The following is a 114,251-nucleotide window of genomic DNA, read 5'->3' on the forward strand; positions in this document are numbered from 1 at the left end:
TACTCTGTGATTTATACCAGCCTCTGCCAAGTCAAATGCAGGTGGGATTTGCATATGGGTGTAACAGCCTTTCTGTAACCTTGAGGAGAACAGCCGGACTAGGGACACACTGGGAGATTGCAGGACTAGGGGCTGGAGGGATCGACACTACACTACATTGAAGAGGTAGGGACCCCATTTCAATGCATGTAAGCCGAGCCCTGGGTTTTGCATTACTGAAATACATACTCTATCTGTAGACATTAACATGTGCCTATGTAGTCATTAGTGGCTTTCAATGTCTGCATGTAATGTCAACCCATTTTTTCCCATACCAAAACAAGGTTTGTTAAATCGTTGGGTCCAGATAGCGTATTGCTGCCACCACCTTTTTTATACCAGTATGGTCTGGTTACTAAATACCATGGAGTCGACCAAGGAATCAATAGAAAAAAAACGAATACTTTATACAAGATCATAAAAAGTTAAGTGTATACTCCTTAAACAGAATAGCAGCAGGTTCAATAAAGGTTCAATATATTTCATTTGGGGGCATAATATTACAAACAACCAATACAATTTGAACTTAAATTATAACACCACAAGGTGTAAATCACAATACCATACAGATAAACGAAGATCTAAAACCAATTTGCCGGGTGAGAAGGGTGGAGAGCACTGCTTTTCAAGCGGAGGTTGGGGATGCTTACGTGTCTCCAGCAGTTACTGTCACGGCACAGGATTTATTTGTAATTTGGTGCTTCCTGCATCTCTGCTTAGTTTTGTAAATGCCCGGCTTGTTTGCTAGCCTCAGCTTCTTGCTTCTCACTGTCCACTCTCACGCCCCCCTGAAGAGACTGGAGCCTCATCATTTATACATCAACTAATTAGCATCATTCACATTTTCACTTGCTATTAATTATAACAATTAGATGTGCAAGGGACATCCCCCAGTCATTACATGCATTCATCTTAGAAGCAGGGGGTAGTGTAATTGATTTCCCTGCTAATGTTACATATGTTACATATATAGCAGCTAAGAAGAGATCAGTAGGATATCAGTGGATGACAAATCTATTATTATTGTCAGTTACCCACTATTCAAATAACCTAAATATAATGTGTGTGTTGTATAAGCAAATACTATAGGCTATTGTCAAAACATCAGCGGTTATCCCGTTAGTAAAACCATCTGGTGTCTGATGGATTTACATTTAACATGTTGCCTCTTGACCAGTGTTCGAACATAACATTCTTCTCTGATTTAGGATTGTTGACACTTTAGTTACTATAACTATCGCATTGTTCACCTTCATGCTCAACAGCAGCTAGTTTGTAACATAGCCACTAGCTGATTTTATCTTATCTTTAAGACAATTGTACGGACATGTTGTTGCCATGAATATATACACTCACCTAAAGGATTATTAGGAACACCTGTTCAATTTCTCATTAATGCAATTATCTAACCAACCAATCACATTGCAGTTGCTTCAATGCATTTAGGGGTGTGGTCCTGGTCAAGACAATCTCCTGAACTCCAAACTGAATGTCTGAATGGGAAAGAAAGGTGATTTAAGCAATTTTGAGCGTGGCATGGTTGTTGGTGCCAGACGGGCCGGTCTGAGTATTTCACAATCTGCTCAGTTACTGGGATTTTCACGCACAACCATTTCTAGGGTTTACAAAGAATGGTGTGAAAAGGGAAAAACATCCAGTATGCGGCAGTCCTGTGGGCGAAAATGCCTTGTTGATGCTAGAGGTCAGAGGAGAATGGGCCGACTGATAGAAGAGCAACTTTGACTGAAATAACCACTCGTTACAACCGAGGTATGCAGCAAAGCATTTGTGAAGCCACAACACGTACAACCTTGAGGCGGATGGGCTACAACAGCAGAAGACCCCACCGGGTACCACTCATCTCCACTACAAATAGGAAAAAGAGGCTACAATTTGCACAAGCTCACCAAAATTGGACAGTTGAAGACTGGAAAAATGTTGCCTGGTCTGATGAGTCTCAATTTCTGTTGAGACATTCAGATGGTAGAGTCAGAATTTGGCGTAAACAGAATGAGAACATGGATCCATCATGCCTTGTTACCACTGTGCAGGCTGGTGGTGGTGGTGTAATGGTGTGGGGGATGTTTTCTTGGCACACTTTAGGCCCCTTAGTGCCAATTGGGTGTTGTTTAAATGCCACGGCCTACCTGAGCATTGTTTCTGACCATGTCCATCCCTTTATGACCACCATGTACCCATCCTCTGATGGCTACTTCCAGCAGGATAATGCACCATGTCACAAAGGTCGAATCATTTCAAATTGGTTTCTTGAACATGACAATGAGTTCACTGTACTAAACTGGCCCCCACAGTCACCAGATCTCAACCCAATAGAGCATCTTTGGGATGTGGTGGAACGGGAGCTTCGTGCCCTGGATGTGCATCCCACAAATCTCCATCAACTGCAAGATGCTATCCTATCAATATGGGCCAACATTTCTAAAGAATGCTTTCAGCACCTTGTTGAATCAATGCCACGTAGAATTAAGGCAGTTCTGAAGGTGAAAGGGGGTCAAACACAGTATTAGTATGGTGTTCCTAATAATCCTTTAGGTGAGTGTATATATATATATATATTAGTCCTTATGTTCTTATGGGTAACCTCGAGATACGACAGAACTGGATAGGAAGGATAGAAACTTAATAAACTTACTAACATATTACGTGTGTGAGACACTGTAACACACTCCTTCAGGATCCAGTATGCGAAGAAGGTGTGAGTTTCCACAAGCCCTGTTGAATGCATTTAAGGTGCATTATTTTATACTCATGGCCATATAGCTTCCCGTGTTTACCTACTTCTGCCAACACAAACAATGCTACTTAAAGCAAAGTGTAAAGTGGACATGGTTTTCTATTAAAACCCTTCTGATTGTTCTCATAATGAGCACAGTTCCATTTACGTGGCTCAAACATTGTAATATATCTTTATGCTGAAGTCGGAGGTTAAAGTAAAAGTCGACAATGTCTGAAACACTTGCAATTCCTGTTACGCTAGTGAAACGGGGCTCACATGGTGTATGAGCACGTTACAAGTGACTTTACCACTCTTCAAAAAAGTCAGTACAATGTTAAGTCATGCTGTAAAACCAGGTTTTTCGGTGTAGAGGGTTTAACACTGTACTCTGCTGGAGTGGCTGTGGCTCCCGTGGTGCGCAGTTCAAATCCCGAGCTCCGGCTACACTTGCTATTAGCACTTTGTCTGGTACATGGAAAAAAATAAATAAAAAACTTTTATGGGTGGCAGCAATAATACGCTTCAGTACAATTGTAGGTAGCTATGCTAACATTACTCTGAAAAATGCAGTTACATGGAGCAAACTTAGTAATTCTGAATGAAATTATTCAAGTTTTTAATTTCTCCTCATTATGTTTGAAGAGAAAAGGATGAGACAATTAGATACTCATTTGATGTTCAAATTAGCGCATATTTAATGAGGGTCTGCCTCATTTATATATTGAAATAATATATTTTTTTTTACTTGCAATTTAAAGAAATCTTGTATTTATGTATACTTTAAACCTGTAAAGTTTCATTGTGATATGAGTAAAGCAAAAAAAATAATAAACCTATTTAACTGGTGTCTGGCTTCGTCACATAGAATTATTTTGAATTGTATGTATGTCGCATTTTGAATGGGGGGGGTGACTATTCAAATAGTCATTGACAACAGCTGTGTTATTATCGATAGTCTAAATATTTGTCACACACATCCATAAAATAAACAACACAATAACGACTTTGTATCATGCCCTTTTGTGACAGGATCTGCAAAATAAATTTGGTTACTTCCTGTCCTGGAAAAAACAAAACAGGCTTCTGAAGAGTTGATTCCAATGCAAAACACTGTTCAGAGCAGGCAGAAGTCTCCAATTTCACCTGTGGCTTGCCTGCCCTCCATTAACCTGCACATTCATTGACCTTTCTTGAGTGCAATCTGTGGTTTTAACCAATTAAAAGTCTGCAATGCTGTGACAAATGGTCTACAAATAGTTTAGACTTATATACGTGCCCAACATTCAGACCTCAGAGGAAGTACACAAGACATGCAGTTGTGAATCCAAAGGTGTTTTTACATTCATCAGTTAGGAACCTCATCAGGATATTATTATAAAATTGTAACCATTGTAATCATCCCTCCATGACAGGAGGTAGCTTCCCTCTTATTATCTTTGTAAATCTAAAAGAAAATGTAAAAAAACATATCCAAGGTTTTTAAGCACCTCAATTTGAAAGCATAAACAGAGTGAGAGCGCCTTGAAACGCAGTGTTGATGATGAAAGACATGTCAGCCTTTTGTATTAAGTATTTTAGAGTCAGGTCTTTCTTGTGACAGGGTTAAAATTAGAGTCTCAAGGAGTGAAGAGGCTGGGAGGCCCTGCTCTGACCCTCTCTGGTAATCCCCCTTTGTTTTTCCCCACAGGGCCCAAGTGGATTCAATGGAGAGGGCAGAACTCGCTGCCCTTGTGCTTGCTGGTAATTTTCCATTTTATCCTGTTGTGTCTTGTCCATAAGTACATGTGCTGCATGGAAACCCCTGCCTGATCATACTCGATGCTCACCAGCATTTGCGCCTTTCAAAATCTAAGATCCAATCCTATTTGCAAATTCTCCCATATGTGTTGCTGTAACGCTGGGACTCAGGTAAGAGAAACCCAGGTGCAGAGATAAGGAAGTCCACGTACAGTTGCATGTTGTTGCAATGGCTTGCTTATGTTTTATCAGTTTAAATAGTTGTATAGCTAATGTGTTTTAATCACTTTTACGCTATTACTTTATTTTCATAAGTTAAATGTATTGCATTCCCTTAATTCTTGAAATAGTTTAAAACATTATCTTAACTGTTTAATGTATTATAATATGAAATAATAATAATAATAATATAATTCAAACATTATTGTTCTTCAAAGGCTTTTGAGTACATATCATTTTCATTAAAAGCATTGTTTTTCTATATTTTGTCTGGTTTCTATTAGCATGGAAATAGACTGCCAGATGAAAGTTTAAAAAACAAATGTCAGGCTACAAGACAGATTTTGACCTTTTATTTTATTATTTTTACTTCAATATTGAAAAACCAAGATATCCAGTTCGATTGACTTTCAAGAAAGGAGTTAAAACGAAATCTAGCAAAGCATATGTGTGTCCTATAAAGGGTAAACTGGTCCTCTACAGTTCTGAGAATGGCTGTGATTTTAGGGCAGCTGCACCACTACAGAACCTGGGCACTAAGGACCTCCTGCTTTATATGACTTTACTTTATTTCGCCCTTCCTGTCATGCTACATTAATCTCCCACCCAGCTGCAGAATACACACATCTTTTTCATTCTGTGTTCCGTAGTGTGCTGTGCAGTCGCCACTGGCCTCACCAGAAAGTACTACTATATGAATTCTATGAAGTCCTGGGCTGAAGCCCAAAGCCACTGTAGAAATGTCTACACTGATCTGGCCACCATGGAGATTGAATCATCTACAGAGCAGCTTTTAGCGGCAACAGGCAACCTGATCCACACACCTGGCTGGGTGGGACTGTACAGTGTGGACAGTCAGAATTGGCAGTGGTCCAGTGGAGAGCAAGTCATCAACTACAACTGGAGAAGAAACCTGTTCTGTGCCACTGTCAACGCACAGGGAACTTGGGAAGATCAAGTATGCTACGAAAAATCATCGTTCATGTGTTTCACAGGTAAGCAGAGACTTTAAAACACCCAACAATGAGGTAGTCAACTAAGCAAATGAGCTTTGGGGGAATATTATAATTTAATAAAATGAAAACAGTATGACATTGAGGTGACACACATTTGTTTGTTGGGAGATGTTGGCAAAAGACAATGTTTCATGGGAGGTGACAATTGCTCAGCTTTAGCACTAATGTTGTTTGCACTAAATGTTATTTTGTTTGGAATATTAATTTGTCCTTGTTTTCACGTGTGTATTTTGTATTGTTGGTTTGGTTCAATTATAGTTTAATTCAAGTTTTTTGTTTTATTATTATACTGAGTTTTGTTCACCTGATGAGGCACACCTGCACCTGGCTTGAGAAATCCTCACATTCCCACAAGGTGGAGTTTTCTCCCCTGTGCTTTACTCCCTCGCAATCAATTACCAGTTTAAATAGGCAAGTGGCGAGTGTAGCAGCAATACACTGCATTGTGGAGTACAAACAGAAAACTCAGACTGGAGAGGAAAGGACTCCTCACCGGGATAGAAAGAGCATAGGTATAGGCAGTGGTGGAAAGAGTACTGAAAAATCCTGCTCAGTAGAGCAAAAGTACTGTTATAAAAAACTACTCAAGTAAAATTAAAAAGTAGCTCATTTAAAAAGTACTCAGAGTAAAAATTATAGTTACATTCAACAAAGCATTGCCATATGATCTCTAAGCAAACACTAACACACACACACACAAATATTATATATATATATATATATATATATATATATCTGTATCTATCTATATATTATTTTCCCATATATGGACAGAGTGCAGAGCTATGTAACAATAAAGTAACAGTTATATTGATTTAAAGGTTTGTGTTATTATTATTTCGAAATGGCTGTGGCTGATATTTAAATACATACATATAAATACAATCACAATACCAACTTACCTAGAACACAAATAAATGTTGATATAACTTTATTGTTAGTTTATTGTGGGGGACATCACTGGTCAGGACAGGAGGCCGTATTTGGGACAGAATGAGGAATGACATAAAGGAATGCCCATTGACTATAATGGAGAGTGGAATGCCCAATAGACTACAATGGGGAAAACAGAAGGAAAACAGTAATCCTAAAATCCTGAATAGACTTTCTTTAAAATAACCTTATATAATACATAAAAGTGTAATGCCATGGAATGACAGGCCTAGAATACCGAAAATGCACTGAAAACATAACACAAATGGGGTTGACTGCATATATATATATATATACAGTATATATATATATATATATATATATATATATATATATATATATATATATATATATATATATATATATATATATATATGCCGATCAGCCATAACATTATGACCACTGACAGGTGAAGTGAATAGCACTGATAATCTCATTATCATGGCACCTGTCAGTGGGTGGGATGTATTAGGCAGCAAGTGAACATTTTGTCCTCGAAGTTGATGTGTTAGAAGCAGGAAAAATGGGCAAGTGTAAGGACTAGACTAGCCAAGGACTTTGACAAGGGCCAAATTGTGATGGCTAGATGACTGGGTCAGAGCATCTCCAAAACTGCAGCTCTTGTGGGGTGTTCCCGGTCTGCAGTGGTCAGTACCTATCAAAAGTGGTCCAAGGAAGGAAAAGCAGTGAACCAGCAACAGGGTCATGGGCGGCCAAGGCTCATTGATGCACGTGGGGAGCGAAGGCTGGCCCGTGTGGTCCGATCCAACAGACGAGCTACTGTAGCTCAAATAGATAAAAAAATGAATGCTGGTTCTGATAGAAAGGTGTCAGAACACACAGTGCATCGCAGTTTGTTGCGTATGGGGCTGCGTAGCCGCAGACCAGTCAGGGTGCCCATGCTGAGCCCTGTCCACTGCCGAAAGCACCTACAATGGGCATGGAGGCCCCACCTTGCAACTTACAGACTTAAAGGATCTGCTGCTAATATCTTGGTGCCAGATACCATAGCACACCTTCAGGGGTCTAGTGGAGTCCATGCCTCAATGGGTTAGGGCTGTTTTGGGACATACACAATTTTAGGCAGGTGGTCATAATGTTATGACTGATCGGTGTATATATATATATATATATATATATATATATATATATATATATATATATATATATATATATATATATATATATAATCAACTACATTTACTGTAAACTGCAGATTCAACCTTATCTGAAAAAATAGTGTAAATGGGCAACTATGTAAAATAATTCTATATCTTGAAACAATTGTAAATCACCCTTAATAAAGTGTCTAAATCTAAGTGCATATAAATATTATAAAGAATATGAATAAGAATAAATAACAGCAATAAAGACATGGACAGCATTACGATAATTAAGTGATTAATGCTCTTTATTTACTTTGAAAACTTCATAAAATTATATTGTTAATCCATTTCTTCACAGTAATTGCCAATCAAGAAGTAATTTCTATTTTATTACATTTTAATGTTAAAGCAATAGGTTTTATGAAGTCAAATATGTTTTGCTGTAGATAAGGTTTGTTTAGTTTTGAATGTAAATGTAGCCATCAAATGAGAGAGGGCATTGTTTGTTGTTGTCAATGCAGGAAGTGTATCATGGAGCTGCCTTTCAACAAATCATACAACATCCAAAGTATTTAATTTGTGAGACCCGCTTGTAAATCAAAATATTTCTGTTTTGTGACAACAATCCTATTATGTTTTCAGTGCATGTTTGGTATTCGAGGCCTGTCATTCCATGTCATTCCACTTGTGATGTATCATATCACATGTGATATATGTGAACATTTCGCGTTATGGAGAAAAAAATACATAACTAATTTTAGATTAAACTGTGTATACTATGTTAAAAGCGTACTCTCTAGGAGTACATCCATATCACTTGAATTATGTGTGGGATTGGCTTTAATCACGTTTTGCCACGAAGCTCTTCAAATGTTTGGTCACTAATAGGGTGTAACGATTCCACACATTTTCCATTCGGTTCAATTTTCGATTATATTTCTTGTTTTCTTCACACACTTTTTTCACACGCAATTTTTTTTAAAAAATTGTGAAAAATCTAATAAATATTTTAAAACTGCAAGCCAGGAAATCAAATCAAAAACAGTGTATTCGATTAAATTAACAGAAAACGCACTTTAATGGACTTTGATTAGTTGTAGATTTGCATGAGCAGTTTTTCTGGAGTTTCATGATTGAATTCAAAGGAGCGTTAGAAACTCGCTAAGGCGATCAGAGGACAGGCAGACAGGATCAAAACGTGCACGTATACATAAACAAGAATAATAATGAAACAAACTTACACAATACATTTCATAAATCGGTATTCACATACCTTAACAGACATATACAATTATAAAACAAAGAACCAATTATATAATTAGCAAGAAACTTAAATATTGCATAGCATTGAACATAGCATTGAACCAGGACGAGTGCAAGGCTGGAACAGTTACATGCGATTAGCAGCTTTTCATTTTACATGATCTCCTGCAGTCCACAGATTTGAGGCGCCACAATGTCATACTGCTCCAAATTCTCTTCATCACAATGTTGCCACAACGTTATTTGGATACCTAGGTTGTGCCCAAGATATTGTCTGGCCGATAAGGATCATACTCGGACTAGCATTGTCTGGCATAAAGGGCTCAGATTTGAAACCTAATACTCAATTTAAAATAACGATGTGTTTTTAATCTGAATCAGGGTTGTCTGCTCTCGAAACTGCAATTTTAATTTCAGGTGCCCGAGTATTAGTGCAAGTGTAGTTTGTGTGTGCAGTATGAGAAACTTACAGAAACAACTCAGCTCTTACTAATCAGTTTTCTCTCTCTCACACACACACACACACACACACTCTCAGAGACCAACAACGGCACCCAGAAATACACTCTGATCAAGCAAAACAAGACTTGGGATGAGGCTCGAGTTTACTGCCGTGGGCACCACACCGACCTGGTCACTATCGGGAGCCCGAGGGAGAACCAGGAGGTGAAGGAGAGCGCACAGGGCAGGGTGGTCTGGATAGGGCTGTTCAATGACCCCTGGGAGTGGTCGGATGGTGCATCATATTCTTTTCGCTACTGGAACTCGCAACAGCCAAACCGATTTAATGAAAATCAGAAATGTGTGGAGATGTATTTTGGGCTGAATGGCCGGTGGAACGATCAGGACTGCAATTTTAAACGGCGCTTTCTCTGCAGCCACGGTAAGAGCGGCAAACGCATTTCATTCTAGTGCCATTGGTTTGTACCTTGTGTGCATTTCAGAATCGACCAATACTGTGACGATTCTAACCTGTCCTAGTAAGGTCGTGTTGTAACTGCATTTGACAGAGGAGCGTGTAGCTGCCACCACCTTTGGTTTACCGGGACGGTCCGGTCGAATAACCCTGCTAAAAGTAGTTATGTAGAGGGAGAGTGAAATGCCAAGAGGAAATGTATAACAGTCTTTTTAATAACCAATTAAATAAGCTGGGTACACAATGTGCAATTCAGGCAAATAGAATAACAACCACAGTATCACTAAACAATCCATAAAAAGTCAATATCCATTAAACAGTTAAGTTAATTTCTCCCTCATACATACGACCATTTATTATAATAAAACAGCAATTGACCTTCATTAAATAAATACTAAAATAAACCATACAATAAACACCAATGTAAGTGAAAAGAAACCACAGTATAAAAGTCAGATAAACCATACAATAAACACACCAATTAAATCAGTGACAGAGCCGACTGGCTCATCACAATACATGAGGAAAATGCTGTGGAAACCCCCATTCCTGAGCACACAGTGTCAGTAATGTAAATATTCTCTGATTTTCGTACGGGAACCTTGTTGCTGGTTTAAATTTGAAATGTGGAATAATTTTAATCCTAGCTTGGAGGTGGTTTAAACTTGTACATAATGGTGCCATTTATATTTACATGTATATACATTGAAATTTCATTCTGTTTGACATTTTATTTTAAAACACTGAAACTCAAAATCAATGATTGTAAGGTAACATTGGTTTAATGTTGGGAAATATTTGTAAGAAAAAAAAAAACTGAAATATGGTGTTTGCATAAGTATTCAACCCCTGTGCTGTGGAAGCTCCCAGTTTACATAGATGAAAGATATTGCCCTAATGAGGACACAGTTACCTTCACATGTGAACTGTTCAAGTTGCTGTCACATTTTCTGGATAAAACCCCCACTATATACAGCTCTGGAAAAAGTTAAGAGACCACTTAACATTGATTTCTGAACTTGGCCCTTAATTTTTTTCCAGAGCTGTGTATTTAATACACACAACATACAGTGTCTATAGGAAGTATTCAACTTTTTCACATTTTTGTTTTGTTACAACCTGAAAATTTCCATGAGAATATACAAGCTCTCCTAACATTACTGGTAACTTATATCAGAACAACAACAAACACAAAACTATTTCAGTCTGATTAATACAATATTAAAATAACTGTAAACCATAAACAGAAATGGCCTTAACTTGAAAAGTGCTGACCAGATTATCTCAATATTGAGATAAGTCATAAAATACAAATAACTATATTTATATTATTTAAATTAGAATAAATGTATTACGTTAAGTAATGTATTTTCTGTAACTGTGTGGTGATTTAACATTTTGTTTCAATATGAAGTGCAATAATTGACAGTAATCTAGAATTAGTATTTTTATCAAAATTTGGTTAATTGTTAACTTTAGGGTCAGAAGTCAATCATCATGAAGGAAGAACAACATTGGTCCCCTTCATTTCAGTGCATATCTACCACAATTCTGCTATTTTGACCTGCACAAATGCTTTTGTTCCATGCCTTTCATTTAAACTTCTCCCTCTGTAATGTAGTTATGTAGTTGTGTCACAACAACATAGTCTTGATCTGTGGTCACTTTTTTTCTTTTTTTTTAACAATTATTTATTTAACATTATTTGCTTAGTGGAGCTATCTCTTCAACAGCGTGGCTTGTTCCAGATGCCTCAGTTGGAGATACTGCTAAAGGATGTAAACTGATTAAGTAAAATGTATTTTTTTCCTTCCTGATTTTATTGTCTTTTTCAGATGCAAATGGTTTGGCTGTTGCTGTTACTGATAGATTCAGGTATTATTTGGAGCAGAAAAGCTGGCCAGAGGCACAAAGCTTTTGTAGATCTCTTGGGGGAGACCTGGCCACTATAAACAACACAGAGGTATTCCAACAGCGTTCACTACTTCAGGATTTTACACCCAATGACACCTGGATTGGCCTGTATCGTGACAAAGAAAAGTGGCAGTGGGTCAATGGAGAGGGACTTAACTACGCCAACTGGCAGACTAAAGGACCCTGTGCTGCAGTTGATTCAGATGGATACTGGATTGATTCAGTCTGTGATGTGGAGCGCCCTTTTGTCTGCTATGAAAGTATGTGGCTGTAACAATAAATCCTTTATGCATCATCATACTTGCCCTTACATTGAAGCTTACAGTGCTGCAGTATAATCTTGCTTGTTGTGCATCTCTTTTGTGATTTAGGAGGAGTAGGCTGAGCTCATTCCCTATCCTGCTTCACTCCTTTTCAGACGTGCGAGAGTTAGTCCTGGTGAGGGAGAACAAGACGTGGGAGGAGGCTCTGGATCACTGCCGCTTTCACTACACTGACCTCACCAGCATCGTCTCAGAGAAGGAGCACAACCTCACAGCGCTAACAACCGCAGATGCCCAGACCTCCCATGTCTGGCTGGGCCTGAGGCAGAGCTTCATAACCAGCTCCTGGTTCTGGGTGAACAGGGAGGTCCTGGGGTACCAAAAGTGGGTCCAGGCAGGGCAGCCCCAGTGCCCCCAGTCCAGATACTGTGGAGCCATGTCCAATACTACTGAGGGCCATGCCTGGACTGACCGGCCCTGCAAGGAGAAGCTCAACTTCATCTGCTACAGAGGTATGACCATTCCCAACTACTGATTTCATTAAAGTCTTTTCACACTATAGACTTTGCCTTTTCGCATGGCAGACACATTGAAACACTCATTCATTTATGTTGATTTCATCACCCTTTTGCATGCTGTTAATTAAAAGGTTAATATAAAACCAACATATTTTTCTTTGATAAATTGTTCTAAAAATAAGATAATCTTAAAGCAAAGTAATTTTGAAATTATATTGATAGGCTAATGTGAATCATTTACAAGCCACCAGATGGTGCTGTTGTATTTTGTCATTGGCACAGTTCTAAAAGTAGGTCAAGAAAGTTTGTGGTGGCCACTAACACAAACTTCCCATGGTAGAACTGCCTCACTGTTGGATACTACTGTATCCTATGGTTTACTAGTTAGATCTCATTGTGTTTGCTCCTCTGATTGGCCGAGTCCTGCCAGAGCAGTACAGTGTGTGTGTACGGGTTTCTCTTCCCTGACCCTGGCGCTCTGTCTCCTCCACAGCTTAGTGCGGCTCCAGGGCTGCCTGGGATCACTGTGGGGCTCTGGGAGCGGTGTCTAGGTCACACATCACTGTCACTCACTGGAGGAGCATTCTGATATCACACTTAAATTTGCGGTTTTAAATTAATACAATTTGTAAACTCCAATACTATTACTTCTTTTAATAAAATGTAATACATAGTACCACCACTCTGTAGTAATGCTTTATTCAACAGTAATAATTGTATTTTTTTAAATGAATGTGCTTCTGTCAGCTGTAATATTGCGTAGTGTGCTGCCTGTAGGCATATTCTTTCTCTACACATTGCATTCAACAACAATAAATGAATGTATCTGTATGAAAGTTAAAACTCAAATTCCAAGCCAAACAACCCTTAGACCTAATGTGATCATTACAATCTTGCTTTTAGTAAGTCCCCGGGTTTGACTGAGTTTTAGGTCGCACTGTAAGATAAGGTGGTGTGATTCCTCTTCATTTAATATACGAAAAGCAAAGGATTAACACATGAATATACTAAATATGAAATAAGTTTGGCTGTGACCACTTGGTGTGTACATACAATAAACTGGAAATCTACTTCAGTCGTACAGTCTCCTTGTCTTTCTTCGCCTTTTTCCAAATGCATCTTATGAAATTGTAATGAAACCTGTCCTAGTAAGGAGTAATGTGTATCTGCCACCACCTTCGTTATACAGGGACAGTCCAGATAACCCCAGAATCTAGAGGTATCAAGGGAAACACCCAGAAAGAATATAATAAAATGTATTTACTAACAGGTAGATACAAACTGAGTATACAATAGTAGAACATCATCACAATATCAAAAAGCAATCTCAATAAAAGTTAATATCCATTAAATAAGTCAATTTCATTGTCAAATCATTCTTCATGCATTTAACCAAATATAATCTCCTCACAGCAATCAACCATTATATATATATATATATATATATATATATATATATATATATATATATATATATATATATATATATACACTCACCTAAAGGATTATTAGGAACACCTGTTCAATTTCTCATTAATGTAATTATCTAACCAACCAATCACATGGCAGTTGCTTCAATGCATTTAGGGGTGTGGTCCTGGTCAAGACAATCTCCTGAACTCCAAACTGAATGTCTGAATGGGAAAGAAAGGTGATTTAAGAAATTTTGAGCGTGGCATGGTTGTTGGTGCCAGACGGGCCGGTCTGAGTATTTCACAATCTGCTCAGTTACTGGGATTTGTACGCACAACCATTTCTAGGGTTTACAAAGAATGGTGTGAAAATGGAAAAACATCCAGTATGCGGCAGTCCTGTGGGCGAAAATGCCTTGTTGATGCTAGAGGTCAGAGGAGAATGGGCCGACTGATTCAAGCTGATTGAAGAGCAACTTTGACTGAAATAAGCACTCGTTACAACCGAGGTATGCAGCAAAGCATTTGTGAAGCCACAACACGTACAACCTTGAGGCGGATGGGCTACAACAGCAGAAGACCCCACCGGGTACCACTCATCTCCACTACAAATAGGAAAAAGAGGCTACAATTTGCACAAGCTCACCAAAATTGGACAGTTGAAGACTGGAAAAATGTTGCCTGGTCTGATGAGTCTCGATCATGATCATGCCCTGGATGTGCATCCCACAAATCTCCATCAACTGCAAGATGCTATCCTATCAATATGGGCCAACATTTCTAAAGAATGCTTTCAGCACCTTGTTGAATCAATGCCACGTAGAATTAAGGCAGTTCTGAAGGCGAAAGGGGGTCAAACACAGTATTAGTATGGTGTTCCTAATAATCCTTTAGGTGAGTGTATATTGTAGTTCTTTCATTTAATTTGTGCTTTTTAATTGTATGGTTATTTATATATATATATATATATATATATAAAAAACATACAATTAAAAAGCACAAATTAAATGAAAGAACTACAATTCCTACACAGCAATTCTAATATAAAAAGCAATACAAACACTTCAGTATAAACCCACAAACACTTGTAACAAACCAAATTGGTTAATTGCAGTTTTAGATTAGTTAAAAGGTAATTAAGGCAAATATTCACATGATTAGTATAGCACTGTTCAATCAATAAACAATTTATCCCATTACACAAATATTAAATGATTTATTACAAATTAAACATGCATATATACAGTATTAATGGCTAATTTGGCTCATTAAAGATGGTCAAGGGCCTAGACTAAATCACAACTTGAATCTACCAGCGAGTTGCAAAGTCCACTGAAACCTGTCTGATTACAAATCAATGTATTTTTCATGACAGACAGGCTCAGAGAGAATTTGCATGTGCTTTTTGAAATGGAAGTGTTTTCTGTCGGTCAACATTTAAACTTTTTTTTCCCAAGAAATCTTTCTTTCACCGAGTCTGGCAAGTGAATTGCAGCTGACACTTCTATGAGGGAACTGTGGATAGTTTAGTTAAACAACTGTAAACATAAAAAGGGATGCTGCCATTAATGCAGGATATTTATTTTATCAACAACGATGGCTTCTCTGCGAACAGGCAACACCCACTCTCCTTTCTCAAAAAAAAAAAAGAATTTTATTTATTCATTTTATTTGATTTATTTTCATATGAATGTGATCAACTTTTACCTCCAAAGTCTACCTGGTCGTCCCAGCACTTCTGAAATCACAGTCAATCAACCAAAGCCTTCATTCTTGCGACACAACATTGAACAAGCCTGTAAACAGTAGACTGGCATGACCATGTTATGTGACCATGTATTTGTTTGCTGCTTGTTTTAAATGGTATACATTGTTTCAAGTGGTTGAATTGATTGGGGGAAGAAAGGAAATTATTTATCTTGCGCTATAGGATTACAACATAAAATCTGACTAAACTAATTCCAGATGGATTTACACTATATTACACCTAGACAATTACACTGCAAACCATTGTTAGTGTTTATATTATCTATAAAAAAGACACATTCCTGAATGAATACAGAGAGGGCAGGGTCAATTTCACTAGGTAATTCTCAAATTTTCAGGTCGTAGTTACCAAACGTCTAAAGAAACGTCTGAATCTGTAATCCATATATTTATCTTATAGGTTGACAATATTATACCAAGGTTGATTTCTACAAGGATTTTGCAAACATATAAAATAAATATATGGATTACAGGCTAGAACATATTTAAAATGCACCCCAGTTTTTGGCATTTGCCAATAGATTTGTGTGTAATGAGAGACTTTGTATGTGTTGGCCTGTATAAAAGAAAGAACCCCTGTTTGTCTGACTGTGTGTTATTGTCTCTTCATAGAGGTTTGAGGATCTTGGTCCAGCTGAACCTGTTGTTGTCTTAGCTGTTCTGCCCTGTTACCTCTCACTCAACATCAGCGCTGAGGACATGGAGATCAGGTGGTTCAGAAAAAGATATGGGACTCCTGTCTGTTTATTTAAATATGCTGATTATTACTTTTATCATCAGATCCCATCCTACAAGGGAGAGGCAAAGTGTGCGGCTCTGATGGTGGGGATTATAACTGATAGGTATGATCTGTGCTGTTGGAGGAAGCAGCTGAAATTAATTTGTTTTGTGAGTTGTGCACTTCATAGGAGCTCTGAGCAGGATGTGTGTGCAGCTGTTGTTGCTGTCTATGGCGTCTCCACACACTGCAGTCTGGTGTCTGACTACACTGGATATAAGAACATAAGAACATAAGACTGGAAGAACACCATTTGGGGTGTCTCACTGTCAGCAGCTCCATCCCAGTCAGACAGGAGTCCAATTTCTTCACCTGCCTGTTTAGAAGTGCACTGCCTGAAACAGACTGGGGATCCCAGTGAGTATTAAATTTTGACTGCATATCTGAGCCATTTTCATAGTTAAGGCTGGTTCAGACATTGCAATATGCAATTAAAAATTGAGAATCTATTAGGTAACACTGGTGGTCTGTATTCTACTGAAATCTCTCTAACTGAAGGTGTATCTGAAGGAAAGGAAGAGACCAGTGGGACCAATGAAAGGTGTTCCTGCCAGACCTGCCCTCAGCAGTAACTCAGCAGCTGCTGCACAGAGACACAGCCGTGTCTGTCCATCAGCAGCCAGGACCCTCAGACTCTCCAGCAGAGAGGATGACATTGCAACCGAGCCAATTTCCTCCTAAAACAGGACAATGACCCTGTGGCTGATGGTGTTTCGTTCACAGAAGCGGGGGGGAGGTTCTGATGGCGTACGTCAAGGGCGCTGGAGGGTGGCAGCCAATTGTTAAAATGCCGCCTCAAATTCAAGTGCCGCCATAGCAGGCTGCCTAATCTTGCCTAATCACAGGGCTGGTCCTGGGTATAAATAAATAACATTAAAGTGATTTCAATAAACGCGTCACTGCACAGTCAAAACAATGTTTTTTTGCGGCGTAATTGTCCGCTCATTCTGACTACAGTTTTAAGACACTATAATACTATACAGTGTGTGTGTTTTTCAAGCACATGAAAGACTGTGTACTGTAAGTGAGGTAGAGATTGCGACTTGAACTTGATTTGCATTTATGCAGCTAAAACGCCGTAGGCATATTTAATACATATATTTAGGAAAAGAGATCACATCACAAGGGCTACAGTAGAGCAGAGGTTCCCAAACTGGCGCCCGCGAAGCACAAGGGGTCCACAAGGGGGTGCTAGGGGGTCCGCGGCAAAATACCCCACCCCGCAAAAAAGAAGAGGCGAGAGGGGAAGGAGAATCCTCTGCCATGTTGCAGCTAAACAATAATTGCTTTTGCATTATAATTTTTATTTAGCATAGCTTTCAAGCATTGATGCCCCATCTCAAACTCTTAATCATTGTTGCTAAAATTTCACATATTGGGTGGGCGATAAATAAATTGTGCGACCCCACTGACATGCATTGTCGATAAACTCTCACTCTATGATTTTAGGCTTTTTTTTTAAATAATATAAATGTTTATTTTTGTTACCATTGCGTTAAGCATTGTTATAGGCTACTGTAATATAAATGCCTAGTATTTACTGTGTATTACTGTGTAGCACAACCACTTAAAGACCATTACACTTATTTTAATAAATGGCCGATTAATCTACCTATTAATCAACCAATGGCCATTGATTAACCAATATTTTTTTTTTATCAACTGACAGCCCTATATATATTTCATTTTAAATATTTCAGCAGTAGGGAAAAAAATGATATTTAATATTAGTTCACAAAATACAATGTATATTTAGTAATATATATTAGTTTTATACGCTGTGCTGGTACCCACAGTGCACTAAACACAAGCAACCCCTACACAGCACAGCTGCAATTCCTTACACTCAGAGGGAGGCTTATCCCTATACTTTTGTTAGTATATTTACTGTGAAGTTACAGGTGTGTAAATATATTGGCTATAGTTAGCAGTGAGACATTTGTGAGATGGCATTACCAGTGTGTTGCCCAGTGTGGGGGATGCTACCAGACTCCCGGTGTCTCCCCATGATCAGCGTGTTGGCATCACTAAGACTGGCAGAGCTGCTCTCCTCTTATCAGGGTCGGTCTCAGCCGGATACTAATGAGACGACATCTTCGAGTCTAACATTGAGCCCTGTCTTCATCACTGACAATCGTAGATGAATGTCCTCTCCTTTAAGTGAGCAATATCATAATATTAGTTTAATGAGTAAATTCAATATAAGGTGTATACTAAATTAATATAATTGTCAATAGGATCCATGTTCTTAGTTCTACATATGAACTTTTTTTTTTAAGTAAATGATAATGCCTGCTATCTGAAATGTCTTCAGTATTGAATATTAAGTGTGAAATGAGTTTGAGTGTCTTTGACCAGTATTATTATAAATAATTCTGTTCTGTTTTATTATCTGCAGCTCTCCCTGTGCTTCACAGACAGATTGGTAAGTGTCCTGCTATCGCTGTGTGGTGTAATAAGAGGAGAACTATAAAGCCACCCTGTATTGTACTGAACTGCAAACTTTAACACCAGTATGTCAGTATTTGTGAAATTGTTATTGGTCTGCTCAGCACTGTATGGGTTATGTGCTTACATACAATACAGCACTGGTGCAGTGTCCATGTGTGTACAGATCATACTGGAGTCATTTTGTTCAAGCCACAGCAATATGATCCCTGTCTCCCTCTAGGGGTTTTCAGGGGACACTTCTATTTCACTGGAAAAGAGCAATTTTACCCTGACAATATGCAAATTAAACAAAGGGCAGAGTTCATATGCAAACTAACCACACATACAGACCTGGTATTGTTGCCGTATGAGAGTGTGGGAGATGTTGGTTCACATGCAGAGAGAATGGTGATTTGAGAGAATTACCTCCGGAGATCCATGGTTTTCATGCGATCTTGCTTCTCTGCTGGTGTGGAACCCACACTAGTAACTGCCCTGTTCTCTTTAAAGATAATTATAGGATATTATTCAAATTTGCACGTGAATTGCTGGTTCACATGAGGAAATGGGTGTGTGATTCCTGATTTCCTCCTCATGGTCAGGAGTTTCTGAGATCATCTTGGTGGCAATTATTTTGCACCCAAATCTGAGATTTCAGAATTTCCCCCAGAATCGTGCATGAGGATAATCATTTAATGGGAGAAGATTACATGTAAACTCTGTAAACCCTAGACCCCTGTCCCCCACAGCAGTGTGTCTGCACTGCTCTCACACATGATATCCAGGCCCTCATCCTGCCATCTCTGAAACTGTGAGAAAAACACAAGAGACACAGCACCACCACAGCTGCCCTGACTGAACATCTTTAACTTTAATAAATCCAGCTGCCAAAACCTGAGTATTGATGGGGTCGTACCTGCACTAAAATGAGAAACATGGTGGTCAATTTTTAACGCTGCTTTAACCTTTGAGCTGTATGTTCATAATATTACCAAGTTGTCCTTTTTCCATCTCAACAACATCGCTCAGCTGCGACCTGTCTTGTTGCTGTCTGCTGCAGAAAAGCTTCTACATGCATCTGTGTCGTCCCGACTTGATCACTGCAATACCTTTCTCACTGGTGTATCTAAGAAAACCCTTCAAAAGCTCCAGTATGTACAGAGGTGTGGCAGTGCTGCTGTCATGTTGTCACAGTCCGTGTTGCACTACTGCCAACAACACGTGTGGCTGCTTGTCCTATGCCAGACTGAAGCAGTTTTAAAGTAGACCATTGCTGTTTGGCTGTAAGTCTGAGCCTGGTGTTGCTAGAAGCTCACAATGGCATCAGCTAGAACATCAGACGTCTATCTCAATGTACTTGCAATACCTCTGTACAGCGAGTGGTTTCCTGCAGTGCTGTGTGAGGTAAATGACAGTCGAGGTGCCCCAGCCTGTAGCCAGTCTGACTGATTCCCCTCTGTGTGTCTTTGCAGAGAAGGCAACCATGTGGAAATTCAGGGGTGAGTAACTCAATGAGGAGACAGAAATATTTTGTGCAAATGTGTGATATTGTAGCGACACTGCGTGAGAGCATGAGATGGAGCCTCAATGTGAGAGACTCGTGCCCAGTGAGACTTGAGAGCTATTGAATATTAATCTTTAATATTTGAAGCAATGTCAAAAATTCATTCAATTGGAGATCCTTTCAATAAGTTTTGATTTTAAATCCAATTTTTATTATTATTAAATGATGCCTTTAGATTGCTTAAATTTAGTTGAATTCCAGTTTGTTAGTTGTGCAATTTTAATGTAATGTATTGTCCTGTTGTTTGCAGATCAGCTTGGGGAAAAGGGTGAGTGTTCTGTGGCATATTCAAGACGAAATGAAGCACAAACCTGGGGCAGGATTAAATAAAAAATGTTGGCGCTGCGAGTCGTTCGCAGAAGCATTGCGCATGTCTGCGAATGGAAATCGTGCTGCTAAACTATCGCGGTATGAAATCTGACCTGATCTGCGCCGCAAAACGACCTTCTCGCAGCTCCTTTCTGGCCCAATGCGAGAGAATAAAACACAGCTTTCAAAGCCGCTACTACAGCACTACACCACTGTACTCTTTCATGTGTAGTTAGATGCTACTCTCTTCAAATTTTTAAAGTAAATCCCATGATGTACAGTTGTGTAGTTTGCTGGTTAAAGTTGTAGTTAATCCCGCCCAACAATACAGTGGGAGTGGTTACATTTTCACTGCATTAAATCAAGAAAATGTCTGGAGAAACCCACTGACCATGCGCTCAGCTCCTCTAGTGTCACACTGCGGATTGTAAATGCCTCTCGCGGTTGAGGCGCAGTGAGAGAAAGCCCGCCCGGCATAGGTTTGCGCAGGCGCAGCTCCGGGTTTATTCCGGCTCCCCCAATCACAGCGCCCCTGTGTTCCCGCGCGGGGCCGACCCCTGACCCCCGGAAGTAACTAAACAGTTACATTAACACAACACACTGAACACCAGACATGTCTACACATACCGCACATGACCTGCACAGTACCGGATCGTCACAATATAAGGGGGATGTTTCCATGCATGATACGTTTGGCATTAGTTTAAAGTTTTACACGTAACAGAAAGGTGGGCTGTGTTCCTTTCAGTTTTAAAATGAGAAAATGCACTCACCCGTGAGAAACAGCTTATTCCAGACGGGTATATCCAACACAAGGGCAAAGGTAATGCCGGCCAGTATGCATTTATATTAGTTTAGCAGACATATTGTTGTTCAAATATGTCAGCATTACAGCAGTTCACGAGTTGAACATTTACTGTCACTCACATCCAGATACAGCCTAGAAATCCGTGTGAGTCCTGTCTTACAGTGTGTCTGTACTCTAGAAGCCCAGGCAGTAACGCACTTGAATGCAGGGATGGGCAACTTTGACAGTGGTGAGGGCCAATACATTTGCATCCTTACTACCACCTTCCTCTACTTGGCTAATATAACTACTAATTAATTAAAGAATCCAACATGTGTGATTATTGTTTTAGTTTTTATTATAAAAGCACACCAGTTGCCCAAAGTTTTAGTTTAAATAAAAAAGATAATCTGTCTCCCATCTTGGCTGGAATACACGGTTCTCGTGTTATTTTTTTAGAAGTCATTGTATCCCGGCTCCTCTACTGCTGGCTACAGTAGTTGTGCCAAGCTTAAAAGTGCTTTTAATATTATTATTAGCCTAATGCTTCTTGAGCTAGCGCCCTCTAGTGGTTGGTTGTAGTAATTAACTGAGCAATCAATTAACTGCGTTTGTAGCTGCCTGTCTACTGGGAGGATGAAGCACAACTCCACCTCAATTAGGCTGTCCAAAATATTTCTGCGGGCTGCTATGACAGGTGATGCGGGCCGTATGCGGCCCCCGTGCCGTGAGTTGACCATCCCTGATCTAATGTGTATCTAATGTGTGCATTTTGTAATCGAAGTTCGGACATATCAGTTTTTCAATAATTGATGCATCTCTCTCTATATGGACTGAATGCAACTTTTAAGAAATGAACACTGCATCGAGTGACACTGCCGTCAAAGCGTCTGTAGAGTAAACATACAGAATAATTGAAGTTATTCATATTTACACAAATAGGTAAAGCATGGAGACGTCTGGATGATATTTATATAATATGTACAGGTATATATGGTTGCGTAACTCGCAAGCCAACATATCCAGTGTATGAGGTTTGTGCACTGCACATTGGTTGGGTTAAATAAATAAATACATACATACATACATACATAGATAAATGTGTGTTATTCACCCAACACACCATTGATCCACCCGCTAATAGATAACGTCTGCTAATAATAATAATAATAATAATAATAATTATTATTATTATTATTATTATTATTATTATTATTATTATTATTATTATTTAATGATACGTTCTTTTTGTTTGCCATATCGTTGTTGGATTTCACCACCAACGGCAGGAATGATGGAGAGGATGCAAGGTTAATCACACCAGGATCTTTTATTGAGAACACAAACACTTCAGGCTGCAGCGACCCTCTGAACAAGCTCTCTACCACGCAACTCTAGCAACAAAACTACGCGGAACCAGGCACCCCTATTTAAGTCCTCATATTGTAGATTTAATTCAGCGAGGAGCTGAGCTGTGAGATTCCCTGCTGCGACTCTTGAGAACATTTTTGATTTAATCCTGCCTCTGGTGTGAAACTGGTTTTACTCCTGTTTTTAGTAATATGGATTATTGCACATTGCACATATCTTGTAAAAGCAAAGAGGGTATAGAACTTGTGGACAGGATGGGTTAAAAAGACATGGCCTTTTTACCCATTAAAAAGCATTGATTTTATAGCTTTATCTTTTCTTTTATTGATAACTGTAAATATTAAAGCAGTTAACTTTCACTCAAATACATTTTATATACAAATCATATCTTTATTAAGCATTGCACAATTGTTTTGTGGAAACCCTGTCTGTCATTTATCGCTCTGGAAATAATATTGACTTTGGTTGTGCGTTTTAATGATTATTTTTGTATTGCAGAGTAGAGCTTAAAGAGGAGAGAGAAGGGAGGAAACATTAGAAAATCTGAAAGGATAGATGAGGGAGAGATAGAGGGAGAGGAAGACATTAATGGAAAGATGAAGAAAACTTAAATAAGAAGTGTAGTTCATGAATATAAAAGTAATACACAATGAGCCGTTGGATTCATGACTACAAACACCCCAATATTAGATCCGGAATGAAGATAGCTTATGCAAAGCGGTTTTGCCAAAACCAAGCTTTACCCCCCAGCCAATTTCTCCACCACCCCTTCACCCCCCCACTCTCAGAGTCCTGGAGTCCCACTGCCCCCCCTGCACTGGTACAATATGAGCTCATGTGTTTCTGCTCTAAATAGACTCTCACAGGCAATAGGCCAGTGAAAGACACAGTATCTTGGCTCATTCAGAATAACTGTGAAATGTGAATTTCAAAGGACAACTGAATAGTATTTCCAAATCTATAAACACAAAACACTGTTTCCTTATTAGCACTGAGATGTGTGTTGTGATTGTGTGCTATATGATGTTGTGCAGCTCTCCTTTTACTGATTAATACATCAACACATCTCCACTGACTCTGCTCTGCTGAAGCCCCACTGAAGACTTGTCTCTCCCACTGCCTGAACTCCCCTCTCTGTACTGAATTGAAGTGTATAATTATGTGATCTACCTCTCTTCATGATCAGCCCACACTCTCTCACACTCCTACACTGGGCACAGAGAGAGAGATGAAGGCAGAGGGGGTTTAAAGGGAGCTGCTCCCTGTGTGACGCAACATGACAGAGTCTTCAGTGGAGCTTCAGCAGAGTCACTGAGAGTGTGTTTATTAATGGATCAATAAGAGTAGAGCTGCACACCTCAGTACAGCACACAAGCACTGCACAGTCTTCACTCTAGTGAGGAAATAGACTAGGTTAGGTTAGGTTAATAATTTATCAAGTAATACTGTTTGGATGATTTTGAACATGTTGCCTTGCTAAATGAATGGACAGACTGTAGTTTCCCTTTCTCTACAGCAGAGGTCTCCCTTTATTAATACCCCCCTTAATAATCCTCACTGACCCCCTGTCACTGAGACAGTGCTGTAGAGTCGCTCAGAGCCCTTAATAATCCTCACTGACCCCCTGTCACTGAGACAGTGCTGTAGAGTCGCTCAGAGCCCTTAATAATCCTCACTGACCCCCTGTCACTGAGACAGTGCTGTAGAGTCGCTCAGAGCCCTTAAAAATCCTCACTGACCCCCTGTCACTGAGACAGTGCTGTAGAGTCGCTCAGAGCCCTTAATAATCCTCACTGACCCCCTGTCACTGAGACAGTGCTGTAGAGCCGCTCAGAGCCCTTAATAATCCTCACTGACCCCCTGTCACTGAGACAGTGCTGTAGAGCCGCTCAGAGCCCTTAATAATCCTCACTGACCCCCTGTCACTGAGACAGTGCTGTAGAGCCGCTCAGAGCCCTTAATAATCCTCACTGACCCCCTGTCACTGAGACAGTGCTGTAGAGTCGCTCAGAGCCCTTAATAATCCTCACTGACCCCCTGTCACTGAGACAGTGCTGTAGAGTCGCTCAGAGCCCTTAATAATCCTCACTGACCCCCTGTCACTGAGACAGTGCTGTAGAGTCGCTCAGAGCCCTTAATAATCCTCACTGACCCCCTGTCACTGAGACAGTGCTGTAGAGCCGCTCAGAGCCCTTAATAATCCTCACTGACCCCCTGTCACTGAGACAGTGCTGTAGAGTCGCTCAGAGCCCTTAATAATCCTCACTGACCCCCTGTCACTGAGACAGTGCTGTAGAGTCGCTCAGAACCCTTAATAATCCTCACTGACCCCCTGTCACTGAGACAGTGCTGTAGAGCCGCTCAGAGCCCTTGCAGGAGCAGCACACACCGCTCATGTCTGTGTTTAGGTTGTTCACAGAGCAGAAGCAGCTTTAAAAGCACAGTGTGCTGGAATTGTGTCTGTACTCCCAATGTTTTCTATTGTTTTCCCACAGCTGACATGACTCTGGACCCTGATACAGCACACTGTAACCTGACCCTGTCTGAGGACGGGAAGAGAGTGAGACGGGGAGAGAGGCAGTGTCTCCCTGACAATCCACAGAGATTTTATTTCTGGTCCTGTGTTGTGAGCAGAGAGAGCTTCACCTCAGGGAGACACTACTGGGTGGTGGAGGTGAATGAAGAGTGTAGAATAGGAGTCACCAGAGAGTCTGCGCAGAGGAGAGGAGTGTTCAGCTTCACTCCCCAGCAGGGATACTGGGGTCTGAATTGTTACTCATCCCGTCTCTCTGCTCTCACTACTCCAATGAAAACCCTCCCTCAGAGTCTGCTGCCCAAGATACTGGGGGTGTGTGTGGATATTGAGGAGAGACGGGTCTCCTTTTACAGAGTGGAGTCCAGGGATCATATCTACACATTCACTGACATGCAGTTCACTGAGGGAGAGAAGATCTATCCATTCTTCAGCACCTGGGATAGAAACAGAGACCTTGTGATTCTGCCTCCTGTTGTCTCTGTAGATGAAACAGATCAGAGACTGAAGCCAGTCTGACAGCTGATACACTGAACACACAGATAATCTCCTGTTTACACTCTGATACTCTCTATACTCTCTATACTGTGTATTTAGTGAGATTGGATCTGGACATTAATCAGAAAATTGTTATTATTATTATTATTGCTACTGCTATGGTTACTTCTGAAATAATAGTTAAAAGCAATAGCATTAGTGTCATTAACAAGATCAGATCTGTTTCCAGTGTATTGGTGTGTTTATAGTGTACCAGACAATTAGTTTGTTTGCCATGTTATTATTTAGGAGACATGTATGTTGTATTTGTCTGACATATGTACAATAATGGTGCAGTGTGTTAAAGAAAGCGAGCTTTATGTCGCTCTGTGCGTCCTGCGCTTCTATATATATGTTGTAAATAAGTTTGATGTGTTTATTTTGCTACGAGTCTGTGTGGATAACGACAGAGATGCACGTCACCCATCCCAGCCCAAGATAAACTGTCTAATAGGCCGCATGGCTGCCTCTCGGTTGTTAACTTTCTCATCTTTGCTGCTGCTATAGTTCGCTTGTCTTCAGCTGCTGGTAGCCAATGGGATGGAGACCTATACCCCGGTGGACAAAACCATCCACACCTTTTTAATGGTGTCTGATCACAGCACTGTTGACTTCACCATGTGTTAACTTTAGCCTGGTTGTGTTGCAGCCATGAACAACGCTGCACTTTTTTTGAGAGGGGGAGTTTTGAGTGTCTGACATCCTGCACATACATCTCCAGTGGTTATGGTGGATGTTAATTCTCTGGAAAGTGAAGGTCTATCAAACGGTAGAGCCCGCATTGAGAGGTTTGTATTGCTATTATAAAAGTATTTATTTTTTCATTTAACAAACTTAAAAACTGGGCTTCAGTCCAGCTGGCAGCGAGCGGATTGGCTGGAGCTGCGCCACTGCGCTCTGACTGGCTGGTATTGAGGCGGAGTGACGTGCGGATCCTGCTGACGTCACTGCTGTGGATTTGCTGTCCAGTAGCTGCGAGTTGAGCTTCATTGCCGTGTCTGTAGTGACATGATATCCCTTGTGTCCACAGCAGTGTCACAAAGAGCTGAATACACTGTCTTACACAGCGCTTGTTTAAGCTGCTCTTTTGCTAAGCCTGTATGTGTGTGCATTGGTTTATTTGTTTAATTATATTGAATTTACAGTTGGGCATTTCACCGCTCCAGCAGCAACTTTCTGTCAGTTACACAATTTAAAGATTCAAATGTAATCAAATTACTTAAATTAAGGGTTCAAGTAAGTAATTGGGAGCCCGGTTGGAACAAAAACCAGCAGGGTCAGTGTTCCACCAGGACCAGGATTGAGAAAAACTGACCTAGTTTATAATGTGATGCTATTAGTTCAGGGGTGGCCTGGAGAGCCACAGGGTCTACAGGCTTTTGTTCTATCCAGATCGTTAACTGCTTAATTGAACCAATTGTGGGTCTTAATTAGACTGTGTTCAAGGTATCCAAGGATTGGTTATTTAGAGAGACCTGGAAAACCTGCAGGGTTGGCCACCCCTGTATTAGTTCTTCTTCACCTGGGTACAGGGCTCCCTGAGACACTGCTCTCCAGCTGGGATTGGCCTGTGAGTCTGTCTGTCTGTCCCAGGGATGAAGTCTGACCAATTATAGTGGCTCTGTGTGATTGTCCTGGTGCTCCAGCAGAACTCAGTGTCAGGATCAGGTACAGTGAGGACACTTTTATTCTGCATAATGAACTGAGCTCAGACACTCACTACTGTGGACAAAGATTCAGCTCAAATGCCTTCCTCTTGAAAAACAGCTTCTCCAGGTCCTGAAGAGACAGAATCACTTTATGATTTGACATCTGTATGTGGAATGGAGCTCAGTGCCAGATATGTCCCAGTCTGTACATTTCTCATTTCCTAAATATTTTCATATGATGACGTGCCATCTGCATGTGTAATGATGCTCATTGCTGGAATAGTTCAGAGCTTTCTCTGTTTGCATGTTTGTAGAAGAGAGGGAGATTCAGGCCAACTGTGTGCTATTTGTCTCTCCAGACAGATTTGAGGTTCTTGGTCCACGTTACCCCATTGCTGTTTACCCTGGAGAAGACGCTGTTCTGCCCTGTTACCTCTCACCCAACATCAGCGCTGAGGGCCTGGAGATCAGGTGGTTCAGAGAGGATTACACAGTCCTTGTCTGTTTATATCAGTTTGGACAGTATAACTTTCAAAAGCAGATCCCATCCATCAACTGTATGGTCCAGTCTGCAGACTCTTATGAAGAGGTTCTTATTGATATGGTTGTCAGAGGAGTGTTGTGCTCCAGTCTCAAACTGATCATCTCAGTACACACTCTGTCACTGACAGTAATCCAGTTAACACTGTACTGGTCTGCTTGTGCACTTCATAGCAGCTCTGAGCAGGATGTGTGTGCAGCTGCTGTTGCTGTCTATGGCGTCTCCACACACTGCAGTCTGGTGTCTGACTACACTGGGACTGAAGCCACAGCAGCTCACAGGACTCTCCTGGGAATGGGCTGTAGTCGGTGACACAGCATTGCAGTCGGGGGCCAGAGCACTGCAGCTGGCACAGCTGGCACAGAGCAGACAGTGTCTGTGTTCATGCTCACTGTAATAGAGCAGCTTTTATAAAAGTGTCCATTTGAGTTCTAGCCCTCATGGTTAAATTTAAAGTCATCAGTATTTCAAAACATAATTTTCTCAATGCAACTTAATGTCAGGGTATTTTCAAACCTAAATCATGTATTCTTATCACATAGTTCTATACTTGATGTCACACAGGCCCCACCTACTGCTCTTTGTCAGTTGGATCAGTGCTTGCTGTAGCAGATTGATCTTTTACACTTTCTATCCTCATTTCTTTTTGCTTCCAATGTAATTCATTCTCCATATAGTAATTGGGGTAACACTTTATAATAAGGCACTGTGACACCTAATTAATTAATATATGAATACCACAGGATTAAAACATCAATACCTCATGAACATCATCTGAGTTGTGATGTTGAGCACATGAACCCTAACCCTGTTATACATGTGATTAACATCAGATCTCAGATGAAGTACATGACATACTCATGTTTTTATCCTGTGGTATTCATATATTAATTCAAGAGGAATCAGCGCACCTTATTATAAAGTATGACCATAATGGGTTATCACACCTAACCAATTTTATTTGTTATTATTTTAAAACCGAAAGCTAAAATATACAATTTGGGAAGTTTAAAATATTGATCTCTCTGGCAGTGTAGTCAATCACAACAAACTCTTGTTGGTTTTTAAGTTCACACCACAATTTGAGCAGATGCAGTTTTTTCTATTGGTATTAAACACATTGTTTTTAATTAATATATTTTGTTTTACTATTTCCTGTGTGTGTTGCATTATAATGTTAGGGGATACAAAAAGTTTTCTGAAACAGGTTTTAAACAGTTTTGTCTCCTTAGAAAGAGTCCAACCCTGAAAAAAAACTTTTCTGTGTTTATCTTTCCGTAAAATACACATAAATATTTTATCAAGGTGTTGAATGACATTAAGGGGTACAATAATTCTGTTTAATGTTTGAGAAACTCATCAAGCTGTTGTCACTGTTGACAGGCCAGCCCTCAGTGTCCCTCCACTCTGAAGGAGGTCAGACCCGGCTGGAGTGCAGGTCAGAGGGCTGGTACCCTGAGCCTGCAGTTGTCTGGACAGACAGGGACGGACACGATGTCACATCACTGTCCAGGACACGACTAGAGAGAGACAGTCAGGAGTGTCTCACTGTCAGCAGCTCCATCCCAGTCAGACAGGAGTCCAATGTCTTCACCTGCCTTTTTAGAAGTACCTGAAACAGACTGGGAACCCCAACTCCACATACCCAGTATGTATTAAGTATTTACAGACTATTTTGATTGTTTTCATGCTTAAGTTTGCTTTAATTGTTACAGTATGCAATAAACAAAAGAGAATCTATGAGGTTATTCTGTTGTCTAAGCTACTGAAATCTTCCTCTAACTGGAGCGCTGCAGGTGGCTGAAGGTGTACCTGAGTAAAGAAAGAGACTAATGCTCTTAGAGCACCGTATTTATTTATTTTAAAGGTGGAACCAGGGCTGCATTAGTGTCTTTCCATCTGGACCCTCAGACTCTCTAGACTCACCACCCACAAGCTCAACCCAGTGCTGTGTGGCTTCATCAGTAGGGATCAGGCCAGTGTCTGAGGAGCGGAGTGTCAGTTCCTGTGTCTTAATGCTGCTGTTCTTTTCTCCAGGGGATTTCTTCCCTGACCCCTGTGGGTGGATGGTGTCTTTATTCCTAATGGCCTCTCTCACTGTGGCAGTAGCTGCTCTTCTGCTGATCCAGTGGAGATGAATGGACAGTGAGTGTCTGGATGCTTGTGTGGCATTTCATGAATTACATAGATATATATACATAGTGCGCCCAACTCCTGAACACATGACGCAGTGTACAGCCAGCAGGACAGTAGCTGCAGGAAAACTGCAGATTGTTCCTGCAGACACAGAACTAACCCCTCCATCCACAGCACTGCTCTCTGCAACTGACTCAGGACTCTAGATAAGTTACTGATTAATGACATCAGCCCATCATTACAGTGTTCTCCAGTGTGTATCCACACAATAACCTCTGCAGGGCTCTTTGGTGCTGCAAGTGTTTCACAAACACAGGACAGTTGCCAGCAATGTTATAACTTATATTTCACACAATTTAAACACCTACGATTAAGGGTTAAGATTCACACTACAGTTCATCTATAGGTGACGATTGCAGGAAAACAGCTGTATAAAATAATTATAGCTGTTGTGGTGCAGAGGTCAATTGTAGGCACATTCACTAGTTTACTATTGTGTTGGGTATTTCCCACCAATACTGTATTTTGTGTTGCAGTGCAGTGTGACTCTTCCGTGTATTTTATATGACCATAGAAATTCAGGAGTCTGTCAGCACTGCTATTGACTATTGACACTTTTTATATTTCCCTACAGACAAGGAGAGACTGTGAATCTAAAAGTAAGGTTGAACATTTAGATTAATTAAAATTAATGTTTGCCTTTAATTTAACAATGCATTAATACTTACATATCTTACATTTGCTCAGTGACAGTTTAGAAATGGTCTGACAGTGAAATCTATACAGAAACAACATGCTACAGAATGACATTAGCAGTATTTTCCACATGCTGATATACACTCACCTAAAGGATTATTAGGAACACCATACTAATACTGTGTTTGACCCCCTTTCGCCTTCAGAACTGCCTTAATTCTACGTGGCATTGATTCAACAAGGTGCTGAAAGCATGTTGGCCCATATTGATAGGATAGCATCTTGCAGTTGATGGAGATTTGTGGGATGCACATCCAGGGCACGAAGCTCCCGTTCCACCACATCCCAAAGATGCTCTATTGGGTTGAGATCTGGTGACTGTGGGGGCCAGTTTAGTACAGTGAACTCATTGTCATGTTCAAGAAACCAATTTGAAATGATTCGACCTTTGTGACATGGTGCATTATCCTGCTGGAAGTAGCCATCAGAGGATGGATACATGGTGGTCATAAAGGGATGGACATGGTCAGAAACAATGCTCAGGTAGGCCGTGGCATTTAAACGATGCCCAATTGGCACTAAGGGGCCTAAAGTGTGCCAAGAAAACATCCCCCACACCATTACACCACCACCAGCAGCCTGCACAGTGGTAACAAGGCATGATGAATCCATGTTCTCATTCTGTTTACGCCAAATTCTGACTCTACCATCTGAATGTCTCAACAGAAATCGAGACTCATCAGACCAGGCAACATTTTTCCAGTCTTCAACTGTCCAATTTTGGTGAGCTTGTGCAAATTGTAGCCTCTTTTTCCTATTTGTAGTGGAGATGAGTGGTACCCGGTGGGGTCTTCTGCTGTTGTAGCCCATCCGCCTCAAGGTTGTACGTGTTGTGGCTTCACAAATGCTTTGCTGCATACCTCGGTTGTAACGAGTGGTTATTTCAGTCAAAGTTGCTCTTCTATCAGCTTGAATCAGTCGGCCCATTCTCCTCTGACCTCTAGCATCAACAAGGCATTTTCGCCCACAAGACTGCCGCATACTGGATGTTTTTCCCTTTTCACACCATTCTTTGTAAACCCTAGAAATGGTTGTGCGTGAAAATCCCAGTAACTGAGCAGATTGTGAAATACTCAGACCGGCCCGTCTGGCACCAACAACTATGCCACGCTCAAAATTGCTTAAATCACCTTTCTTTCCCATTCAGACATTCAGTTTGGAGTTCAGGAGATTGTCTTGACCAGGACCACACCCCTAAATGCATTGAAGCAACTGCCATGTGATTGGTTGGTTAGATAATTGCATTAATGAGAAATTGAACAGGTGTTCCTAATAATCCTTTAGGTGAGTGTACATGCCATGATATAATTAGTGAAACATTAAACACGTTTAAGTACTTGATATATTGTATGGATTATGTTATTAATGGCTACATGTTGTTATTTGCAGCTATTCCTTTGCCGCTCAGAGGCTGGAGTAAGTGTGCTTCAGTCAATAGGATACAGTGTCTAAGGTATGGGCCAATGGGATACAGTGGATACAGGATCTAATAGGACTAATGGGATACAGTGGATACATCCACTGGGGGGGATACGGCAGAATCGGGGCTGTCATTGATATGGGCAGTAAGAATATTAAGATGTGTAAATAAAGTTCTGCATGAAGGAACAACAACTTTCAGTATAAATGGAGCTCCATGAAATTAGAGACAGTACACCGATCAGTCATAACATTATGACCACCTGCCTAATATTGTGTAGGTCCCCCTTTTGCCACCAAAACAGCCCTGACCCGTCGAGGCATGGACTCCACTAGACCTCTGAAGGTGTGCTGTGGTATCTGGCACCAAGACGTTAGCAGCAGATCCTTTAAGTCCTGTAAGTTGTGAGGTGGGGCCTCCATGGATCGCACTTGTTTGTCCAGCACTTCCCACAGATGCTCGATTGGATTGAGATCTGGGGAACACCTTGAACTCATTGTTGTGTTCCTCAAATCATTCCTGAACCATTTTTGCTTTGTGGCATGGTGCATTATCCTGCTGAAAGAGGCCAATGCCATCAGGGAATACTGTGTCCATGAAAGGGTGTACATGGTCTGCAACAATGCTTAGGTAGGTGGTACGTGTTAAAGTAACATCCACATTAATGGCAGGACCCAAGGTTTCCCAGCAGAACATTGCCCAAAGCATCACACTGCCTCCGCCAGCTTGCCTTCTTCCCATAGTGCATCCTGGTGCCATGTGTTCTCCAGGTAAGCGACGCACACACACCCGGCCATCCATGTGATGTAAAAGAAAAAGTGATTAATCAGACCAGGCCACCTTCTTCCATTGCTCCATGGTCCAGTTCTGATGCTCACATGCCCATTGTAGGCGCTTTCGGCAGTGGACAGGGGTCATAATGGGCACCCTGACTGGTCTGCGGCTACGCAGCCCCATACGCAACAAACTGCGATGCACTGTGTGTTCTGACACCTTTCTGTCAGAACCAGCATGAACATTTTCAGCAATTTGAGCTACAGTAGCTCGTCTGTTGGATCGGACCACACGGGCCAGACTTCGCTCCCCACGTGCATCAATGAGCCTTGGCTGCCCATGACCCTGTCGCCAGTTCACCGCTTTTCCTTCCTTGGACCACTTTTGATAGGTACTGACCACTGCAGACCGGGAACACCCCACAAGAGCTGCAGTTTTGGAGATGCTCTGACCCAGTTGTCTATAGTCGTGTATATAGAAGCGCAGGAGTCACAGAACCGACATAAAACTTGCTTTCTTAAAGACACTGCACAATTACTGTAAATGTGTCAGACAAATACAACATATGTTTTCTAAATAATAACATGGGCAACAAACTAATTGTCTCATACACTATAAACACAACAATACAGTGGGAGACTGATTTGATCTTGTTATTGACACTTATGCTATTGCTTTTAACAATTATTTCAGAAGTAACCATAGCAGTAGCATTAATACACCGTGTAACAATTGTTTTTTTTGTTCCTGGGTAGTAAGTGTAATTTCCTAATTGCTTATGCCTCAAAAGTATAGAAAATGGCTATTAGTAATACAAAAATGACTACAAAATATTTAGAAGTGTTAAAGGGCTAAACAAGCTAATATGTTTGTTTGCTTCTTTTTCATTATAATTTTTCCAAGGATGCCAGTGGGCTTTTATAGTGATATACAAACACAACAACATAAGACAATTCTTCACGGGATCTCAGATATTCCAAAGTCGCTATCTCACGATCACAAGATAATTAATGTTTGCATTTCAAGTGAACTGAACCATTTATTGAGATCTACAAATGCAAGACCTGAAGAGAACAAACATATTTCATTTTCTCAACTGTCCTAAATGAGCCACCATAGCCAACTAACAACCCCCCCACTCAACGTATTGAAATTCATACTCCTCCCACTAACCTTTAACCAGTTTTATGAAAATGAATGGATGTAATAATAATAATAATAATAATAATAATAATCCTTAATAAAATAATAATCCTTCACCCAAAACACCCCCTTTTTAGCAGCTCCTTGGCTTGTTCCACTGAGTTGGGGGAGGGGGCTCCAATATCCTTGTCCTCATGGTCAGGTCATCTACTATGGTCAAAATAATCTATTTGCCTTCTATTACATTAATCTATTGTGGCTAACAGAACTGATGAATAATAATAAAAATATATATCTTGGGTTTAAATCATGTACAAAATCTCACTTCATACACACTATAGAGAATATCATAGTGTAAACAGGAGATTACTGTGTGTTCAGTGTATCAGCTGTCAGACTGGCTTCAGTCTCTGATCTGTTTCATCTACAGAAACAACAGGAGGCAGAATCACAAGGTCTCTGTTTCTATCCAAAGTTCGTAAAACTGGATAGATCTTCTCTCCCTTGTTGAACTGCATGTCGTTGAAGGTGTAGATAAGAGCCCTGGACTCCACTTTAAAGAAGAAGACCTGCCTCTCCTCAATATCCACACACACCCCCAGTATCTTGGGCAGCAGACTCTGAGGGAGGGTTTTCATTGGAGTAGTGAGAGCAGAGAGACGGGATGAGTAACAATTCAGACCCCAGTATCCCTGCTGGGGAGTGAAGCTGAAACCTCCTTTCCTCTGGGCAGACTCTTTGGTCACTCCTATTGAGCACTCTCCATTCACCTCCACCACCCAGTAGTGTCTCCCTGAGGTGAAGCTCTCTCTGCTCACGACACAGGACCAGAAATCAAATCTCTGTGGATTGTCAGGGAGATCCTGCCTCTCTCCTTCTCTCACTCTCTTCCCATCCTCAGACAGGGTCAGGTTACAGTGTGCTGTATCAGGGTCCAGAGTCACGTCAGCTGTGGGAAAACAATAGAAAACATTGGGAGTACAGACACAATTCCAGCACACTGTGCTTTTAAAGCTGCTTCTGCTCTGTGAACAACCTAAACACAGACATGAGCTGTGTGTGCTGCTCCTGCAAGGGCTCTGAGCAACTCTACAGCACTGTCTCAGTGACAGGGGGTCAGTGAGGATTATTAAGGGCTCTGAGCGGCTCTACAGCACTGTCTCAGTGACAGGGGGTCAGTGAGGATTATTAAGGGCTCTGATCTGAGGGAACAGAGTCAGAGATGATCCTCCTGAAAAGAGACTCTCAGCAGCAGTCTTCAGGAGTCTTGACTGTTAGTGACACAATCACTATTGGATATTCAGTGCTGGAGAAGGGAGGCCCCACCTGGGCAGAGAGGGAAACTACAGTCTGTCCATTCAATTAGCAAGACATGTTATAATTCAACAAACTATTTCTTGAAAAAATCTAAAAGCATAATTTCCTAGATTAGAAAAAACAGAAACAGTATTTTTTTGATACAGCCTATGTCATGGAAAACCTTCCTCATTTCATATTCCAAGATTTCTACAGTCTGTCCAGTAATATAGCAGCATAACATCTTAAAAATCATATTTCATGATGAATGACAGAAAAAGGTCAGTTTCATGACTAGAATTAAGATTGTGCAGTTTCTGGATTTATCAAGGTCTAGAGCTCTACTTTTAATGATTCATAAAATCATATTCTATCCCTCATGCCCTTTTTCTGTCTACCTCTCCTTCACCCTATGCACAATACAGAAGTGTGTGTGAGATCTACCACTCAAGAACTACATTTTGACTTGAGATCACACACTTCCGTCTCCCTGTGTGGACATAACCTGGCAGAGCTGAGGCAGTGAGGGAGACACAAGTCTTCAGTGGTGCTTTAGAGCAGTCAGTGGAAATTCATTGATGGATTTATCAGTAAAAGGAGATATCCACAACATAATACAGCAAACATCCACTACTCACAGCTTGTGGAAAACACAGCAGCAAATGTATTAATGTCACAAAACTTCATCAAATAACACTTACCCCATACTTTGGGAAGACCTGAAAGTAAAAGGAGACAATCCATTACACTCTCAGATGTCAGTGATAATGACACAGCTGTAATATTCTACCACACCAAGGTTTGGAGTATATTTGTAAGTACAGTGTTGAAAAATACCTAATATTTCCCTTTTTTAAGGATATTTAAAAATACATTTTAAAATTAGAATTGAGGTTTTGAATGATATTTAAGAGGCTGTAGTGTGCAATTAATTAAGAGTAATTACAAAAAGTAAATCCACAATGTAGTGATTGACTTACCCTTGAACAGCCACATTGTCTCCTTCTCTGCAAATAAATATATGTAGACAATTAGTACATAGAGCATAGAAAGTGGTTCTCTCTCTATTCAAAATCAGTTCCCAGAGGGATTAAACCTTTCCAATTCTAAATGATTGAACCCTTATAGCAAAGCTGCCAATAGGCTCCTGTGTGCTGTGACCTGCTTAGCCCGTCCCCTGTCACAGCCCCAGCTGTCTTGTCTCTGCAAAGGAGACTTTGTTCCAGGCAGTGAGATGGGGATACTGGGGCTCCTGTGGGACAAGGTACTGAGCTTGACTGAATAGGTAGCCGAGGCCTGTGCACCTTGCAACAGACAACACCAATAATCTGTGGCAGTGTGGCAGTCTGCATTTGACCCCACTTCTCTCGGGATTGTTGGGACCTTCTGTGCAGCTGCACAGTTGTCCCACTTTCTACTCTCTGGTGGTTGGACAGATTTAACTCTGACATGGAGTTTCTGCATGCGGCATTCACGAGGTGTGTGTTTGCGGTTCAATTGGACTTGGTGTCACTCAACCCTTTGAGGACAAGGTCCAAAAAAGTCTTTCCATTGATGCCTTCTTGACGTTCAAGCGTCATTCAAAGTGGTCTGTCTTGTTGGTGCTCTTGGACTCACATTCCTCAACCTGCTCTCAGGACATGAGTTACTCTTGATGGTCCACATTTACGGGATGTTTCTATTGAGGTTTAAAAAAAAAATTCTCTATGTTTTTTTAATTGCCGTTTCTTGTAACTTTTCCTAGACTTTTTCATTTTTACTCGAGTTCTTTGATGTCACAACACCTGCATCGTTCAATGGGTGCGCCATGATGTCGGGCTTCCAACATAGTCAGTGGTATCCTGCTAAGCTTCCAGCTGCAGACCTCCACAACTATTGTGTTGCGTGCCTGGGTCGGCACCACGCTGAGGAGGTGTTTTGTACAGTGGCCCTGAAGTGCAACTGCTGAAAAAATAAAGCAGCGGCTGCGAGATTTGGAAGTGCTGAAAAAATAAAGCAGCGGCTGCAGCATTTTCAGAAGCAATAACGGAAAGGGAGGTACATTGTAAAATATATTTGACTGATGCCATTAGACAGCAAGCAAGTCACGTCAGCTGAGCCTGCTTCTCCAGAAGAGACAACAGAATTTGAGAAAGGGGCGCCAACTGCGCAGTGCATGAAGGCTAAACACAAGTGGTAAGTATTCATATTAATATTTATGTGATCTTCTGCTCTCTATCCACTTTGTGGTTACATATTAATAGAGTTATAGGGCTGTCCTAAAATGTATTTGAAATGAATGAAAGCTTAGGTAGGAGACAGAATAGGGTTATCTTTCAAGTCGGAAGCACTGCCCAAGGGGGAGGGGTTGCTGCGCACTGCCGTAGGAACCTGATCGAAACGTCACTCTATCAAAGCTGGCATTGGCCCCTGTGCTCGTCACTCAGAACAGGTCCCTTCCCACTTCCTGTTCCATAAAACGTGACGTTAGCGCAGGTTCGCCATCTTTTACCACTTCGCCAGGACCGAGAACGTGAGCTCTCTTTGTCTTGTCTGTGCATTAGACTTATTATTATTATTATTGTTTTTACAATAATTATTATTATTATCCGGTTGGTTGGCTTCACAGCTGTGATGTCACCACCGTTTATTTTCTGTGTCTACTTGTACTGTTTAGTTATTATTATTGATAGCTAACCTGATTCTGTCCCGTTCGCGCTCCGGGGCTCCGGTGCGCTTCGGTTTCAGTTTCGGACACAAATAGCACACTTTAAAAATAATAGTCGTGTTTATATAGTTATATATATATTCCGACTGCTTGCTGTGTTGGTTTCTTGTCCACAGAATATTTTCCTCCACAGCATGAGCGCTAGCAGCGGCAGTAAAATCCGAGGCCCGGCTGCCTGGCCTGAGTCTCACCCGCGTGACGTGCTCCTCCGCTGGCTTGCGCCCACACTACAGCCCACAGCTGCAGCTGTAGATCTCGCTCTCTCAGTTCACTGAGAACGAGCACTGCTAGCCCTCCCAGTCCGTGCGTGCAGGCCTTGGTTTTAGATCCCGCTACGGCTGGTGGTCTACTACCCTCGGCCCCCGTGGACCCCGGTCAACTGGTGTCCCCAGAAACCCCAGCACACAGGGTGTGGTTAAGCCTACTGGCCTACGCGGCACTTGTATCCAGCACCTGGTGCTTGGTATATACAGTGTTCAGTCCGGCAACAGCAAGGTTGCGTGTGGTTGGAGTCGCAGCGCCCCCATGTATATAAACATTGACAGGTGGAGACGCACTTACACTTTTGGCCCCTCCGTGGAGGAGATCCTCTCACGCACCCTCCAGGAGAGGGAGCTGTCCCTACAGCTGGCCCGGGTGCTCCAAATTATATCAGTTGGCTACTCCCTACAATTTCAGGCACATCCACCTGCCTTCCAGGGCATGGTGTGAACGCGAGTGAGGGACCCATTGCAGGGTGCGGCACTTCACGTCAAAATCGCCGATCTCCTGGAGAAGCGAGCAATCCGTGAAGTGCCCCTGCCGGGGCAGCACAAGGGATTTTATTCCCCATACTTCCCTGTGCCCAAGAAAGATGACGGTTTCTGCCCTATCTTGGATCTGAGGCGCCTAACCTGCCACCTCAAGGTGTTGCACTTCAAGATGCTCTACCTGCGCACCATGTCCCAGGCCATCAAGCCCGGTGACTGGTTCACCACGGTGGATCTGAAAGATGCTTACTTTCGGATCCCCATTGTGCGGGCACACAGGAAGTTTCTTTGCCTTCGAGGGCCGAGCGTTTGAATTTGCTGTTCTCCCCTTCAGCCTGTCGCTAGTCCCACGCACTTTTTCCAAGTGCATGGATGTCGTTTTAGCCCCCTTGTGTTGTCAGGGGGTCCGCATCCTCAACTATCTAGACGACTGGCTAGTTTGTTCTCACTCGAGGGAGCAGGTTCAGGAACACACGACCCTGATTTTAGGCCACCTTTCCGCATTGGGCCTTCAGGTCAATCGAGAGAAGAGCCGCCTGACGCCAACTCAGCAGGCAAAGTTCCTCGGACTGCGCCTCGATTCTGTTGCCATGCTCGCCATTCCAGAGAGAGTTGCCTCCACACGCATGTGTCTCTCCCTCTTCCGACTGAGAGCTCGTGTCAGGGTGTCACTTTGCCAGAGGCTGCTGGGTCTCCTAGAGGCTGCATCACAGACCCTCCCCCTCAGCCTCCTTCAGTTGAGTCTCTCAGGATGCACCCTCACCGTGATCGAGCACGCCGAGTCACAGTCACTCGGGCATGCTGGAAGGCGCTGTGTTGGTGGCTGAGCCCTCACAATTTAACCCTCGGTGTGCCCCTAGGTCCAGTCTACCACCGAGCAGTTATCGCGACAGATGCCTCCAAGCAGGGTTGGGGAGCAGTCTGCGACGGACGTGGAGTCTGAGGCAGGTGGATGGGCCCTCCATATCAATGTCCTAGATTTACAAGCCGTCCTCCTTGAACTGTCTCATTTCCTGCCGGTCCTGCGGGACAGACATGTGCTTGTTCGGATGGACAACACAGCGGTGGTCACCTATATCAACAGGCAAGGGGGTCTCCGGTCGCGCAGACTGTACTGCCTAGCACGTCGTCTGCTTCTGTGGGCCAGTCATGGTTCTGCTACATCAGAGCAGTTCACCTCCCAGGCCTGGCCAACACAGCGGCAGATCTCCTCTCTTGGGGAGGCCCCCGGCGCCTCCACCCATCTGTGATACAGCAACTGTGGAGCTGGTTTGGCAGAGCCGACGTGGATCTCTTTGCCTCGGAAGAGTCCACACATTGCCCACTATGGTTCTCCATCCAAGGCCACTCAGGAACCCTAGGGATCGACGCGCTAGTCCACATGTGGCCGTGCTGTCTCCTTTATGCGTTCCCACCATTCCCCCTTCTCCCGGTGGTCCTGGAGAAGGTCAGGAGAGAACGAGCAACAGTTCTGCTGATATCCCCTCGGTGGCCTCGCAGATTCTGCTTCGCAGACCTGATCGCCCTCCTCCACGGAGTGCCTTGGCAGCTCCCAGTGAGAGCAGACGTTGTCCCAGGTGCAGGGCATGCTTTTGGCACCCCAATCCGGGCCTCCTCCAGCTCTGGGCCTGGCCTCTGAGCGGAAGCGACTGATTGCCTAGGGTAGTAGCCACTATTCGCGGTAGTAGCCACTATGCAGTCGGCGAGAGCTCCCTCTACGAGGTTGCAGTATTCCTACTGCTGGCAGACGTTTAGCACCTGGTGCCAAGATGGCGGTCAAGACACAATTCATTGCCCCATTGGGGTCATATTGCAATTTTTACAAGAGCTGTTGGACCAGGGCAAGTCCCCATCCACGCTCAAAGTGTATCTGGTGGCCATCTCCGCATGTCATGTCCAGATTGATGGCGAGCCCCCAGGGTCTCATTTCCTGGCTGTGAAGTTTTTAAAGGGAGCTTGACGGCTGCGGCCTCTTCGCACCCCATCACTGCCTGCATAGCATCTTGATGTTGTGCTGGACGCACTTTCCCAAGCCCCATTTGAGCCACTGAACTCAGCTGAGCTGAAGTCACTTAAGACTGCGTTTTTGCTGGCAATCACCTCTGCAAAACATGTGAGCGAGTTACATGCCCTGTCTGTACACTCATCGTGTGTACATTTTGCAGGAGATGGCTCCAGGTTCATGCTACAGCCTAACCCTGCATTCCTCCTGAAAGTGCTGTCTCCATTTCATTTTTCAGTTGATGGCTTTTCATCCTCCTCCCTTTGCTTCAGAGCAAGAGAGTCGGCTTCACCTGCTCTGCCCTGTGCGGGCCCTCAGGTGCTATTTGGAACGCACTAAGGACATTCAGCGCTCAGACCAACAGTTTATGTCTTATGGAGCGTGGACACAGGGCCAGGTGCTTTCAAAGCAGCACCTCTTGCACTGGATTGTGGACACTATTACCATGGCCTATGAGTCCACCGGGACTTTTTTAAGGCACCCCCTTGGCAGACATTTGTGTGGCTGCAGCTTGGGCCTCACCCCTTACATTTGACCGGTTCTACAGGTTGGACGTGACGGGACGGGTCCCTTCCATTGAGAACCTGGTGTTGGCTGCAGTCGAGCCCCAGTAGCCTACAGACTCTGGCTCCTGCCTTTTTCCTCTCCCAGTCTGCCCCTGTTAAGTACATCCTGAGGGAGCTAGTGAACCGTGTTTTTCCCATCCATCGGACTATGACTATGCACGCGAGCTGCTCCTGGATTTACTGACAGCCCTGTCGATGTGTTCCCAGGGTCTGTCATGCGGCCTACAGGCATGAGGCTGCCCTGTATATAGTCCGTTCATTATACATTGTGTTGCAGTGGTGCATGCGTCTGGCCTGTACCCCGCTCTGTATATATATATATATATATATATATATATATATACACATACACCGATCAGCCTTAACATTATGACCACCTGCCTAATATTGTGTAGGTTCCAAAACAGTTCTAACGTATTAAGGCATGGACTCCACTAGACCTCTGAAGGTGTGCTGTGGTATCTGGCACCAAGACATTAGCAGCAGATCCTTTAAGTCCTTTAAGTTGCGAGGTGGGGCCTCCATGGATTGGACTTGTTTGGCCAGCACATCCCACATATGCTCGATTGGATTGAGATCTGGGGACTTTGGAGGCCAAGTCAAAACCCTGAACTCATGATTCATCAGACCAGGCCACCTTCTTCCATTGCTCCGTGGTCCAGTTCTGATGCTCACATGTCCATTGTAGGTGCTTTCGGCAGTGGACAGGGGTCAGCATAGGCACCCTGACTGGTCTGCGGTTACGCAGCCCCATACGCAACAAACTGCGATGCACTGTGTGTTCTGACACCTTTCTATCAGAACCAGCATTAACTTTTTCAGCAATTTGAGCTACAGTAGCTCGTCTGTTGGATCAGACCACACGGGCCAGCCTTCGCTCCCCACGTGCATCAATGAGCCTTGGCCGCCCATGACCCTGTCACTGGTTCACTGCTTTTCCTTCCTTGGACCACTTTTGATAGATACTGACCACTGCAGACTGGGAACACCCCACAAGAGCTGCAGTTTTGGAGATGCTCTGACCCAGTCGTCTAGCCATCACAATTTGGCCCTTGTCAAAGTCGCTCAGATCCTTACGCTGCCCATTTTTCCTACTTCTAACACATCAACTTTGAGGACAAACTGTTCACTTGCTGCCTAATATATCCCACCCACTGACAGGTGCCATGATAAATCGATTATCAGTGTTATTCACTTCACCTGTCAGTGGTCATAATGTTATGGCTGATCGGTGTATATATATATAAATTGGTTAGACAGCAGGACTGTGGCTCCGGCTGACCTGTGCAGCATGGAGATCACTGCCGCGGTTTTCCAGGTGATGGCGCTCGAGTTCGCTGCCTCGCTGTATATATAGTTCCTTGGTCAGCAGGTCTGTGTATGCCATGGAGCGGAGGGCATTTGAGTTTCTCCAGTGCCCTGCCGTGTACATAGTTAATTTATTCACACGGTAAGAGCTGTAGTTGCCCTGCACTAGCTGTGCTATTCGGCAGGTGTGTGTTCCACGTGTGGCACATGAGCTGGCTCCTGAGCCCCATTATGTATATAGTTTGTTTGTTACGACATGGTCAAGCTGGTGTGGCCTTGCTTCTAGCTGTGCTAGTGAAGCAAGTGGCCACCCCTACGATATCCCATACGTGGCGCATGAGCAGGCTCCTGCGCCCCATGGTGTATATAGTTCGTTTGTACGAAATCTAATTGTCAGCACAGTAGAGCTCTTCCACTCTGTACTATTCAGTTGAGTTGGATGCTCCTGTGCTGCGTGTTGACAGCATGAAGGTCTTGCTGTCACGCGATATGTACAAATTGTATATTCTTGTTCAGCTCGGCTACTCTGTTGACTAGCCAGCTATGTATCCTGTTGTTTTTTCATTGGGTCTGTGGCCCCGCTCCTATTGGATCAAGGGTCCACTGCCATGATAATGCGTGGAGGCTGCACAAGTTGCTTGATTGCCCGCGCCAGATATTGTGCAAGTAGATTTGGCCTCGCTCCTAGCTGCACTAGTAGAGCAGCCGGCCTTGCTATTGTGAGCGGAGGGCGTAAGAGTTGACCTCTGTAGCCCCGCCTTGTATATGCTAATTCTAGACAGTTCCCGGTAAGAGCGCGAGTATGGTCCTCACTCCTGGGCAGCTCAGGTGCGGCCCTATGGGGCCCCTGAGGTTACTGTCTGGAGTTGTGTTACCGAGGCCCCTAGTGGTGCACCTCGGGGAAGGCTCCCTTTTCATCTCGCGGCCTACTCGAACGAGAGAGGGCTTCCCCTGGTCCTAATCAGATGGACCAGGAGAAAGCCTTCGACAGAGTGGGCCACGAATACCTGCAGCTCGTCATGGAGAGGATGGGTCTCGCTCTTGGCCTGAGGAAGTGGGTTAAGATCATCTACAGCGGTCTAAGCAGCAGGGTCCTTGTGAACCGCCACCTGACCGAACCATTTCCGGTCAGGTCGGGGGTCCGGCAGGGTTGTCCCCTGTCGGCCCTGCTGTACGTCCTCTGCTTGGAGCCGTTCATGCAGGCGATCCGCCGGGACGTCCGGGTGACAGGTTTCCATCTCCCGGGTTCCGGCGGAGAGCAACTGAAGGCCCTGGCCTATATGGACGACGTGGCCGTGGTCTGCACGGACGCTCCGTCCGTGGCCAGGGTCGAGGAACTGCTGGACGGCTTCTGCAGGGCGACGGGGGCCGCTGTCAACAAGGCCAAGAGCGAGGTCTACCTCTCCAGGGCATGGCCTGTCGGCCGGGGCCCGCCGACCGTGTTCCCTGTGAAGCCGTCTATCAAGGTTCTGGGGATCACGATCGACGGGACCAACACGGGCACCCGGAGCTGGGAGGAGGCCATAGCGAAGGTCCAAAAGAAGATCCACGGCTGGAGCACAAGGACCTTGACGATGGCTGGTAAGGTGCTTGTCGTAAAGGCCATCCTCTTCCCGATACTCCTCTACGTAGGAATGATCTTCCCCCCAGACAAGGTCATCGCAAAATTAGTGACCCGAATTATATTTCGGTTTGTCTGGGGGAGCAAAATGGAGAGGCTGAAAAGAGTGCAGATGGTGAAGGGTACCCTGGATGGAGGCAGGGGGGTCCCGGACGTTGTGCGGCTGATTAAGGCGCAGGGGCTGGCCTATGTGGTCAAGAACATCCAGGCTGCTGGCAAGAAGGTGAGTTTCATGAACCGCTTTTATTTTGCCAGCAGCCTGAGACCATTCGGCCTATGCGCCATGGATAACACCAGGCCGCACTCGTGGGATCCCCCGCCGTTCTACAGGGCGCTCCGAGCCTTTGCGCTCGAAGTAGGCCTCCATAAAGTCGTGCTGGCCTCCTGGGATTATAAGACCATCTGTAGCCAGATGAGATCTACCCAGGAGACCAGCCGGATAGAAGATTTCCCTCCAGAAACCTGCCGGTTTATCTGGGCTAACGCTACGCACGTTTGCCTCACGAATACGCAGAAAGATGTCTCCTGGATGGCTGTGAGTCGGTGTCTCCCCACCCGAGTGTTCATGCACAGAAGGGGCATAGCTCCTTATGACACCTGCCCCTATAAGGGTTGCCTGGAGAAGGAGACGGAGGCTCACATCTTTAGTGAGTGCCCCTCCGCCCACAGGGTCTGGCTCCTGTTTTCTCCGTTCCTCCACAGGTTTGCCGTTCCTGCGCGGGCGACCGCCCAGCAGATCATGTACGGTCCGGCCAGGGGATTATCATCATCCACCCTGAGGTGCTGGTGGCGTGTCGTCTGCGCAGTGAAGCAGGCACTGTGGGAGGGACGGAACATCTGTCTATTCAACAAGCAGGAGCTGGACCCGATTGTCATCGCGCGGAGGGGCATGGTGTTCGTAAGGGACTACGTCAATCTGGAGGTCCATCAGAGGGGCAAGGAGGAAGCCTATAAGAACTAGCACATACAAGATCTGGGGGAGCGCAGGATCCCATGATGGGACCCACCTCCGGGGACGGTCAGTTCCCCCTGCTGGAGCCCGAGTCCAAGATCTTTTAAATATTTTATGGATGATTGTTTTTAAAAAGATTTTAAAAATGAATCTTAATTGTTTTTAAAGATTTAGTTGTTTTTAAATCACTAATTGTTTTAGGGGTTTTTTGGTTTCGTTTTGTTATATTCTTTTGTCAAATACATTGTCCGTCTTGGATTTAATTTTAAATGCATTGGACCTTTTTTGTTTGTTTTTTATTTTTCTTACCTTTTTAATTGTTTCTTTATTTTGTCCAATGCATTTTCAGTTATTTTCAATGTATTTGACTTTTATGTTGGTGAGCAGTTTTGCTTTAATCACGTTTGTTTTGTTGTTTTGTGCACATGTTTATTTTAAGTTAATTGTTTTGTTTTTCGTTGAAAATCACAAAGATTTTAAATTTTTTTAAGTGATTTTAAGAATTGATTTTTAAAGATTTTAATCATAAGTATAAAAAAATTGAATTGTTTTTTTTAATGAAAATGTAAAATACTACACCAAATAAAACAGTATTTTCATCTCGCTGCCTCCTCCCTTGCGATGGCTTGGTTATACAGTAACCCCTCCCCCTTGGGCAGTGCTTCCGACTTGAAAGATAACGATAGGTAGCTTATGCAACCCCGGTTACCTGAAAAAGGAAGCACTGCCAAAGGGTTGCAAGGTCACACGTGAGTCCTAGCTCCCAGCAAAAGAGGATGAACCTGCGCTGACGTCACGTTTTTTGGAATAGGAAGTGGGAAGGGACCTATTCTGAGTGACGAGCGCAGGGGCCAATTTCAGCTTTGATAGAATGACGTTTCAATCAGGTTCCTACGGCGGTGCACAGAAACCCCTCCCCCTTGGGGAGGTCTTCCTTTTTCAGATAACCAGGGTTTTAAAGTAGCTAGATTTACTAAATTATCAACTGTATTTAATTATTATAAAGCAGTGTGACAGTGCTTTATTGAAAACATAAATCACATATTTGTATAATTCTTAAGCTCTAACAGCAAACATCCATTAACAATTCCATCAGAAGGAGCAGTTTACTGTTTTAATAGATAAGAGCAAAATTTTAGAAGGCTTTCACAAATATGAATAACTCAAAAAAATCTAAGAAACAATAATAACAAATTAATATAAAATAGTATTTTTATTTTATTAAAGACTTTTGCATTGTCTCTAACTTCTTATCTACATGTGTTTTGTACTGAATGTACTTTTCTGCTTAGCTTTAACTTTAAAACCATGTCCTGTCTGTAGTGTTCTGTACAAAACCTGTTGGGAACCTTAACCTTTATTGTATTGGCTACTTCTAATAAACAATTTACAAATTTGCCTGCACGATATACATTAAATAAATAATATATATATATATAACTCATTTACACAATAAAGTTGTAAGAAAAGTATATTTAATTTATCTAAACATCAACATTTTTATTATTATTATTATTATTATTATTATTATTATTATTAACGAGTTAGTGTTATTCTATCTTTTGGAATTGCTCTCAAATTAGCCTGCCCCACTTGCATGACCAGACATTGTAATTTACATTGGATCAGGACTACTTTACTTGTTTAAATGTAAAATCTTTCAAATACAGTTAACAGAAAATAAAGCTACTACAATAAATTAATAACTGTAACTAACAGAAAAAAACTGAGTACATACTCACTCTAAAAATTGAAGGTTCTTCAGCGGTTCTATTTAGAACCTTTGGGTTCTTCGTGAGTTAAGGGTTAAGAACTGCAAGGTTTTTATTGGGCCGATGTGACTTGCTTGCTGTCCAATGGCATAAGTCAAATATACTTTATGTTGTACCCTCCCTTTCCATAACTGCTTCTGAAAAAGCTGCAGCCTCTTCCAAATCTCCCAGTCGCTGCTTTATTTTTTCAGCAGTTGCACTTCAGGGCCACCATAGTTTTGTGACAGTGCTTTGTTTGGATTTATTTGTAACCCAGAATTTTAAGTGGATTTGACTGAAACAAACATGACTCAGACAAGACTTTGTGCACTGGGCAAATTGTGAGATGTCATATAATTATATTTTAAACCAGTCTTAACACCTGTATACCGATTACTCACTGTCCATTCGTCTCCACTGGATCACCAGAAGAGCAGCTGCTGCCACAGTGAGAGCGGCCATTAGGAATAAAGACACCATCCACCCAGAGGGGTCAGGGAAGAAGTCCCCTGGAGAACAGAACAGCAGCATTAACCCACAGGAACTGACACACAGCTCCTATATTAGTCTCCTGCATCTGATGCTATCAAGCCACAACACTGCACTATTCACAAAGCTGGGGGTTAGTTAATCTCTCAAAAGTTTTAACCAAGTTCACTGCACATTTGGTGAAGCAGTGCTGTATGTCCTTTTTATATTTATTACTCACTGGGTATATGGAGTTGCGGTTCCCAGTCTTCTTCAGGTACTGCATGTCTAATCAGGCAGGTAAAGACATTGGACTCCTGTTTGACTGGGATGAAGCTGCTGACAGTGTGAAGACCCCGACTGTCTGCCTCCACTGTGGTGTTGGACAGTGATGTGACGTCGTGTCCGTCCCTGTCTGTCCAGATCACTGCAGGCTCAGGGTACCAGCCCTCTGACCTGCACTCCAGTCGGGTCTGACCTCCTTCAGAGTGGAGGGACACTGAGGACTGACCTGTCAACAGTTACCACAGCTTTCATGAACTTCAGGCAGGTTACTTGTATCTTTCATCTTGTCAGATGAACTAAACTAAAAAATGTTTACATGATTTTACAAATCCAAATATAAACACAGTAAGGTTTCAGTGTTGTGCTATTTCAAAGAAAGGCATACATTTCAATGCAGCAGTTTCAGAAAACATTTTGGTCATGGTCATGAAATGAAATCTATTCATCTTAAAATGCTGTAATGAGATCTGCTCAACTGCTGTAGACAATTGTCTAGAATTGAACTCATCAACAATAGTGTAGTGAAACACTAGGAAAATAAAATAATTTAAAGTGACAACACTGGCATTATTTCTGTAACAAGAAATGTCACAGCTGCATGGAGGGACAAAGGCGAGGTCAGGGACAGGTAATGGGTCAAGAGCCAGCAAACAAATCCAAAAGACAGGTCAAACAGGGAAGAAAGGGTCCCAAAAAAAATAATAATAATAAAAAAAAAAAATACCCTCACACAATGTAGAGCCACTCTGTAATGTAACTCAAAGGGAATACAAGACTTCACAAAGTGTATGTGGAAGAAAGGGGTATATATAGGCTGGGCAGGGGGAAGCAGGTAACAGGCTGTGAGTGCTGGATCAATGGGAGGAGGAGGAGGATGGAACAAGTGCACATGGCTTTTGAGGATTTTTAATAGGATGATTGTTCATGGTGCTGGGGAATGTGACAGACAGGGTTTAGTGACCTCTAGTTGCGAATTGGTGAATACATGACCATTTCCATTGTGATTTAAAGTCCTGTGTGCTGCTGTGGCTTCAGTCCTAGTATAGTCAGACACCAGAGGGCATTAGCATAGCAGTACAAGGATATGTCTGGATTACTGTCAGTGACAGAGTGTGTACAGAGATGATCAGTGTGAGACTGGAGCAAAACACTGACCTCTGACAACCACATCAATAAGAGCCTTTGCAGACTGGACCAGACAGTTGTACCGCCCATCATCAGAGCCGCGAATATCCTTCAGTCTCAGAGACACGTTGCCTTTCCTGAACTCCTCTGGGAAAAGCTCAGCCCTGCCCTTGTAGGATGGGATCTGCTCCTCAAAGTCATACCGGCCATACTGGTACAAACAGACAGGGGAAAAGGGGTCTTCTCTGAACCACCTGATCTCCATGTCCTCAGCACTGATGTTGGGTGAGAGGTAACAGGGCAGAACAGTGTCTTCTCCAGGGTAAACAGCCATGGGGTAACGTGGGCCAAGAACCTCAAACCTCTCTGGAGAGACACATAAAACATAGGTGGACTGAGTCTCCGCCTGTTATACAAACAAACATGCCGAGACAAGAAATACCCCAGAACCATTCCAGCAATGAACGCTATTTTAATGAAAATGGTAAGTCACAATATTAAACTATTTAGGAATTGAGAGACACACACAGTAAATAATCAGACTGGGCAATTTCTAGCACTGAGCTCCATTCCAGATACAAATACCAAATCATAATGTGATTAATTTCAGGACCTAAGAAAGTCAGTCAGATTTCAGGAGGAAGGGATTTGGGTTGAACCTTCCTAGTCTACTGTATTGAGATGCAGGGAAGCAAAGCCTTGTGCTGTGTTGAGTGTCTGAGCTCAGTTCATTATGGAGAATAAAAGTGTCCTCACTGTACCTGATCCTGACACTGAGGTCTGCTGGAGCAGCAGGACAATCACACAGAACCACTCTGATTGGTCAGACTTCATCCCTGGGACAGACAGACAGACTCACAGGCCAATCCCAGCTGGAGAGCAGTGTCTCAGAAAGCCCTGTACCCAGGTGAAGAAAAGCTAATAAACAAGGGAATAGTGCAGTAAATAACATGAGTGTGCAATGTGTTCCTGATTATAGAACAGTTGTACTATCTCAGGACACTATGGTATTGATGAAGGGACATATTACATACCAAAATCTGTCTCTTATGAAATCTATGTTTATGTACTGTAAATAAGAGAGCTTCACCATTAATAACATTAACACAAACACATACCCTACATTCATACAACTCCTTTCTGATGAGAGAGAAATTAATTCTGACCACTTAATACATATCAACATATTTGAACTTATTTGTTGCAGAAGGACCTTTTGGTTTAATGTTGAAAGAATGTGAACACTAAACTCTGTAGACATTTACAAAGGAAGTGTGACTATATGCAAGTCATTGTATATTTGTATGTACCCACCCCAATTGTATATTGTGAGTGTTGAAAAATTTTGTCATGAAGAATTTGCAAGACAGTCGATACAGTTTGATCGAACAGGTTCGGGCTGAAACACATCAGAGCACATTTAACTATTGAAATGTGTTTAATGATTTCTAGCAATTCAAATTAATATCTATCCAACTGGAGTTTAGCAGCCCTGAGGAAATCTCTTTATTTATGTATTATATATTTGCTCTTCTTCCCCAGTGAGGCCCACAGTGTTTCCACAGAGAGCTGTAATGAAACCTCACTCACACTGTGCTCACCTTGTGCGTGTCAGACGCCCCCAGCAGCTCCAGTCCTCCCTCTGACAGGTCTTCAGGATCAGACTCACACTGTTACCCGCTGGATCAGTCCCCCCGAGTCCCGGCGTCAGACCTGCTCTAGAGAGACAGTTACAGCTGATGGGAGACACAGACTGTTCCTCTGTTTAAGCCTCCATCTGAGGGAGCTGTAACCTGACCCAGTGTTCACAGCTGCAGGTGCAGGGAGTGTTTTACATTTCATTCTATCTGACCAAACAGGTTGAACAGCTCAGACAAACCCTCTGATCAGCCTGGCAACTCTCTCTGACAACAAGGAATCTGAACCAATAGTAAAACTCAGGACAGGGCACACAAGCAACATCATTAATATTAATATTATTACTACTTCCTGTAATACTACTACTATAATACTGTTTTATTGTTGAAGTATTTTACATTTTACAAATAAAAACATTTCAAAATTGTAATACTTGTGATTTTTTTTTTTTTTAAATCAATTACTAAAATCACCAAAACAGTCCAATTAATTTAAAATTAAAACCAAACAGCCAATGCATTTGACAAAAAAATATAACAAAAACAGCCCAAAAAAAAAAAAAACTAAATCTTTAAAAACAGTTAAAATTCATTTTTAAAATTCATTTTAAAATATAATCATTCATAAAAGAATTAAAAGATCTTGGACTCGGGCTCCAGCAGGGGGAGATGAAAAGTGGTAGTAATCGTATCCCAACTCATATAGATGATATTATATATTTATATTTCCTCCTGCACTGAGAAATATGAGAAGTGTTCGGGTGTCAGACAGCAGGCTTAGGGGTGTAGTCCGGCAGTACTGAACAGGACTGAACTCTGATGTGTTGGATGTATTGAAATATATTTTTAGAAACTTAATATTTTTAGAGAGCATTGCTGTTGCACAAACACACAATTCAAGATTTCTTTGTTCCTTCTTTACGCTTTGTCTTTTGCAGGTAGACTATGATGCAGATTTAAAATTGAAACAGATCAAGCTGTTTTCTGTCCACTATTGTTTTTACCCCTGAGAGAAACTTCCAATACAAATCTGTACATGTCTTTAGTCTAATGTTGCCTGGTGTCAGCACATTTGCAGATGTTATCTAACACCCTGGGTTATGGGGTCAAACAGTTGTAACAGCTATGAGCTGGGGAGCCAGGAGGGATAACCCTTTTAATAACTATAAGCCAGAATAGAAAGACTGACAAAGAATAATGAGCAGAAGAACAGAGAAAGTGTCAGATCTGTCACCAGGACACAGACAAACCCAAAATTAATAAAACATTGATTAATCATATAATCGCAGTTATGGGCCAATATCGTAAATCATATGGTCAAAATCCATAAGAAGTCTTTAGTAAAAAAATGTTTTCAAATGGAAATTAAGGTACATCTCATATAAACATTTTATTACATAGGACAAAAATGCTGCCCCGTTTTAAGAGATTAAACAGACATTAGTATGACAACATTAGTATGACAACAATTAATTAGTTCACAACACAGAAGCAAATAGAGAGGTAGAGCAATAAGTGTCAAATTCATGAAAGAAGCTAAAACACAAAGAAACACTAGATAGTAGATACATATATATGTGAGGTGTGGAAAGCATAGATTTGACACAAAGTAGAGCCAATGTCTTCTGAAAGAGGTAAGGATAATTTCTTCTCAACTATGCCACCTAGTGATTAAAATGAGCACTAGGCCTCAATTTCCACAAACTCCCTCTGTTTATCACTAAAGCAAAAATCCAGTCATGTGCAGATTATTTTACCTGGGGCCCCCAGTTTAAGCCCACTACATGGAAAACAGAACACCAACTGGAGGAGACAATTGCTTTATTAGGTAGTACTAGTCCAAACATGGTTAAAGAGTTATATCAAAACTGTCCAAAAAGTTAAGAAGTTCCATTAAAAAAATTGAATCCAGTGTCTCTGTGGCAAATAGAAAAAACTAAATGAAACATCCAGGAAAGTGTCCAATCAGCTCCAAGGCAATGATGCGATCTCTGGGGCGCTCTCCATGGTTGGCTGCTTGTACTGCGTCAGGATGCACCTTCAGCTGAATCCAGTCTTTGCAGACAAGACAAAACACTGTTGGTGTGTATAAAAACAATAACCCATCATAAAAAATTAATTTAAAATTTAAAAATGAATGTATAACATATAGTAATTAAAAAAAAGCTGAACTAAGTGCGATACAAAGGTGGAAGAGGATAATAATGAAAAAGAATGGTCAATCTCTCCTGTCCAGCTCCCTCTTCACTTGATTCCACACTGTATAATTCCTTTTTGAGTCAGCATTCATTAACACAACCTAATTGGTGCTCTAACAGCTCCGTCAGTATATAGTGATATCTGCATCTCTTTTATTGTCCTCTTTTTCTGATTGTATCCCACCTGCTCCATATTCTGTCTTACTTTCTGCTCTGTCCATCTCTCCTCTTTTGCTGAGCGCTGCTTATTAAAAGACCACTACAGCTGCCTTCACCTCCGCTCATTTCACATATTCTAAGATTCACACGAATGTTTTTGGGAGGATGAACCTGGTATATTTTCATTGCTTATTAATAAATAAAATGTGCAACCAGTCGACCAGGACTATCTGTATGAGGTCGCAGTACTCGTACCGCTGGCAGACTTTTCACACTTGGTGTCTGGACAAAGGTCACCTGCCCTGTGACTATAATCTCGTTGATACTGCAGGAGCTGCTGGATGAGGGCAGGTCCCCGACTTTGCTTGTCATGTCCCCGATCACTCAGGGCTCATTTCCTGGCCTCCCAGTTTCTGAAGGGAGCGCAGAGGATCCAGCCTCCTCATTTCTCTTCCTATCTGGTGCCTTGATGTAGAGCTGTACGCTCTTCACTTGGCTGAGTTGAAGCTGGTCTCCTTAAAGACTTTGCTTTGGCCTAACCCTATATTCTTCCAGAAAGTCATCTCTTCCTTCCATGTGAACAGGCTGGTAGAGTTGATGGCATTCCAGCCTCTTCCCTTCTCTTCAGAGGAGGAGAGTTGGCTGTATTTGCTGTTCCCGATGCAGGCACTGCAGTACTACATGGACTATACCAAGGGGCTCCCTCGTATGGAACGATTGTGTGTGTCCTTTAGTGTGTGGACACAGCGCCTGTCATATGGGATTGTTGACTTTATTGCATTGGCCTACGAGTCTGCTGCCATACCAGTGCCTGAACACTTATTGGCTCTCGTTTGGCCTGCTCTGTTCTAGAGTGGTTTGGTAGAAGTAACCTCCATGTTCTCATGCAGGTAGACTCTTTTATAAAGGGGAGAGCAATTTTAAAGATCATTGTTTTTATTGGTGTTTTATTAATTTGAGTATTTATTCCAATGATACTATTCGGTTCCAAAATTCTATTTGGCCGTCTTGAGTGATAGTCTGTCCATGTAATACTGATCTGTTAAACACCTGTATAATCTGAGGGTTGGGGATATTGTGTTAATGTTAAATTGTTCTGTGGGCTGCAGTGTGTGTTTTTCCTGATTTTATGGCGTTTAGTCTTGACCTTGTCCGGTTTAATAAAATCTGTTCCTGCTTTTTCCTGCCTAGTGTCCTGACTATACTTTTCCATGGTTGATTGTAAAATAACCTCTATATTAATTGGTGGCCTTTAGTTTAAATCATTCCAATTGGTTAATTAAGCAATGACTAGGGGCATAGGTGGCTACAATCAGGAGGTAACCTCACACTGGTTTTATTTTCCCCCATTTGAACAAGGGTAAGTGTAGTGTCCCTGTTATACTTGACTGTTAGAAACACAGTCACTGTTGGTAAAGCCCTGCACGGGCCTCTAATCTAGGCCCAGCCGGCTCTTGTCCGACAGCTCATCACAATCTCGGCCCGAGTCAGACTGGAGCCCATGTTTTTTTTTTTTTTATCCCATTACACAGCCTATACAACTGTTGCAGCCATTAAAATAGTTCCGTTTTGTTTTTAATGCCAAAGTACTTATTTATTTTTGTTTGTTTATTAAGTTAATTTAGAAAAATGTTTGGAGCATTTTATGTTTGTTAAATTAAAGGTTTTTTTTTTTAAAGTGACGACCAAGAGGCCGGCGGCCGACAGTGAGTTGATCACGTTTGATCAATTTAACACTTGACTTGCCTACAATACAATACATAGACATAAAACACTTCAAGCAAATCACATAATGTTAGTTTAAATGTTTATCACCACCACCACAGTAAAAAGTCATTTTTGACGAGCTGACCAGGCTGCTCTGCTGCTCGCAATGGCGGGCGGAAAAACAAGCGAGCGGGCTGTACGATCTAAACGCATAAATAAAACACGCAGTTCATCTGACCTCAAACATCAATCGACACCACAGAACATGGCCATTCTGATTTCCAACACTTTCCAACAGTTAATGACAATAAAGTCCAATCAAACGAAAAACAGGACAGCCTCCTAGTCTTAACACAGCCAGAAGAACAGTCTCTTACCGAGCATCCACAGTGGAGGTTTCAGTCAGTCCTGTGTCTTCTCTTCCAGCTGCGCTGGCGGGGACACAACACCGTGCGAGCCGGTGTGGACAGTCGTGGCAGCAGCTCTGTGTGGGAAACCTGTGCGTGTGTTCAGCTCAGGGGACAAATTAGCCTTGAACAGCGACTGGCAGGCAGCGCTGCGTGTTGGGCCGATAGCAGAAACCGCTCACACGAAACCCCGCTTCTCCTGATACATCACACCCACAACACGCCTGCAAGGTATCAACGGACATTGTTTTTTTTTTTTTTTCGATACTGCATTTTCAAATTGAAAACCGCGGCAAGACTAACTGCAGCAGCACAGTACGACTTGAAATGGTGAGTTGATTTCCATTTTCCAAAAATATAGACTTTAAATCAATAGTCCAGATTAATACAGAAGCATCTTTCCCTCAAATTAACACATTGTCTTTCATAAATTCAATTTCATAGTGGTTGGTTTACTTATTGCAAGTATGCAGGGGGTTGGTCTCTTATCGACTCATGAATTCCTTGTTCAGAGATTGTAAATGTTCGACTGTGCAATGTTCGCCAACTCTATATCTTAGGCTTCAAACAAGTATTGGATATTAATTGTGCATTATCATGTACCGGTATTGGGACAGCTTACAATGTAAATATTTGATTTTGTCTTAAAAAGGATAACCTTACATATACATTTAAATGCATATGAAAATACGAAGTGGTTGGTAGCTCTAAAATACTGTATTTCTTTAAGTGGTGAGTTTGCTTTTTCTACTATATATCCCGATGCCTCACAGGCTGGTACTAAATGGTGTCGATCCGCCTGGCAGGCTGGTATATACACTCACCTAAAGGATTATTAGGAACACCATACTAATACTGTGTTTGACCCCCTTTCGCCTTCAGAACTGCCTTAATTCTACGTGGCATTGATTCAACAAAGTGCTGAAAGCATTCTTTAGAAATGTTGGCCCATATTGATAGGATAGCATCTTGCAGTTGATGGAGATTTGTGGGATGCACATCCAGGGCAAGCTCCCGTTCCACCACATCCCAAAGATGCTCTATTGGGTTGAGATCTGGTGACTATGGGGGCCAGTTTAGTACAGTGAACTCATTGTCATGTTCAAGAAACCAATTTGAAATTATTCGACCTTTGTGACATGGTGCATTATCCTGCTGGAAGTAGCCATCAGAGGATGGGTACATGGTGGTCATAAAGGGATGGACATGGTCATAAACAATGCTCAGGTAGGCCGTGGCATTTAAACGATGCCCAATTGGCACTAAGGGGCCTAAAGTGTGCCAAGAAAACATCCCCCACACCATTACACCAACACCACCAGCCTGCACAGTGGTAACAAGGCATGATGGATCCATGTTTTCATTCTGTTTACGCCAAATTCTGACTCTACCATCTGAATGTCTCAACAGAAATCGAGACTCATCAGACCAGGCAACATTTTTCCATTCTTCAACTGTCCAATTTTGGTGAGCTTGTGCAAATTGTAGCCTCTTTTTCCTATTTGTAGTGGAGATGAGTGGTACCTGGTGGGGTCTTCTGCCATTGTAGCCCATCCGCCTCAAGGTTGTATGTGTTGTGGCTTCACAAATGCTTTGCTGCATACCTCGGTTGTAACGAGTGGTTATTTCAGTCAAAGTTGCTCTTCTATCAGCTTGAATCAGTCGGCCCATTCTCCTCTGACCTCTAGCATCAACAAGGCATTTTCGCCCACAGGACTGCCGCATACTGGATGTTTTTCCCTTTTCACACCATTCTTTGTAAACCCTAGAAATGGTTGTGCGTGAAAATCCCAGTAACTGAGCAGATTGTGAAATACTCAGACCGGCCCGTCTGGCACCAACAACCATGCCACGCTCAAAATTGCTTAAATCACCTTTCTTTCCCATTCAGACATTCAGTTTGGAGTTCAGGAGATTGTCTTGACCAGGACCACACCCCTAAATGCATTGAAGCAACTGCCATGTGATTGGTTGATTAGAAAATTGCATTAATGAGAAATTGAACAGGTGTTCCTAATAATCCTTTAGGTAAGTATATATATACACATACATACATACACACAGTGATGGAAAAAAGTATTTGATCCCCTGCTGATTTTGTACGTTTGCCCACTGACAAAGAAATGATCAGTCTATAATTTTAATGGTAGGTGTATTTTAACAGTGAGAAACAGAATAACAGCAAAAAAAAACAGAAAAACACATTTCAAAAAAGTTATAAATTGATTTGCATGTTAATGAGGGAAATAAGTATTTGATCCCCTATCAATCAGCAAGATTTCTGGCTCCCAGGTGTCTTTTATACAGGTAACGAGCTGAGATTAGGAGCTCTCTCTTAAAGGGAGTGCTCCTAATCTCAGCTCATTACCTGTATAAAAGACACCTGTCCACAGAAGCAATCAATCAAACAGATTCCAAACTCTCCACCATGACCAAGACCAAAGAGCTGTCCAAGGATGTCAGGGACAAGACTGTAGATCTACACAAGGCTTGAATGGGCTACAAGACCATCGCCAAGCAGCTTGGTGAGAAGGTGACAACAGTTGGTGCGATTATTCGCAAACGGAAGAAACGCAAAATAACGGTCAGTCTCCCTCGGTCTGGGGCTCCATGCAAGATCTCACCTCGTGGAGTTTCAATGATCATGAGAACGGTGAGGAATCAGCCCAGAACTACACGGGAGGATCTTGTTAATGATCTCAAGGCAGCTGGGACCATAGTCACCAAGAAAACAATTGGTAACACACTACGCCGTGAAGGACTGAAATCCTGCAGCGCCCGCAAGGTCCCCCTGCTCAAGAAAGCACATGTACAGGCCTGTCTGAAGTTTGCCAATGAACATCTGAATGATTCAGATGAGAACTGGGTGAAAGTGGTCTCAGATGAGACCAAAATCGAGCTCTTTGGCATCAACACAACTCGCCGTGTTTGGAGGAGAAGGAATGACCCCAAGAACACCATCCCCACCGTCAAACATGGAGGTGGAAACATTAGGCTTTGGGAGTGTTTTTCTGCTAAGGGGACAGGACAACTGCACCGCATCAAAGGGACGATGGACGGGGCCATGTACCGTCAAATCTTGGGTGAGAACCTCCTTCCCTCAGCCAGGGCATTGGAAATGGGTCGTGGATGGGTATTCCAGCATGACAATGACCCAAAACACACAGCCAAGGCAACAAAGGAGTGGCTCAAGAAGAAGCACATTAAGGTCCTGGAGTGGCCTAGCCAGTCTCCAGACCATAATCCCATAGAAAATCTGTGGAGGGAGCTGAAGGTTCGAGTTGCCAAACGTCAGCCTCGAAACCTTAATGACTTGGAGAGGATCTGCAAAGAGGAGTGGGACAAAATCCCTCCTGAGATGTGTGCAAACCTGGTGGCCAACTACAAGAAACGTCTGACCTCTGTGATTGCCAACAAGGGTTTTGCCACCAAGTACTAAGTCGAAGGGGTCAAATACTTATTTCCCTCATTAACATGCAAATCAATTTATAACTCTTTTGAAATGCGTTTTTCTGGATTTTTTTGTTATTCTGTCTCTCACTGCTAAAATACACCTACCATTAAAATTATAGACTGATCATTTCTTTGTCAGTGGGCAAACATACAAAATCAGCAGGGGATCAAATACTTTTTTCCCCCCACTGTATATTAATATCGTAAGTTATACTGTATGATTTCATTAAATCCTGGCACTGATCTGAGTTGTTGTTGCTTATTTTTTTTATAAAGTATTGTATTTAGGGGCCCATATGCCTGGACTTGCCCCAGTGCTGCTGGTGAGGCGCGACCAGGGTCTTCAAAATCAATATTCATTTATTTAGTTATTTGTTTAAAATACTTTTGGTATTTTATGTCATACTGTACCAAAACAGCATAAAAATGATTCTGAAATAATTGAAAACATTATGTTCATCTTTGTTTTTTAAATAAAACAAAGATCAGTGAGTGGAGTGAGCTTACAGTGTGTTTTAACTCTGGCAACCCGTTTTATATATATAAAAAAAGACATGTTATATCTAAGCAGTGGATTACCTGGAGGACCACACATGTGTAGGCTTAATAGAGGGGTGGTGGGGGGCCCACGAGAGCATCCTGTGTGCTTAGAGAGAATTCCACCGCCTCCTCCTGATTACCTCCTGAGGTAGCATATGCAGCCCCAGTTATCTGAAAAACAAGATATAACACCCAAAGGGCACTATGGGTAACATTGCTTATGCAAGGGGTTTGATGAAAGCCTCAATTTCAAAGCTGCTAGTAGGCCCCATATGCTGTCAATCAGGCAAGCCTTCTCCCTTTAATAATTATTACTGAGACAGGTTAATCACTTGCACTGTAAATACATGACTGTCAGAAGTCACTAGAGTAGGCACCACTACAAGACCACCTGGTAGAGGAGTGCTCAAAGGCTCTAGAAGCCGAGACAAACCAATAGCTTTTACAGTCTGGAGACCTCTCGCCATGACAGTAGCTAAAGATGAGGCTGGTACATGGACAGGATCTTTCCCTGCAACACGAGCAAAAGTAGCCTGATCAACAACATTCACTGATTGCATCTGCTGGAAAGCTCCTCTCCAGTCTGAATCCAGCTGACCACCAATAGTAGTCTCAAACTCAGCATGAACTATTTGTCTGCATCTACTGATGATATTCATCCCTATGAGACCAGGAACAGAAGATGAGTTGGGCGTCTCTTTGACTACAAGGAACCCACACTGAGGTAAAGTCATCCCCATAGTCTCTACATCTAATTCCAGAGAGCCCAGGTAAGGTATATCTAACCCGTTAGCTGCAGTAATCTTTAACCACCCAGATGTAGATAACATGTCCTCATCCTCCCCAGACAAATGCTCCCTGAAAAAGCTTTCAGTTATCGTACTAACCTGGCTGCCAGTGTCAAGTAAGCATGATGCTGTTACACTTCTTGGCTATATGACCCACTCCATGGCATCTAAAGCATATAGGCTGGCCATCATCTGTGTACTTGGGCTGCATTCTAGGTCGACGATCAGGCTGTTGTGCTTTACGAGTACTCAGGTCTTTAACTGCTTTGATGAGCTCAGAGATAGTTTGATCTTGTTCAGTTAATCGCTTATCCTGTCTGGCTATCACTCTGAGGATATCATCTAGAGCAGCAGGCTGATCAGTTAGAGCAGTTGCGGCTGAACACTGTGTCTCACTGACCACTTCAGAGTGCACTTGCCTATTTTTCACTATTCTAGAACCAGAGGATTTAGTGTCCTCCATTGACCACAGGACTGCTTCATTAAGGACCTCAAGCAGACTAGATTCAGGCCGGTCTCTGACAAATTTGCGGAGCTCTCGTCGAAGAGCAGAATCTCTCAATCCCTCAATAAAGTGGTCTCTAAGGACAATCTTTTCATTAGGCAATGTGTGTCTGGATTGCTTCACAATAGTGCTTAAAATCTGTGATAAGGCATGGGAGTAATCACGGAGCTTTTCACCTTCTGCCTGGTTGCGGTTATAAAAGGCCTGTAGAAGTTGTGTGGCACTACATTTTTCTCCAAACGCGTCTCTCAAGAAGCTGAAAACATCACTAGGCAGGCTAGTGTCATCACCAATACACAACTTTACTTCTTCTAAGGCAGAACCTCTAAGGAGAGAGATCACAAAGTCAAGCTGTTCATCTTGAGATTGCTCTCTAGACCTCAGGACTCTTTCAACCTCCTCAATGAATTCCTCTACTGATCTCCCATCCTACTGAACTCTCCACTAAAGGCTTGAATATGACGCTCACGTGGTACATAGATGTATGAACAGTTAGCCCCATTACTGGCTGTAGCCCTATTTGCTACAGTTTCATCTCTAAACCTGTTAAGCTCTCGAATTTGATGCTGTAGCTCTACCATAATGTCCTGATCAACACCTGGACACTCAACTGCCACCAGATGCTCTGCATCATTAACCACTTCTTCATCACCATACATTTTTAATGTTCTGATTAACTCTAATATACAAAAATTGAAATTACTAAAGTGAAATGTGTCAACTCAGTCCAACGGTGTTTGATTAACCAAGGATACAGAGTGCTGGAAACAGTCTCTTATGATGAATTCTGCAGGCCGTCTAGAAGCAGGAACCGCCGGAGCAGGAACCACTCGCAGGAGACGGTCGACTCTCCCTCACAGGTGCAGCTGTCGTTACTCTGGGACACCGTCAAACATCTGGACCAGAGCCGGTAACTGGAACCGTCTCACTCCGACAAACAGCTGCTCACTGGACTTGCCTCTCACCAACAGGATGACCACAGGACTGGATTCACTGCTCTCAATTCTTCACCAGGGCCATATTATCTAATATATCACCTATACAGCCAATTTGAATATTTTTAACCCCACTTCTGGTACCAAAAATGTGTAGCCCGTGAAATTGATACACTACACAGGACACATTAACTTCTTTGGGGGTTGTTTATTTTTGTTATATGTTGCTGAGAGGGTGTGCAACTGGCCTTTCTAAATTGGCATGACATGAATTTACTATAGAACATACGAGGTACAGGATATAAAATAAAAACAATACAAGATAATACACAACAATACTAAACAATACGGCAGTGGGCTTACAGCTGTATGAAGACAAAGACAAAATACAGAACACTTAATTATCCGTCACGATAAACACCTAAAACACGTAATATGTTCACATATCAAAGACTATAAATATATAAACCTGTATACATTTACATTTCAACAAGATGTCATAACTAAATTGGAGATTTACCCGCGATCAGCTCCGATGCACCACAGCATCCATCTTGCCTCACTCTCCCCATTCAGCTCTACCCGGAAACGCAATGAAAGAGGAAGTGCTTAACTTAACCTAATTAACGTCTACGGCGCAGCGGCCCCTAGTGGCGGGAGGTGAGAAGGACCTTAGAGATGTCACGATTTAGATTAATCTTTGTATTCGTTTCTCTGCGGTACACAAATTAGTTTTAACACTTTCCTTTTCTACCCTTTTAAATGACCAATCAGTGGGTATGCAACCTTCAAACTGTATAGAGCTTAATAAGTTTATACATAAATTAATTAAATCTAAATACAACACAAGGAAACTAAACTACAAGGAAATTAACTCTATATCCAAATTTACCACCTGGCTCCATTACTATACAGTGGTGAGAGCATGTTTATGAACCCTTTAGAATTTTCTGTATTCCTGCATTAATTTGAGTCAGCAAAGGATGCAGGAGAAGGAGTCAAAAAGAGTTGAAGGGGCGCCTCAGCCAATACCTCACTGAAACTGTGCAACGGAAAAGCCCTGTTGACGAAAGGGATTACACAGTACTGAAATAAAATCATATTTAGCTGTCTGTCTGTAAGGCTTAGGGTGGTGTTGCTCACAATGGCATCAGCTGGAACATAAGACTTCTATCTCAATGTAGTAACCATATACAGTTAGCTGATCTCCTACATTGCTCTGTGCCCCAGCCTGTCGCCAGTCTGACTTATTCCCATCTTGAATGTCTTTGCAGAGATGGAGACCGTGTGGAAATTCAGGGGTGAGTAACTCAATGAGGAGACTTTGGGAATTCCTCTGTGGAGCCGCTCAGCAGTCTCTCTTAAAAGGGCAACACAGCAGCCTACTCCTGCACATTTTGAGATTAGAGAGACAGAGCTCTGCAATATAATAATAACAATAAGAAGAAGAATCTTTTATATTTTTGGGGGGAGAAATCGTCCGGGTTGCCCGGGTTTTCGATGCCCCGGGTCCTGGCTAGAAACACTAATTCAAAGGTCACATTTGAGTTTGTTATTGGTGGAATTTTGAAGTAATTTTTTGTCTTTGTTATTTGCAGATCAGCTTGGGGAAAAGGGTGAGTATTCGGTTGTCATGAGTGATGAACTGGATGAAGCACTAATCCATTCTCTGCTGTGCTCACACATCTATTAGTATCTTGTGAAGTATATCTGCATAAGAAAACAAACTCTTCCCCATTTCAGCAGTTTGTTCCACCTTTATATTTAAAGAGAAGTTGTGTCCTTCCACACTCCACACTTCCACTGTTCGTCCCCTGAATATGAACATTCCTCAACACTAGGTGCAAGCTCCTAATCACACACTCCTGTCAGTCGCACTGCCTCTCCATCCACTGCTATCTCCTCCCATTGGCCCAGCACCACCTCCCACGGTTTTCAGCCCCACTTATTCAGACCCCTCGGTTACAGTCACTGATTGCTAAGTCTTGAATGCTTCCCAGTGTCACTTCTAAGCATTCCCGTATGTGCCTGCTATATCCTTTTGACCATTGATTACCTCCTTTGACCATCACTTCTTGGATTGCCCCTTCTGACTTGTTTGCCCGATCGTCTGACCTCCTGCCTACCCCCTTGACCACTCTTCTTGCCCTGCTCCCGTGGATTCTGTTTGCTGGCCCTTGACCCACGCCTGTTCGACTACGCTGTGCTTCACCGCACCTGAGTTCTACCTTTCTGCTCCACGCTGTGCGTAACAGAAATATGATATGTAATGCATATATGGGAGTGCAGTCAGGGAGTGCTGACCATGAATAATGATTCATGAATAATCTCCTTGCTGCTTCCTTGTCAGTGGCAGCGTTTTATTAGTTTATTTTTCTTTTCTATTTTCTGCATAACACATGTAATGACCACCCCTATGGGGAAGCTATCATATATGTCTGATTACAGACTATGGCATTGCGGTAATGAAATATGCATATAAGTTAAGCAGCAGTAGATTCAATGAACAGTGTTTTTAATCACATTTTATTTTTATTATTTTCATTTTAACAAACTAGCTAACTAGGAACTATGGGTAGACTGCCATTAGCCCCTTTTGGGAAGAACAAGTAATTATTCTGACACTTCTGCTTCATTCCCAAATGTACATATCTAAACATGTAGTTGGTTTAACAATGCGTCCATATCTGATCATTACATCTTGATAGTCCTTTTGGCAAGAGGTGTCTTGTGCCATTTCAACACTCGGCAGTGTTGGTGGTTGATGACTGGTGTTTACACTGGTAGCTTTGGCATAGAATGCTTCCCTTCAGTTGTCAGGGCACATTTTTTCTCCCTATTCACAATCTGAATGTGCCTATTTCTTCTCTGAGTGTCTCCATGGTCCTTCTGCATGATGTATGAGCACATTCGCTCTGGAGGGTTTCTGTAAATGTCCATTCTTTCTCACCATGGTCAGGTCAGGCCTTAGTGTCCTTGGTGAATCTGTTCTACCATGTCTGCTCTCATACTACAGGGAATAACAATTTGATTTGCCACATTTTACAAATCCATTCAACACACTCAGGCTTCTTCTTTCTGCAAAGTTTTGCTGGTTCAGCCACGGCTTTAAGATACTCAGGCCAGCCATTCCTCATGTAATTCAATACACACTGCAGCTGTTTGTCAGCGAGGCTGTCTTGTTTGATCTGTTCCTGTACAGATTTGTTCACTGGTCGATGTTCTTCAATCTCATTGACATATGCTTGTATTTCAGCCTCTAGTTCTGACTATTCAGTATCTTTCATTGAGTGTCTTGATAGTGCATCAGCTACAAGCAAGTTCTTACCTGGAATGTATTTGGCAATTGGTTTGAACTTCATTATTATTATTTATTTTTAGCTGATGCTCTTATCCAGGGTGACTTACAAAACATAACAGCATTATAAAAGTTCAATACAATCTAGAATTACAGATCAAAACACGGGAACAGAAGGCTACTGGCTTCAGTGTCTTATCATTTTCCTGGAAAAGGATGCACCCCTAAACCATAGCTGCTTGCATCCGCAGAGGATATCATGTCCTTCACTGTGTTGAAAGCTCTGTCTTGCTGTGGACCCTATAACCATGCTGTGTCTAACTTTAACAAATCGTTCAGAGGATGTAAGATACTGGAGAGGTTTGGCAGGTACAGTGAGGGAAAAAAGTATTTGATCCCCTGCTGATTTTGTATGTTTGCCCACTGACAAAGAAATGATCAGTCTATAATTTTAATGGTAGGTGTATTTTAACAGTGAGAGACAGAATAAAAACAAAAAAATCCAGAAAAACGCATTTCAAAAAAGTTATACATGGATTTGCATGTTAATGAGGGAAATAAGTATTTGAATATACCAAATGGAAATGTGCCATTATGAAATAGTGCCATGAAATACAGAAATTTGCCATTATGAAATAGTGCCATGAAATACTGGAATGTGGCATTATGAAAAACATAATTAAAAAAAAAAACTATTTATTTATATATGGACTCATTTATATATTGATTGCCTCATTTATTTATTTCATAGCCATATTTATTTATTTATTTATTTAATATTGACTCAAACGACATTGCATACCTTCAAAGCAGTCTCACTGCTTTCCACTCGAGAATTCCCACTCAGTCAAATTGATGAGAACACCCTCTTTGACGAATGGACTAACGCCAAAGAAATCATCAGCCGCAGCATCCCCGACTGGGACTCAAGGAAGACGGCCACTTCTCAGAGGTGGACAGAGGTTTCCCCATGAGCTTGACAGAAGGACTGTGAGTTTCCAATCACTCGCCAAGGCAGTGGAGTTTGTCCTCTGTCTGCCTGGAACGTCAGCTTCGGTTGAACGGGTATATTCACTGATGAACGCTATGTGGACACCAGAAAGATCCCAACTCGCTGTCACATCCATGAAGGCAGTGTTATTTGTTCGAGTAAATTTTGGATTAAAGTGCACAGCTTTCTATGACAAACTCATTAAAGACAAGCAGACTCTGAGAAACATTGCCTCAAGTGAAAAGGACAGCAGGCCACCGGACTCCACAACCCCCAATCAAATTAACAAAACTGAGGAGGCCTAATTCTGTTATGTTATTACAGTTGTTGCTGTGTACACCTGGAACGTAGGCTGTGTTCATTATTAAGAGCATAATGTGTTCATGTTATCCGGACTGCAAACGCTCTTTTCTGGTTTCAATCCAATTCATTAATTTGTCACATATGCAATTTTTTATGATAGTATACTTTTACAGTTTAAACTGTTCATCTTTGCCCTTTTCAGAGAGACGCATAATGTGGTGTTCTGAGTGAAATGCTCTTTTGTTGCTTCAAACCAATTAATTATGTACAAACACAATATACTGTATTTGTTTGATAATACAATTTGATGTACAGTAAAATAGTTGGACCAGAATTAAAATAATGCATTTATTACACACAGGGTTAAAATATTGTCCTCCAATAAAACCGTTCACCTTGAAATAACAAGAGAGTCTGAGATGGCAAGTTCAGCCCAGCAAACCACAGGGGATAAGTGAACAATTTAAATAGTGCCATAAATCTATAACAATACACATCTAATATCAGGTGATTAACTTTACAACCAAACCAAGAAATAAACCGAACAATCTGCACACATCTTAATACATTACAAACCAGTGAATAATGAAATAAAATAACAAGTAAAGATTTACAAAAAAAAACTAGGGCACGATAATTGCAGATGTTACTCTCAAACTAAGAATAGATCAAGACAAGATAAAAGCCAACTTGTACAATAACAGCTATTTAAAATACAAAACAGGGATACCCAATTACAAGTAGAATATAGCGTTAATAATTCTAAAAGCAATATAAAAGACAGACTGCATGTGTGATAAAACAATACACTTCAGAATAATAACTAAAACCAAACAGCGCCTGAAGTAGGAGAGGTGTAATCCTAATAATATCCAGGGATGGGTGCTTAATCACTAACTCACCAACCCGACTTTCTGGAACATATGCAACAGTCTCATGTAATAGTTGCTCTCCTTAAATGCAGCAGACAAACAGTTTCTCGCTCTGTGTAGCCAGCGACCCCACACGTTGTACCTGTACCAGTACCAGTACCAGTACCAGTACCAGAACCAGTACCAGTACCAGTACCACCCGGTACAAAAGCGAAGTCCTCCTTTTAAAAGACACTCCTCTTCCTTAGGCAGATACGGTGCGGAGAACCAATGGAGATAAAGTGCGTCAGATCTCAGAGCAACAAATCATCCACAATCTTGTATGCAAAACAAGACCTGCCGTCAATTATGCAGCCAGAGAAATCAATCACAGATCAAAAGGCAGTCAGGGAAAGTTAATTATAAAACTACTAGACACTACCCTTGTTACAGAGCTGTTCAATGTGTTCAACTCTGTGAAGACATCAGTGAAATATGCCAGTTTGGTAACCCAGACGCTGTCAGTGAACTTAGCAGCCAAGTCGGCCTGATTTTTGGCACCAGAAACACTTGCATATTTGAATACAACTGGAACAGCCATGTTAACAGCCCTGCGAGAGCCGTCTGACACAATGGAAAAGGTGTGCTCCGCTCCATTGTTTCATATAAAGAGGCGAACAGACGTGTCTGCAGTGAAATTCACCCCTTTCACCACAGTTTCAAGCAGACAGGCAGGCAGGCAGGCAGACAGACAGACAGACAGACAGACAGGCAGGCAGGCAGGCAGGCAGACAGACAGGCAGGCGGCGGGAGACACACGCAGGCGCAGTGACAGGTGTCTGCAGCAGCACAGCTCTCTGCCTTGTGTGGCTGGTGAGCTGTAGAGCGACTACATCGCTGCATTATTGCGGGAGTTTGGCGCAAAACTATTGATATCCTGGAGGAGACAACTGGGCTGAGAATAATCTGATCCGGGAGTTTGACTGGCGGTGGTTGTTGCTGACAGAGTGACTTCTTCACTCTTGGGTTCCTGTGTTGTGCTGTTTTTAGGGTCTGAGAGAAAATACAAGGGGCGGCTGACGGGGTTTTGTCGGACTGTATGATCGCGCCGTTACTTCATAATCTTATTTTTTTAGGTGGGCTGACAAAATACAGCCGGGCTGAAGCCCCTCTAAATAGGGTCTAGCGCCGCCACCGCGCTGTATGTGAGGCAGCCAAGGAAATAACTTCTGCTTTTGTATGTGTATTTATATATGTTCATAGATAAACCATATGTGGTTTTGGCACAAAATTGGCCCCTTTTTGTAGTATGTAAGGATTTTATTTTTGTGTTTGTATATGTAACATACATTTCTCCTCATATATGTTATTTGTACTTCAAATATGTGTTTTTATAGTTTAAATATGCTTTTATTATATATTTTTTTTCATAATTTTTTATTTATTTTGTATACTTTAAATATGCCTATTTTATACTTTAAATATGTGTTTCTTATACTTTGAATATGATTTTATAAGTTATTCAAGATGTTTATATATATATATATATAAATATAGATATATTATATATATATTATATTTGTAATGCTTTTTAAATATTATCTTTTTATACTTTAAATATGTTTCTTATAGTTTAAATATATATTTTGTATAAGTTAAATGCATGTATACTTTTTTATACTTTACCTGTACTTTTTTCATAATGGAAATATACAAATCTACATATTTTCATATCATATTTCAATGAAGAAAAATGTGAAAACATTAAAATATACACACATTTATAAATATAGTTGTCGTCAAAGCTTTACATGCCACACACTGTAACCAGAAAATAGAATAGCTACACTGACACTTCATATAAATATAATTCCTGCATAGAAAAGATAACACAAGATTTATACAATTTATTTTTGTTTATTTTCAACACTTATTCAAAAATAAGTAACATTTACATTACTTTATGAAATGATCTCATGTGTAATATGTTAGTTTAGAACTATTACATATGACTTACATCACTCGGCAAACTCTTTTAAAGAATAAACAGTTTTTTTGAAGAATGAATCCCAATTTTTAAAGAAAACAGTTTTTGAGAGTTCAGACCTTTACTCTTATTTCCCCCCCCTCCCCATTTACAATTAAATTGGGGTCACCTAAAGAATGTTGACAGGACAGACAAGAAGCACAATTTTGTAATATAACTTTGAAATAATGTTCTATTCAACTTATTACAATATTTTTTAACAATACCAAAAGAGATTGTTTGTCTTAAAAAACAAACAAAAAACACTCATTGAAAACCATGGTTGGGGTCAATTCCTGTTTTTCAATTCCAATTCCTCCTACAAATCAATTCAAAATTCCAATTCCTTTTTGCATTCACAGAATATTCTTTATTGGAATTGAATTGAAAAGGGAATTAAAAATTGAATTGGAATTGACCCCGACCCTGTTCATTCTGTGTCGTAGTTCATTTATCTTGCTGTTAATTGCACCACCAATTACACTCTTTGGGGTACTGGGAAATTTTTTCAAGGTAGCCCCTAAAAAACATGTATCACATAGATTTAATGACTTGCACATAGATATATAAAAATCTTTTAAAAAACATACCACATATCTTTGAGAAGGGTTCATTAGTTACATATTGTCACAGTAAATCAACAACATTTTTGTGTGTGGGTGTATTTAAATGTTTTGCTGTATGCTCTTAAACTTGTCTTACACTAGTTCATAGTAAAATCTGTACTTGGGGAAGCAGCTATGCAAAGGCAGTATTTTCCCTATTAATACCTTGCTTAAGCATTACATTGATGTGGCACAACTGGACTGAAATGTGAAGTATTTGCTCAAAAGTATTTGAGACTTTAAATGAGACATGAAAGTTTATATTGTCAAGGATCCCATGGCACTATTTATTATTATTATTATGTATTAATATGTCTGAAGCATTAATCCAAGGTGATTTACAAGGTGTTGTTGAAAGAGTGACGTGGCTGAATTCTAAGTCAGGCTTCCCTCAATCAGGTCTAACAAATTTGTTATGACTCCACTGTGGTGGAAGAAAGATTTGGAGTCGGGAGTTCTCGTCAGAATGTATTACGTGCAAAGGATTTTAGGCCAGCATGACACTGTTCCCCAAAAGTTTTGAGACAGAATAAAGCTTTTATACCCCCTCTGGGACATACGCCCAAGGGGCTTTAACATTTTACAAACAGTGTCTGAATGGTCATTTCTAAAAACTAGCAGTGATTTCATTGGCATTCTAAACTACGCCTTCCCATCTTATCAATATTATGATTAATACTCATGAATAATAATCATTACCTCTACATTGCCAGTTGCATTAGAAGGTACTTTGCAGATAATACGTTGCAAGAAGGGAATGTGAGCTGCTGATAACCAAGTGAGGAGTAACAGCACACCAAGGACAAAGGCAGGATAGGATTTCTATATTTTCCCCCCCATACCACCTTAACTGCTGTGTAGTAATCTGCTGGTACAAAATGGCTGCACCCCAGAGGGTGGTAGGTGAAGTGAGTCTGTATAGCACTTTGGGATCTTTCCAGCTGCTACATGTAAGGTATTATTATTTATTAATAAATTAACTCTAGTCTCTGAAACTAAAACAAAGGCCAAAGGAGCATTTCAAATGCTAACCCTTTGTGTTCTATACAGTTAAAAAGGAGAGTTAGAAATTTTGTACAACAGCATTTACATACCATAAATGGCTTCCACCTTTAAGCGATCCAGAGGTGTCTTTTTCTCCGAAGTTGGATCTTTCTTGCTGCCACCACCGCGAAGATTGCTCTTTAATAATGTTGGAATGTCAAAGACAGCATCCGTCAGGGTTGTTACATATGACGTATTCGTGCTGCACCTCTCTGCAAGGACCCAGGACAGTTTGTCAATGTAAACTCCAGTGCCTGGGAAAATTTCCACCTAAAAGACAATGGTAAATTAAAAACAAGTTTATCCCCAAACTATTCTTATATTATGTTAAGTGGAATACTCAGCCATTATCAGTAAGGCTGTGATTTTGTTACAGAAATTTGTTATAAAAACCCACAGTATGTCTCAATTCTAAGTTTATGAATTTACAGACATAATAAAGTCAGTGAATCTGTGACACCCATAACTCAATTACATTCTTATTATCAACTATAACTATGAATATAACTGATCATGTAGCATCATTAGATTGTTTACAACCAATATTTTTTTTCAATATATATATATTTTTACCTTGTCTTTGTAATATTTTAGACCAAGAGTGTTATACCTGTTTTGGTGATTCTTGGTCAGATTCAGAACAATTTGTGTGGGGCTGTCAGAACCACTTGATGATGACACTCTTTTGTCTTCATCGCTGATAAATGTGGCTTTTGTTACAATTGTTTTCAGATTGTCCAAAAGGTCTGGAATCTCTGGAGAAAAAAACCTTAGTATTACATGATAATAATTTCTAGTAATATATTTAATACAAAGTGAAAACAAAACCATCAATGCCTGCAATTATACTTGAGAGACTTGCTCTATGTTATTGGCAAACTGACCTTTTTGTGGGTCATTAACATTAGCTACAAATAAAATAATGTAGGATTTGCACAAGTTATGTTGAAAAACTTTATTTAATAATCAGTATTATTAAACTGTTAGACAGTGCACATTGAGAGTCTGTATTGTGGTTCTAGATTACTTCAGTATGATCAACTATAATACATTACTCAGGAAAATCACACATGGAATCTAAATGACTGAAGACTAACATTGATCAAGGTAAGGAATGATTTGCTATAATAAAAAAGACATTGGTTTTCATTTTTAAGTCTTGTGTTTTCCTTTTCGAGCTGCTTAACTTTTTGCTGTAGCTCAACTTCCCTGGACTCTTTAAATGTCGATATTATGGGATCTAATTCTTGAAGCTCCATCAGTTTTCTTTCTTATTTTGTGCTGTATTCAGAGAGAAAAAAAGTTTAAAATGAAATTATATACACTCACCTAAAGGATTATTAGGACCACCTTACTAATACTGTGTTTGACCCCCTTTCGCCTTCAGAACTGCCTTCATTCTACGTGGCATTGATTCAACAAGGTGCTGAAAGCATTCTTTAGAAATGTTGGCCCATATTGATAGGATAGCATCTTGCAGTTGATGGAGATTTGTGGGATGCACATCCAGGGCACGAAGCTCCCGTTCCACCACATCCCAAAGATGCTCTATTGGGTTGAGATCTGGTGACTGTGGGGGCCAGTTTAGTACAGTGAACTCATTGTCATGTTCAAGAAACCAATTTGAAATGATTCGACCTTTGTGACATGGTGCATTATCCTGCTGGAAGTAGCCATCAGAGGATGGGTACATGGTGGTCATAAAGGGATGGACATGGTCAGAAACAATGCTCAGGTAGGCCGTGGCATTTAAACGATGCCCAATTGGCACTAAGGGGCCTAAAGTGTGGAGACTCCCACACCATTACACCACCACCATCAGCCTGCACAATGGTAACAAGCATGATGGATCCATGTTCTAATTCTGTTTACACCAAATTCTGACTCTACCATCTGAATGTCTCAACAGAAATCGAGACTCATCAGACCAGGCAACATTTTTCCAGTCTTCAACTGTCCAATTTTGGTGAGCTTGTGCAAATTGTAGCCTCTTTTTCCTATTTGTAGTGGAGATGAGTGGTACCCGGTGGGGTCTTCTGCTGTTGTAGCCCATCGGCCTCAAGGTTGTACGTGTTGTGGCTTCACAAATGCTTTGCTGCATACCTCGGTTGTAACGAGTGGTTATTTCAGTCAAAGTTGCTCTTCTATCAGCTTGAATCAGTCGGCCCATTCTCCTCTGACCTCTAGCATCAACAAGGCATTCTCGCCCACAGGACTGCCGCATACTGGATGTTTTTCCCTTTTCACACCATTCTTTGTAAACCCTAGAAATGGTTGTGCGTGAAAATCCCAGTAACTGAGCAGATTGTGAAATACTCAGACCGGCCCGTCTGGCACCAACAACCATGCCACGCTCAAAATTGCTTAAGTCACCTTTCTTTCCCATTCAGAAATTCAGTTTGGAGTTCAGGAGATTGTCTTGACCAGGACCACACCCCTAAATGCATTGAAGCAACTGCCATGTGATTGGTTGGTTAGATAATTGCATTAATGAGAAATTGAACAGGTGTTCCTAATAATCCTTTAGGTGAGTGTATATATATATATGAAAATGATAAAAATAATAATCCTGCAATACATGTATTTAATATTTGAAGTAATTATCTCACCGCGATTCATCAAGGTCAAGTTTTTTGGTTGGTTTAGGTACTCTCTTCATTTTAGATGAGGGCATTTTTTTTAGGTCATTAAGTTTTCTTCTTAGTCCGCCTTCTTTTACTAAAATAAAAATAAAATAAATAAAACCCTGCATTATGTCCACAGATATTTGGGGATTATATTTATTTGTCATAAAAATACTGTGCTTTGACCATACAAATTAAGATGGACAGCCAACACTGAATCAAAACTGAAGTTTAATTTATTTTGTGGTTTTGGGGATTTTATTGATTTAAGCACAACACACAATAAATCGTTCTTACAAATGCCAGTCAAGTATGACGAGTTTTTAGCGCCCTCAGCACCACCTACCATGTTATAAGAGTATGTTAGAAGTACAACACATTAATAAAATCAACATTAATTTCAAATAGACTGTGACTGTATATATCAAATAGCATGTAAAGACTTAATTTTTTTCTTTTTAAATAAACATTGGTACCAGTCATGATGATCTGCGCTTCATGGACAGGCCATCCACCTTTTGGGGGTTTGTTCGTGTCTCTCCACTCTGCTCTGAAGTTTCGAGTCGTCTCTTCGCCATCATCAGCAATGCTGAATAAATCAGATTTGCTAATCCAAGCAGTGGGAATCATGCTGTAAGAGTCTTTGTCGACCCCGCTTTCCCATCACCGCCATATTACCTTCACCTTCTCGTCCGTTTTTTCTGTGCGTTTTTCCCCCCACAAATGCACAAAAAACAGTCCCGCTCTGCATTCTGGTACTTGGCGTTCTTAATAACACCAGCAGTGTGTACTCGCATAGACCACTAGAGTATAAAGTATGGCGGGTGATCAGTGCCAAAATTAAGATGAACATGATTATGAACATGAAGATCACCCTCCATATAAAGTACTACATATCCCATCAGTTACAGTTTTTTTCTTCTGAAACTGCAAGCGCACTACATAAAGTTTGGCAAATGAAGAGATTTGGATGATGAGTTTACAATCTTATAAACAGTATTTAAGTAAACCTAGACATGCAATTCCAAAAAGAACAGCATCGAGATGGAGAAACAGGTTAAAAAAATATAATACGATGTTTATACTTTTTATATTTTAATTACAGTATGTAATTATTGCCTTTTGATTTACATTTACAGAAAACGAACAGCGGGAAATGTGGACTACCCAACAAGAAGCAACAAAGTTACTAAAATATCAGATTCTCAGGTAAGCTTCATGCAGCCATACATGTATAATTATAAAATCAATCCAAAAAATAGGTCTTGTTTACCCTACAACTGATTTGAGTGTTAATTCTATTTAAGCTATATAAAAAACTTTTGTTTTCTGAACTAATAATCTGTGAACATTCTATTATGTCTATAATTTTAATAAATACATGTATTTTATTATTGGTGGAACATTATATTTTTATTCAGCTTAGATGATTTCACATACCATCAATTTTTCTGTTAATAAATGTGCAAAAAAAAAATCAGATGGATAGGCCCCTACATATGAACATTAAGTTAAAGGCCTAGAGTGAGTGTTCTTCACATCCAGTCGTGGCGGGCCACAGTCCAGCTCTTTGTAACTCATCAACAACCAGAGACCTGGGAAAAGGGTTAAATGGCTTCAGTTAAGCCAATTAGGTAATTAAGAGCTCAACTGGAAAAAAAAACAGCAGGCATAGGGGTACAGTAGGACCACAGTGACTGATATAACTGACAATGTTGTTGTAATGAAAATCAGCAGACAGTGGGCCTCCTCCAGGACTAAGGTTAAGAAGCACTGGTCTTGAAGACCACAATAACAATCGACCTCAAGGGCTAGGGATATTCGAGGTGATGCTAAACCTGTCCTGAATGTTTAAATATAATGTTATTTTCTTGTAGTGTGCTGTTGCTGTTAATACAACCAGTTATATTGAGCCATCAAATACAGAAGCTGACGAAAGACATCAACATGTAAGTTTAGTTGTACATTTAAAGTGTGTGTGAAAAGTATTTTGTATATGGAGATTAACCCATAGTTTCATAGATAAATTGTGGACCAGTGATATTCAGGATCTTCAAAACAAGTCCTGAATGCTCAAACTTAACACTTATTTTTTTTAGAGTGTCGTTGCTGTCAATGCAGCCAGTGATGTGGAGCCATCAGATACAGAAGCTGACGAAAGACAACATGTAAGTTTCCTAAATTAATATGGTGCATCAAAATACTTATTTAGCACTTTCAACTGTTTCTTTGTGATTCCTAAAATTACTTTCCATCTACAGTAGTAAGGATATAAGGAAATGTTTTGCCTTTTGAAACAGTAATGTCAGGATCTTTGCAAAATCCACACCCAGGTACCTATTGCAAACTAGGATACATCAGAAAGTGAGGATAATTCACACCTGAAGTTAAATTAAAAAGGAAAGTATGTTTCTAGGGAAAATCGTGGTATTACATGTTATGATAACCCTTTCAGCCAAATAGAAATAATACATTTCTTTTGAAAAGGATTGTGAATTTGTTACAACTTTCAAGAACGTTTGATTTTTCAATCAAAGTTTGAATGATCTTGTGTGTGTATATATATATTTAAGACTTTATTGTTCTTGTTTTTAGAGAAGCATACCTATAGAGCTTAAAGATGCTGGAATGGAAGAAAGCATAACAGACAGTCATGTAAGTTATAGATAGCTTGTCTCTGCATATTAACATCATAAAACATCTAATAATTCTGCAAATATTTGCCTTCCGTCTTCATAGGGTACTTCTTGTTATCATTATAGTCTAACTTTAATTTTTTATATATATATTTTTTTTTACACTTCTATTCTTAATAGTATCATTACTTTTGCTTGTTTCCAGGTATCTTCAGACATTCTCAAAATCACAGAATCATCTCTTGAACAGAACCAACTCCTACTTCTTGCCCTGAAAGCTAAACATCAATTAACCAGTGAAGCTTTAACCGACTGTCACGGTCTCCCCTGTTTCCACCTTAGTTCACCACCTGAGGTCTCCCTCTCCCGAATACTAGTCTAGTGCTTCTCCTTTCCTTTGTCCAGTCAAACCAGTCTTTCCACATTCTTTCCTGCCAGGTGCACCTGTTCTGTCCTCCTCTCCTATCATTGGTCAATCTTTCTTTCACCTCGTTCAAACCCTCTCTCCTTCATAGTACTTAAACCCCTCTGTTTCCTAGATTCATCATGAAGTCTTTCTTTCTTTCTAGAATCAGTGGCGGTTCTAGGATTTTTCTGTAACAGGGGCCATTAAGGGGCCACGTGTTACATTCAGGGGCCAAGTACAGGGTACATTCAAGCACACAAAATAATTTATTCAGTACGGTGCAAATACACTTCGGCAGTACATTTCTCCTCGTTGCAATTTCAATGAATGCCATTTAATACATTGCATTGTGTCTATCATCTGGCTTTGCCTACATCATGTTTTCTCTGACCTGGTGAAGAGGGGTTTGGGCTACCCTGGTCCTCAGCTGCCTTCTGGTTGATTCTGTCCTCTGACCTCTCCTTGCTTAAACCCTCACTTTCAGTGGTATCAAAAGTTAATTTTGTAAAAAACCTCTGAATGGCTCCCTGTGTCTGTCCCTTTTTTTTCATCTGCCAAACACGATAATTAACATTATCACAAAGGTATAATTACATACAAGGCGGTTAGTGCATGCAAAAACCCTAAAGTTAGCGCCACAGACGTTTGATAAAGTTAACTATAGAATCTTTGCTAGCGCTATCTTAGCAAAAACATGTTAGCATTGCTAACAAGTTTAGTGGCTTACAAGTTTATTGGTTTACTTCGACAGTGCTTCTTCCACAATTTAGTTAACAAACCTAAAATAAGTAAGAGCAGCAGCTAAATATCCTTTCATATTTTAATGACAACCAACACGAGGATTTGTGACTCACCAAGAATTGTTTTGAAGTTGGATAACTGTTCTCCCGCGTACTGGCATGACGTCAGAGAAGAATGTTCTGGTATCGCTCAAGCCAAAGCACTTCTTCTTCTTCTTTTTTTTGGCGATTCCCATCGATTTCACGCATTAGTTTCAAGCACTGCTTCTTCTCCCAAGTTACATCGACACATTACTGCCGCAGTGCCGCCAATTGTTTGGGGGTGGAATTGCATCTGTGATCGTTGTGAAGAATTCTCCGGTTGCTCTTCTCGTCGACGATTGATGGAACGGGGGCCAATCAGGGGCCAATCTGATTTCAGCAGGGGCCAGGGCCCCCGTGGCCCCGCCTCTAGAACCGCCCCTGGAGATAGTCAACATGGGTTTAGACGAGGCAGATCATGTCTTACTAATTTATTAGAATTTTTTGAACATGCAGCTGCAGCTGTAGATCATGTGAAAGCATATGATATGATATACTTAGATTTTCAGAAAGCTTTTGATAAGGTTCCACACCAAAGACTGATCCTCAAATTGGAAGCTGTAGGCATTCAGGGTAATGTAAGTAGATGGATTATGAACTGGTTGATGTATAGGAAACAGAGGGTGTCGATTAGAGGAGTCACTTCTAACTGGAGTGAGGTTGTCAGTGGAGTTCCACAGGGATCAGTACTAGGGCCTTTGCTTTTTCTAATCTATATTAATGATCTGGACTCTGGGATAGTTAGCAAACTTGTCAAATTTGCAGATGATACTAAAATAGGTGGCTCAGCAGATACAATCTTGGCAGCACAGGCTATTCAAAGGGACTTAGATAATATTCAGTTGTGGGCTGACACCTGGCAGATGAAATTCAATGTGGACAAGTGCAAGGTAATACATGCAGGTCACAAAAATGTCCACTATAATTACACTATGGGAGGAATAGAACTAGATGAAGTATTGCATGAGGAAGACCTAGGAGTCTACATGGACTCCTCACTTTCTCCATCCAAACAGTGTGGGGAAGTAATAAAAAAGGCAAACAGAGTGTTAGGGTATATTGTCAGAAGTGTAAAATGTAAAACAAGGACAGTGATGTTCAGACTGTACAATGCGCTAGTTAGAGCTCATCTGGATACTGTGGACAGTTCTGGGCTCCACACTTCAAGAAAGATATCGCTGCTCTAGAGGCAGTTCAGAGGAGAGCAACCAGACTTATTCCAGGTCTGAAGGGAATGTCCTACTGAGAGACTGAGGAACTGAACCTTTTCACCCTGGAACAGAGGAGACTACGTGGGGACTTGATCCAAGTCTTCAAAATCATGAAAGGCATCGACCACATCAAACCAGAGGAGCTTTTCCAGATCAACAGGGACACACGCACCCGGGGACACAAATGGAAATTGGACTTCAAGGCATTCAAAACGGAAAACAGGAGACACTTCTTTATACAGAGAGGTGTCACAATCTGGAATAAACTCACCAGCGATGTGGTTGAAGCTGAAAGTTTGGGAACATTTAAAAATAGACTGGATAGGATCCTTGGATCACTTAGTTATTAATGGACACCAAACGAGCACGATGGGTCGAATGGCCTCCTCTCGTTTGTAAACTTTCTTATGTTCTTATGTTCTTAACATAATCAAGAAAAACACTTTCAAGTGAATCAGAATATAAAACAAATACAAGGTGTAAATATAGTGAAAATAAAACTAAACAAAAATCAACCAAAACACAAGCCAGTAAATTAAAACCGTGACACTTAATTCTAAACGGAAACAAAAAGACAGCATAAACCCAAACCATGAAACAACCAAATCTAAATTGCAATAGAAACAATGTATAAACTGCTCCACATTTTAAAATACATTCTTAAAACATTCATACAAATATTAAAATGTTTAAAGATATAAAATCATAAAACAAATATAAAATAACTACCCCAGTCATAAGCAGCATTACTCGACTCTCCACACATAACTTGTGCTTGTTGCAGTCGTTACCTATTCTCTGTGCTCTCTTCACCCTTCTAAATAAAAATGAACTCATCAGCCCACACTATTTAAAAAGACATAAACAAGACGGCTTTAAAAGTAAAAGAAACCCATGGTTTATGCACCACGAATCTCGATACTTTGTTTCCAAATTAACACACCACAGGTTTGTCTGCATGGGGTTCACTTGCACTTTTATGCAGGGGCGCCAACATAATTAACCCTATCCCTACCGCACTGCTACATTTACATGTATTATGCTATTTGGTTACCTGATTACCAGAGCTGTTGTACTTGGATTTGAATGGTCTCGGTCTTGTGTCCTACTCGGCGCTTGAGGACTCGATGTCTTGACCGAGACCGGGCCGAGACCGGACCGAGACCGCAGAACAGGATCAATCAACATTCACGCAATTTCGTTTCCTGTACATGCAGTAATACAAAGCCTCTCTATCTGTTACAATTTAACATAATATATAGCTAACAACTAGTAAAGCATGTTATTATTACATAATAAAATGACAATACAGTGAATTAAATAATACGCAAAATACACCCTAGTGCTTCCAAGTTTCTGCTACGTAAGTCTGTGTCTAGATCACGTTTTAATTAAATTATTAGGCTATAAATGTACATCCATCCACTTATCCTGGCGAGGGTCGCGGGAATAATCAATATATTCATAATTATTAATAGTATTTATTACTATAAATAAAATATTTTCTTTCATAAATCATATCCACTAGCGTCCCACAGTAGCCACGTAATGCCATTTGTACTGGTTCATGTGTGCGTATGGGTAAAACTGTTTGGTCATGTATATATTTTGTTGGGTAGGGTTTGCAGCAAAATACAAAAAGTATATGCTATCTCAGCGGTTAAAGTGGGTGGTATGCGTATGCAAAATAAAATACAATAAAAAAACACATACACAATACAAAAATATTATGTTTTTATTGTTGCACTCTGCTCGCACTTATTGTATTTGCCACTATAATATCCCATTAGGGTACTAATACTTTACCCTGTCAGGACGTTTTTTCTTTTAATGACAAAGGGAGAAAGAACATTCCCACCAGTCCTCTCCGGGAATACCTTTACTCGGTTTAGGTCTTCAGAGTCTGTGCATTATCATTACAGTCCCCTGGAAACAACTTTGACCTCACGCACTGCACCCGCACAAACTAACTGAATACTGTACGATTACGAGGCTCGCTAGGGGGTCTGGGCCTTTAGTGCTGTGGCGCAGGAGACCGGGGCTTGATTTCCCCCAAAGTGTTACAATCTACATACAATTGCTATACTCATAAAAATGAAACGAGGGGATTACAAGCCAGTGTAAGTTTATGTTATAGCATTGCAAAGCAATCTAAACTTGATAAAGATGAGCAAAAAGCATCGTCCACGCCAACAGACCAATGTGAGGGTGTACATGTTACAGAGCTCCAGTCCGCTGTCAAACAGTAGCCTGTCTATGGCAAGCCATTGTGACATTTCAAAAATGCATTTGCAGAAAACAATTCATGGTACGCCATCCTTAACCAGATGTTAATTAGTATGCATTTTTGATATCAAGAATACCCAGTAGATGCCCCCAGTAGATGTGAGTAACTCAGCTCTCAGACTGGCCTCCTCTCATTGTTAATGTCTGACACTGTTCACTGTGAACACCTCAGCGGTGTTGCCATTCTCTACTGGCATTGTCCTGTTTATTTGGGTGTTTCTCCTTCATAGTTTGTGCCATATGCATTTATCTTAATCAAATGAAAGAAAAATGTGTTGCCTTTCGTATAATATGGGCTAATCGGCTGACAGAGTACGAGGAAAAAACGAGTTGGATTCTTAGTCGCTCTGCTTCCTGATGTCTAAGTGCACAAATGTACTGATACAATAATTAGCAATGAAATGAACGGGTTAATTCGCGTTGGGCCACTGATGTCTCTGCGGATTCATGACGGGGGGCATTTTCTCTACCAGGTGCCAGTGTAGCCCAGCCCAACGCAGTTCCCAGCGGCAAAACGGCAGGGAAACATGCCACATATGCCACGCACGACCCATCCACCCAGCTTCGTTTTTTCCTTGTACTCTGTCAGCCGATTAGCCCTCTACTGGGGACTTTTCCAAAGAAGGGGAGTGACTATGACACGGAAAGCAGCCGAAACTGGATGTTAATTAATATGCATTTTTGATATCAAAAATAGAACCGGATGCTAATTAGTATGCATTATTGATATCAAAAATTGATGTTGATATAAAAAATAGCAGATAATTCTTATCCAAAACTGTATTCTTGATATCAACAATTGTATTTATGATATCATAGTCGTCCATTTCTGGACAGAAGCCGCGGGTAGTCACTCTACCTTTGACATTGTATCTTTACTGATGTATTACGTGATCTTTTGTGTTGAGTATGTGGTGTGTAATTTTCAACGTCTGAGATCGATGTAAAAAGCAAACGTCATCATTTTAAAAAAACACACCGATATTACTGTATTATTTTTTATCTTCTTAATTCTCTTAGTTGACTTTAAGTTTAAGACTTTGGTTTTGACTTAATTTACCCAATATCACTGCCGTGCACGTGAAAGCCCCGCCCTCACAGCCCCCCTTATTAATAGTTGCCGATACGTCTGCCCCCCCGTCGAGAGACTGTCAGGAACCCCCCCCCCCACACACACACACACACACACACACACACACACACACACACACTGCCTAATATGAGAATATTTCATAAAACGTTTTATTTCACAATTAACCAATTAAATAACACATTTGTTCCCTGGCTTCATCCAAAGCAGGCAGTCCAGGGCGGTAGGCAAACTCTGTCGTTTTCAAGCAGGTTCATTATGAGCAGGTCAGTTCACTGATCAGGGTCCAAAGCAAGGTCATTATCCCAAAAGCCATTACTTCTCTGCTCTCCTCAGTGCTGTGATCTAGCACTCCTTACAAACCTCTTGCACTCCCCCTCAGGTACAACTCTCTGATCCTCCAGGAGCGTTACCCTAATATACTGTTGTCTGATAAGACATAGGTGGATGCACCTGCTTTAGCTATGTGGGGCAATGCTAGGGTAGATCTTGGTGTGGTGGGTGCCCCCCTAAATCCACCCGCCTCCCTAAAGCATCCAGTAAGTGTATGGGGGGAAGAAAATCAAAAACAAAATGGAAATGGGAATGCTCCCCATCAAATCCATGTCAACCCGTGCACTATAAATTGGCTATACCTGCTCTTCTCTGTGTTATTAAAAAGAAAATCATCATTCAATCTCTGGATTCTGGATCTGGAAACCAATTGGAATTGCAGAAGTTATGTGTCAAAGCTGAATTTCTATGACATACAGGAAAGTATCTTTTTTGGTGTACAGAAATATACAAGTATTGCGGTGCCTCCATCCAGTAATAACCTAAAGCTACACCTTGGGGTACAATGAATAAGTTTAGTAGAAACTCTAAATGACTTGAATACTTTAAGAATCTGTTGCCCAGTACTGTACCCTTCACACTGCATTTAAAATAACAAAAAGCAATGCCAATGCAAACCATTATTGTTTAATTATACAGGGACTGATTTAAAAATAAATAAAAAAAGACCAAGTAAATAGTCTGGTTTACATTGTTTTATTTTACCAGTGGTACCACGTTGTAATTATATGTATAATTCGGACAATTCCCTAAGTAAACAAACAGTCCCGAAATAATATTTTGCAGACTCTTTTCGATTTCCTTGAAATAACTGAACCACAAAAATATGATGCCTTATTCAAAAGATAATGCTTCTTTAGTTGTAGTTTCAGAACAGTATTGCAGCCCTCCCAAGTTGCAAAGTGTACAATTTATGTATTTAATTTCAATACTCAGTCCATACAATCAAGTCCACCTATCTAGCCATTTAAACCATTCAGGCTTCTTCCTTCATCTTGTCTTTCTTTTCCTGCAAATGATTTTGGTTTTCTTATCACCTCACCTTCCAAGCCAGGTTTTGAGGAGGTCACTCAAATTCCCAAACCCAGAATATTATGTAATGGATCATTAAAATTAGAGCTTCAGACCACAGTAGCACAGTAGCACTACACAGTATTTATTCTAGTGAGGATTTTTTTTCTTATGTTAATAAATTTATGAAGCATTACTCTTTGGTTGATTTGTATCATTTAGCCTTGCTAAGTGAATGGACAGACTGTAGTTTCCTTCTCTGTCCAGGTGGGGCCTTCCTTCTCCAGCACTGAATGCCCAACAGTGATTGTGTTTCTAACAGTCAAGACTCCTGAAGACTGTTTCTGGGAGTCTCTTTTCAGGAGGATCATCTGTAACTCTATTCCCTCAGATCAGAGCCCTTAATAATCCTCACTGACCCCCTGTCACTGAGACAGTGCTGTAGAGTCGCTCAGAGCCCTTAATAATCCTCACTGACCCCCTGTAACTGAGACAGTGCTGTAGAGCCGCTCAGAGCCCTTAATAATCCTCACTGACCCCCTGTCACTGAGACAGTGCTGTAGAGCCGCTCAGAGCCCTTGCAGGAGCAGCACACACAGCTCATGTCTGTTTACGTTGTTCACAGTGCAGAAGCAGCTTTAAAAGCACAGTGTGCTGGAATTGTGTCTGTACTCCCAGTGTTTTCTATTGTTTTCCCACAGCTGATGTGACTCTGGACCCTGATACAGCAAACTGTGACCTGACCCTGTCTGAGGATGGGAAGAGAGAAAGTTATGGAGAGAGGCAATGTCTACCTGACAATCCACAGAGATTTGATATCTGGCCCTGTGTGGTGAGCAGAGAGAGCTTCACCTCAGGGAGACACTACTGGGTGGTGGAGGTGAATGGAGAGTGTAGAATAGGAGTCACCAGAGACTCTGCAAACAGGATGGGATACTTAAGCTTCACTCCCCAGCAGGGATACTGGGGTCTGAAATGTGACTCCTCTTCTCTTTCTGCTCTCACTGACCCTCAGACTCTGCTGTCCAGGATGCTGGGGGTGTGTGTGGACATTGAGGAGAGACGGGTCTCCTTTTACACAGTGGAGTCCAGGGCTCATATCTACACCTTCACTGACATGCACTTCACTGAGGGAGAGGAAATCTATCCTTTCTTCTGGACCTGGGATGAGGAAAATGATCTTGTGACTCTGCCTCCTGTTGACTTAGAGTTGTAACTGGACATGAATCATAGCAAACTGTTGACCATTTTTAACAGTAGTACTTGGAGGAATGACAGTATGAATGATAAGCATTGTTGTAGCCATGCTATGTAATAATAATTTTGATGATAATTTCAGCGTCAGGTGTCTGAGTGTTTGGAGGTCCCCTCTTCTCCTCATATCCATCATAGTTTGGGGCACATCTGTGTGTGCGATCAAATGTCAGGTTGTACATTTAAAATGGTCATTGATGTGTTTTTGGGTTTATTGAGCAGTGATTCAGGCAGTGAGGAGCAGCAGTGAAGACTCCAGGACAGTGATGTGAGTTCAGACAGGGGTTCAGGACCAGTGTGTCTCTATAGGTGTCTGCTGGTGCTCACATATATACTGACACCCCTGGCCTGAACTCAGCTCAGTCCACTAGGTTCTTCACTGCTGCTCTCCAGCACAGCAATGAGACATTACAGGGTGAGGAAGCTGCTGTGTTGCTCCTTCATGTTTGTGAAGTGAGTGAGAGGACACTGTGCTGCATCTAAAGACACGCTTCTCTGTCCTTACCAATTCAGCGACTGTGTCTCCCCCATTGTGGCCAGATCCGGCACATGCAGTCACCAGTTTAGTTCAAAAGTCAAAACATATTCACATTGTACTGAATAATAAAAATGAAAATGCATTTGTATAACATGAATGAAAACTGCTGATTGCTATGCTTATAAAATAGTCGTATTGTCTATTTTCATTGATCCAGAAGGACGGTGCTGTCGGCTCTCTCCTGTGCTGCCCTGGACAGAGAGGGGCTGCTGGGGACAGAGAGAAGGGAGCTCCACTTTGAGCTGATTGACAGCTGGGCAGGAGCAGCGTCTGTCCCACAGAGCTGACAGCCCCCCGGGCCCCATCACTGCAGCACTGAGCCACAGGACAGGGCTCTCAGCGGCCCTCAGCTCAGAGTCAGGGACAGGGAGGCACACCTCTGTCTCAGTACTGAATCACTGCACTGTCAATAGACTTTCCAACACACGTAAATAAAATAACACATTGGACTTGTATTGTATTTTGCCAATTTATCTGGCTTGCTGTTAACATCCCTGGCTACTACAAGTGTTCTGTATCAGAAGCCCTAATTTCAATTTCAGATACTAGAGGATTAAACAAGGACGCGTCTGATCGCACATCTCAGCTCATATTGTGTTTTGTCAGCCAGCACAGAAGTGACTGACAGACACAAGAGAGAGAAAGTGAAAGTGAAGGAGAAGTGCTGCTCTTCAGACCCGAGAAATAACCCGTCAGCACTGAGACTCCGGCTTGTGTTTGTGTTCATGACAGAGCAGCAGATTTCTGTGAAGAACAAGCAGAGAGGAGAGGAGAGGAAGGACAGGGTCACACACTGCAGTGACTGACAGACACAGAGAGAGAGACAGAGACAGTGAAGGAGAAGTGCTGCCTGTGTGCGCAGCTGCGGCGCCATTACTGAGTGAATCTGCGCTTCAGCTCCTCCTTGTCTCGGTACTGGATTACAGACACAGAGAGAGAGACAGAGACAGTGAAGGAGAAGTGCTGCCTGTGTGCGCAGCTGCGGCGCCATTACTGAGTGAATCTGCGCTTCAGCTCCTCCTTGTCTCGGTACTGGATTACAGACACAGAGAGAGAGACAGAGACAGTGAAGGAGAAGTGCTGCCTGTGTGCGCAGCTGCGGCGCCATTACTGAGTGAATCTGCGCTTCAGCTCCTCCTTGTCTCGGTACTGGATTACAGACACAGAGAGAGAGACAGAGACAGTGAAGGAGAAGTGCTGCCTGTGTGCGCAGCTGCGGCGCCATTACTGAGTGAATCTGCGCTTCAGCTCCTCCTTGTCTCGGTACTGGATTACAGACACACAGCCGCCCGACCGCCTCTGTGACGTCACGCTCCTGTGCACAGGTGACTCTCAGCTTCACTTCTGTCTCGGAAACTTTCTTTATATCCACCTTTGTCCAAACAGCAGGGTCTTTCTGTGCGTGTTTTCAAACCTTGTATTTGTACTTATATATACAACATTTACTTTAACTTCCCTATTTTTAAAAAAGAAAGTAAAAGTGCCACTGAAGTTGATTTCCGGGCGCCATTGCTGCTGCATGTCGTCTTGCTGGTATTAATGTCGGACACATTGAATACATACGCGTCTCTGGTCTAAAATGGCAGCATTTACAGCTGAAGAAATGTGTGCAGAGTGTAATACTGTGTAATCTTGTGTAATATCAGTAAAGATCAATAAAAGGTCTCTGTATTGAACAGCATTAAAGGCATTTGCAATTCTCTCAGTATAACAGCTTTATGTTTCTTTAATTAGCTTGTGACACACCGTGCGAAATAATGTGAGTAATATTTATTACATTGTTTAATACATAACTCTTTTTTTAATATGTAGACGAGTTAAACGAACTTAAGGAGTGTAAGTCAGTGTTTTACTTATGGCTGCCATTGGCGAAGGGGTTTTTAATTTAAACTTGTTTTAATTCGTTGGATTTGATGGATAAAGAAAGTAAAAATAGACCTCTGGAGAATGTAGAATTGGGACTGTCTGTGTGTGAAAACTGTAAAAAGCACTGGATCTGTCAGTACAAACAAATGTAGTAATTACTACATTCAAGCCATGTGTTTTCACTGCCAGCCTATAAAGAGAAGACATCACACACCAGTCCTGTATACAAGTCAACTACAGACATAGACCTGGAGAATCGTGTTCAATAATAATAACACACTTATTGTGTTGACACCATTTGTGTGTCGAAATGAAAAACAGAGACTTTCCACTTTATCAATGAAAACAAACGGGTGTTTCAGTTACAGACATTGATCAGATTGGAGCTCTTCTGTCTCAGTGATCATTAGTCTGAATCTGTTTTCCTCTCTGCTCTCCCCTCCCACAGCCCCCTGACACTGACACTGCTCTCCAGCTGGGATTGGCCTGTCTGTCTGTCTGTCTGTCTGTCTGTCCCAGGGATGAAGTCTGACCGATCAGAGTGGCTCTGTGTGATTGTCCTGCTGCTCCAGCAGACCTCAGTGTCAGGATCAGGTACAGTGAGGACACTTTTATTCTCCATAATGAACTGAGCTCAGACACTCAACAGCAGGGCTTCAACACAGCACAGCAGCCCAGCGCAGCTCAGCTTCAGCTTCTGCACCAGAGACACAGTCACTGCACAGCTCACACCAGTGAGAGCCGACACACAAGCTGCTTTTATTTTGCTTCCCTGTATCTCAATACTGTGGACTGAGGTTCAGCACAAATTCCCTTTTCCCTTTTCTCAGCTGCTGAAGTGAATCCCATTGTGACTTGACATTTAGTCTGATTATTTATCTTAATGTCTGTAATATTATTATTATTATTATTATTTATTTCTTAGCAGACGCCCTTATCCTTACAAAATATAAGTGCAATACAAAGTGCATCAATACAGTACAGATCAAAGGCATAAAACATCATAAATTCCAATTTACATAATACAGTGCAATTTCTAAGCATATAACGTTTTACAAATTACAATTTACACAAGTGTTTACAATATATGAGGTCTTGCATCGTGGATTGTAAAAGCTGATGTTAGGTCCCAGTCAAGGGCCAAGCGAAAGGGAGCATAGAGGGAATCAAAATAAACAATACGAGTACTAGTAAAGCAAGGCAAGTAGGAGGGTAAAACATTGTGAAGTGCTATCTTTCAGGAGAGTAAATTACAAGTACTGTCTATTATAACTGGCATCTGAATTTATTATGGTGCTCTTTTCGGGAATGGCTTAGAGCCATTTCTTTTCTCTGCATGTTTGTTTAAAAGTCCAACTGCGTGTTATTTGTCTCTCCAGAGTGGTTTGAGGTTCTTGGTCCACGTTACCCCATTGCTGTTTACCCTGGAGAAGACACTGTTCTGCCCTGTTACCTCTCACCCAACATCAGCGCTGAGGACATGCAGATCATGTGGTTCAGAGAGGACCCCTCAGCCCCTGTCTGTTTATACCGGTATGGCCGGTATAACTTTAACAGGCAGATCCCATCCTACAAGGGCAGGGCTGAGCTTTTCCCAGAGGAGTTCAGGAAAGGCAACGTGTCTCTGAGACTGAAGGATGTGCGCGGCTCTGATGATGGACAGTACAACTGTATGGTCCAGTATGCAGGCTCGTATGAAGAGGCTCTTATTGATGTGGTTGTCAGAGGTGAGTTTTGTGCTCCAGCTTCACACTGATCATCTCAACATCAGTGTTTGTACTCATACTTACAATAATACTGCAGCTGTTATATTTATTTGTCCTGTAATCCTATAATATTTCCATTGTAATGCTAGTCAGTTTTAAAAGTTATTCTGAAATTAAAATTAATATTTAAAGCATTATTAGTGTTTTTTATATAAAATTAGTTTTATTTTCATACATTGTCACCCTACTACAGTGTTGTTTAGTCCAATTTGCTCCACAGCAGTTGAGCAGATCCGATCACAATGCTCAAAAATAAATATTTTCACTTTATTATATTTGTTTTCTGAAACTTGATGTCTTGAAACAATTCTGTGTTTTACTTCCTGTATTTTTTAAATCATTAGAAAATATATTTTCAAAATGTCTAAATTTAGACAATGAAAGATACAATTAATCTGCCTAAGGAACATGAAAGCTGTTGTCACTGTTGACAGGTCAGTCCTCAGTGTCCCTCCACTCTGAAGGAGGTCAGACCCGGCTGGAGTGCAGGTCAGATCGGTACCCTGAGCCTGCAGTGATCTGGACAGACAGGGACGGACACGACGTCACATCACTGTCCAACACCACAGAGCAGAGAGACAGTGAGGGGCGTCTCAGTCTGAGGAGCTTCATCCCAGTCAGACAGGAGTCCAATGTCTTCAGCTGCCTGATTAGAAGTGCAGGATCTGAACCAAACTGGGAACCACAACTCCACATACCCAGTATGTATAAAAAACTTGAAATTGTTTTTATGGTTGAGGTTATTGTAGTCAACACAGAACATAATGACATGTTACCTAAACTGCTTAACTTATCTGAGATTTCTCTCCAAACGTTTATCTAGATCCTGCTGTTCAAACTATCAATCTGCATAATATCTAATAGACTGTTTTCCTTTATTGGATGAAGGTCTCTCTTTGTATTCTCTCCCTCTCTGTCTGTGTTTCTTAACTGGATACAACATTAATCAGAACGACCCACAGTCTCGTCTCAGTGCTGTGTGGCTTCATCAGTAGGGATCAGGCCAGTGTCTGAGGAGCTGAGTGTCAGTTCCTGTGGGTTAATGCTGCTGTTCTGTTCTCCAGGGGACTTCTTCCCTGACCCCTCTGGGTGGATGGTGTCTTTATCCCTAATGGCCGCTCTCACGGTGGCAGGAGCTGCTCTTCTGCTGATCCAGTGGAGACAAATGGACAGTGAGTGTCTGGATGCTTGTGTGGCATTTCATGAGTTACATAGATAGTGGACAGTGTGGAATCAATATTAATGTGTGCCTGGATGATTGTGTGTCTCCTCATGAATTCCCTAGAACACACAATGTAGTTCACAGTCACCAGGCCAGGATCAGTACAGACAATACTAATGTTTCTCGCAGCCACGTTATGTATCAAACCACAACAGTTGTTCCTCCATTCACCACACTGCTCTCCATGTGACTCTCACTCTGTGAGGTTATTTCACTAATCCAGGGGGTAGGACGCCTATAACAGTCAGTCAGTGATATACTCAGTGTTTTTTAATGTTTGGGCAGCAGTTAAGAGGAACAGTAAGTCTACCAATCCCTCAGTTAGAGGCTGCAGTCACTCTGTCTTTTACCCAGCCTGTCTGTCCCAGCTGGACCAGTTAAACCAGAGCTTCATCACTGGCAGTCAGGAGTCTGTCAGCATTGTTATTCATTCCAACCCTCTGTATTTTATTTTTATTTTTCTGCAGAGAAAGAGACATTGTTTGAATCTCAAGGTAAGTAAATTAATACATTTGAATCCTCTTCTGTAGCAGCTCCTCATTCATTTGAAGTTGCAGGACCATTAAAAGGACTTGATTCCAGCCCATTCCTATATGACAGGAATTCAAAATTGATACATTTAAACATGTAATACAAATATAATAATACAGGAACATTCATTTTCAAATCAATTAAGTATATCAGTAAAAGACCACAAATAACAATTTGCATTACATTTGCAAAAAATAATACATATAATGTGTTTGACTGTCTTTGATCTTCATTAGATTAATGGTCTGTTATGTTTGTTTTATGTGCAGTGCTTCCTGTACTTCGCAGTCAGCTGGGTAAGTTTTCTGCTGCCATTGTGTGGAGCAATAAGATAAAAGAACCAGCAATCAAACGTACACTGCACTGCAGCTTGTCTGTGTTCAAGTATTTGACCCCGTTAAACAGATGGTAAAGAATCATGCTTCAGTACAGCAGACTGTGCAGCTGCTTGTGTTGAGTCAGTCTGAAGCAGTTTCACAGCTGACTGATACTGGTCGTGTGTAAGTCTCGCTCTGGGGCTGCTAATAACACACAACAGTGTGTGAGCTGCCATGTAAGACTCCTAGCTTAAGTGTGCAGCAATAAATACATACACTGAGGTGTTTTCCAGCACTGCTATTCTTTACTACAGTGCTGTGTGCTGTAGTGTGTATTTGAAAGTGCCCAGGCCTGACTCCAGTGTCTCTGACTCCACTCCTGTGTGTCTTTGCAGATGAGGAGTATCAGTGGACATTCAATGGTAAGTAAATCCATAAAGACATTGAATTCTCCTCTATAGTCAGTAGGCGTCCATCTCACATAGCAGCCCTTTAAAAGCATCACTCCTGCTTTTACCCACAGAATGAGCAGATTGTCTCAGTGTGAATAAACATTCACTGTCCATGGGTTAGTATTATTATAAGTGTTTAGAGGAAATAAAGGGAAATGGGATGCATTTATATTTTTACAATTTTTACTTATTCAGTTTTTTTATCATAATAAACCTAAACAAAGTGGTATTGTCATCAGGTAGAGGTGCAATATTAAAGCAGTTTCCCTGTCATTAATGGACTGTCTCTTTCTCTGCAGTTCGTCATGGACGATGGGGTGAGTGTTTAATGAGTCTCTATGAGAGGCAGGGAGACACACATCCAGTCTTTTCAGACACATGAGACAACAATTTAGTGGGTCAGGAATTTCCATTATTATAGGTACAGTATTACTGTGGTGAGAAGAGAATCCAATTTGACCATTAATATTGGTAGTTCAAGAAACCAAGGCAATAATTTACATTACTTCACCGTTTCCTGAGTGCTGGCAGCCTTTGGCAAGAAAGCTTTAAAAACAAATAAGTAATTTTCTGCTTTCTGTGGACTTATTCCATTTTTATACATACATGTTTTTCACTTTGTGGTTGGCATATTTTCTTGGCCCTCTGTAATAATAAGTCTTGCTGGCTGCCAGCTCAAAGCTGTGGGGAACTGAGAGGCCAGTGGCTGCCGTGATGTGACAGTCGTGTGAACCTGGCAGACAGGGCTGCAGGAGCAGTGACAGCGCAGAGACAGATATGCAGCATTAGCTCAGTCCAGCGCTTACACACATAATGTGTCTGAGGAGGGCAGACTGCAGAGCTGGACTCAGAGAGGAAAAGCAATGCAAAAACACCCAGAAGCATTGATGCTGAGGCACCTAAATGGACAGAGAGGGAAAGAGACAGATAACCAAGGACAGGACAGGGCAAATATACAGGACTTACAGAAGCGCATTTATCACTGCAGAGCAAGGGCAGCTTTGTAAATGTATAGTATTAATATTAAAACAGGGATTATCTTATTGTAATCAACCTAATCACAGTCATAATTGGCAATGAGGTTTACTTTTATTTAACCCATGGCCCTGTACTGGATGCAGTGGTCATTGAAAGTGGAGGGGTAGAATATTAAAGCCCTTTTAATTGTCATTAATGATTGTCTTGTCGTTTGCAGCTCGTCATGGACAGTGGGGTAAGTGCTCTCTCTGGATGCTTTATGAGAGGCAGTTAATCCCACCTGCAGCCTCTGCAGAGCTGACACAGCCACCGGCCTCTTGAGAAACATCTCTACTGCAGTTTAAGAAGATATCACACATTTACACTTTATTTTATGAGTAATTTCATGGTGCTTGACCAGGAGAGACAGGTGTTTTATGATATGACTCAGTGTGTGACAATGTATTGAGTGTGAAGAAGTACAGCTGTGACAGATCTCAGTTCATTCACACTTTATTAGGGCTTTAAGTTCTCACGCTCATGGAAAGTCACATTAGATAATTTTCCTCAGAAGCATGAACATCATTTAATGTCTGTAAATTGTCTTCTCGTGGTGACAGAGGGGAGGGAGTTCAGCTGTGAGCTCTGTGTCCTCCTCCCAGCGCAGGGCTGATAATAATGGCGTCTCTGTACGGCTCAGACAGGAGTGTTGATGCAGACGGGCAGTTGGGCTCCGAGGACCAAGTCAAGCCCTTGCAAAGGCTGTAAAAAAAAATCACCCGAGGTTATGGCACTTCATCGTTCTTTTTCCCTGTCTGCGATCGGGCCACTACTCAGTTCTCTGACTTCATCCAAAGCCAGCAATCCAGGGCTCTGTCATTTTCAGGCAGGGTCATTGTGAGTAAGAGTCATCATTGTCCAGTGCAGGTCAGGTCACAGATCGGGGTCTCAAATCCAAAGCGGGGGGGGGGGGGGGGGGTGTGCATTACCCTTCCATACTAATGTCTGATGAGACATAGGGAGGCACTTCATCTGCAAATAGTGCCAATCATTAACTGCTCCCCATGGGGTGTCACACATGGGACTGATCACACAGGGACACAGCAGCTGATTGTTTTACTGGGAAAAGCATTTGTATATCGATATTATTCCTGCTATGTGCACAGTGAGTGTGCGGTGGGGTATTTACCTGTGACACAGGAGCCCTCCTACCAGGGGCAACACCAGGGTAGTTCTTGGGGTGGTGGATGTCCCCCTAAATCTATCCACCTCCCTACAGCCAGTAAATATATCAACCAGAGTACGCTGCCCTTTTGTTTCGGAAAAAAAAAATCACCAAATCTCCAGCGAACACTTTCAAATGGAAACGCCTCCCTTGAAATCCATGTCTAATCCATGCAGTATAAATGGATATACCTGTACTTCTCTCTGTTATAAAAAAACAAACTGCAACAAACATCATCCAATTTCTGTCAAGTTCTGGTGTTTCCAGCCAATCACTGCAACAATAGCAATTATTGGAATTACTGCAGCAAGTCCAGTGGCAACACTGAGCCATTTTTATTGCAGCCTTCAACAGAGACTCACAGGATAACTGTTAAACAGGTCTGGTCATGATTAAAATCAATAAATAAGTCATTGTATCTGCATCTGTATTGTATGCAGTTAACTGTAAGCCTTTATCTCTGAATTTTACATTCATCTTGGGTTAATTTAATGAAATGAAAAAGTAAAGACTGATATGTTTAGTAGAAGAGAAACAAGCGGTGCTAGTTGTAATGCAGGTACAATGCAAGTGTGTCAGTGTGTCCAGCAGCTGCTGTGCTGAGCCGATGGACTCGGGTTCAGGTTTGGGAAGCAGCTCAGTGATCTGCGCAGATGGATGCATGTTTTGATGTCAATACGTTTTATTTTACCTGAAGCTACAATACAATCAGTTCCATTGAAAAGAAAGTCGTTGTGTGTCAGACTCTGTTTACTGACCGGGACATCACAATAGTAAGAAATGCTCGTTTCATTATTTCTGTTTGTTTAGAGGCTATACACGTTGACTGGGATATGTGCTAATAAAGGCAACGTACTAAATATATAACACACATCTCTGAATAAACTTAACCACAAATACGATGGCTTATCTAAAGATAGCGCTTCTTCAGTTGTAGATTCAGGACAGCATTACAGTCCCAAGTTAAGTGTGCAGTTCATGGTATTTAATTTCGATACTCAGTCCATATGAATCAAATCAATACAGAAGTGACTGTATCCTCTTCACTTCAGTGCAATATAAATGTACACAGGAGGGGGTTGAACTTGTGGCCGGGGGGAATAAAAAGAGATGACCTTTGATTTTACATCTTTATCTTTTCTTATGCGGATACCCGTAAATAATAAACTATTATTAACTTTCACTAAAATTAATATAATTATTGCACCATTATTAAGGACTGAATGTGTCCAGTTGTTTTGTGGACACCCTGTCTGTCATTCATCTCTGGAAACTATATTGTCTTGTATTATTATTTCCTATTGCAGAGTAGAGCTCATAGAGGAGAGAGAGGGAGGAAACTTTAGACACTTTTGAAAGGACGAGTGAATAGTATTTCCACAATGATGAACACAAGCCCTGTTTGCTCGTCAGCACTGGGCTGTGTGGTGATGGTTGGTCTGATGGTGTTGTCTTGCTCAATGGCCTGCACTGTGAAAGAGGGTCAGGACCTCGTTAGCATGTGGCTGCAGATAAACCAGCTCGTCAGCTAAAGTCAACAGGAGTCGCATCACATGAATGGATGTGTATTCATTATCCTTGTCAGTTACTGTCAATTGCCTTTGTTAATTGACCGTGGTCTGTAAATAAATTATTTATATATATATATATATATATATACACTCACCTAAAGGATTATTAGGAACACCATATTAATACTGTGTTTGACCCCCTTTCGCCTTCAGAATTCTACGTGGCATTGATTCAACAAGGTGCTGAAAGCATTCTTTAGAAATGTTGGCCCATATTGATAGGATAGCATCTTGCAGTTGATGGAGATTTGTGGGATGCACATCCAGGGCACGAAGCTCCCGTTCCACCACATCCCAAAGATGCTCTATTGGGTTGAGATCTGGTGACTGTGGGGGCCAGTTTAGTACAGTGAACTCATTGTCATGTTCAAGAAACCAATTTGAAATGATTCGACCTTTGTGACATGGTGCATTATCCTGCTGGAAGTAGCCATCAGAGGATGGGTACATGGTGGTCATAAAGGGATGGACATGGTCAGAAACAATGCTCAGGTAGGCCGTGGCATTTAAACGATGCCCAATTGGCACTAAGGGGCCTAAAGTGTGCCAAGAAAACATCCCCCACACCATTACACCACCACCACCAGCCTGCACAGTGGTAACAAGGCATGATGGATCCATGTTTTCATTCTGTTTACGCCAAATTCTGACTCTACCATCTGAATGTCTCGACAGAAAATTCAGGAGATTGTCTTGACCAGGACCACACCCCTAAATGCATTGAAGCAACTGCCATGTGATTGGTTGGTTAGATAATTGCATTAATGAGAAATTGAACAGGTGTTCCTAATAATCCTTTAGGTGAGTGTATATATATATTTACAATAAGATCTGCATCAGTAATGTTTACATACACAGAGGAAACGGCATTAACTTAGTTAATAACATTAACTGCAGAGAGGAGGTTTGTTGTTTACAGGTTTGCAGGAGATAATGGCTGCCTAAGGAAATTTCCAGAAAATGACATGAACTAAATGTTATAACACTTGAACACTAGAGGCGACACGTCACAAGCTAAAGGTCTTTCTGATCCCAGTGTTTTCTATTGTTTTCCCACAGCTGATGTGACTCTGGACCCTGAGACAGCAAACTGTGAACTGACCCTGTCTGAGGATGGGAAGAGAGTGAGATATGCAGAGAGGCAGGATCTCCCTGACAATCAGCACAGATTTGATTCCTGGGAGTGTGTCGTGAGCAGAGAGAGCTTCACCTCAGGGAGACACTACTGGGTGGTGGAGGTGAATGGAGGGTGGAGAATAGGAGTCACCAGAGAGTCTGCAAACAGGAGAGGAGTGTTCAGCTTCACTCCCCAGCAGGGATACTGGTGTCTGCAATGTTTGTCTTCTTATCTCTCTGCTCTCACTGACCCTGGGACCCGCCTCCCTCAGACTCTGCGTCCCAGGATGCTGGGGGTGTGTGTGGATATTGAGGAGAGACGGGTCTCCTTTTACACAGTGGAGTCCAGGGCTCATATCTACACCTTCACTGACATGCACTTCACTGAGGGAGAGAAGATCTATCCTTTCTTTTGGAACTGGGATAGAAACAGAGACCTTGTGATTCTGCCTCCTGTTGAGACTGAAACGGGACATTCATGAGAAAATCGTTATTATTATGATGATGTCGCTCTGTGGCTCCTGCGCTTCTATATATATGTTGTAAAATAAGTGTCTCTATTAATTCAGTTATTATTTCGGCTCTGCAGCCTCACGGGTTTCTGACCGAGTGAAACACCTTCATTCATTTAGGAAATCTACATGTTAATAACTTTATTATTGTTACTATGAATATCATGTAAATAGCTGTAAATACTTTTATACCTGTGAAATAAAAGTTTGATTTGCTTGATTTTGCACTGAAAAAACGAAATAAAATCTGAAAATGGGAGATTTTTCAAACGTTATCGCCCACATTGAGAGGTTTCTATTGGTATTGGAAAACGATTTGTTTTTTTAATAAACTTAAAAACCTATATTTACCTCAATATTGTGATATTTTGTCCAGTAACGTAATTGAATGAAAAGACAAACTCGTACAGAATATGGGTTAATTGTAAGTGCTGCTGGAGGCGGGGCTTCAGTCCAGCTGGCAGCGAGCGGATTGGCTGGAGCTGAAACAGCGCTGCGCTCTGACTGGCTGGTTTTGAGGCGGAGTGACGTGCGGATCCTGCTGACGTCACTGTAGATAAATGGAGTCTCTGCTGTGGATTTGCTGTCCAGTAGCTGCGAGTTGAACTTCATTGCCGTGTCTGTACTGACATGATGTCCCTTGTGTCCACAGCAGTGTCACAAAGACACAACACTGTCTCTTACACAGCGCTTGATTAAGCTGCTCTTTTGCTAAGCCTGTATGTGTGTGCATTGGTTTATTTGTTTAGTTATATTGAATTTACAGTTGGGCATTTCACCGCTCCAGCAGACCTTATGGTTTGATAATGCTGGATCTGGAAGCTGATTGGCTGTTAAAATAGTTATTTAATAAGGTATGATACACAGAGCATGAGTGGGGATTACACTGCTACCACTACTAGCCTACTACTACAACTAATAATAATATTAATGGCAATGCTGCATGTGTGCCACATCCTGAGGTGTGTTTTATTAGTTCAGTTTGTGTCATCAGAAAGTGTTGGCATGTTGTTCAGAGGGTTTGTCTGTCTGTCTGTCAGGTGGAGTGAAAGTAAAAACTGCACCTGCAGCTGTGAACACTGGGTCAGGTTACAGCTCCCTCAGATGGAGGCTTAAACAGAGGATCAGTCTGTGTCTCCCATCAGCCGTAACTGTCTCTCCAGAGCAGGTCTGATGCCGGGACTCAGGGACTGATCCAGCGGGTAACAGTGTGAGTTGATCCTGAAGACCTGTCAGAGGGAGGACTGGAGCTGGAGAGACGCACAAGGTGAGCACAGGCTGAGTTTCATTACAGCTCTCTGTGGAAACACTGTGGCCTCACTGGGGAAGAACAGGCAGTAAGACATGACATTTAATGATGTGTTCCTACTAGTAAACTGAAACTACTTACACATTATTGTAAACGCTGTGTTCGTTATAATGGGATGCATGACTCAATAAATGTGCACTAATAGAATAACTAATTGAGATGATAAAGAGGATCAGGAGATTATTAAGTAAGTGTTTAATTAAACAGACTACATGACCACCTTGTGCTAGGAGGACTGAAGTGTAGTCTTTGGAAGCTGGTCATGTAAAATGCAGAAATCGGTATGATATCTTTCAACTTGATATTCCATATTAACGTGCATAAAAGTACACTTTAACAGTATAAAGTGCAGAAACTTTTATTATACTATGCAAGTATAATATGGATCATTATAAATCCCACGGTATCCTGAGAGAGTAATACTATGCTACAGTCAGGAACCCATTACTAAGTTATTAACTGCAGTAAAACCTAGTTTATAATGTGATTCTACTAGTTCTTCCTCACCTGGGCACAGGGCTCTCTGAGACACTGCTCTCCAGCTGGGATTGACCTGTGAGTCTGTCTGTCTGTCTGTCCCAGGGATGAAGTCTGACCGATCAGAGTGGCTCTGTGTGATTGTCCTGCTGCTCCAGCAGATCTCAGTGTCAGGATCAGGTACAGTGAGGACACTTTTATTCTCCATAATGAACTGAGCTCAGACACTCACTACTGTGGACAAAGATTCAGCTCAAATGCCTTACTCTTGAAAAACAGCTTCTCCAGGTCCTGAAGAGACAGAATCACATTATGATTTGACATCTGTATGTGGAATGGAGCTCAGTGCCAGATATGGCCCAGTCTGTATACTGTATTTCTCAGTTCATAAATAGTTTCATATGATGACGTGCCATCTGCATGTGGGATGACGCTCATTGCTGGAATAGCTCAGAGCTTTCTCTTGTCTCTGCATGTCTGTATGACAGAAGAAGACGTGGGACCAACTGTGTGTTATTTGTCTCTCCAGAGTGGTTTGAGGTTCTTGGTCCATGTTACCCCATTGCTGTTCACCCTGGAGAAGACACTGTTCTGCACTGTTACCTCTCACCCAACAACAAAAAAGTTTTCTGAAACAGGTTTTAAACAGTTTTGTCTCCTTAGAAAGAGCCCAACCCTGAATAAAACTTTTCTGTGTTTAACTTTCTGTAAAAAAAAAAAATAGGCAACGTTGACAGGCCGGCCCTCAGTGTCCCTCCACTCTGAAGGAGGTCAGACCCGGCTGGATGCAGGTCAGAGGGCTGGTACCCTGAGCCTGCAGTGATCTGGACAGACAGGGACGGACACGACGTCACATCACTGTCCAGGACACGACTGGAGAGAGACAGTCAAGAGCGTCTCACTGTCAGCAGCTCCATCCCAGTCAGACAGGAGTCCAGTGTCTTCACCTGCCTGATTAGAAACATAGATGCTAAAATAGACTGGGAAGCCCAACTGCACATACCCAGTGAGTATTACATATTTACACACTATTTTGACTGTTTTCATGCTTGAGTTTGCTTTAATCGTTACAGTATGCAATAAAAAAGAGAATCTATTAGGTAACACTGGGGTTGTTCTGTTGTCTCAGCTACTGAAATCTTCCTCTAACTGGAGCGCTGCAGGTGTCTGAAGATGTACCCGAAGGAAAGGAAGAGACTAATGCTGTTAGGGCACCGTATTTATTTATTTTAAAGGTGGAACCAGGGCTGCATTAGTGTCTTTCCCTCTGGACCCTCAGACTCTCTAGACTCACCACCCACAAGCTCAGTCCAGTAGTCTGTATCTTCATTATGAGGGATCAGGCCAGTGTCTGAGGAGCTGTGTGTCAGTTCCTGTGTGTTAATGCTGCTGTTCTGTTCTCCAGGGGACTTCTTCCCTGACCCCTCTGGGTGGATGGGGCCTTCATGCCTAATGGACGAATGGACAGTGAGTGTCTGGATGCTTGTGTGGCATTTCATGAGTTACATAGATATATATACATAGTGCGCCAACTCCTGAACACATGACGCAGTGTACAGCCAGCAGGACAGTAGCTGCAGGAAAACTGCAGATTGTTCCTACAGACACAGAACTAACCCGTCCATCCACAGCACTGCTGTCAGCAGCTGACTCTCTCTGTGAGCTTACTTCAGCGGTGATGTCAGTCTGAAGGTCTTTGTCGCTGTTCCCATTTGATATTTTCCTCCCTGATGGACCAGTAACATTAACAATTATTATAAGGAATAAGGTTACAATGTTGTATGAAAAATATTAATTGAAGATTCAAACTGATTTTGTTCATAATATTAGTAATAATGGTACAAAGGATACCATATGTAAAATTGTTGTCAAGACACAATTTACACATTTGTATTTTTGTAACACTGAAATTAAGAATGATATATTAAACAACATAAATACCAAGATTCACAGCTGTGATTAACTTTACCTTTGGATAATACTGATAGTAAGCATATGAAACTGCATCCTCACTCAATCCCCTCCCACAGTAAACTGTTCTCCTAAGATCCAGAACAGATGTTCTGCTTTTTTAATTCTGTCTGTGTGCAGCACTCAAACATTATATAATATGTTATATCTGTCTGAATCACTGTGTCATATGTACATCTCAGCTAGTATGCACCAACACTATGTTGTGTTACAGCGCACTATGACTGGTCTGTGTATTTTAGTACCAGTGAAATGTTGAAGCCTGTCAGCACTGTTATTAATTCCACTCTTTTGTTTTTAATCTATTTTCTCCAGGCGAAGAGAGACTGTGTGAGTCTAAAGGTAAGAACATTAAACAAAGAGCCACTTGGAACTATTATCTTGGACAGATCTGTTTTTATTTAAAGTTTCTTTACAGTAAAGTATTCCAGACTTTTCCTTCATTAATTAAAATGTGAAGTAATGCAAAATATTTGTTGTGATCAGATGTGTGTGTGTGTGTTTGTCTAATGTAATTAGATTTGAAATATTTTAGAAAAATATTGCAATAGTAATATATACAGAACAATGTATTAATTAATATCAAATTATCATAACCTGTGCTGGTGCTCACAGTACACATCCTCTCTGTTACAGCACAGCTGCAATTCATTACAGTCAGAGGAAGGCTTATCCCAATACTTTAGTTAGTGTTTACTGTGAAGTTACAGGTGTGTAGATATATTGGATATAGCAAGCAGTGAGACAGTTCTGAGATGGTAGTGTGTGGTTGATAGATCCTTCTCTACACACAGATTTAACAACACACGACACTGTGTTTCAATTCCATTGATTTCTTGATTCTCAAGAAGGCTGATTCAAGCATGTGTGTGAGTTGGCACAACTAATCCAGCAATAGTGGTCCATTGCATTCTGGTGTAGCAACCCTCATATACCACGCCCATCACGGAGCCACACAGTTTGATGTAAAGAGTGGGGAAAGCTGCCGGCCTCCTGCAGTTTCTCCTCATGATCAGCATGTGTGGGCATCACTAGGAGCTCATCTCCTCTCATTGTCAGGGTCAGTCACATTTTCTATTTCTTCTGTAATGTCTGATTTCTGAAATATCTTCATTAATGAATATTAGAATAATATTAAACGTGTTTGACTGTCTTTTATTATTATTTTGTAATGGTCTGTTCTGTTTTTTTTTTTTTTTACTTTTGCAGCTCTGTGCTTCACAGACAGATTGAGTTTCCTGCTATCAATGTGCTTTAATATGAGGGACAGAAATATAAAGCCACCCTGCATTGTACTGTACAGCAAACATGAACACCAGTATTTAATGATTTGTGAAATTCTTATTGGGCTGCTTGGCACTGCATGAGATACATATACTTTACATATAATACTCTGAGGACATGGTCTGTCATGGGTAGAAAAGCAGGCAACACTATGAAAATATGTAGAACAAATCAACACTGGTGAAGTTTACATGTGTGTTGAAATCATACTTGAGTCATTTTATTCGAGCCAAACCAGTATGACCTCTCTCTGTCTCAGGGGGTTTACAGGTATGGGGGTTTATGGGGTTTATTTCCCTGTAAAAGAGCTCATATGAGTTCATTTGCAATTGAAGCATGCATACAGCTGTGTTGTTGCCACAGGATAATGTGGAAAATGTGGTTGCAGTACAATAAAAGAAAGCTAAGGGCAGCAACTTTTCAAAACAGTTCCTTTGTTTCATTCATCTGAAATAAACAACAATTTATATAGAAGCTACTGTCAGTGTTGCAAGTCTCATGCAGAGGTAACAGTGATATGAAATAATTACCTCCTGACAGAAGCAGAAATATCACGGGGGCGATGGGGCATAGGCAGCAGGGCCCATCTAGTCATTTGTTTAAAATACTTTTGGTATTTTATGTCATAGTGTACCAAAACAGCATAAAAATGATTCTGAAATAATTGAAAACATTGTTTAGTTCAATGTTCATCTCTGTTTTTTCAATAAAGCAAAGATCAGTGAGTGGAGTGAGCTTACAGTGTGTTTTAACTGGCAGCCTGTTTTATATATATAAAAAAGACATGTTATATCTTTGCAGCGGACTACCTGGAGGACCACGCATGTGTAGGCTTAATAGAGGGGTGGTGGGGGGGCCCACGAGAGCATCCTGTGTGCTTAGAGAGAATTCCGCCGCTGCCTCCTGATTACCTCCTGAGGCAGCCTATGCAGCCCCAGTTATCTGAAAAACAAGATATAACACCCAAAGGGCAATATGGGTAACATTGCTTATGCAAGGGGTTTGATGAAAGCCTCAATTTCAAAGCTGCTAGTAGGCCCCATATGCTGTCAATCAGGCAAGCCTTCACCCTTTTATTATTATTACTATACAGTGGTGAGAGAAAGTTTATGAACCCTTTAGAATTTTCTGTATTCCTGCATTAATTTGGGTCAGCCAAGGATGCAGGAGAAGGAGTCAAAAAGAGTTGAAGGGGCGCCTCAGCCAATACCTCACATAAACTGTGCAACGGAAAAGCCCTGTTGACAAAAGGGATTACACAGTACTGAAATAAAATAATATTTAGCTGTCTGTCTGTAAGGCTTATTTTCATATGTTAGTTTTTTTAAAAGTGAAATATAATTATGAAATAATAAGAAACTGTTTCTTTTTTTAAAACTGAAATTCAGGAAGTAGGGCTTCCAAAACTGGAAGAAAATTCCAAGCCCGGGTTTTTGGAGAAATTGTCCGGGTTGCCTGGGTTTTCGATGCCCCGGGTCCTGGCTAGAAACACTAAGTCAAAGGTCACATTTGAGTTTGTTATTGGTGGAATTTTGAAGTAATTTTTTGTCTTTGTTATTTGCAGATCAGCTTGGGGAAAAGGGTGAGTATTCGGTTGTCATGAGTGATGAACTGGATGAAGCACTAATCCATTCTCTGCTGTGCTCACACATGTATTAGTATCTTGTGAAGTATATCGATTTTTTAGTAAATCTGCATAAGAAAACAAACTCTTCCCCATTTCAGCAGTTTGTTCCACCTTTATATTTAAAGAGAAGTTGTGTCTTCCACACTCCACACTTCCACTGTTCATCCCCTGAATATGAACATTCCTCAACACTAGGTGCAAGCTCCTAATCACACACTCCTGTCAGTCGCACTGCCTCTCCATCCACTGCTATCTCCTCCCATTGGCCCAGCACCACCTCCCACGGTTTTCAGCCCCACTTATTCAGACCCCTCGGTTACAGTCACTGATTGCTAAGTCTTGAACACTTCTAAGCATTCCCGTATGTGTCTGCCATATCCTTTTGACCATTGATTTCATCCTTTGACCATCACTTCTTGGATTGCCCCTTCTGACTTGTTTGCCCGATCGTCTGACCTCCTGCCTACCCCCTTGACCACTCTTCTTGCCCTGCTCCCGTGGATTCTGTTTGCTGGCCCTTGACCCACGCCTGTTCGACTACGCTGTGCTTCACCGCACCTGAGTTCTACCTTTCTGCTCCACGCTGTGCGTAACAGAAATATGATATGTAATGCTTATATGGGAGTGCAGTCAGGGAGTGCTGACCATGAATAATGACTCATGAATAATCTCCTTGCTGCTTCCTTGTCAGTGGCAGCGTTTTATTAGTTTATTTTTCTTTTTTCTTTACTGCATAACACATGTAATGACCACCCCTATGGGGGAGCTATCATATATACGTCTGATTACAGACTATGGCATTGCGGTAATGAAATAAGTTAAGCAGCCATAGATTCAATGAACAGTGTTTTGAATCCCATTTTATTTTTATTATTTTCATTTTAACAAACTAGCTAACTAGGAACTATGGGTAGACTGCCATTAGCCCCTTTTGGGAAGAACAGGTAATTATTCTGATGCTTTTCTTTCATTCCCAAATGTACATATCTAAACATGTAGTTGGTTTAACAATGCGTCCATATCTGATCATTACATCTTGATAGTCCTTTTGGCGAGAGGTGTCTTGTGCCATTTCAACACTCGGCAGTGTTGGTGGTTGATGACTGGTGTTTACACTGGTAGCTTTGGCATAGAATGCTTCCCTTCAGTTGTCAGGGCACATTTTTTCTCCCTATTCACAATCTGAATGTGCCTGTTTCTTCTCTGAGTGTCTCCATGGTCCGTCTGCATGATGTATGAGCACATTCGCTCTGGAGGGTTTCTGTAAATGTCCATTCTTTCTCACCATGGTCAGTTCAGGCCTTAGTGTCCTTGATGAATCTGTTCTACCATGTCTGCTCTCATACTACAGGGAATAACAATTTGATTTGCCACATTTTAGAAATCCATTCAACACACTCAGGCTTCTTCTTTCTGCAAAGTTTAAGATACTCAGACCAGCCATTCCTCATGTAATTCAATACACACTGCAGCTGTTTGTCAGCGAGGCTGTCTTGTTTGATCTGTTCCTGTACAGATTTGTTCACTGGTCGCTGTTCTTCAATCTCATTGACATATGCTTGTATTTCAGCCTCTAGTTCTGACTATTCAGTATCTTTCATTGAGTGTCTTGATAGTGCGTCAGCTACAAGCAAGTTCTTACCTGGAATGTATTTGGCAATTGGTTTGAACTTCATTATTATTATTTATTTATAGCAGATGCCCTTATCCAGGCTGACTTACAAAACATAACAGCATTATAAAAGTTCAATACAATCTAGAATTACAGATCAAAACACGGGAACAGAAGGCTATTGGCTTCAGTGTCTTATCATTTTCCTGGAAAAGGATGCACCCCTAAACCACAGCTGCTTGCATCTGCAGAGGATATCATGTCCTTCACTGTGTTGAAAGCTCTGTCTTGCTGTGGACCCTATAACCATGCTGTGTTTAACTTTAACAAATCGTTCAGAGAATGTAAGATACTGGAGAGGTTTGGCAGGTACAGTGAGGGAAAAAAGTATTTGATCCCCCGCTGATTTTGTACGTTTGCCCACTGACAAAGAAATGATCAGTCTATAATTTTAATGGTAGGTGTATTTTAACAAACAACATTGCATACCTTCAAATCAGTCTCACTGCTTTCCACTCGAGAATTCCCACTCAGTCAAATTGATGAGAACACCCTCTTTGACGAATGGACTAACGCCAAAGAAATCAACACCTGCAGCATCCCCGACTGGGACTCAAGGAAGACGGCCACTTCTCAGAGGTGGACAGAGGTTTCCCCATGAGCTTGACAGAAGGACTGTGAGTTTCCAATCACTCGCCAAGGCAGTGGAGTTTGTCCTCTGTCTGCCTGGAACGTCAGCTTCGGTTGAACGGGTATATTCACTGATGAATGCTATGTGGACACCAGAAAGATCCCAACTCGCTGTCACATCCATGAAGGCAGTGTTATTTGTTCGAGTACATTTTGGATTCAGGTGCACAGCTTTCTATGACAAACTCATTAAAGACAAGTGGACTCTGAGAAACATTGCCTCAAGTGAAAAGGACAACAGGCCACCGGACTCCACAACCCCCAATCAAATTAACAAAACTGAGGAGGCCTAATTCTGTTATTACAGTTGTTGCTGTGTACACCTGGAACGTAGGCTGTGTTCATTATTAAGAGCATAATGTGTTCATGTTATCCAGACTGCAAACGCTGTTTTGTGGTTTCAATCCAATTCATTAATTTGTCACATATGCAATTTTTTATGATAGTATACTTTACAGTTTAAACTGTTCATCTTTGCCCTTTTCAGAGAGACGCATAATGTGGTGTTCTGAGTGAAGCACTCTTTTGTTGCATCAATCCAATTAATTCTGTACAAACACAATATACTGTATTTAATTGTTTGATAATACAATTTGATGCACAGTAAAATAGTAGGACCAGAATTAAAATAATGCATTTATTACACACAGGGTTAAAATAGGTTTTATTGGAGGACAATTTCACCTTGAAATAACAAGAGAGTCTGAGATGGCAAGTTCAGCCCAGCAAACCACAGGGGATAAGTGAACAATTTAAATAGTGCCATAATACTATAACAATACACATCTAATATCAGGTGATTAACTTTACAACCAAACCAAGAAATAAACCGAACTATCTGCACACATCTTAATACATTATAAACCAGTGAATAATGAAATAAAACAAGTACAAATTTACAAAAAAAAAACCTAGGACAGAAAATTGCAGATGTTACTCTCAAACTAAGAATAGATCAAGACAAGATAAAAGCCAACTCGGACAATAACAGCTATTTAAAATACAAAACAGGGATACCCAATTACAAGTAGAATATAGCGTTAATAATTCTACAAGCAATATAAAAGACAGACTGCATGTGTGATAAAACAATACACTTCAGAATAATAACTAAAACCAAACAGCGCCTGAAGTAGGAGAGGTGTAATCCTAATAATATCCAGGGATGGGTGCTTAATCACTAACTCACCAACCCGACTTTCTGGAACATATGCAACAGTCTCATGTAATAGTCGCTCTCCTTAAATGCAGCAGACAAACAGTTTCTCGCTCTGTGTAGCCAGCGACCCCACACGTTGTACCTGTACCAGTACCAGTACCAGTACCAGTACCCCGGTACAAAAGCAAAGTCCTCCTTTTAAAAGACACTCCTCTTCCTCAGGCAGATACGGTGTGGAGAACCAATGGAGATAAAGTGCGTCAGATCTCAGAGCAACAAATCATCCACAATCTTGTATGCAAACCAAGACCTGCCGTCAATTATGCAGCCAGAGAAATCAATCACAGATCAAGAGGCAGTCAGGGAAAGCTAATTATAAAACTACTAGACACTACCCTTGTTACAGAGCTGTTCAATGTGTTCAACTCTGTGAAGACATCAGTGAAATATGCCAGTTTGGTAACCCAGACGGCAGTGAACTTAGCAGCCAACTCGGCCTGATTTTTGGCACCAGAAACACTTGCATATTTGAATACAACTGGAACAGCCACGTTAACAGCCCTGCGAGAGCCGTCTGACACAATGGAAAAGGTGTGCTCCGCTCCATTGTTTCACATAGTGGCGAACAGACGTGTCTGCAGTGAAATTCACCACTTTCACCACAGAATCAAGCACATTAAGTCAGGGACAATTGTTTTGCTGCGGCCATTTGAGGCCATATCATCAATTCAGTGAGCTACCATTGTCTGACAAGGGAAAGGTTTATTCCCACTCTCTGTAAAGGGCTCGAATATTTGGGATTACAGGGGGTTGGTTAATTGGATAATAATCAACAAATGACAATGTTTGAAGTGTTTGCTGCACCTGTATACAATTAGGGAGGAATGTCTTGGAACAGAGAGTGTCAGGGAAAGCAGACAGGCAGACAGACAGGCAGACAGGCAGACAAGCAGACAGGCAGGCAGGCAGACAGGCAGACAGGCAGACAGGCAGGCAGGCAGGCAGGCAGGCAGACAGGCAGGCGGCGGGAGACACACGCAGGCGCAGTGACAGGTGTCTGCACCAGCACAGCTCTCTGCCTTGTGTGGCTGGTGAGCTGTAGAGCGACTACATCGCTGCATTATTGTGGGAGTTTGGTTCAAAACTATTGATATCCTGGAGGAGACAACTGGGCTGAGAATAATCTGATCCGATTGTAATCCCATAAGAAGTGGACGTGTGTCTGGGTTTCTCGCAAATCGCGTTGTGGGCTGGGTTTCTGACTATAAATTTATATTGTATTGATGGGGATATGTGGATGGGTTTTTATTTAGGAGATAACTATTTCACTGGGATTGGGTAAGCGTTCAAACTGCAGTTTCTTAAGAGTTTGTATTGGGAAAATGTTTGTAATGGATTAGTTGGGGTTAAGTGCAATGTTCCAGTGCATGTATAGTATGGGTGATGTTAAGGACTCTTTGAATGAAGTGTACGTTGTGTGGTATCCCAAGTGTGTGTTAGTGTGCTGCTGATTTTATTACTAATTATTCCTTTTTGTAAAATAAAATGCTTAAACTTTTCATGCTGGCTGCTGGTGTCCCTGGTCTATACCCCAGTTCTAGTTCAGCCCTATAGAAAACGGATCTGGCCTAGCCTGATAGGAACTGATTGAGTATCTCAGGTGTTAATTGGCAGCATAGTCTGACTGGCGTAGTCGGAAGGTGTCGATGAACTGGTTACAGCTGGTTGGTGTGTCTGGTCGGCACCAGTTCTATACTCCCCACCAAACACTGTAGTGCACATATTACTGGCCGCTGGCAATATCAGTCTTTCTGGGATGGGATACGATTGCTGGCATTGAGCAATGTGCAGTGCTGGCTGATCCAAGGCTTTGAGGGCTTTTGCTCACCGTCGATGCCTTTCTAGTCAGTGTCTGATGTCCTTTGAATGTTCTTAGACATTCCTGGAAATATTCCAGCAGTTTTGAAGTGACTCTGGTTCGACTCTAAGTGCACGGATATTGAAGCATTTCCGACAGACGGAAAAGCAGAAATGAAGTTTTCGGACTGTATTTAGTCAGAAGCCCCAGTTCTGACATTTCGGGAAATATCATGCAAATGAGGCGAGTACCAAGTAGCAAGCTGGTAGTTGGTAGTTCCTGACTAAAATACATGTGCCCGTTTCAGTCTGTCTAAATGAAATGCTAATGTTGCAATATGTACGGTTGTTAATAACTGCATACCGGCTTGTGTGTATAACCATTCGTAGAGTCAGAATTTGGCGTAAACAGAATGAAAACATGGATCCATCATGCCTTGTTACCACTGTGCAGGCTGGTGGTGGTGGTGTAATGGTGTGGGGGATGTTTTCTTGGCACACTTTAGGCCCCTTAGTGCCCATTGGGCATCGTTTAAATGCCACGGCCTACCTGAGCATTGTTTCTGACCATGTCCACCCCTTTATGACCACCATGTACCCATCCTCTGATGGCTACTTCCTGCAGGATAATGCACCATGTCACAAAGGTCGAATCATTTCAAATTGGTTTATTGAACATGACAATGAGTTCACTGTACTAAACTGGCCCCCACAGTGACCAGATCTCAACCCAATTGAGCATCTTTGGGATGTGGTGGAACGGGAGCTTCGTGCCCTGGATGTGCATCCCACAAATCTCCATCAACTGCAAGATGCTATCCTATCAATATGGGCCAACATTTCTAAAGAATGCTTTCAGCACCTTGTTGAATCAATGCCACGTAGAATTAAGGCAGTTCTGAAGGCGAAAGGGGGTCAAACACAGTATTAGTATGGTGTTCCTAATAATCCTTTAGGTGAGTGTATATATATATATATATATATATATATATATATAATTTTTTTATATATATATTATACACACAATAAAATCTGCATCAGTAATTGTTTACATACACAGAGGAAACAGCATTAACTTAGTTAATAACATTAACTGCAGAGCTACATTCACTATAAACATAAAAAATACAGTTAAATGTCCAAATCATAAATCATCCTGAATTAATCATTAACAAAATCGGAAACTTACATCTCTGCATTGACACGCGGATGGTGTAGAAAAACTGCAAGAAAGGAGAGGAGGTTTGTTGTTTACAGGTTTGCAGGAGAAAATGGCTGCCTAAGGAAATTTCCAGAAAATGACATGAACTAAATGTTATACCAATTTGAACAGTAGAGTGCGACACATCACAAGCTAAAGGTCTTTCTGATCCCAGTGTTTTCTATTGTTTGCCCACAGCTGATGTGATTCTGGACCCTGAGACAGCAAACTGTGAACTGACCCTGTCTGAGGATGGGAAGTGATTTAGATTTGGAGAGAGGCAGGATCTCCCTGACAATCAGCAGATTTGATTACTGGGACTGTGTCATGAGCAGAGAGAGCTTCACCTCAGGGGAGACACTACTGCGTGGTGGGGGTGAATGAAGAGTGTAGAATAGGAGTCACCAGAGAGTCTGCCCGGAGGAGAGGAGACCTCAGCGTCACTCCCCAGCAGGGCTACTGGACTCTGCACTGTTTGTCTTCTTCTCTCTCTGTTCTCACTGACCCTTGGACCCCCCTCCCTCAGACTCTGCGTCCCAGGATGCTGGGGGGGTGTGTGGATATTGAGGAGAGACGGGTCTCCTTTTACACAGTGGAGTCCAGGACTCATATCTACACTTTCACTGACATGCAGTTCACTGAGGGAGAGAAGATCTATCCTTTCTTCCACACCTTGGATATAAACAGAGACCTCGTGATTTTGCATCCTGTTGTCTCTGTATATGAAACAGATCAGTGACTGAAGCCAGTCTGACAGCTGATACACCGAACACACAAAATAACGGATTTGGACTGGGAGACTATTGTTAGGAAATTGGCCACAAGAGATGAAGACCTAGAAATGCCACAGGATTCAGAGGGAAAGCCATTCCCAGAATACTTGTAGTATATTAAGGCAGCCAATGGAAGAGAAAAGGTGAAGAGAGACTGGGTAATTCATAGCAAAAGTACTAATGCACTATATTGCATCCCATGTGTGATTCTCTCCCATGAACAAAAAAGACCTTCCCTCAGTGCACTGAACAGTCAACATGGATCTAAAATTTCCGATGTGAAGTAGCGTCGTATGTATGATAAATTCCCAAGCCATGAGAGGAATAAGGCACACAGACTGCTACGGGGAAGAATCTGCAACAATCTGTAATGGCAGTTAGTTGCATTGACTGTCAGTTGCAGAAGCAGACGCAAACAGAAACTGAGAAAAATAGAGCTCTCTTGCAGAGAATCCTAGATGAACACTGCACTTGGCATAAAGGAATTTACCTTTCAGGGATAAAACCAAAGACCTAGATGACATCCACAATGGTAATTTCCTAGGCACACTAGAGCTCGTCTCATTACGATCCACTGCTGAATAAGCACTTACAAAAAAATCAGGGACAAAAAAAATCAAGGCCCTTGATAGCATACTCATGACATGCAGTCTCAACAGTGAGGCCAGATGTGAATCTAGTGGTCTGAAGAAGACTTTGACCCTCACCTACCGTTGTCTTGACCACACTGCACCAAGCTACCTTCAGTCACTCGTGTCTCCATACATCCCCACCAGACACTGTGCTCCTCCAGTGCCAGAAGACTAACTCTGCCTCCTCTCCACTCTCCTACCTCCAGAGCTGCTCCTTCTCATCTCTGGCCCCTAAGTGGTGGAACGACCTGCCCACCGAAGTCAAAACAGCAGAGTCCCTGACCTCATTCCGGCGCTTACTCAAGACGCATCTCTTCCAACAGCACTTGTAATATTAGTCCTCTATCCCTGCTAGATAGCACTTCACAGTTTTTATTATGCTCCTGACGTTCTTGATTGTTTTCCTCCTTGCTCCCTTTCCCGTAGCCCTCGTCTGTATCCCTACATCTTGACAGCACTTAGCTTTCACCGTCCAGGATGTAGGAAGTCTCTTACTGTACTTGTGTAAATTGGAATTTGTAAAATATATTATTTTGAATTGCTATGTTTTAGCTAAGTTGAATTTGTAATGATTGATGCCTTTTACTTCTCTGTATTTTTGCACTTTGTTTGCACTTATGTTATAAGTCGCCCTGGATAAGGGCGTCTGCCAAGAAATAAAAATAATAATAATAATAAAAGAACTAGGTGCACAGGTGTCTCTACATTAGGGGCCAGGCAGGGCCCCACCAGATGTCGCTGTGGAGTAGTGCACGACATGATCAAGTAATATATATATTCTTTGTAACTAACATTGTTGCGTGTTTATTACATATGACAATGGAACCGCTGTCCAAAACATTCAAAATATCTTCCTATACCTGTTGCGTAAAGGTCAGTAGGCTTTCTAGCAGTGTTCATTTGGTGAGCATGGGGCCGCCCCCTCAGCGTTCGTTTAATCAAGTGAGCAGATGAAAACACTTTGTGCATGTTCAATGTGCTTTGAATAATGTGGGGTATGATCATTTGGGCCCCATAGCCAATAAAAAATAATAGAACAACATACGTCAAGACGTTTAGTAAATGTAGTTTACGCGGTATCGGTGTTGCTACCCAGCTAGCCAACTGTCAGTTGTTAGTATGTTGGGCACTACTAATAGCGAGGCAACTACAAACATTAGAACAAAATTTTAAAAATAAACGTTTGGGACCACACCAACCAGAGGATTTCTGCCAGTGTAGCTAAAGAATCACTCTTCTGCTTTCCTTGCCTGCTCTTTGGGGGGGGGGCACTACTTGGATCTACAACAGGATTCAAGGATTTGAAACACCTTTCGGAATGAAAGCAGTGGTTCACATGTTGAAAATGCTGTTAGATTCGGCTTGCTTGGAAGGGTTAATATCACAGCTCAAATTGATGCCGCTCACAAATGTGCTATTGAGCTCCACAATCAGCAAACAGAAGAGAACAAGTATGTTCTTGGTAGAATAATAACATGTCTAAAACTTTTTTAGGCATTTTTAAGAGCATTTTTGAGACAATGTGCGAGGGGGATTAGACTCGGACGACATTACGATTCACAGCCCTACTTCAAAGGCACCTCAGCCACTATTCAAAATGAACTTCTAGAATGCGTGTTCAGTGTATACCAGGGGGAGGTTGCCAAGCAGGTGTCAGAGGCTCCTTTCGTTGTTGTTCAAACGGATGATGTCTTGTGATGTCTCTAAGGGTTGTGCGCGCCCTTTTCTGCGTTTACAACCTACTGTAACCCAGCAGTTCTCTAAACTTTCCTGCTCTAAGTTCTCCACTCTCCTAGGTTTTGGCATGCACACCATCTATCTCATGGGCTGACTGACCAATTATTCTATATCACTAATACAGCGCAGACTAACAAGCTGAGCCTCAAGATCACAGACCTTGATCTCTAGGTCTTCAACATGCTGACAACGTTCACAAATTAACTTCAATTAAGGCAAACTTAAAACAAAATGAGCGATGCTGAGACTGGTCTGAAACTAGGAAAACTACAAGATGGCTCTCTCTCACCTGTACTCTCCTGTGTCTGTCTGTGGCAACTTGTAAATACTTCTGTTGTGCACTGTTCACATCATGTACATCGTGTTGTAATCCTAACTTTATCAAACACTTCTATTCACTACTGTAGCTCCGTCAGTGACGTGACTCGAGCATAGTGTCTAGAGTGTGGTCAAAACACATGTCAGCGATACGTATGCTACATTTCATGTAAATATGATGGATATAAGGTGTATGTTGCTGAGGAGTTTATAAAGAGAATGTCAGCAGAACTTTAATTGTTTTGTATAATCCAAGTAGTGAGATGTCAAAACTTCATAATTTTGTGAGCAATTAACTATTATATATAAAGCAATAATCCAGCTCAATCAGATGATGTAATAATCTATTTTTTGAAAATCACTTTGATCGCTGTTGCAGTTGCCATGCAAATGATGATAATGATTAGTAGTTAACTACTACAGTAGTTGCCAGTTGTCAGCTAATTATTTTTTATAGTATTGTATTCATAAAAATAAGAAATGTGTTTTAATGTGCACTATGTGATATAGTATTTTCAGTACTGAGTATTATTGGTGTGGGTGTTTTTTTTACCTAAACTGTTTATTAGTTATTGCTGTTATTTAAATGTGCATAGTGCACTATTTACATTTGTATGTATTAATACATCTATTTCAGTTTATGTAAAAATGCAATACATGTTCTGTGATATTCCGCCATAAAGATGGGCATCACTAAAATGTTTTGCAGTGAGGTGGGCGCCACCACAATCATATCTGGCCTATGGCCCCCAAAAGTCTAGGCCGGCCCTGGTTCAATTGAAATAAATAGCATAATTTTAATATTAATACTATGCACGATGATGCCTGCTCTGACCATACCCAGCAAATGACACAAAAACTGCATATATAACCTATTAATAGCATATAAAAATAACTTAATTATAAACACACAAAATAGTGTGGAGTAATTATAGGTTATTGCAGGGATCTTGGGGTTTAAAAATATGTATGTAGGTGTGTATTTATTTTGTGTAAAATAAAGGTAAGGATCTT

The 114,251-nt window shown here is 41.6% G+C and overlaps 2 protein-coding genes and 1 long non-coding RNA gene across 4 annotated transcripts; 1 reads left to right on the forward strand and 2 right to left on the reverse strand.

Annotated features, from left to right (window-relative positions):
• Window positions 1-33,921: 33,921 nt before the first annotated feature.
• On the reverse strand, window positions 33,922-51,216 carry LOC136767844 (butyrophilin subfamily 1 member A1-like). Its single transcript, XM_066721879.1, has 8 exons — window positions 50,989-51,216; window positions 50,160-50,295; window positions 49,429-49,764; window positions 48,230-48,499; window positions 47,922-48,029; window positions 36,845-36,871; window positions 36,566-36,583; window positions 33,922-35,517 (listed from the first exon to the last, which is right to left on the reverse strand). The coding sequence occupies exons 2-8, from the start codon at window positions 50,230-50,232 to the stop codon at window positions 34,961-34,963; spliced, it is 1,389 nt and encodes a 462-aa protein (XP_066577976.1). The 5' UTR covers window positions 50,233-50,295; window positions 50,989-51,216; the 3' UTR covers window positions 33,922-34,960.
• Window positions 51,217-52,839: 1,623 nt separating this feature from the next.
• On the reverse strand, window positions 52,840-62,296 carry LOC136767964 (uncharacterized). Of its 2 annotated transcripts, XR_010821911.1 has the most exons (5): window positions 62,248-62,296; window positions 60,387-62,092; window positions 59,539-59,670; window positions 55,477-55,730; window positions 52,840-53,111 (listed from the first exon to the last, which is right to left on the reverse strand). It is a non-coding gene; the product is annotated as an uncharacterized LOC136767964 (long non-coding RNA). The 2 variants fall into 2 exon arrangements; XR_010821910.1 differs by having other exon boundaries at window positions 59,539-62,092.
• Window positions 62,297-85,704: 23,408 nt separating this feature from the next.
• On the forward strand, window positions 85,705-96,946 carry LOC136767828 (butyrophilin subfamily 1 member A1). The gene is made up of 12 exons (XM_066721858.1): window positions 85,705-86,380; window positions 86,790-86,814; window positions 87,370-87,515; window positions 88,301-88,648; window positions 89,122-89,388; window positions 89,752-89,859; window positions 90,377-90,403; window positions 90,710-90,736; window positions 91,153-91,179; window positions 91,509-91,526; window positions 92,405-92,422; window positions 96,022-96,946. Exons 3-12 carry the CDS (start codon window positions 87,443-87,445, stop codon window positions 96,558-96,560), a joined length of 1,452 nt encoding a protein of 483 aa, XP_066577955.1. The 5' UTR covers window positions 85,705-86,380; window positions 86,790-86,814; window positions 87,370-87,442; the 3' UTR covers window positions 96,561-96,946.
• The last annotated feature ends 17,305 nt before the right edge of the window (window positions 96,947-114,251 follow it).

The sequence above is a fragment of the Amia ocellicauda genome, chromosome 14 (genome assembly GCF_036373705.1).
Source record: "Amia ocellicauda isolate fAmiCal2 chromosome 14, fAmiCal2.hap1, whole genome shotgun sequence".
In the NCBI taxonomy this organism is placed as follows: domain Eukaryota; kingdom Metazoa; phylum Chordata; class Actinopteri; order Amiiformes; family Amiidae; genus Amia; species Amia ocellicauda.

What these genes read in the sequence shown, in the direction of transcription:
- LOC136767844 (XM_066721879.1), bottom strand. Translation starts at nt 50,232, where the DNA reads ATGAAGTCTGACCAATCAGAGTGGTTCTGTGTGATTGTCCTGCTGCTC. An exon ending in TATTGATGTGGTTGTCAGAG is followed by an intron (nt 48,500 to 49,428) that starts GTCAGTGTTTTG and finishes AACTGTTGACAG; the next exon opens with GTCAGTCCTCAGTGTCCCTC. An exon ending in CCAGTGGAGACGAATGGACA is followed by an intron (nt 36,872 to 47,921) that starts GTGAGTAATCGG and finishes ATTTATTTGCAG; the next exon opens with AGAAGGAGACAATGTGGCTG.
- LOC136767828 (XM_066721858.1), top strand. Translation starts at nt 87,443, where the DNA reads ATGAAGTCTGACCGATCAGAGTGGCTCTGTGTGATTGTCCTGCTGCTC. An exon ending in GACCTCAGTGTCAGGATCAG is followed by an intron (nt 87,516 to 88,300) that starts GTACAGTGAGGA and finishes TTGTCTCTCCAG; the next exon opens with AGTGGTTTGAGGTTCTTGGT. An exon ending in GACATTGTTTGAATCTCAAG is followed by an intron (nt 90,404 to 90,709) that starts GTAAGTAAATTA and finishes TTTTATGTGCAG; the next exon opens with TGCTTCCTGTACTTCGCAGT.